Source organism: Arvicola amphibius, chromosome 12 (assembly GCF_903992535.2).
Source record: "Arvicola amphibius chromosome 12, mArvAmp1.2, whole genome shotgun sequence".
Classification (NCBI taxonomy): domain Eukaryota; kingdom Metazoa; phylum Chordata; class Mammalia; order Rodentia; family Cricetidae; genus Arvicola; species Arvicola amphibius.
The window spans coordinates 20,114,674-20,244,213 of record NC_052058.2 but is presented as its reverse complement, the minus strand read 5'-3'; the positions used below and the strand labels follow the sequence as shown (position 1 = coordinate 20,244,213).

At 38.5% G+C, this 129,540-nt stretch overlaps 6 protein-coding genes across 6 annotated transcripts; 5 read left to right on the top strand and 1 right to left on the bottom strand.

The window, feature by feature from the left end:
• Nucleotides 1–6,812: 6,812 nt before the first annotated feature.
• Nucleotides 6,813–7,760, top strand: LOC119828008 (olfactory receptor 6K3-like). The gene has a single exon (XM_038350021.1). The coding sequence runs from the start codon at nt 6,813–6,815 to the stop codon at nt 7,758–7,760; it is 948 nt and encodes a 315-aa protein (XP_038205949.1).
• An 11,249-nt stretch (nt 7,761–19,009) lies between these two features.
• On the top strand, nt 19,010–22,704 carry LOC119827737 (olfactory receptor 6K3-like). Its single transcript, XM_038349585.1, has 3 exons — nt 19,010–19,013; nt 19,227–20,141; nt 22,490–22,704. Exons 1-3 carry the CDS (start codon nt 19,010–19,012, stop codon nt 22,702–22,704), a joined length of 1,134 nt encoding a protein of 377 aa, XP_038205513.1.
• A 6,653-nt stretch (nt 22,705–29,357) lies between these two features.
• On the top strand, nt 29,358–30,323 carry LOC119827736 (olfactory receptor 6K2). The gene has a single exon (XM_038349584.2). It carries the CDS (start codon nt 29,358–29,360, stop codon nt 30,321–30,323), a length of 966 nt encoding a protein of 321 aa, XP_038205512.2.
• Nucleotides 30,324–33,948: 3,625 nt separating this feature from the next.
• On the top strand, nt 33,949–34,453 carry LOC119827872 (60S ribosomal protein L29-like). Its single transcript, XM_038349801.1, has one exon. It carries the CDS (start codon nt 33,949–33,951, stop codon nt 34,393–34,395), a length of 447 nt encoding a protein of 148 aa, XP_038205729.1. The 3' UTR covers nt 34,396–34,453.
• Nucleotides 34,454–41,875: 7,422 nt separating this feature from the next.
• Spta1 (spectrin alpha, erythrocytic 1) lies at nt 41,876–113,079 on the top strand. The gene is made up of 52 exons (XM_038349580.1): nt 41,876–41,899; nt 43,251–43,487; nt 45,156–45,281; nt 48,443–48,583; nt 49,283–49,429; nt 49,932–50,065; nt 50,748–50,892; nt 53,769–53,923; nt 54,757–54,892; nt 55,005–55,106; nt 56,234–56,371; nt 57,435–57,545; nt 58,919–58,996; nt 59,582–59,737; nt 62,290–62,494; nt 63,984–64,165; nt 64,718–64,961; nt 65,752–65,874; nt 68,397–68,614; nt 69,428–69,520; nt 71,406–71,543; nt 73,471–73,622; nt 74,672–74,858; nt 75,681–75,782; nt 76,333–76,424; nt 77,402–77,546; nt 78,113–78,294; nt 78,626–78,725; nt 78,825–79,022; nt 80,155–80,298; nt 82,765–82,868; nt 83,162–83,324; nt 83,543–83,674; nt 84,526–84,663; nt 84,831–84,935; nt 86,356–86,564; nt 88,431–88,551; nt 89,125–89,246; nt 90,646–90,778; nt 97,180–97,278; nt 98,538–98,700; nt 99,350–99,426; nt 102,329–102,538; nt 104,706–105,002; nt 105,503–105,615; nt 106,677–106,694; nt 107,428–107,479; nt 108,467–108,654; nt 110,397–110,450; nt 110,928–111,074; nt 111,760–111,904; nt 112,954–113,079. Exons 1-52 carry the CDS (start codon nt 41,876–41,878, stop codon nt 113,077–113,079), a joined length of 7,251 nt encoding a protein of 2,416 aa, XP_038205508.1.
• A 2,686-nt stretch (nt 113,080–115,765) lies between these two features.
• Nucleotides 115,766–116,713, bottom strand: LOC119827731 (olfactory receptor 10Z1). Its single transcript, XM_038349579.1, has one exon. It carries the CDS (start codon nt 116,711–116,713, stop codon nt 115,766–115,768), a length of 948 nt encoding a protein of 315 aa, XP_038205507.1.
• Nucleotides 116,714–129,540: the final 12,827 nt, after the last annotated feature.

Genomic DNA, 129,540 nt, shown 5'->3' with positions numbered 1-129,540 from the left:
GAGGATCATTTTCGTGGACAATTTGTTCACTGGCAGGCTTTACATGCTTCAATGCATAGCCACATACTCTTTTATGTCACATGACTCTTTTAGAGTCAGCAGTAATTTGACCTAGTCGGTTGTCAAAGAAGAAGGAAAAGGAAAAGAATAATTAGAATGAGAGGAAGCAGAAGAGGGGAAAAAAGGAAGAGGAAGAAGAGGGTAATAGCTGCATGAAGCTAGGAGTGGATATGGATGGGCTTGGGGATATAAGGTAAATATAATCATATTATACTCGTATAAAATTCTAAAAAATAAGGAAGTAATAAATAAGAGTAAAATTTTATCCCTGATGTGATGAGAATGCTAACATAGATATATGCTTAAATGTTATAGATATATGCTTAATACATGCATATACTTAAAGTAACATACATAGCGTGTGTTATTTTAAAAGTGCAAGTAGAAAGGAGGGTTTAAGAGATCTAATTGGGTATCTTTTGCTATGCAACAAAATCTCTTCAAAGATTAATGACTTAAAACAAAAAAAAAGTTTTTTAATTTCATATCCTGGCAACTTCGACTTGATCAAACAGGTGATTTTCTAGTTTTTGGTCATTGTATTTGTGCTTTCTTCATCAATCAGTTGTTTGCTTGCAGCTTGCTAAGATAGTGTCCTACCTGTGATTTTTCACTTATGACAGGCTAGTTGAGTTTGTTCATGCAGTGACTAGGTAGGGTAGCAGGATAAGTGTGCAAGGTCTCTGGAGGACTTGTCTTAGAACTGGCACACAGACACCTGGTTACACTGCACTGGCCAATTTAAGTCAAGTGAACTTAGGGAAAAGGGGAGATTTCATTCTTTGATGGGAAGATATGTCAGTTCACCATCCATGAATGTTGTATATAGGAAGAGGTTATATTCTGCTGCTTTTGAAATGTATAGATCTCTGGCATTCTCAGGCTTTGCTGAACTCTACACTGGAACTTTTAAGATACTTATGTAGGTGTGGACTACAATGGGAGGCAGTGGTATCTATTTAGAATCAGAGATTAGGGAAAAAATTTAGCAAAGCAAACATTTACCAAGTATTTTTTTAGAGTCAGTAACTTTATTTCAGTAAAAATTATATATTCAAAAAAATGTAGGATTTAAAAAATGTACTTTTGAAAAATTTAACTACTAAAAGTTTTAGTCACCAATTCTACTGATAGCTATTCTTGCTAATATAGTTCTACAATTATAATACAGAAATAATTTCACTATAATATACAAGTAATACTTACTTTAATAATATATAAATTATAATTTCCATTATTTATTATATATCTCAATGAAATATATTTTCATTGAAACTCTTTGTAATGCCTAACATTAAGAAAAACTCATGAGAAAGTATCAAAGGAGCTTTCCATTAATTAAATCCATGGGGAATTCAGGTTTAATTCCCTAATTACTAAAGGGAAATACTTCAGTAGATAAATCTCACTAAAAAGGCTTTAGTAATAGGCGTATCAGTCTTATTTGATATACAGATTTCAACCAAATAAATTCAAGAAAGGGAAGAGACTTCATTGTCTCAGGTGGAGGTAAGGAGTAATTCACCTGTTTCTGAGATATAGATGGGGCATTTGTCACAAAGATAAAACTTCTAAGCAGGTAAAGGGATAAAGTTACTTAGCTTGTATTCCTTCCACTAACTGAGTAATATTGGGGATTAGGATTCGTCTTGGGGGAGAAAAACATATGTGGAACAGAAATCACTGATAACATTACTTTGTTTATGTGGTATATCATAATACTACTTTTTTACCACTATGCTGTTTCCTTCTGTTATGACACCATCAGAGTTTTCTAATTAAAATCAGGACACAAGAAAAGTCACAGCATTGCCTGATGCTTTGTCATCTTCTGATGGTGGCAGCCCATATGTTTAAACCAGCTTGCTCTGCAGCTCAGGCTGTTTAAGTCTCTATACTTTCCCTTGGTTGTGTTTCCCCTGTCAGCATAGAGGCCTCACTCTCCTCTGAGCATCTGTATATGAATAACAGAATGCTTCACAGGAACAGAGCTGATTTCTATCTAATTGTCTTATCCACAAAGAGGGGATTGAAATATGCCAGTCCTGGGCTTGTCTACAGTCTCATGAGTGATCACGAGGAGAGCTGAGACCAGCACCTTTTCCATGCACTACACTAGGATGGTGGAGACTTCAGCAATTACCAAGCCTGGGGTAGAGTGGTATACATAGACAATGCATTGATGATATACATTGATACCAATAATGAACTTAATACCAGTAGAAGATTATAGGGCACAGGATTATAGGAACCCACTATGGTCAGGCCAGTGCAAGGCCTGAGGTTGACAAGAGAACTAAGAATATTCTTTGTTTTCTCTTTCTTTTGATGCCAGTGGTGATAAGGATAATTTTTAGAGCACCTTAGGAAGTACAATTTCAGCCTTTTTGGTGTGGGCTTCAGGTGGCTGAGGAAGGAGCTGTAGGCCAGCCTAAGCTACAAAATGAATTCCAGGTCATAGTGAACTGGATAGCAAGAACATGTTTCAAAAAACAGTTTACTTTTTTCTTTTATTTCTGTTATTTTAATTTTGCTTTGGATCTCCAGTCAGCCTTGGGGACATAATAATGCTAACTTAACACACATTTTTCCTTGGCTTTGAACATTCAGATATCTGGGTAGATACTGGTGGGATCTTGTAACCATCTTCAAACCCATTAAGAGTGACAAGCAGAACAGAAGCCTCATGGTTTTCAGTAGCAAGAGGCCATAATTTGCTCATAGATTTTCCCTGGGTAAGCACAGGGACTGGTGAGCCAGGTGAAGTGTGTGGATGGAGTAGAGAACTGAGATCGCTTCATCCGGGACATCTAGAATCTCTCAACTTCCAGACAAAAATGTCCTGATTTTTAGCACCTTCTTTCTTTGGCTTAATCTCTCAGGGAAGGTCAGAAGAGATATCTATCACTCCGAATAAAATATTTATATGAACAGTTTGCTTCCATCCTTTAAGAATACCCTTTGCTTCTGTTACGACTTACCCACATACACTAGTACAATTGGAGACATGTTCTGCTGAATCTGCTTATGCCAAGACCCACTGGCAAAATTCCAGATCAACTCTAAGTGTCTTGGAAATAATAAAGTGGCCACAATGTGCTATATACCACCTTGTATCTCCTAATGGTACACTGGAAGAACTGCATTGCTTACACCATCATCACCTGGCATCATGCCTCGTTATTACCCTGATAACTGCCCCATACTGCCAGGACCTCAGTTGGGTGGTGGAAGCTGTCCACTGTAGCTGACAATGTTGACAACGAAGTTCTTAGTCAATGAAATTATATGAGCAAAAGGCTGTAATTGATAAAAGCCAATTGTCCCCTTTCATTTGTATTAAATGGAAGTTGAAGGTCAGAGGGATCATTGCAGATGTGGAGTTCATCCAATGGTACTGATAAAGTAAATGCAATGTGGAGAATCAATATAGAGAACAATGTCCCTACTGACAAACTTTCCCCAAATTCTCTAAATGTGTTCTTTAAAACTGAAGCCCCAACCCCATCTTGTTGTACCCTTGAAAGCTTATATTTCTATTATTGTGTTTCCCCTTCTCCAAAATGTCATATTAAAAAAATAAGCGTCACGAATCCTTTGACTTCTTTCTCTACATCTGACCTTAATTCCTGCTGTTGTGTGTAGCAGCAGTCCACTCATTTTTATTGTTGAATGACAACTCCTAACAATAGTGTGCCCGTTTTTACAGCTGTCAATCAGCAGTCATTTAGATAGCTGCTTCCAGTTTTATAAGCAAGGTTGTTGTAACTATTTTGTTGCAAGTTTGGGGGTAAACACAAATTTTCATTTCTATTTGGTTGAAATGAGTGTCTGTATCAATAATTAAACATATATTTAATGTCATAACAAGTTGCTTCTATAACGGCTGGAATATTTCACAGTTCCGCCAGCAGAGCATGAGATTTGGTCATTCCATGCTCTCCCCAGGCTTAGTATTATCAGGTGTTTCAAAAAAGTGTATTCAGTAGTCATTTTGTAATTGCATAATATTGGCATTTTAACTGATGATTTCTGACACTGTTGTTGATATATTTTTTGTCTAATCTCTAGCTATCACTTTCTTTTAAAATATTAATCAAACAAAGTTTTTAACTATATCCATTTCGAATTATAATATTTATGTTTTCTTGAGTTGATATTAACAAACTGTTAGTTATTGCAAAATAACCTTATAATACAGCAAAATATTCCTTTTAATTGGGTTTTAAGACTAATTTGTGTGGGTTTTTTTTCTTTCACGGATGTTGGCTTTTGTTAAGTAAACTTCACTAATTCAATTTGTGGTATCAAGCTTCAACTCAAAATGTATATTTAAAATAATGATGTTCAAAACTGGGATATTGATGACTTTTCTTATATACTTTTCAGTAACATGTTTTATATGCTATATAATCACAGAGACTTAGCAAAGGTTTTAGTAATTTGTTAATACAAGGGAAGAACTGAAGCCCACCCTGGAGGGGATTATCTACAAATGTAAGTTAAGATAATAAGGATGAGATAGATTAGTAATTATATAATACAAAATTATATGTGTACATTTGTACATTCATACCTGTGTGCAGTGTCAATGAAAAATGAAATCTTCAGAGTTGCAAGACTTGGTTTTCCAAAATCTTGTTTCTAAAAATCTGGATGATTAGTGTTTATAAGACTATAATCATGTTTTAATTTCCTATATGTACTTCATTTTCCAAAAGCTGCTAAAGTGATATATGTCAACCCTAGTCAGTAAAAAATTGTTCTTAATAACATTTTTTCACATGAATATATTTTTCAGCAGTAAGATCCCTAAAAAATACAGAATTATGCCATATATTTTTATTGGCCCCTCACATGTTCTTCTCTCTTTTGGATGTTCAAAATTTGTGTCTAGTGCTATCCAAAGCTTAAATTTTTTTCTGGAATGATTTTTAAAACTGTTGATTGGGGAAAACTTATTTTCTTCCTTGGTGGGAGAAAATATGCATACAGCATAAAGAAATGTTCCTAGTTTGACATATGAGTTTATGTTTTAGAGCAAGAATTGTTCAGTTTTGCTCAAGTTTGAGAGCACCGTCCATCATGGTAGGAAGTCATGACTGCAGAAGTGTGAGGTGAGCAGCTGCATTGTGTCTACAATCAGGAAGCAAAGGGAGATGAATTCTCAATTCACCTTCTCCTTGTGTTGAGTTCAGGATCCCAGACCATGAGATAGTGTCACCCACATTCAAGATAAGCATTCCCTCTTCAGTTAAACATTTTTAGAAATGCCCTTATAGAAACAACAGAGGTTTGTTTCCATGGTGATTCTAAATGCAGTCAAGTTAACAAAGAAATTAATGATCACTACATGGAGCCCAGAGAACATCCAAAGGTTCTCCGAGAATATAGGTTGCTGTGTGCAGACGGAGAGGGGTGGGGTGGCCTCCTGAACTACGGAAGGGCTGACTGGTCTGATGACCAAGATACCCACAAATCAAAAGTGTAAGGATCACCCACCTGGTTCATTTTCATATTTCCTCTGAGTTATAAATGCATCTCTCTGATGGCTAATTTGTCTGGCAGGGCAGCACCTGAACTATGTGGACAGTATTCCCAGTGTGGCTCATGCATTTCTTGGCATTGTTTCTAGAGAGTACAGCTCAATCCTCTAGCCGCTTCCAAGACACCTGACAGTAAGAACTGGTCGAGAATCCCACATTTGGCTTTGATCATCTAACCCACACATGTTCTTTTTTCAGGATTCAGAGTCTGAAAAGGGAGACTTGGGTAGTCTCTCACAGACTGATACTTTAGGGTCCGTATTCAAATCTGCCACATTTCTCTGAACACTTCTTTCTAGGCTCCTTGGTTTCTGTTGACTAGATTTGTCTGCTTCTAGAAACAGTTTCCTGCATACACTTCACATTCATGCTGTGCCTGAAAACCCAACCCATTTCTCGAGTCACACACAAAGCTGCTTTTGTGGGATGGTGAAAGTAAAACTCTGAGAACATAAAACACTCAGCACAAAGTAGAAAGTATCTCCACATTGGTTATATGGCCAGTAAGATAAGATAATCAAATGAGAATCAAATACTTTATCTAATCCACTTTGAAGATGCTTCTGAGTATGCTCTTTGGTATGTGGCTCAAAAAAATTTGAAATTTATATAAAAGACATTTTTAGCACAATCACATTATCCTACTTTATTTTAGTTAATGTACCTTACAAATTTTGCCTATTTTTTTTAAGACAAGTTTTCTCTGTGTAGCCCTGGCTGTCCTAGAATTCACTCTCTAGACCAGGTTGGCCTTGAACTCACAGAGATCCACCTGCCTCTGCCTCCCGACTGCTGGGATGCACACCATCACTTTCAGAAAACCTTAGATTTTTGATGTGGTTCTTTTCATATTTTTTGTTTTGTGGTACTGATAATTGAATACAGGGCCTTGGGCATGATAGTAACATGTTTTACCAATGGCTGTGTCCACACTCTCTGTTTCTATTCTTCAGTAGGACATACATTTTATGAAGATAGTTTCTTCTTCACTACTGGAAGCAACAAATGCATGGATATCTGAGGGACAGCATTGGTACCAAGTGGATATCTATTTATTAATCCAAGGAGAGAGAGAAATAAATGATTTTACTAAATTTTACTTTCCATTTAGTTTTTGAATGAACCAATAAGTCTGACTTTTTACCTTTCATCTAGGAATTGAGCTTTGTAATTTTACTCATGAAGATAAACTTTGCTGAAACTATAATGAGAAGTAACAGAAACACTTCAGTGACAGAATTCCTTTTTTCTGGCTTTCCCAAGTTTGAAGATGGTGGTGTCCTCTTCTTCATCCCTTTGTTCTTCATTTACATATTCATTGTTATTGGGAATCTCATTGTGTTTTTTGCAGTCAGGATGGATGCTCGTCTTCACAACCCCATGTATAATTTCATCAGCATCTTCTCATTTCTGGAGATCTGGTATACGACTGCAACCATTCCCAAAATGCTCTCCAACCTCATCAGCAAGCAGAGGACAATCTCCATGATTGGCTGCCTCTTGCAGATGTACTTTTTCCATTCACTGGGAAATTCAGAGGGTATTTTGTTGACCACAATGGCTATAGACAGGTATGTTGCTATCTGTAATCCTCTCCGGTACCCAACCATCATGACCCCCAGGCTCTGTGCTCAGCTCTCTGCTGGCTCCTGCATCTTTGGTTTTCTTGTGTTGCTCCCAGAGATTGCCTGGATATCCACACTGCCCTTCTGTGGCCCCAACCAAATTCATCAGATCTTCTGTGACTTTGAACCTGTGTTGCGTTTGGCCTGTACGGATACCTCCATGATTCTGGTAGAGGATGTAGTTCATGCTGTGGCCATCATCTTCTCTGTCTTGGTGATTGCCATCTCTTACATCAGAATCATCACTGTGATCCTGAGGATTCCCTCTGGCGAAGGGCGCCAGAAGGCCTTCTCTACTTGTGCTGCCCATCTTGGTGTCTTTCTGATGTTTTACGGCAGTGTCTCCCTCATGTACCTGCGGTTCTCAGCTACTTTTCCACCAATTTTGGACACAGCCATTGCACTGATGTTTGCAGTTCTTGCTCCTTTTTTCAACCCTATCATCTATAGTCTGAGAAATAAGGACATGAAGATTGCAATTAAGAAGCTTCTCTGTTCTCAAAGGATGCTGTCTACATCTGCAGGTTAATCTCGTCATAGATGCCTCCCTCTCCAGATTTAACTCCAACATAGTAAACCATAAAAGTAGCACATAATTCATTCATTGGTACACTGATATTCTTTATATCTTTGTTGCAGATCTTCCTTATTTATTCCTTTTGAACATATTTAGTTTAGATGGCAAATACTTGTCTAGATTACAATGAAGGGTAAAATCTACAAACGAAACATTGTTTTGTAAACATGAACTTTATACAAAACTATTATGTATATTATATATGCATTAATAACAAACACAGATTGCAAAATAAAGTACTTAGAACAATATCTATAGATGTAAAGTTTATACTTAAATGGTACTGCATATTTTAAAAAATGATTAGTCAGTTTTTTGGTTCTTATTTTCAATGTTTGTAACTTTAAAGTAGGATTTTTTAGATTGTGACCTCATGTATTAATTTAAAATTAAGTGAGCTATTCAAAGTCATTTTGGAATAATGTTAAAAGCAAGTTAGCTTCTACTATTTGTCATTGACAATGGTTCAATGGTTTCTTATCTTTTAAGTAATGCTATAATATAAATATATTAAAAGCATATATTTAGGAATCTTATATGTGTCTAAAATTTCTATCATTTTTGTTCCTATTAGTTCTCAGAAGCCAGGAAAAATTCTATCTTCATTCCCTTTAAAAATTTTGGTTAAATTCATCCAACTTAATTAGACTTTTTTGTTCAAAATGATCTTGACATATTTACAAAAAGAATTAAAGGTAGATAGATAGATACATAGATAGATAATAGGAACCACCTGTGAGATGCATTATTTTTATAATGGCTTAGATTGCTTTCTACATTTCAAATATAGATTTCTTTATTAATAAAGCAATTAATACACATGTATTAAAATTTTATTTCACCCCCAAACTGAATTAACATGAAGTTACGATTACTAAGTATTGAAAATTTTCTAAGATAATAAAGTGTTAAATATCTAAAATTGCATTAGTATATTTGAGATGGAGTTTTTTAACATTGTGGATGATTTGGGGTCTTAACAGCTTTATCAATGTATAACTGATACATTTAAAATTCACATATTTTATTTTTTGCACACAAGCCACACTAAACAAATTCATCAGGTTTTGCATGTATAATTATTCACATATACGTAACAATAGTAACTAAAGAAAAAGAACCTATCATGGAAGGGATGGAGTTTAAACAGCCTGAAATGTCAAAAATCCTATTTTTTCAAGAAATGGAAAAGTAATGCTAGTTCTTTTGGACAAAACACCAAAATCATTATTTAATCTCTCTATTATATAGTACACTAATAATCAAAGACATTCACTTGAAAAATATCAGCAATGTTACAACAGATAAAATCAAACAAAAACAAAATACTCTCATTCCTTGAGGGAAAGTGAGTTCCCTCAAGTGATTGCCATCATTTCCTCAGGTACAAATGCAAGTGAGACCTAAGTGAGGAAGGAGCATCTGCTGGATGTTACAAGAGAAAACAGAAGAGATCCCAGATGGAAAACTACACTTGAAAGGGATAATCAGAGATTGAGACATAATGGTCTGTTGAGGAACTCTGGGTGGTTAAAATGAAATCAAAGTTCAAGTGGGATTTCCCATTTCACAGTTGACCTGTCCACTTGGATTTATTGAGATTAAAAGCCTGGGAGGAACCGAAACGCACGTTAGAGAAGTGCTGGGGTATCCATTAGCTCCCAGGATGCTAAAACATTTGAAACTTGCAGGTTATCCCAGCGGGCATCTCCTTCCTAGACTCTGGGACGAGCTTTCATTTTATTATGGGCATTTGGGTCACTGAATTTCATCTTTATATTTTGCAATCAGAAATGTATATTCCCTCCCCATCTTCTGTCTCTCTCACATTTTCTCCCTTTTGTTATTCAATGCACACACATACAGATCTTCAGTCTTCCGCCATACCACCTCATGCTTTAATATCATTAATTTTGACAATCCAAGTATAGTGTATGATCATTAGTTAGATTGCTGGAAAGAAGGATATTTAGGAACTGAAATTAAATTGTTTCTCATGAAACAGGCTATTTCTATTCTAAAAAAAATAACTTTTAAATTGTTTCTCAATTAAAATGGAGACACTCTATGTGCTTCTTACTCACTGCTATCTGCAAAATACCGGCCTGAGTCACATGAGTATATCTACCCAAAGGTTACGGTTTGTTCCAATTCCTCCACATTGTATAATGTACCTAAAGTCTTTAATTACCACCAAGTAGCCATAGGAAAGCTGTAAGTACAGAGCTCAGTTGTTAACAAACCCAATACTACACATACTGAGCTGACATCCCAATGTATATTTTCAGGACAAATATGCTTACTAAGAAATCCACCTCATGAAGGGGAAGAGATAGTTTATAAGCTATATTCTAAAGAACAATATATGAACACTAGAAATATGAAATGCAGTTGTGATGGTTTGAATTAGAATGGCCCCCATAGTCTCATATGTTTGTATGCTTGGGCCCCAGTTATTGGACCACTTGAGAAAAGATTTGGAGGCATGCCCATATTGGAAGAGGTGTGACTTTGTTGAGGAAGTGTGGTCTTATTGGAGGGGGTGTGGTCTTGTTGGAGGAGGTGTGTCACTGGGGATGAGTTTTGGGGTTTCAGAAGTCTATGCCAATCTTAGTCTCTCTCTCCTTTTTCTGCTGCCTGTGGATCAAAATGTAAAGCTATCGGCTACTGCTCCAGTGTTATGCCTATCGTTTCCTGCTGTGATGATCATGAACTAACCCTTGAAAACTACAACCAAGTCACCAATTAAATGCTTTATTTTATAAGAGTTGTTTTGGTTGTTGTGTCTTTCTATAGCAACTGAAGAGTAACTAAGACAGTAAGGTATCAAACAGCCTCCAAAAGAACATATTAACTCTTCAGCATTAGATCCCAAAGAAAATGATCCAGAGAAATTCCTAAAGGATTATAGGAGCCAGAGGGGCCAAGGCCACCCTAGGAACACAGCCCACAGAATCAACTAAACAGGACTAATAGTCACAGAGACTGAAGTAACAATCATGGAGTCTGCATGGGTCTGCTCTAGGTCCTCTGAATTTGTGTTAAATGTAGATTGGTGTCCTTGTGGGACTCCCAACAGTGAAATTAAGGGTGCTCTCTGACTTTTTTGCCTGATCTTGGGAACCCTTTTCTCCTACTGGATTGCCTCATCCAGCTTTCGCATAACAACATGTGCCTTCTCTTATTTTTACTTTTTATGCCATGTTTAGTTGATATCTTGCGCTGAGAGGCTTGTTCTTTTCTGAAAGGAAATGGAGGAAGAGTGGACTTGGTGAGGGGGGAGGTGAGGGGAAGAACTGGGAGAAATAGGGAGAGGGGAAACTTCAGGCAGGACACAATGTAGGACAGATGAATTTGAAAATAGAATAAAGAATAACTATCAATAAACTCAACAATAACTAAAATAGTATAATTAGTAGAGATAGATGAAAGCAGAAAAGGAATGAATTTTATGATTCTGATTTTACGATTCTGAAATTTAACAAAGAATTTGTTGTTGTTATTTTGTTTGCTTATTTTGTTATTTGTTTTTTAGAGACAGGTTTTCTCTTAGTAGCTCTGGTTGTTCTGGAACCCACCTTTTAGACCAGGCTAGACTCAGACTCAGAGATCTACCACCCTTTACCTCCCAAGTGCTAGAATTAAAGGTGTGTTCCATTACTACCCCGTTTAACAAAGTCCGTATAAATAAAAAGCTCAATAAGCAAAGTAAAAACCATAACTGAAGCTTTCAATGACATACCAGACTAAACCTAAAGACTTCCTGGATTTTAAGAAGGCCTTTTGACATATACCAGCCAGACCTAGAAAGAAAAGAAGAGGAGGAAGTAGAGAAGGAAGAAAAAAGAATGAAGAAGTAGGAAAAGAAATAAGAAAAGGAAGGGAGGGAGCAGAGAGAGAAAAGCAATAAAGAAAGGAAGAAAGAAAAGAGAGAGAGAGAAAGAGAAAGGGAATAAAAGAGGGAGGGAAAATATTGATCCAAGAATAGAATAGTGATGATTACTGTGACAGATGATGCAGGGGGGATTGATAAATGGAGTTTAGAAATGATCAATGCACACTATAATCATGTTTTAAATATCACACTGAAATTCACTGTTAACACGCTAATTAAAAATACAATTGTTATTTAAAATCAAATGATACTTCAAATTTTTAATTATTGTTTTTATATCATATAATCTTATTTTTCAGATATTTTTATTAATACTTTGGGAATTTCATATAGCATAATTTGATGATCTTCTCATGAACTATTCACAGATCTACCCTCTTTACTTTCACCTTCCTACCCTCCCAACATCAAGGTCTATTTTTGTTTTCTTTGTTATTTTGTTCTGTTTTTAACTCATCAGGTTCAATTTGTTCAGCTCAGCTACTCTCAGGGGTGGAGAATGCCCTAGAGTGTACTAATTTATTAAGGGTCACATCATTAACGAAAAGTGCATCTCCCTCTTCCCTCTTCTAGAAGCTGTCAAAAGTTCTTCAGTCCAGGCGCCCTCTCCTCAGCTGCTCAAGGATCAAGCTGGGGACATCTCCTTGGACACCTGGGAACCCCTCTAGAGTCCAGTCTCTTGCCAACCCTCAAATGGCTCCCTTAATTAAGATATATACTTCCCTGCTCCCATATCCACTCCTCCTCCATCCTAACTGTCCTATTCCCCCAAGTTCTCCCCATCCTCCCCTTCTCACTTCTCTCTCCCCATCTCCCCTTACCTCCATCCCACCCCCACCTCCAAGCTCTCCATTTTTGCCTGGAAATCTTGTCTACTTCCAATATTGAGGAGGATAACTACATGGGTTTTTTTTGGGGGGGGGGGGGTTCACCTTCCTATTTAGCTTCTCTAGGATCATGAATTATAGGCTCAATGTCCTTCATTTATGGCTAGAATTCACTAATGAGTGAGCACATACCATATTCATCTTTTTGGCCCTAAACTATAGCCACTCTGATGAATATCTTGCATACCACCATAGAACCTCCATCTGACGATGGATGGAGATAGAGACAGAGACCTACATTGGAGCACTGGACTGAGCTCCCAAGGTCCAAATGAGGAGCAGAAGGAGAGAGAACATGAGCAAGGAAGTCAGGGCCACGAGGGGTGCACCCACCCATGTGACACTGGGGCCAATCTAATGGGAACTCACCAAGGCCAGCTGGACTGGGTCTAATGGAGCATGTGATCAAACCGGACTCTTGGAACATGGCTTACATGGAGGGCTGACTGAGAAGCCAAGGACAATGGCACTGGGTTTTGATTCTACTCCATGTACTGGTTTTGTGGGAACCTAGTCTGTTTGGATGCTCACCTTCCTAGACCTGGATGGAGAGGGGAGGAACTTGGACTTCCCACAGGGCAGGGAACCCTGACTGCTCTTTGGATTGGAGAGGGAGGGGAAGGGGAAATGGGGGGAGGGAAATGGGAGGAGGAGAGGAGGTGAAAATTTGTAATAATAATAATAATAATAGTAATAATAATAATAATAAAAAGAAAAAAGTTCTTCAGTCAGTGGAGGCAGCTTCTGCACACCTCCTGCTACCCATGCTAGGATTTTGTTAGGCTGTTGAGCTTGTACTAGTCTTGTGTATGTTGTAAGAACTGTATGAGTTCCTATGTGCAATCTTCCTTGCTGTGTCTTGAAAATGTTTTCTTAAAGTGGTTGGACATCTCTGATTCTTACAGTCTTTTCTGCTCCTCTTTCTTGAAGGTCTCTGTGCCCCAGAGAAAAAGGTATGATAGATAAGCCCTTTAGTGCTGCGCACTCCATGGTCTCTTATTTTCTGCACATTGACTAACAGCCTAGATGTCAATCAAAAGATGAACAGGGAATGAAAATGTGGCATTTTTACATAATGAATATCATTCAATTGTTAAGAAAAAATAAAATTGTAAGAGCCAGCAATATTTTTGATTATGGTAGTTATTAGAAAAATAAGACAAGTAATTAGTATAAAATATAACTGATATATTGGCTAATATGTTAAAGAATAGAGAAAATATAAGTTAATGAGAGAAAAATGTCTGAGAATTCACAGAAGCCAGAGGAAGAGCAAAGCCTCACATGAAGGAATAAGCAGTGTCTGCAAAACATAGTTCATGCCGGTACTGCCTATCAAGAGGTTGAGGGAGAAGAATCATTTGTTCAAAGCCACCCTGGATGACATGGAATATTCAAGAACAACCTAGGTTGTATGGAATGATGATGTTTCAAAATACAAAAACAAAAAATGCATACCAAATTATGTTATAGGAATTCCACACACCAAAAAGACAGAAGAAAATAATTAAAAATTAAAAATGGTCATAAATTTAAGAATATTCTGGTTCTCAGATATATTCTGGTCCTGAGATTGTTTCATGATGTATAAAATTATTATAAATAAAATTCACTACAGCTGTAGACAGTTTTAAATCTCAGGAGAAATGAAAGAAGTTACATTGTAAAGTTAGTTTTCCCACACAGAAAAGCTGAACAAAACTCTAGGAAAAAGAAAGCACATCTTCTTCTTCCAGAACCTGACATTTCCAAAGAAAAGGTAACAACAATAAAAGCCGTTATTCTTTGTCAAATCAGCGAGAATGTGGGATTCACACTGGCCCCTGGGCTGAGGACCCCGGGGAACGGCACAGTGATGCAGAGAGAAGCTGAGCTACGAGAGGGGCAGATGCCTCCACACGTTTGGACCAAGAAAAAAACCATGCCTCTCTGTCCTCGTTTCCTTTCCTTTTGAAACAAAATACTTAAGGACACATTCACGACACTCAGGTCAAATGTCCTTCTATGTAGGTTCCTGGTGATTTTCTGTTAAGATTCCCTCCCACACTGGCCCCATCTGCACACATGTCAGAAGGGCAAAACCGGGATGATGACTTCTTTGCCAGTGCATCCTGGTAGACTAAAGAACAAGAGACAGCGAGTGAAAATACTAAACAGGTGGCTTCAGTACTTACCAAGAGGAGTACAAATAGAGAATTGTGTTTAGTGGCATCTTTGGTCAGGAAAGGAGGAGAGTTAGGTAATTAGCCCCCTGAGAAATGATGATTGTGGTACCGTAGAGAAGGAATCCCCCAACAGAGTGCACAGCCCCTCTTGCTATTTCCAGGGATGCCTGTGATGTGATGTAACTTCCCTTTTGAAGGCTAAAGGAATGTCAGTGGTACAGAGACTTAGTGAGACCACGGAGTTGCCGTGTTCTGAGCCCCGGGTAAGTACGGTCACCAATGCTTGCATACAGATAATGAATGAAAAGGCGCATGTGCAGCAGAAAATCTCAATGTGAGCCGGGGCCACCTGTTGAGGTGCTGTTTACTCCAGACTTGATTAGGACTCTCGTTAGACAGGAACTTGGCTCTGCTTTTCCACATATCCACAGTTTTCAATGTTAGGTTACATGCCTACCTAATACATGCAATTGCAATTATGCCTGATGGCCCAGTTCTGTGCTAAGGGAATATGGACCGTTCATCGCATTCCAACTGTAGTGGCTGTGACAGACAAAGACATGCACTGCTGTGAATGCGGAACTTGGAACCTACAGCATTTATCATACTCCATCAGTTTACTTATTTCATCTTTTCTAGATTCAGAGTTTCCCATTCATCCTGAATGAGGTAACTCAGACTGAGAAAGACAAACATGGCATGTGCTCATTCACAAGTGTATATTAACTGTAAAGTAAAGGATAACTATGCTACAATCCACAGACCCAGAAAGACTAGATTAAGGCTTGGCCCAATTGTCATCAGATTGATGCAGAGACCCACAGCAAAACATTAGGCAGAGTTCAGGAATCATATGGAGGAGGAGGAAAACAGAGTATAGGAACCAGAAGGATCAAGGACACCATGGGAAGGCTCACACAATCAACTAACCTGGGCTCATAGGGGCTGACAGAGATTGAACCAACAACCAGAGAGCTTACATGAGGCTCTCCTAGGCACTCTGCATGTGTAACCATTTTATTTTTTATTTTTATTTATTTATTTATTTATTTATTTTTGTTTTTCGAGACAGGGTTTCTCTGTAGCTTTGGAGCCTGTCCTGGAACTAGCTCTTGTAGACCAGGCTGGTCTCGAACCATTGTGTAGCTTGGTCCTCTTGTGGGACTCCTAACGGTGGGAACAGTGACTGTTTCCAACTCTTTTACTGGCTTTTGGGACCCTACTCATATTGGTCACCTTGCCCAGCCTTAATACAAGGGGAGTTACTCAATCTTAGTACCACTTGATATGGCATGTTTTACTGCTGGGAAACTTGCCCTTTCCTGGTTGGAGATAGAAGAGGAGGAGGGGATTGGGAGTGGGATTGGTGCCAGTTGAAGGGGCATTGAGAGGGGAGGATGGAGAGAAGACTAAGGCCAGTTTGTAAAACAAATAGTTGAATAAAAAACTTTAAAAAGACTTTTACTTCAGCAAGTTTTACACACATCTGGAGGTTAAATTTCAGTCACAGCTTATTTCTTAAGATTCAAAATGTGTATTTAATATATTAGAACACGGTATTCCTCTATACTTAGCCTTCTATTATGTTGAAACCAATCATTCTGAATTTTTTCTACTAATAATAAAATCAGAGTAATAATCTGAATTACAAATTGTTTTTTTCTCTTTGTTCCTTCATTTTGAAAGTAGTACTGAAAGACAAATATGTTTTATTGTTTTGTAGCTATCACTACCTACTTATAACAGTATTATACTTGAATTGAATCTTCCTCCCCTTTGATAAATTGCTATTTCCTTACAAAATACATTCATTTTCTTCTTTTTATCTCAGAACCATTTACCTGATCCTCTAATTCTTCTCTGCCTTCCAATTATTTTTACTCATCACACCACACACAATTAAACTTCATTGAATTTGCTTCTGAATGGCAAAATAGTCATTATATTAGAACATCTTCAATACTGCCCCACTTACTCTTCCTTTCTAAAAAAAAATGTAAAAATGATCGCATCCTTCTATGGCCTTTTTTTTTTGGCACAGCACCTCCTAGTGCCATATCTAAATATAAAATGGCTTTTTCAATCCTAACACTGGTAAGAAAGGGAGTGACAACGTTCAGCAGAATCTGTAAGAATTCATCCCATTGGGCACTGGCTCTCCATTACCTGAGGATCTAACAAACAGAAAGTACAGAGTGTGGTCTTCTGCCAATTGACCCCAGGAGGGAAGTATTTTCTTTATATTATTGAGGGAATAGAACCTCAGTGGAGTTCCCGTTCCCTTCGGGATGTTTCAAGGATGCTTATAAGAACTTTGTAGAAATGTTGAAGGAAGAGATACAGAGAGGCCCAGGGACAGAGTGAAAAAAGCCCAACTTTACTTGACAGAGGTGAGTTTGGGGCTCCTGAAGTCAGAGGAGTGTGTTCATTTCTTACTTAAAATGAGACACTCAGTAACAGAACGCTGAGGGTTCAAATACTGAGAACTTTTAGAGGTGTGGAATTGAAACTTGGTTTTAGCTTATGAGAATTTCATCTTCGGAGCTGTAGGCTCTGTAGAATTGAATGGGAAATAACAGGAAATAGCAGTTAGTTATTCGTCCCGTGCTCAGCTTCATGAGTGTAAATGAGGGCACTTTCCCTTCCCGCCTGCCTCCTTTACAGATTTCTTTTGTTCTAATTGCATTTTTAAGTCCAATTAAAATGTTTTCATTACAAAAGTAGCTATTTCCAAGTGCCCAGCATCTATCAAGGGTAAACTGTCCCCTAATAGATTCTAGTGACATAAAAAAAAAAAAAAACCCACAAAGTACATTCATTGATAGTGTCAGAATGATGATAGAGACTATCTGGAGTAAAGATAAACTAAGTGTAAAGATAAACTAAGATGTGTGTGTGTGTGTGTGTGTGTGTCTGTGTGTGTGTGTGTGAATGTATATGTGAGTGTCTATGATTGTGTGTGTGTAAGTGTAAGTGTATGTGTAAGTGTATGTGTGTGTGTGCTTAAATATGATGAGATGACAGTAGCAACCGTCAGTAACCTTCTCATGAGAGATAAGAGCTGAATTGAAACTTGAGGATCACAGTTAGCCAGGTAAATAAGCATGAGCAAAGAGGTATCCTAGGGGAAAAAAAGCTAAACAGTCACCAAAGTTCTAGAGCATATCATGGTGAAATTTGAAATTGCCACGGTGAAATATTAGAAAGTAAACATAGAGGATAGTATATAGATCTGTCAAAAGACAGAGATTTGGGATAATGGAAAACTACGGGAGAGAAGTTTTTTTCAACAGGAAATGTGTGTTTACCAGACTAGAAGGATCAAGACTCCAGTGTTCCTGCAGACACAGAATGAGCAATGAAAATGACTTTCAACGCATAGAAGCACAAAACAGTGATTTAAACAGTGATTTCTATCTAGAAAACACTGTAATGATGGTTTAAGGGAAATCAATAACAATACCCTTCAAAGAGTAGTAGGCTGCTATACCTGATAGTATAATCATAATATATAAAGTATAATCATAATATAACTGTGATTTCTATTGTTTTGCTATTATTTTAACAGAGATATGTAAAGCAGAATGGTTTCTGAATAGCAAAAAAAAAAAAACCTACCTAAAAAATGATCAAGGAAGGAGCACTATCTACAGAAGATACTGTTAACATAGTTCTCTTAGGTAGCTGGTTTATAAAGGAAATAAATAACATTGATATAAATAATGTGTTCCTTTATAAATTAACTCATTTGACTAACACTCTTCAATGCAAGTAGTTTTCATGCACAGTGAAAAATGTAAGGCTCAGAGAATTATGTAAGCTGCCCAGTATCTAGTTAACAGTGAAAAATGAAAATTCAGGCTTTGTATGTTTGACATAAATTCACTCCATTAAACATTATAGTATGCTCACCTAAAAGCATAATTAGAGATATAAACAGGTTATTACTTTTTTTTAATCTTATAGTATCAAATAAGAAACATAATCCAAGGGAGAAGCATTTAAATTTGTGTGTATTGGTGCATATATAAGTGTGCAAATGTTTGCATGTATGTTCATAAATTGGGCACATGTGTGTGTACATATGCAGGTGGAGGCTAGAGGTCAATGTTAGGAATTCTCTTCCAATATTCTCCACCTTCTTTTTGGGGACAGGTACTCCCATTGAACCTGACTTAGTGATTTGACTAGCTGGTTGGCGGGTTATCTTCAGGGATCCTGCTGTGCCAACCTCCTAGCACTGGGATTATAAACATGGGTATCCACAGCGAGTATTTTCACATGGATGCTGTGGACCTGAATTCAAGTCCTCATGCTTGGTTGACAAACATTTTACCAATTTAACCATCCATCTCCCAGTCTCAATATTTACATTTTACTGCTTTAACTTCTTCCATGTTTGTTGAACATGGCCTTTCCCTCATCCACAGGTCACTCAAATGGAGATATGGAGAATGAGAAATCTATCAAGTGACTGAATTTGTCTTTTCTGGTTTCCTCCAGCTCCAGACTAGTGGCCTCCTGTACTTTTTCACTTTACTTTTCATCTACATCTTTATTATGGCAGGAAACCTGATGATCTTCTTTGCTGTAAGGCTGGACACCCGTCTTCACAATCCCATGTATAATTTCATAAGCATCTTCTCATTTCTTGAGATGTGGTACTCAACAGCTACCATCCCTAAGATGCTCTCCAATCTGATCAGTCAGCACAAGACCATCTCCTTCGCTGGCTGCCTCTTGCAAGTGTACTTCTTCCATTCCCTTAGAAACACTGAAGGGACACTTCTCACTGTCATGGCTATTGACAGGTATGTTGCTATCTGCCACCCACTCTGCTATCCTAAAATCATGACACCAAGGCTGTGCGCTCAGCTTACTGCTGGTTCTTGTATATTTGGCTTCCTCTTCCTTCTACCTGAGATTGTGTGGATTTCTAGTCTAACCTTTTGTGGTCCCAATCAAATCCATAAGATATTCTGTGATTTCACCTTTTTGTTGAAGTTAGCCTGTACAGATGCCTCTGTGATTCTGGTTCAAGATGTGATTCATGCTCTTGCTATTCTGATAACAAGTCTGATTATTTCCCTTTCTTATGTAAGAATTATTGTTGTTATCCTGAGCATCCTTTCAACAGAGGTATGTAAGAAGGCCTTTTCCACCTGTCCCGCCCACATTGCTGTCTTCCTGTTGTTTTTTGGCAGTGTGACCCTTATGTATCTTCGATTCTCTGCCACTTATACACCATTCTGGGATAACACTATTGCTCTTACATTTTCTGTATTTGCTCCCCTTTTCAATCCTATTATATATAGCCTGAGAAATAAGGACATGAAAGATGCAATTAAAAAACTCTTTTGTCCTCAAAAGGTGATCAATGAATCAGGTATGTAATTTTAGCTTATGCCCTTTTAAGTTAAACAAGATTCCCCCCAAAAACAAATGATCCCAAAGAATGACTGTAATTTAAAAGATTATGCAATTGATTCTTTTCTTTTTTTTTTTTTCAAAGACAGGGTTTCTTTGTAGCTTTGGAGCCTGTCCTGGAACTAGCTCTTGTATAACAAGCTGTCCTCGAACTCAGAGACCTGCCTGCCTCTGCCTCCCAAGTGCTAGGATTAAAGGCATGTGCCACCACCGCCTGGTGATCAAACACTTTTTTAAAATGAGCTGATGAATGGACACATAAATTGTATCTTCTGAGAATTTACAGAGATTGTAATATTAGCAACTTTAAAAAAAATTTTCCAACCATTGAAAGGTATAAATATCCCAAGATGTATATATATATGTGTGTGTGTGTGTGTGTGTGTGTGTAATATATGTATAAACATATATACATACTCCAGAATGGTTAGGTTTACAATTATGAAGAACATTCACAGGCATTATCTTTTTGACTCAGTCTCTTGGCTACTGTTACCTACACTATTATCTTCACAATAACCTTGAAGTCTTTATAGACTCATGCCACATCACAGTGCATAATAACTCTGTCTGTTGTTGAATGGTTAGTCCAAAGCCTTTGAACAGGTTTTGGACAAAGAAACCTTCCTTGTATCCAAACTATAGGCATTTTCCTTTCAACTTGGTCTCCTTTCTATTAGTGTTCTGATTGTTTAAGAGACATGCATCTCTGTGATGTTTTTCATTAGCAGGACATTATCGGTTAAGTTTGGCATTGTGTCAATCACTATAAAAAGAAATTGAATTTTATAGAAAGTCAATATGAGTAAACCGAGACTGAATAAATGCATGTATTTCATTCATCACTCTAAAATATTTTGCATTTTTTCCCTTTGGAGTGGCAAAATACATAATTTTGTAGTATATTTAATATTGTACATGTTTTATTTCTTTTTTTTATTAAAAATTGCCATCTCCTCCCCTCCTCCTCCCCCTTCCCTCCCCTCCCCTCCACCCATACCCCCACTCCCTCCCTCTCCAGGCCAAAGAGCCATCAGGGTTCTCTACACTATGTTGAGTCCAAGGTCCTCCCAACTTAGTCCAAAGCCTTTGAACAGGTTTTGGACAAAGAAACCTTCCTTCCTGGACCTGGAGGGAGTTGGGAGGACCATGTTTTATTTCATAGCACATATTTACAAAACCTGAAATTTTATACTAAGATATGTGTATCTATACAGTGTTTGTTATAGCTTAATTATGAGGTATTATACTGATATGCTATAAATTTACTCTAACTTGAAATTTTACAGGTTTTCTACATATCGAGTTCTTATAAATCCAGTAATAATTATATTCTTGAACAATGCTTCCAGATAAATTTCCAGAAGTCAATATATTACAAAAAATTATAAAAATATTTACCATTCTTAGCCGGGCAGTGGTGGCGCACGCCTTTAATCCCAGCACTCGGGAGGCAGAGGCAGGCGGATCTCTGTGCGTTTGAGACCAGCCTGGTCTACAAGAGCTAGCTCCAGGATAGGCTCTAAAGCTGCAGAGAAATCCTGTCTCGAAAAACCAAAAAAAAAAATATTTACCATTTTTGATTAAACATTGACTACTTAAACAGTTTTATAACTGACACATGAATGTAAGACTGTCAGTAGGACTTGCAGAGTGACATCTGATCCACAGTTTATATCTGATCTCTGCATTTTGTGGATCCTATTGATTTGATCATTGGCGAGGTAAAGGTGTAGCGTAACTAAAAGAGAATTTTGATATGTAAAAATATAGGGTTCAGTTCTTCACATTTGTATAAGAATTATAAATTCATAAACTTGAAATGAAAAGGCTCTCAACAGGTTGTGGTCATCTTCCTGTCTCGTAACTTTAGATGGATTTTTCTCCTATTTGGCTATTGAGGAGTTATTGGACGATCCTAGGCTTCTACATATTGTTTCCTAGTTGGGCTTACCCAGGGGAGCTGCTTTGCTCTCAACTTTATATCCAGCCTGTGTCATTCTTCCTCTTTCCTTAGTTTCCTCTCTTCTTTTTCTTCTCTCTCCTATTGTTTCTATTGTGGTAGCCTCTGAACATTATCATGCATAAGGAAACATCTCACCAAGGAATAAAAGTGACTTCGGATCTAAGAATGCACAGCTGGATCTTCTCTGAAGCCTTTAAAGTTGAAAGTAAATGGCCTTTGGTAGATGGAGAAGAAGCTGACCCGGATAAAATAAAGTGGATTCCAAACTGAAAAGCACGGGGAGGAGGATAATTAAAAATAATGGAACAAACAATCACGGGATGGAAAATGAGAAATCATAGGGGGTGCAGAACGGCAGCTCGTGTGGATAGACGAGACCACCCTGAAGTTGGAATCTGAGGCAGGTCAGAGGAGGGGTCTGGTAGAGGGTGATAAAGAAGATTGGGGAGATGACCACTTGGAGTTTACGGCGGATGATGAAAATGTGGCTGAGGAAGAAGAGAATGACAGAGACAAGACCAACAATGAGGAGACACTTAAGGACATAGTCACTTAAGGACATAGCTTTAGACACTTAAGGACATAGTGTGCTTTAGAAGTCTTAGCTCATTATTTCTTTACCTAGACAATTGACCTAAGTGAAATCAGTCCTAGATCTTCCTTGTTAACTTCTGCACATTCTCAATATTTCTCCCCTTGTCTTTCCTGTGTTTATTCATTCATATGGCCCCAGACATGGCTCCACTTTCATTTTCCTTGGTGTGAATTTTCATTCTGTTATTTATTTAATATTTGTGATTATACTTATAATTAATATATTAATACTATTCATTTTTTGTTCCTTTTTTATTCTGAAAGTTTTGTTTTTAGATTTGACACCTCTTTGGTTTTTATTTTGTTGTATCTTTATGGCAACAATGTAGCATATTTTTTTTTAATCAGCCATAGCTGCCTTCCTGCATGCAAAGGAAATCTTACTTAGTTGTAGCAGCTGAGAGCAACTTTTAATTAAAGCAATATGTGTTATCCACCATCAGTACCCTGTGGGACTTTTCAGCAAAAATGTAGCAATGTAATTGTGTGAGTGGGACTTGGTCTGTGAAAGGTGTCGTTTAAAAATAGTGTCATAGTCTTTATTAATATAAGAATACTTTGATATATAAAGAATACTCTGATAGCTTTCTGAGGAGCCTGAATTTTTTAGTCTTTTTTATTCTCAAAAAAAAATGATCCCTTATTAAAGCAGTAATCTGGAGGGGGAAAGGAGTCTATATATTTCATTAATCTCACAATGTTTGAAAATCTAAAAGAATGGTGTATGTATGACGTATTATAAAATGTATGTATGTTAAATATTTTAATTATTTATTTTTTAGTAAATTTAAAATACAACTAATGAATTTCCTAGATATGTCACTATGTATAAATGGGAGACCACCAATATTGAAATACATAATTAGTCATCAGATAATGTAATGTTATGTGATTAACAGCATTTTCTTGAAGTAAATAGACTCTTTGCTTTCAAAGTCTCAGAAATCATATGCAATATGAAAAATATTCTAGTCTTAAGTTAAAATTTTACTTTGAGAATAATAGTTAAAAATGGGAAAGGTTGTAGCAGATACTGTTGACTTACCTGCTTAAACAAACAGTGGTAATGGAATTGCATGTTTTTAGTTGGAGTATTCTTTGCCCTTTTTTTCTTAAGGCTTCTTTGTTGCATGAGGCTGCTAGTTCATTTCCTGACCACCCAGACTCCAAATAATCACACAGAAACTATACTATTTGCAGTACTGTTAGGCCAATAGCTTAAGTGTCCTTTAAGCTACCTCTTATATCTTAAATTAACTCATTCCTATTATTTTATATTTTACCATGAGGCTCGTGGTCTACTGGCAAGGTTCTGGCTGGCAGCCTGAGTCTTTTTCCTCTGCTGGCTACATGGCTTCTCACTGATTCTGCATATTCTTTCTATATATCTTTTCCAGCCTGGCTATGTTCTGTTAAGCCATTGACCAAAGCAGCTTCTTTATTTATCCATGGCAATAATACATATTCACACCATGCAGAAGGTAATCCACATCAGGTCTTATCACTGAGATGTAACGAGGAATATCGTGGATCTTTGGGGGTAACTATTTGTCTCCTAGTCACATTTTCTTTTGATTTAGAGATATATTTTGTTAAAATAAAAAATAAAAATCATTCATCCGTTAGGAGTCAGGTAAACTCAAATATAAGACAGATTAAGTTATGCACTTATGATTAATAACCATTTCCAACAGAATATTAACATTAATTTGAAGTTATCAGTCTGAATACATGAATTTCAGAAAAAAAATATTTCTAGCCCTGTCTTCTTTTTTGACATACTACTCAAAGAAACAAATTTAATTTGTTTTCCTAAAATTCACACATACGTTTCAATTTTAGTTTTCCATACAACTGGGTCTGAAAAAGCATGGGATAAAACCTGACTCCCTGAACATGGCAGACAATGAGGGCTGCTGAGAAGCCAAGGACAATGGCATCGGGTTTTTATTCTACTGCGTGTACTGGCTTTGTGGGAGCCTAGCCTGTTTGGATGCTCATCTTCCTAGACCTAGATGGAGGGGGGAGGACCTTGGACTCCCAACAGGGCAGGGAACGCTGACTGCTCTTTGGACTATAAAGGGAGGGGGATGGGAGTGGGAGGAGGGGGAGGGAATTGGGAGGCGGGAGGAGGCAGAAATTTTTTAATAAAAATATAAAAAATAAAAAAATATTTTTAATTAAAAAATAAATAAATAAAAGAAGGCCTTATAACATCACAGGGTAGATGATATTCAAGAGGAGAGCAAAATCAGTTGATTTTGTGACAGTTTAGGCTATAATTTAAACAGTCTTGAAAAGTCATCATATGACATTATTAATTTGCTTCAGTCTTTGAGAACCTTCCTTGCCTGTCATTTATCTCCATTGAGAGGTCCTGACTTAGATGCACAAAGGTTGTAAAGCAAAAAATAAAATCAACGGGCGGTGGTGGCGCACGCCTTTAATCCCAGCACTCGGGAGGCAGAGGCAGGCGGATCTCTGTGAGTTCGAGGCCAGCCTGGTCTACAAGAGCTAGTTCCAGGCCAGGCTCTAAAAAAGCTGCAGAGAAACCCTGTCTCGAAAAACAAAAAAACAAAAAAACAAAAAAAAAAAAAAAAAGTATGTAAAAAATAAAATCAACCAATTCCAATAAACATTAAGTAGGCTGAATATTTAAATGGCCAAATGATTTTTCTAAACTAAGATGACTGGCCTAGGAAAAGGCAGAAGTAAGTCGCGTCTTCTCCTTCACTTCATTGTTCCACAGCTCTCCCCTCTTTACTGTACCAACAACACTCAAATCTGAGTCTTAGATCTTCCTCATTTTGATTCACTAAAGCATTGGACACCATTAGGGAGGCACAGAAAGGAAGGCAAAAATAAATAAAAGGAGAAGAGTGCATTGACTCCCATGTCAGGAACTCCCAAGCTCATTTAAATGAGCTGGAGATCCTTGGACCTGGGATTCTCCTAATTACTAGGCTGAGCAGCCTTTCCCAATTGAAGCCATTATGGGGATGATTGTTTTCCTACTAATGTTGAGTCATTTATTGACAACTCCCAAGAGAAGCAATCATTTTACTCATCTTTAAGAAAGAAAACAGAGGGAGAAAAAGAGAGAAGACCCATGAAGAGAATTAGATCTATTATATCACTGACTGAGGAGAGCAACTGAGTTTAAAATGAGGTCTCAGGGTGGAAGCCTAATGAAGGAAGTTAGTTCTCCTGTGGCACACACACATCACTGGAGCAAAGATAGAGTCTTTGTTCATGATTATTCTGACCTTAGACACCAGCAGCGACAAGGTTAGTGGATTAACTATTTGAAGGGTGATGAAAGAAATATAGAGAAAAAAACAACACACCCAAATAGTAATGTACAATGTCTCCAGGTCTGTAGATACTGTGAGTGGCCTTTGGTGGGATGGCTTTTAAGAGATATGAAAGTGCCAATACAACATATAAAGGTTTGGATTAGTAGATTTCTCTACACAAAAAAACCTTTAAATTTAACATAGATAGGCACAAAGATGGATTTCTGAAATGTTTCAGGAATGTCCCCATAATTATATGTGTTTTCCAGTCAGGTTTTGGAAGTTAATGTCACTGGCAATTGCTCTAGACTCACCACTACTGAAATTGAGAGAAGAAACAGACTTCAGTGGGCAAACATAAATATTGCTGCTTTTGGTTCAGGGTTTCCTCATGTTTTCTGTCCCTTAATAGCATGAGCTTAGAGATTACAGAAAGGTCTGGGTCTACTCTGAAGTTACTTTCTTGAGCAAGTGTGTGATTCACATTTTAGATCCATGTTCTGAGGGCCATAGTTACAAGACGTGCTGGGTACAGTTGAAAGCATCAAGTCATAAATTTTGGAAAAATCAAGAAAACTTGAAATTACTTTAAATATGAGCATATATATATGATGTGTGAGTGTGCGCGCGAGCGCACGCATGTGTATAAACACATATAACAGAATAAGCATTTTCTCCTACCACATACATACACATATATCACAAGTAATGGAGTGAACAGCAATGTAAAAGCTACAAGAAATAAATGAACTTGGTGAGAAAAAAAGAAGCAGAATTGAAAGGAAATAAGAACAAGATATTTCTGAAAAATGTGACTCCTCTTCCAGATATTTAGCAACTAGGAAATATAAGTTATATGAGTAAAATAATATTCCCATCTCTAAATTAAATGTGTTAAGTAGCAAGTTCCTATAGCAACAGGAGATAAAGCAACTTTTATTACTGCAGAAAATAACTACTTTCAGTACACATAAAGGAAAATGATAGTTTTGTATGCAAACAAGAGAAGTTTGATGGGATTTAATCGTGTAATCGAGAGTTCATTGACAGTGAAACTAAAAGAGATTTTTAATACAATAAGAAAAATTAAGCATAACTGGACAATTGATGTGTTACGGAAACCAATGGAAAGATAGCTATAAACTGAGTGTGACTGGCATGTATAGGAACAAAAATAGGAAAGTTAGTGAGGAACCTTATTGAATGCTGATACTGAAGTCATGTACCAGCTTGGAGAATCCTTAAAAAAGAAATTTAACTTCCCACTAGTCTGAGAGTGAAGGCTCAACTCGAGATTTTTGACATGATTGCTTTCTTCAGAGGCCTGTATGCTTGGTTAAAAAAAAATGCCCATCATTACCAGAGTCTTCCTCAGTCATTGCACTGAAAGTGTTTCAATATTTTTTCTCATAGAAACACCAATCAATAGAATCAAACCTAGTCACCTTATTTTAACTCAATTACTTTTTTGGATGTTGTGTGTGAAAATGCAACCATGCTCAGGTCCTGAGGATTAGAAACTCAACATGTGGTTTTCAAGAGGGATGATCTCAGGACTCAATAGGTGGCACTAAAAGCTGGGCAAAGGTAAAGCTTCTGAGGGGGTCAATGTGGGGACAAGAGAGAGATTCAGAACAGGGATTTATAAAGTATTGTTAATTAAAAAGAACAAATGTCAGTGGAAATTGGGAATCTCGAATAAATAAAATGACTCTTCTGTGTGGAATGGAATAGAGATGAAAAGAATAAAATAAGAATAGAATATTGAGTTATCCATATACTTGGGAAATAAAAATGGAATATCTAGGAAGGGAAACATTAGTAGGATGGTCTTGACATGCAGACAGCTACTGAACATTGCATACCTGGCCTTCGGGGGTGAGCAGAAGCAAATATGGAAGAGTGAAGGTAGGTAATTTATTTTAAGAGATTGGGACAATCAGAGAAAATTACCCAAGGCATTGGGAAGCAAGCTTTATAAAAAGAAAAAATAGTTTAAATAGAGAAGTATTGTCCTCCAGGTGAACATATTTCATACTAAACGAAAAATAAATCAGTAGAGAAGGTGAAACAAATCATTGGGAGAGAAGAGTAAATAATTACCTAGAGACAATGCCCTGCACTGCGCTGTGTTCTAGAACCTATAGCACTCGACAGCTCTCCTGTCCCACTGTGCCCCACGAAATTATAAGGGCAAGCCTACCCTTACAGCTTACATATTCATATTCAATTTCACAAACCATGTCACTTTGGCAAACATTTCTTGAACAAAACACCTTCAAGTCTCTCTTTAAAAGGAGATGAAAAGTGTTGGAGGAGGAAGAGTGGTGTATCCTTTAAAGAACAACAGCCCCCAAACGCCATTATAATTCATCCTCTGAATCACTTTAAGTATATAATAGGAAGAGGAGGTAAACTAATGGAAGAAAGGGCAGAAGATGGGTAGAAATCCCCCGTGATAGCTTTATTATGATCCCTTAGACACCTGTATGTTTTCTAACAAGAAACAAAAAGAGTGTGGATCCGGGTGGCAGGGGAAGTGGGGAGGAACTGAGAGGAGTGGGAGGAGGGACAACTATAATCAGAATACATTGTGTAAAAAATTTTTATTTTTAATAAAAGAAAAGAAAAATCATTTCAGACCATGTGTTTAGAATCAGATGAACTGAGTTGAGACGTAAAAATTTGATGGAGGCCAGGCAGTGATAATGCACACCTTTAATCCCAGCACTCAAGAGCCAGAGGCAGGTGGGTCTATGTGTGTTCGAGGCAAGCCTGGTCTACAAGAGCTATTTCCAGGACAGCTAGCACTGTTACACAGAGAAACCTTGTCTCAGAAAAAAATTTTTTAGGGAATCAGTAAGGTTCGAATTCAGAAATGAGCATAATTTTTATTCCTGTTTTTTCATGTCCTCTTCATGATGGTTTTAAAATATGGTTTACTGACCAGTGGATAAACATTACCTGCAAATCTTCAGGCTCTATCTCAGACCTCCTAAATAAAACTTTCATTGAGGGCACTGAGAATCTAAGCTTTGACAGCCCACTCACTGATTCTGAGCAGTGCTAGGACTTTGGAATTATTAGGTATAAATATAGGTTTCATTTTCTATTTTTTCCCTTATGAAAAGGTGAGTTGAAAGCCAGTGTGGAATGTGTATGATTTCATTCTTCATTTCTCTTCATCTACAGCCACAGTGCAGGTGACTTCTGAAAGGCTGGCACTTGGTAAGTGTGTGTTCCCTCACAGTATAATATACACTTTCTAAAGAGTTTGAGGGCACTAGGAATTGTTGACACTTGCACTTCTTACTTGGAGATGGAGTTCTCTAACTGGACCACTGCTCAGGAATTCATTTTTTCTGCTTTCCCTTGCTCCTGGGGTGATTCTGTCATCTGCTTCATCCCACTGCTCTTCATCTATGCTTTCATTATTGTCGGAAACCTGGTTATCATCACAGTGGTCCAGAGAAATACGCACCTCCACACACCCATGTACTTCTTTATCAGTGCCCTTTCCTTCCTGGAGATTTGGTACACCACTGCTACCATCCCAAAGATGCTCTCTAGCCTGCTTAGTGAGCGAAGGAGTATTACTCTGAATGGTTGTGTCCTGCAGATGTATTTCTTCCACTCTACAGGCATCAGTGAGGTTTGTCTCTTGACAGTGATGGCTTTTGATCGCTACCTGGCCATCTGCAGCCCTCTTCATTATCCTACCATCATGACTCCTAGACTGTGTGCCCAACTGACCCTAGGTTGCTGTGTCTGTGGCTTTCTCACACCCCTCCCTGAGATTGCCTGGATTGCCACGCTGCCTTTCTGCGGCTCGAATCACCTTGAGCACATCTTCTGTGACTTCCTCCCAGTGTTGCGCCTGGCCTGCACAGACACCCACACCATTGTCATGATCCAGGTGGTAGATATTATCCATGCTGTTGAGATCATTACAGCAGTCATGCTCATTGTCATGTCCTATGTTGGTATCGTGGCTGTGATTCTGGGCATCCGGTCAGCTGAAGGCCGCCGCAAAGCCTTTTCCACGTGCGTCTCCCACCTGACGGTCTTTTTGCTCTTCTTTGGCAGTGTGGCTCTCATGTATCTTCGCTTCTCTGCTACCTACTCGTTGTTCTGGGACACTGCCATTGCTCTGGCCTTTGCTGTTCTATCCCCCTTCTTCAATCCCATCATCTATAGCCTGAGGAACAAGGAGATAAAAGAAGCCATTAAAAAGCACATAGGTCAAGTGAGCGTCTTAATTCACAAGAGCAGGAACCTTACATAACACTGAGTCTTTCAGAGGCCATATTGATTCTCTTTCATTCTCACCTCTCACCTCAGCCTTTTACTGAAATGTGCTTCCCAAATGTCCCTGATGCAGATTTACAAACAACTAAATTAGAATTACCGTTGATTTTCTTATGTGCTCATGGATATGTGTACATGTATGGGATGGGAATGCATGTGTTCATGTGTGACAAGGTCAGAGGTAGATGTTAGATGTCTTCTTCAATTGCTTCTCCACCATCGTTTTTCAGAGGGGATCTCTTAACTGAATCAAGAGCTTACCCATTGGCTAAATTGTCTAGCCAGGAAGCCTAATGATCCATTGTCTCCACAAGGCAGTTGCTGGGCACTGCCTTGGTTTAATGGCAAGGATTTGACCACCTGATCCATCTCCACAGCTCATAAATTTGATAGCTTCTTTTTAATCTTCTCCAACCCTGAATATTTTGGGGTATAGACAGAGGTACCTAGAGAGGTCTTACATTTCAAACATCATCAATTGAACATTATGTCACTCAAGTTATATACAGATATATATATATATATATATATGTTGCTGAAGTTATCTTGATAAGCACTTTAATTTGAACATAACCTGAACAGTTATTTTATGATTTGAAATGAACTCAGCTGTTAGTACTGATCTAACATGCATGAGGCCCTAAGGTCTATCCTCAATACAAATAAACGTCAAACAAGACAACAGGGCTGAAGGGGTGGTGTGCACCGTTAACCCCAAAATTTGAGAGGCAGAGCCAGGCACATCCCTGTGTGTTTGAGGCAAGCTTGTCATTTAGAGAGTTCCAGAACAGTTGGGGCTACATAGAGAGACCCTGTCAAAAAAAATTGCTTGTTGGACATCAAGTATAGAGTCTTCATAAAATGAAGTGCAACTCTATAGAATCAAGAAACAACACTAACCTATAAATTGAGTATTTGAATTTACATTAAGTTACACACCAAATTATCAGTTTCTCATTACAAATTAAAATTTATCTGTTTTCAGTATACTCTTGTGTGTCATGAATATTAAGCAATGTATATAATAATGTCTATTTAACTAATAAACCAGCATCACCATTCTAAGTTCTGACTGTCACAGCTAACAGGTCAACATACTGAATAAAAATCCATTTGTTCTCTTGGCTTTCAAGATCCCATACTCTCTGTGGTACAGTGTTAAAGGCTTTCTTTGATAACATCTTGTCATGTGTGTTTCATTAGGAGCCATTTTCTCCAGTAGCCATGCCTCAGTTTGGATAGGATAATACTCATTACTTTGTATATATTGGCAAAACTTTATCCGTCTTTCTTCCACTACCCCAAACCCTGTAGCTGCCAGCCTACTTTCCTTGATTCTGTATCATAATCTTTCATCTTCATTCCTAAAATCCATAGAAAGATAGAGATAACAAGGAAAGTCTTACATTTTAATACCCAGAGCCATCTAATGCTGAGCTGGACTGGGGGAAAGGAGGAAAATGAGAAAAGCTTTATGTTGTGGGTAGAAGAAGTTAAAATAAGACTGCACAGGATACTTTATTTTTGAAATGAGAGAAAAACAACAAAAGGATTCAGGCAATGCTGTTGGAACTTGTGATTATTTTTCTATCTGGAAATGTGTGACCTCCCTTAATATTATACATTCTAAGTCTGTAAATTTTCTTGAAATTTTCAATTTCACAAAATTTACAGGAAATGTTGTATTTTGATGTTCCTTTAGTACTTAACAAACACCATTACCTAGCTTTTGGTAGTATCATTATAAAAAATGATGCTTATGATTAACTGCTATATGAAAAAATTATCCCATTTCTTTTTCTGACCACGACACCTTTAAATTATGTATTACATAATTGTTTTCTAGACACGGTCAATGCCTTTAGAAATTAATATAGCTAAGTAATTCTTACCTCCACACTTTGCAACACTGAAGCCAAGGCTCCCACTTTCTGCTAAATGTTTTTTTCTTGGAATGTAGATCTTAGTTTGCTACTCTGCCTAGAAACCTTCCACAGTCAAACACAATCACTGCAAATTATTATAGCCCTCTCACTAACTTGCTTGTGCATGTTTGTGTGTGTGCACACGCATTTGTGTGTGTGTATGTGTGTGTGTGTGTGTGCGTGCGTGTGTTTAACACAAACTATTCCAAGCTCATAGAAAAAATAGAGAAAATTGAGGAGTTAAAACTTGTTGTGTGGTGACATTAATGGTACATTACATTGTAAATATAATCTTCATGAGTATACAGACATCAAGAAACATGCTTTCTGATTGGATATAATGGGAGCTACTAATACATTTTCTGTTGACTTTAAGTTATTGACATATTTGCTTAACAAAAATTTCGCTACATTTATTAACCCAATATTATTGCAAAAATAAAATAAAAATATGAATTCATACTTGTATTTGTATTTTTTGAAACTAAAAATGAAATGTTCTATTTATTGTACATTTATATTTAAAGCACTCTATTAATTGTCTCCAATATAATATTTTAAAGAGTAATCTGGAATATTCATTTTTCTCATTCCTATTATAAAAGAGAAAATTGGTTTATAGCAGTAAAGTGACTTTCTAAAAAAGGCTAAGCTATAATTCAAATCCAGAGGTAACCTTCTCCAAAAGCTTTGCTTTAACCACCCAGGATGTATTTTCTAAAACTGTTGCTTTGTGAAAATAGAGAGGTACTATATTACCTGGGAGATTAGTTGAGTGGGGTTCTATTTGCTCTATCATGATGCAAATCACAAATAGCCAAGGCATAGTTTCCAGAGGATTATCCTGAGACCCAGGATCTTGACTTCGAGCTCCAAAGGCTTATAGTTTGCAATCTTAAGAACTTGAAGCTTACAGCTCCAATAGCTAGAGTTCAGAAATTTACAATACCTGCTATTCAAGTCAGAGACCTCCTATAAGGGTTCTTGACTGGCAGTGACTTGCACTCACTGAACAGTGACCCATAGTTCATTAGCAGTTGGTGATGGTCAGCGAAAGGGATTTCAAATTCTCCATGTCAACCCTCAACTCTTGGGTTATATGATGGTTATGCTTAGGCGTCAGCTTGACTTTATCTGGAATGAACTACAATCCAGAAATAGGGGCACACCTGTGGTCCAGAACTTGAGACCTTTAATCTGGATCTTGAGGCTAGAAGGCACACCTTTAACCTGGACCACACCTTTCACTGGAAGCCTTTATGAGGTTGATGGAAGAAGGAAGCAGTTTTTTTAAGTCTCTGCCTGTTTGACTTCGCCTTGTCAGTAATCCATTCCTTCACTGGCATTGGAGCCTACTTCTTCTAGATTCCAGCATCTAAAGAAGACCGGATGAGACACCCAGCTTCAACGGACTGAGTATCTATTGGATTTTTGGACTTTTGCTTCAGAGCTAGTCGTCATTGGACTGCATTCTGGAAATCATTCCAATAATCTCCCATATTAGCAGTGGTTAAGAAGAGATCAGTGTCACTGAGGAGAAATCTGGCAAGTGTTTCGAGAGTAGAGAGAAGCTGTGTTCCAGCGGTGGCCAAGGTTGTCAGACTTGATAATGTGTAAGAATCACCAGGTGGTCTTCCGGTCGCAGGCGCTTCGGGAGCCGCCGGTTACTGTCCAGCCATGGCCAAGTCCAAGAACCACACCACACACAACCAGTCCCGGAAATGGCACAGAAATGGCATCAAGAAACCCCGGTCACAAAGATATGAATCTCTCAGGGGGGTCGACCCCAAGTTCCTGAGGAACATGCGTTTTGCCAAGAAGCACAACAAGAAAGGCCTGAAGAAGATGCAGGCAAATAACGCAAAGGCCGCGAGTGCACGTGCGGAGGCCATCAAGGCCCTGGTGAAGCCCCAGGTGGTGAAGCCCAAGGTGCCAAAGGGCCCCAGCCGCAAACTCACCCATCTCGCTTTCATTGCTCACCCCAAGCTTGGGAAGCGGATTAGAAGCTACATGGCCAGGGGTTGTAGGCTCCAAAAAACAAAGCCCAAGGTTCAAGCCAAGGCAGAGGCCTCAGCTGCAGCTCAGGCTCCCAAAGGTGCCCAGGCCCCTGTGAAGGCCCCATAAGAAAGGTCTCAGTCTGCCAGTGTGAAGAGATGGACTGGTGTGGATATCTACACAGTGTCTGCAGGTGGTCAGGACCTTGTGCTGTTTTTACAAATAAACTTGAGGCAAGTTCTGTTAAAAAAAAAAAAAAAAGAATCACCAGGTGGTCCTGATTTTGAAGGCACGAAAGGGCCATGGAGAGTAGCTGAGGCTTGGCACTGTGGGAAGCCAGGAGAGGTCATTGGTGAAGTGTACCCTCAGTGGCAGTAGAAGGTCAGGTACTAAGGGGGTTGTGTGAAGGAGTTGAACCTTGGCACATGAAGAAACCCATGAAAGACTGTTGAAAGTGCAGCCCGGCTGCAGGAGAAGACATCAGAGTTTTGGATATGCTGGTACCATGGGACTAGTACCAAGAACAGCAGCAGCATTGAAAGGGTGTCAGAGAGAGTGGAAGGGGAAGGGGAGGGAAGAAGGAACGGGAAAAGAGAACATAAGAGGGCAGGATGGCCAAGATGGGGGAAGGACAGAGAGGGAGAGAAAGGAAAGAGATATTTTGATTGAGGGAAACATAATGGAGCTAGCAAGAAACCTGGCACTAGAGAAATTCGAAGGAATCCACAAGGATGACTCCAAAATCCTAAGCAATAGAGGACAGGGTGCCCAAACTGGCTTCGCACTGTAGTCAGACTGATAAATATCTTAAATGTCACCATAGAACCTCCATCCAGCAACTGATGGAAGCAGATACAGAGTTTCACAGCTAGCATTGGACTGAGTTTCCAGAGGACAGTCAAAGAGAAGGAAAAGCAAGGGGGTCAAGACCATGATGGGGATACCTACAGAAACAGATGACCTGAGCTAGTGGGAGCTCACTGACTCTAAACTGACAGCGGGGAACCTGCATAGGCACAAACTGGGCTCTCTGAATGTGGGTGACAGTTGTGTGACTGGAACAGTCTGTGTGGCCACTGGTTGTGGGGCCAGGATTTATCCCTAGTGCTTGAACTGGCTTTTAGGAGCCCATTCTCTTTGGAGGAATACCTTGCTCAGCCTAGATATAAGGAGGAGGACCTTGGTACTGCCTCATAGTGACATGCCAGACTTTGTTGGCTCCCCATGGGGATCTTTGCCCTCTCTGAGGAATGGATGGGGGATAAGGTGGGTGGAAGGTGGGGGAAGTGGGAAGAGAGAAGAGAGATAAAACTGGGACTGGTATGTAAAATGAGAAAAGATTGTTTAAAATCAAATTAAGAAATAGTGAAGGACTTATGTGTCAGTTAGGCAGGGGTTCAGTTGCACTGGCTGGTTTTGTGTGTCAATTTGACACAAGTTAGAATTATCCGAGAAGAAGGACCCTCAGTTGAGAAAATGCCTCCATGAAATCCAGTTTTAAGCCATTTTCTCAATTGGTGATCAATGAGGAAAGGCCCACGGGAGGTGGTGTCATTCCTGGACTGATAGTCCTTCGTCTATAAGAAAGCAGGCTGAGAGGGCCATGGGAAGCAAGTCAGTAAAGAGCTCCTCTCCACAGTCTCTGCATCAGCTCCTGCCTCTGGGATTTTTCCCTGTTGGAGTTCCTGTCCTGACTTCCTTCAGTGATGAACCGCAATGCTGAAGTGTAAGCCAAATAAACCCTTTCCTCCCCACCTTGCTTTGTGGTCATGGTATTTTATTGCAGCAATGGAAACCCTAACTAGGACAGGTTAGTATTCTGGTTTTCAGGTCTATGGTACCCAGACCTTCTGTTCTCGAGGGTTGGCATATCTCTGGGCATTCTGGAACTCTCCCAGGGACCAGAACTGCATTCACTCATCCTCAGCACTTCACGGCTTTCTACCTCCCCCTCTCTTTGCTTTCTGCCCACCCTTCACTTCTGCCATTCTGTGTCCACGGTTTCTGCTCCCTGACATTTCTGTTTCCAGTTGCTCCCGGGAGCTCTTCCAGGGCCTCACTGCCACACTTGCTACTTCTCAGCTGCTGTGATTGCTGACATCTCTGCCTCCTCTCTTTGTTACCAGCTTAGCCTGCTCTGCCAATTGAATAGATCACACCAAAGCAGGAAGAAGCCTTCTATTGAGCGGAATGTTACCTCAACCCAAGGGGAAGCCTTCTGGCTGACTCAGAGGAGGAACTGTAAGGCCTGGTTATATAGTAAACTATATTTGTATCAAACAATGGAGCTTCTTCTTACACTAATCACATATGCATAGGGACTAATCATAGGCTTTAAATAAGTCCTACATATTGCACCAATCACTGGCTTCTTACTGAGTTACTGAGGAGGAATTTTCCTTGAGTGACAACAGCTTTGGAATCACCTGGGAATTCAGAGACTTGTCTTGATTTCAGTGCTTCTAAGACCTGTGTATTAATTATAGTTTATATAGCAAGGTCATGGCCACAGCACAGTCTTCTAACTTAGGCATTGTGGCTGTAGTATCCATTGCACCTGGACAGTAGCTCCCCAAACTGTCCATGAAATAGTCAAAGCAGTCAGATTGTTACAGTGGCATCTGGCCAGGCAATGAACGAACAGCTCAGCTAACTATTCTCTGCTTGCTTAAAGTATCGGGCCTAAAACTAAAAGTTCTACCAATTGTCAATCAAAGGTGCACATCAGCCCAGCCCCCAATATTTAGTTTCATCTGAAGGAAACTGTCTGGCAATAAGTTCCACTCATCAATATTAGCATTCTCCATGCCATGTAATAGTACTCAGCTGCTAGCAAAATACACCTAAGAATGGCTGTGTAGCTCTAAACTCTCCCAAGGACCTATCACGGAAGCAGTGGCACTAGCTTGGAATGTCTGGGACTCACAACAATACTATCTTAGTTACTTTTTCTATTGCTGTAATGAAACACTATGCCCAGGGCAACTTGTCAAAGAGCAAGTTTACAGTTCGAAAAGGTTAGCATCCATGATGGATGAGCAGAGGCAGCTGGTGTCAGGCATGGTGGCTGAAGCAGTAGCTGCGAATTCACATCTTAAACCACAAGCATGAAGAAGAGAACATCAATGGAAGTGGTATGTCTTCGAATTCTCAAAACCTGCCTCTGGTGTCACACCTCCTGCAGTGAGGCTACATCTTCTAAAACTTCCATATAGCACCTCAATGAGGGAGCAAAGACTACGGAAGATATCTCATTTAAAGCACCAAGATTACCAAAAGAAGAAAGCCATTCCTGGCACTGGATTCTTTTATTTGTTGGCCTGTGGCATCATAATAGGGGCTTTGTCCTCCTATTATGAATTAACTCCATTTAAATCTTTTATGTGTTTAACCTATGTGTTGGGGAGGCTGCTTGTTCGTTCTCAGCTGCTCTGTCCTGAAATAATCACACAGAAACTACATTAATTAAATCACTTCCTGACCAATAGCTTAAACGTATTTCTGGCTAATGCTTATATCTTAAATTAACTCATTTCTATTAAACTGTGTATCACCACATGGCTGTACCTTACTCACAAGGTTAAGTCTGGCATCTGTCTATGGCAGGGCTACATGGCTTCTCACTGACTCGGCATTTCTCTCTCTCTCTCTCTCTCTCTCTCTCTCTCTCTATATATATATATATATATATATATATATATATATATATATATATATTGAGCATATATATATATTGAATGTATATATATATATTGAATATATATATATATGTATTCATTCCAGCTTGGCTATATTCTGTTAAGCCATTGGCTGAAAGCAGCATTTATATTCATTAACCAAAAAAGCAATACATAAACAGTAGGACCTCCCACACCACCTATCACCACCTATGTATTTTTGGACATTTCTATAGTTTCCATTTGACTCTTCGAGCATCTTCAGTGTTTTTTTTCTTTCCTTAACCCTCTTCTCTCCTGCTTTCTTCACCCTGCTTTAACCTTTTTTGCTTCGTCAATCCTCCTTAACTCTTTATACCACAGCATTCATCCTCCCCTCTCTTGAAAGGCCCTCCTTCCTGCAGTTCTTTACTAATTTCCTGACTTCAGTAGGTATTCCATGTGACACACGTCTTAAGATTCAAATCTAACGTCTACAAATGAGCAAAAGCGTGAAAATTATGCTTGTTATCCTGGGTTGGTCTGGGTTAGTTAATTCAGAATGACGGTTTCTCTCTCCAACTTTTTACTTGTAGCTTTCATAATTTAATTTTTCCTAATATATAGGTATTATTCTACTGTATAAAAGTAACACATTTTCATTATCTATTCACCAATTGATAGGAATCTAAGCTGTTGCCATTTCTTGGCTTTCGTGACTTGAGCAGGAATAAATATGAATGGGCAGGTATCTCTGGAGTTTTACAGATGCCTATGGAAATCTGTGCTTCAAACAGAATGCTTTTTCTATTTTCTGTACAATATATTCTATCATCTTAGCCCACTTAACAGTCAAAATCAAAGAAAATTTTAAATATGAAGTAGCTCCAGCAAAATAAATGGTAAAATCTCAAGAGAATGGCTTAATAATTTTATTCTATTCTATGGGAAAATATTAGTTTCATATTAAATTAATCTATTTGTCTTTGTTGATGAATGAGTAGAGAAAATTTGATTTGAAAATAAGTTTACAGAATAGAAAGTGTAAATTTTTGACTATGAAGCTCTTGGATCCTCTGAGCCAAAGTGGAGAACATCAAACACCTCACTTGTCCCGACACCTAAGCCTAGCTGAAGCAAGCTGTTCAGGGCTGATTAATGCTGTATGAATATAGATATGCTCAAGGCTGATAACCACGACCCAGAAGGACAGTCCTCCAAATCACCCCACCCATGCACAAAAGACTTCTCTTGTAAAAATCATTCATTTTATATTTCCCTAAGGTTTCATCAAAAAATGAGCCAAAATTGTAAACAATTTACAATTTTTTAATTTAAATTTTTTTAATTTTAAAATTTTAAATTTTAAATTTACTTTTGAAATTAAAAGCTCCTTTTGAAGTTCAGGTTTAACTTTGACTCTTGTTCATTGCAGGTCTTCGAAGCCTGTTTTCTTGTAACTATATCTGAACATACGTGCATTACTCTAATTACTACTTTTTAATTAGATAATTCCCTTCCTGGGCCTTCTCTTTAACCAGATGTACATGATCCATTCTTAGTTTTTAATTAAAAATTAATATTCCCTCATGTATATCACTTACTGGACACAGTTTTTGACCATATATTCTTTCTGTGGGATCTGCCAAGCATTACCTTTTTTAAAAAGATTTTTATAAATTTTGAGATTATAGTTACAACTTTTCTTCTCCTCCCTTTTCTCACTCCAAATGCTCCCATATATCCCTAATTGCTTATTTTTAAATTAATGGCTTCTTTTATCATTAACTTTTGTTATACATATATGTATATGTATAACAACAGTTATATATATATATATATATATGAATATATATATATTCATACCTAAATATAACCTTGCTCATTTTGTATAATATTACCTGTGTGTATTTTCTAGGAAGACTATTTTTCCCACTCTCAACATTCCTTAGTTGTCTGTAATTCTTTGTTAGGGTGAGGCTTTGTGAGTTCCCCATCCACTTTGGCGTGACTATTGGTACCAGTCTTGTCCATCTCAGGTATAGGCAGTTATATTGGTATGACTTTATGGTTTTGTCAAATATATTTTAATCATTTCTTTCTCTTGTATATGTTTCCTTTGGATTTGTTTATTATTTTCTTGACTGTGCAGAGGCTTTTCAACTTGATTAACACTTGTCTTTTGTGGTTCCTGCAGGTTTTTTTTTTTTTTTTCAGATTCAAGAAGTCATTACTTAGAAGTTTCATGAAGCCCCTTCATATTTTCTTCTAGGGATTTTATTTAGTTTTAATATATTCAAATAAAAGTTGATAGGAAATACAAAGGCAGCAATTGAAAAAATATGTTGTACACATTGCTCAGGAACCACTGCCTAGAGTTGAAATGAGAAAGAAAATATTTTATTTTTATTCAAGAGGTTTGTTGAGTATCTGCCATATATAATTGATATGACTAATTCATATTAACTTTATAGGATTCTGGAATGGATTGTGAAAGCATAATAGTAGACTGAAATATAAAGTTACATCTTGTAGTTATGCTATTGAGGTATTCACTTAATAAATCAAGACCACACCAATATGAATACCATGGCATTCTGCTCCTCCTAGATTTTAGACAGTCTTCTCATAGTTCATCAACATTTATTGTTCTGGTCTCTACATTCTGGGTCCATCTTGCCATAAGTATAAAAGGTTTAATAACTTATAGTGGCACAGACATATACCACGTTTCGTGGCCCAATTGACTGGACTGGGTGTCATTAAAAAAACAGGTCTTCAATAGAGAGTGCTATGAAAATTGAATATCAACACAAAAACATTAAAAAATTGGATGCATCCTAAATTACATTAAAATTCAGTTCATTTTATGGAAGACTTAAGTGTAATATAAAACTGTTAGAAGAAAACCTGTGGAAAGCTTTATGACACAGGTTTTGACAATGATTTTGAAGATAAAGAAGCAATAACATGAACAACAAGAGCAAATGAGATAAAGGTGGAGCTGGCTAGCACATTTGTGCTTTGTGATTGAGTAATAAACATTGTATGATCATATTTTCTTTTCTTATTTTTCTTGAGTAAAGTACCTAAAGGAACTATACATAGGAAGGAAGTTCTACCACGTTAAATATATGTAAAATAATTTTGCTTCTGACTCCTAGGCATGTTTAAATGTGCTATAAATAGTTTATATATATTTCCCAACAATAATTATTACTTAATTAACTTTAAAATATTGTTTAATTAACTTTAAAATAAACACACTCATAAATCTTACTATCCTGTACTTTTTATTTTTATGATTAAAGGTACATTTAGATCTAATTTTTTAAGAATCTAATCTGTGAGATAATAAATAAAATTTCTCAATTTTCAGAAAGACCCTAGAGCAAAATTTGAAATAAATTATTGAGTAAAAGGTAGTTAAATACCTGAAGCTGGGTCTTGTCAAAGTTGTGTGTACTTCCTAGAAAGATCAGAACAAGAGAGCCATGTCTTTGAATTCCCTCAGCTCTCTTCTCTTTGGAGTCCAAGAAGGAGCAACCTGGAATTCCTTCCTGATTTACAAATTCTCCTACCTTAAAAAATCACTGAATAGAACACAATCCAACACAGCCCCTTGCCTTTCATCTGTCACTCTTATTACTTTTGCATCTGAAAATTTTGTTTTCTTTTCTTTTGTAAATTCCTGTTGAGGTCATGAGAGCCACAGCTCTCCAAAACTGCTGAGTCACCTTGTCTGTGGAAGTCAGCCACTGCCTCAACAGAAACTGTCCCCTGGAGATAATGCTGATTGTCTATGCTTGGCGGGATTCTAAAACTTTTTTTCTCTTCGTCTTTGCCACATTTATGTTTCCAACATTTGTATCTGCGGTGGACTAGACATTCAAAGAACATTTTTTCTCTCTTCACTACATTTCATAAAGCAGAATTTTAGACTTTGGGGAGAGATGGAGCACCCTCCAAAGGAAGCTGTGAGTACAAATGAATTCTCATCCCTGATGCAATTAGGAAAGCCATTTCCTCTGAACTTTCTATTCCATTTTTACCAGGGTCATTAAAAATAGCACTTTTTCACTCTATGGGAGTAGAAAAGTTTGATTTTAATTATTTTGTGAATGTTTTACTTTTAAAAATACCTAGAACTTTACACTTAATAATAATAAAAACTCAACAATTACTTGCTAAAGTCAGCTATATCTTATACAAAACAAGTAGGTAACTTGAAACCAAATAATACCTTTAATAGTTTGTGTCTCTGTGGAATTACTATAATTACTGGCCATGGAAAACTATTTATGAAAAAAATGAAGAAACATTAAAATATAAACTCTTTGCTGCATGTTTTAGATCTAAGAAACAAGGGAAGAAGTGCCTTCTAGAAATGGCCCTATGAAAATTTTCCTGGATATTGTTACATACAAACTTCATTTCTTTAAATTAAAACATAATTTTGTCTTGATAATAATGTAACATTTTATACTCAAAAAAAAACCCAATTACTGAAACACTAATTATTTACAGTTGTGACAGGTGAGGAGAAGACTGGTGGAATTTAGATTCTTTTTGGTTTTCAAAATTTTTTTAGTAAATCAAATAAGAGTATATAATACATAATCTATACTTTTGAATAAGAAGAAAAGTGTTCATTGTTATGTGTGTGATTCATTAAACCAATTACAAACCATTCCCGACTATTCCTTAAATTTACAGTATGATTAGCACTTTTAAATTATTTATGCTGTTTAGCCTTAGAAGGGAATAAAATAGTATTTCTTTTTTTCTATCTGAAATTCTATAATGTTGTTTCATCAGTCCAAATTTGTTCTTCTTATAGGATATTTTGGTTGATTAAGAACTATTAATCTAAGCAATAGCTATTTATAGTTAAAAATTATAGGCTATATTACAGCCCCAACGGTATAAATTAACAGGCTTAAGAATGTGTAAACAGATTCAATGTGGGTCAATGTCTTGGAATATATAAGAAGGATAGGGTATGAGAAGTAACAACAGTTACAGGCATTATTATTGTTCCTCTTATAATCTTTTTTTTTTTTTTTTTTTTTTTTTTTTTTTTTTGGTTTTTCGAGACAGGGTTTTTCTGTAGCTTTGGAGCCTGTCCTGGAACTAGCTCTTGTAGACCAGGCTGGTCTCGAACTCACAGAGATCCGCCTGCCTCTGCCTCCCGAGTGCTGGGATTAAAGGCGTGCGCCACTGCCGCCCGGCTCCTCTTATAATCTTTAATTGACATAATAACCACACATATGTATTTTGGGATACACAACAATATTTCAAAACATGAAGAGACTTTCTACCTTATAGGCTGTGGAAAGCAGTGGACCAAAGGTTTTGGAAACAGCAGAAGAAATCCAGCACAGAAGACAGGAGGTGCTAGACCAGTACCACAGGTTCAAGCAGCGTGTTGCTGAGAGGGGTCAGAAGCTTGAAGAGTCCTATCACTATCAAGTTTTCAGGAGAGATGCAGATGACCTGGAGAAATGGATCATGGAGAAACTTGACATTGCAAAGGATAAGAGCTATGAACCCACGAACATACAGGTGACTTATTACCACAAATGTTCCCCCAAACTGACCCTAAGTTCTCTAGAAAATGAAATGAGCTTTTCCTTATGTTAATGTTGAGGGGTGGGTGTTAGCATTCATAATTCAGGGTCCCAAGGCTGGTCCCAGGAAAGGCAGGGGCAGAAGGCCTGAGTCTGCCTGCCTGGGAAACAGACAGATATGTCATGCAGAGAGAGCTTGGGTATAGAGTTTATTTAATGGAGAAGGGTATTATGGAATTGGAGGGGGAGGGAACTGGAGAGGAGGCTGGAGATACTTTTGCCTCCATGGGGCTGGTAATTGGGAGTGGGCGGGGCTTGTCTCTTAAAGGGACAGGGTACCTAGGCGGCAGGACAGGACAGCATTTTGCGACAATGAATAAGCACAACCTAATTCTATGTACAGAACATAGCCAAAGTGATGGGATGGGAAGTTTACAAATTCAGTTAGGAAAAGGATTTTTGTATGTTGGAAATATGAGACAGAAGAAAGAAAACAGACACCAAAGTAATGACAGCATATCAGCTGTTGAAAATACAGAATCATACTGCATCACAGTGAAGTCTCAAAACTCAGAACTCACATTCTTATAATTAAGCATGTAGATGTCCTAGAGAGCTTAGACCATTTACTAGAGACAAAAGTTCTACTTCTACATGATGGCCACTTCCACTTCTTAACTTTCAAAATCCTACCTACAAATAATACTCAGACACACCAGCATTTTTCGAGAGCTGGCTACACAAAACAGTGGCCGAAAGCTCAAGAAACTTGACATACCATGTGCTTTCAGTATTGTGACATTAATGATGAATCAATTGACTTTTTTTTAAGAGAGTAAAAATTCATTAGTGCTTCTAAAGCAGCTGCTGTCCGTTCTCCTCAGGAGTGGGGACTTTTCTAACTTTCCTCAAAATAGTCCTTCATGGCTGTTGTTATGTTCAAACTAAAGGGTGTAGAACAAATTTGGTGGAAAGTTCCACATCTGTCTGTTGACATACTGCAAAGCAAGATCATAATTGGTGATTAGTATTAAAGAGGGAATAATGCAGCAAGATCTGGGTTATCTATGTGTGCAGCATTAATTCATATAAGACCAGAGCAAAGCCCATTGTGAACTGTTAATGGATAATTTCATTAGCGTGTGGCACTTTTTTTTTTATTTTTTAGTTTTTCGAGACAGGGTTTCTCTGCGGCTTTTTTAGAGCCTGTCCTGGAGCTAGCTCTTGTAGACCAGGCTGGCCTCGAACTCACAAAGATCCGCTTGCCTCTGCCTCCCAAGTGCTGGGATTAAAGGTGTGCGCCACCACTGCCCAGCACGTTCGGCACTTTTTAAAAGCAAATTCAGTGACGTCATATATGACATGGTTTTATTCACATAGGAGTCTGTGGAACCTTGAGTAGAATATTGTTTATTGATAATTTTACAAAAGAAAAGACCATCTGTGTGGACCTCTGGTTGAGGGCTTGTGTTCAGCTGTTCTACCTTGAGTGCATACTTGTTTGTTTCAGGATATGGTTGTTTCTTCTATGGCCAAAAGAAATTGCTGAGTACTGGTCCGGGCGTGAGAAGTCTGCTTAGAATAGAGAGGAGAAACAAAAAGAGTACTTGGTGTTCCCATGAGATTACATTCCGTTACTCAAATTTCTGATTTCTAAACACAGGGGAAGTATCAGAAGCACAAATCCTTTGTAGCAGAGGTACAAACCAAATCAACGGTGCTTCCTAAACTGGAAGAAACCAGGAAAACCCGATCTGCAGAAGATCATTTTGCCCATGAAGACACCAAGGTAAAGGAATTGTAGGGTCTCAAAGTCAAGCCTCCACTTGTCATATGTGTCATCAGGGTTTCAGGGGATTATTCTAGGTAAACTTCGATGTAGCTGCCTTAGAACAAGGGCTCAAAGCACTTGTTTTTTAATTGAAATGGAGGCAGGAGAAATAACAGATCACTCTTGTGTATCATATGTGGAGAAAGAACTATGGTATAGAAATATGATTTGGCAGTTATTATACTTGTCTTTGGGTCAAGATCAAGCCCACTTTAGCCTATCCCACACTGAAGGCGTAAGTCATAAAACAATTCCAAATCAGTTTAGAATTATGATGAATAAAATGTTATTTATTTAAGGGAAAATGTACAGTTCACTGCCCTAGACAACAGTACTCTGCACCACCAGGAACAGCAGGACACAGAAGCTGGAAGCAAGTGAGCAAGTGCACAGCTACCACTGCTTTTTTTTTTTTATTTAAAAAGTTTCCATCTCCTCCTCTCTTCCTCCCCCTTTCCTCCCCTCCCCTCCCCCCATACCCTCCCTCCTTCCCTTTTCAGGCCAAGGAGCCATCGTGGTTCCCTACTCTATTGTTAAGACCAAGGTCCTCCCAACCCCCCCCAGGTCCAGGAAGGTGATCAACCAAGCTGAGAAGGCTCCCACAGAGCCCGTCCATGCAGAAGAATCAAAGATCAGCACCTTTGTCCTTGGCTTCTCTGTCAGCCTCCACCGTCGGCCACATTCAGAGAGTCTGGTTTGGTCTCATGTTCCATCAGTCCCAATCCAACTGGAGTTGGTGATCTCCCGTTAGTTCTGTCCCACCGTCTCCATGGGTGAACGCACCCTTCACGGTCCTGACTTTCTTTCTCATGTTCTCTCTCCTTCTGCTCCTCATCAGGACCTTGGGAGCTCAGTCCGGTGCTCCAATGTGGGGCTCAGTCATTTTCTTCATCTATTGCCAGGTGGAGGTTCTATGGTGATATGCAAGAAATTCATCAGTATGGCTATAGGAACTGGCCTTTTCTGGCTCCCTCTCCTCAGCTGCCCCATGAACTAACTGGGGGCGTCTCCCTGGAAACCTGGGAACCTCTCTAGGGTCAAGTCTCTTGACAACCCTCACATGGCTCCCTAAATTAAGATATATGCTTCCCTGCTCCCATATCCACCCTTCCTGTATCCCAAGCATCCCATTCCTCCGACCTCCCCCCATTCTCCCCTTCACGCTTTTCTCTCCCCATCTTCCCTTGGCCGCGTCTCGCCCCACCCTCAAGTTCCCAATTTTTGCCTGGCGATCCTGTCGCAAAAGACACCACGCCCAAGTGGGCTGGTATATTGGCTGAAGGAGCAGAATGTGCTCCCACAGCACCACATTTCTCAGATAAAATGACTTTCAAAAAGACTCTTTCATAATTATTAATTCTGACTTCAAAGTAATGTTTTCCCATTTGAATCTCTGAATTCTTCCCATTTGCCAGTGGAGGTTTGCTTTTTTTCCCACACATCATGCCTCATTTCTGACAGTAAACTTTTTTATACTTTCCTTTCTATTTACAAAACATAACAAAAATCCTTAAAACCTAACAACTTCAGAAAATTTCTTGGATGTCAAAACATGAACATCATAGTTACTTAAATAATTATTTACTACTGTGTGCCTTTTCTTAAGTTCATAGCTACTTTCTGACTAATTCATATTTTTTGTTTTGTGTGCATAAAATTTAATCTTATGCATTTTAAAATTACATCAACAATATGCATTGCATAACTTTCAATTGAGGCTATTCTTTTTATATACATTATAAATATTCTAGCCCATGCTAGTGTTAGCAAAATAGAAAAATGATTTTAACTAGAAAAATAATCTGATTAGAAAGTATTAACAAGAAAATCTCAGGTCTTGCCGTTCTGCTTAAACTAGAACTTTTCTATTACAATGTTCTTGGTAAAAGCTTACATTATTTAAAATATTTAAAACTAGATATGATGAATATGCCTATAACCCAAGAGAGAAGAGGTGAAGGCAGAAGTGTGGTTAAGTTCAAGTCTAGTCTGGGCTACATAGTGAGATTCTCTTTTCTAAAAACCTCTAATGCAAAACAAAATCAAAATGCCTGAGGTGTTTAAAACAACTGTCCATTATCACCACAGAGGTGATATTGGACACTACAGTAGGGCTCAGAGAAAAGTGTTTTATAGCAAATTTTTGTTTGTTTGTTTTTGTTTATTTGTTTGAGACAGGGTTTCTCTGTGAAGCTTTGGAGCCTATACTGGAACTAGCTCTTGTAGACCAGGCTGGCCTCGAACTCACAGAGATCTACCTGCCTCTGCCTCCTGAGTGCTGGAATTAAAGGTGTGCACCACCACTGTAGGGCTGAAAATACGAGATTTTTTTGAAGGGTGGCACAATGCTAACCAGTTTCCCATGATTGGTCGAACATGATGTTCTGGTCTAATCTGGCATTTGAATTCTTCTACGTGTTGTCAAAACTATATAGTCCCCAAATAATCTTTCTGTTTTATTGAAAGAGTTTGCCAGTTACTCAGCAGAATTGTAGCTTTTAAACTTTCTGAAAAGGGTTCAAATATTTCTCCTATGATGTTATTATGGCTGCTTGCTGTACACAGAACATTCTCTACTTTGTGTCTATATACCAGGAATCTTTCTGTCCTCAAGACTCAGTCAAAATGAGCACTCTGCTGTTCAACCTTCCCCTCTTTGTCAAGACATTTTAACAAAATTTCCTCCCATGGAAGATTATACATGGTTTAGCTTAGTAACTATATGTGTATGTGTGTTGTGTGTGTGTGTATTCTCTTATTAGATATTTGTTGAAAAATTAGTATATGAATGAATAGGTGGGGGTATTATCAATCCAGTCATTTTTCTACAAAAGTGCCTTATTCTTCTCCTATTCCATATTTCTGTACTTCATTGATTATTTTTAATCATATTTTATTTATCATTATATGTGGGCATACTTGTGTGTGTGTGTGTGTGTGTGTGTGTGTGTGTGTGTGTTTGTGGTATGTAGCATGGTGTGCTTGCAGAGAAATCAGAGGGTTCTCTCCTTCCACCATGGTTTTCAGGACTCAAACTCTGGTTGCCAGGTTTGCAAGGCAAATGTTTTTCGCCACTGAGCTATTTGCCAGCCCAGCCATTCTGCCTCTCTCCCTTAAAGGCCCATCTGAAGCAACTTCACCAGCTGTGGGATCTGCTCTGGGAGCTGACTCAAGAGAAGAGCACTGTTCTGCATCAGGCATTGAAATTCTACCAGTACTCGCAAGACTGTGAAGATATCTTAGAGTGGATCAAAGAAAAGGTAATAGCACACATACTTTTGGGTGTTTTATGGCTGTGACTCCATAGTCACTCTTTACAGTGTCCTAGGTAGTCTTGAATAGTTGAAGAATCTGTTTCTGGACTTCATTCTTTGGGGGGAAAGTAAATTTTGGCAAAGATTTAAGAGGAATTCTGTACTTAAATCTACAGGTGTGTTTATGGCAAAGACAAGACCTAACACTGTAATTTCAGTATGCTCCAGACTTATTAACCTTCTCTCCCCATGCTGCTTAACTGCCCACTTCAAAGGTTTTCCTGACACTCTGGGTCTTGGCTGAACTAATTTTCCACTTTCACTTCTCAGTACCTACAACTATTTCAAGCATAGTCCCCATTTGGGGCTGAAGTTTGATACACACAAGAGCTGGGCTTTTGGCAGATGCTTAAGTCAAAAGGAGGCAGAGTAGGAAAAATTGTCCACTTGTCTTCTAACACATAGGAGGAACTTTCAGAGACTCTCCCAACAATCCCCCTAATCTCACCAAGGGATTATTCCAGAAGACAGGATCCCCAGATCAAGTTGTCATCCCCAAGCTTACTCCTGATTCTGGCTTTTCTCAGAAAGGGTCTCCATATGAGTGATCCTGAAAAATCAACAGGGTCTTGGGACTTTGGATCTGCAAAAATAACTGTAGATTATTTTTACTGGTGAATCTGTGGACATTGTTCATACTTGCAGGAAGCTATAGTGACCTTAGTGGAGCTGGGCGATGACTGGGAACGAACTGAAGTTCTGCATAAGAAGTTCGAAGAGTTCCAGGAAGAACTGACGGCTCGGAAGGGAAAAGTGGACAAAGTGAACGAGGATGCCAATGAGTGTGTCCAGGTGAGGTGGAAACAAAAGAGACATTCCAAGAAAAAGATTGTGGTCTGAAAGAACGCATGGTCACTCGTGATGGGATACGAGAGGAATTTGACATTGTCAGAAAATAGAGGGATGCACCTCCATGGGCTAAAATGCCATGAGCAGCCTTTTCTCTCCTCTGGTTACATTCTTTCCTTTCTGATCCATGAAAATGGTAGTGTGTGTGTGTGCGTGTGTGTGTGTGTGTGTGTGTGTGTGTGTGTGTGCGTGCGCGTGCGCGCGGGCATGCATGCATGTGTGTACCATATATATATATATATATATATATATATATATATATACATACATATATATATATATATATGGGAAATATATATGGCACACACACACACACTAGACATGGCAATAGTCTGCCATTGCTTATGAAGCCATGCTTCTTTATATGACAGTCTGACAAGGTGTGATGTCTAAGTTCAGTGTTAGAGTGATTTTTGGTATGATGTCATCTCTGTTGGTTTCTTAGGAGAAACATCCTAAGTTACCTGAGATCAAGGCAAAACAGGATGAGGTCAATGCTGCCTGGGATCGTCTCTGGACCCTGGCCCTCAAGAGACGAGAAAATCTGTCAAATGCTGCAGACCTCCAAAGATTCAAAAGGTAAGATGCTGGAGGTATAGCTCAGTGGGAAAGGCATGTGCACCATAGGCCCTGGCTGGGGTCCCCATCACCGTCTAAAGTAAGGTAGCAGAGGCAAACAGACTATAATCCTAGTCATTCCTCAAGTGGAAACTGGTGAATAAGTTCTTCAAAATGTATGAGCTTGGGCCCTGTTGATGGCCATGCATCTGATTTATTTGTATTAGCCTCTGTCTACTCCTGTCAGCAATTACTTACGAACATCTCAAAGGCCAAAGACCTTCCTTTCTTTGCCTTTGAGCAAACGACTTAAGAACACAAAGATCAACTTGATATCCAATATTTAGACTTTGGTAATTAAACAATAGAAAATATAGCACTGCTGTATTGGTGCTGCAGGAGCTGAAAGGGTACGTAAGAATCAGATGACTTGAAGGGGAAGAACGAGTGACATTTGTGAATAGCTTCTCACGTGTCAGATACGGGAAGTGTCTCTGGCAGCTCAATAGCCATGAACCCCTAGACTAGACCATGTCATTGGAAAAAAATATCTGACAAGCAAGTACTTTTTAAATTCATTCATGCTCACCTGTTGAAAAATACAGCAGTAGCTACTTTAGAAAAGTATGTTGGTCCTGTGGGTCTGTTTGCCCTGGCATGCCAGCCATCTTGGATTCTTGATGCTCATGACACTGTCTGGTAGGGATGTCATCGAAGCCATCCAGTGGATGGAAGAGAAAGAGCCTCTGCTCACCTCTGTGGACTATGGCAGAGACCTTGTTAGTTCCGAGGCACTATTTCACAGTCACAAGGGGCTTGAGAGGAATCTCGCTGTCATGGATGACAAGGTAAGCCTTTGATGGAGAAATGGCTGGCCCTTGGCTTATAAAAGGTACGTGGTGATCCTCCTGCCTAGCACAATTCTCAAGAAGGCACAGTAATGTCATATTTTTAATAAAGGACGGATTCTTCTGTGCCATTACACTACGTCTCATTATTCTAATTCATATTTGTTCAGTGATCCCGCTTATTGTTTATTCACACTACTTTTATTTAAACATGCACATCTGTTTCATTTGCTTTCATATTTTGTCATATATTCTGCAACTAAATAAAATGCCTCCAGGGATAATTTATTAATCTCTCCTCGGTAAAATACCTTGAGACTAGAGTTATCCCTATTAACACATTTTCTTCTGTGGCAGTTGGATCCTGGATTTGCCCTTCATACTGTAAATCAGGGAAGAATTTTCTTTTTTCATAATAAACTGAGAGACTTTAAAATCTAAATTTATATTCTTACTCCCTTCTTTTTATTTTACATACCAACCACAGTTCCCTTCCCTCCCCTCCTCTCACCCCCTGCCTCCCCAACTCCACCCCTCACTCACTTCTCATAAAGGATAAGACCTCCCATGGGTAGTCAACAAAGTCTGGCATATCGAGTTGAGGCAGGACTAAGCCCCTCTCCACTTCATCAAGGCTGAGAAAGGCATCCCTCCATAAAGAATGAACTCCAAAAAGTCAGATTGTGTACCATGGAGAGATCCTGGTCCCACTCTCTTCAACTGGACTCCCAGAGCTTGGGCCAGTGCTTGGTTGTGGATCTCTGCATCTGCTTCCATCAGTTACTGGATAAAGGTTGTATAATGACATTTAGGGTGGTTATCAACCCGATTATAAAAGAAGGTCACTTAAGGCACCCTCTCCACTATTGGTAGGAGTCTTAGCTGGAGTTATCCTTGTGGTTTGGGAGGCATTTCCCTAGCACCAGGTTTCTCCCTAACGCCATAATAGCTCCCTCTATCAAGATAACTCTTTTATTATTCTCCCTCTCTGTTCCTTCCCCACTCTCCCAACTCATTTATTCATGTTCTCATCCCCCATCCTCTCTTCTGTACCCCCTGACCCCAGTTTACCCAGGAGATCTCATCTCTTTCCCCCTTCCCAGGGAGATCCATGTGTCCCTCTTAGGTTCCTCCTTGTTATCTAGGTTCTCTGGAGCTTTGGAGTGTATCCTTTGCTTTACATCTGGTATCCATTTATGAGTGAATACATACTATGTTTGTCTTTCTGGGTCTGTGTTACCTCACTTAAGATGATTTTTTTCTAATTCCATCCATTTACCTGTAAATTTCATGATGTCATATTGTTTTTTTACAGCTGAGTAAATACTCCATTGTGTGAATGTACTATGTTGTTTTTATCTTTTCTTCTCTTAAGGGTCATCTAGGTTGTTTCCAGGTTCTTTCTATTATAAATATTGCTACTATGAACATAGTTGAGCAAGTTTCCTTGTGGTATGATTGAGCATCCTTTGAGTATATTCCCAAGTTCACTCCCTTCTAAAATCTGAAAAGCTCTCATTTCTATGTCTAGGGAAACAGACACAGGCACACTGGAACTCAGAGCAAGCCTACATTGTTTCTTCCACTGTTACTGATATTCCTGCCACTGTGGCCACAGTATCCAGCAGAAACTCTTTAAGAGTAGACACACTTACTTTGGCTCACAGTTCTAGAGATTTTGGTCTATCACTCCTTGGCCTCATGTGCTTTGGAAGAACTTCATAGTGATGGAAAATCAGGGGAGGACAGCTGCTCACATCATGACTGATCAAGGAGTAGGGATGAGAATACAGGAAAGGGATAGAGCATGCCTTCTTTGAACTGTTTCCTCCAACTAAACCCAGCCTCCTACCTTTTATCACCCTACAACACACATACACACACACGCACACACACACACACACGCACACACACACACAGTACCAGATTATAAATCCATCGAGAGATTGTTCACTGACGAGTTAGAGCTCTAATTGTCTCTAGAAACACTCTGTTCTCACAGACATCAGAGAAGTGCTTTATTAGGTTTAGGCATTTGTTAGCCCGATCATGTTGGTAATCAAAACTTACCATAATACTCAATTTTACAACTTTAGTTTTAACTAAGGCAGACACCCATAGGTTTTCCACAAAGAGGCAGAGTACAAAAAGATTGAACCTGCTTGCTGTGAATAAAGCCTGTCCCTGGGACAATTTCCACTGTTCCACTTCCGTTGCTCTTCATTTCTTGTTTTGTTGTTGGTCTATTTTCCCCTATAGGACTTAATGTGTTATGGCAACCAGATCTCAAACTCTCAACAATATCTGGTTATGTTTCAGAATAATTAAAGAAATAATAATGACATGTAAAATGTTACCCTTGTCTGCATTTTACTATAGTATCCCTGGCCTAAAACTCTAAAGGAGTTCTGTGGTTTTCTTAAGGTTTGGGGCAAAAGGGTCCTTTCTGACTGTATAGATGTATAACATCTACAGAGGTATCATAGAGAGATGGTGAGGGATAACCATTGTTCTAAACCTTGCTTCAGACATGAGCAGGATGACTGAATGAGTAAAACAGTACTTCTCTGTTGTCACTCATAAAACATAGGAATAAGAATAATTTCTCCAAAAAAGAAAAGAATGTTTCCTATGATATTATTAAATGAACAACATAATATGAAAAAATGCTTGTAAAGTGTGAAACATAGTATGGATAATAAGGATTTAAAAATTGTCATTAACATAGGTTATTTTGTATTAGTCAAGTATGTTAATATGAATATACATATTAATTATTACTATTCATGTGATTGTCTTATTACATTCTCTCCAATAAAGCTTTGCCAAGAGTCACAGGGCTTGAATTTTTAAGAGGTTTCTTTCTTATTCCACAGGTGAAGGAACTGTGTGCCAAAGCAGACAAGCTGATGATTTCCCATCCTGCAGATGCAGCTCAGCTCCAGCAGATGAAAGTGGAGCTGGTCTCCAACTGGGAACGCATCCGTGCCTTGGCCACTAACAGATATGCAAAGCTGAAGGCTTCTTATGGGTCAGAAATTGCACATCTTCTTCTACTTCCAGGGAGTCCCAAAGCAGAAAAGGGTTGAAAGGACTCTCAGTTAACCTGCCTGCTCTGTAGAGGCAAAGGAAATTTTAATTTGCCAAAGGAAGCCCTTTTGCAAACTGGTATCATACTCAGTATCAAACATCCCCTCAATTACACCCTTTATCTCTCCTGTCTGGGAAGTTGTAAGATTTTATAAACTAACCTATAAAACTGGAAAGATCTTGACTCAGCAAAAGTTGTAAATAAGGTTTCAAGCTAAAGAGTCAAAATGACCCCAGAATTGTGTTCTGGCTACCAGCTAAAAGTTTTCAAAATCGGTGATAACAAGGCCTAATTTTAGCATTTAATTCTCAGAGATAGTAATCCAATCATCAGGAGATAGAATATAGTATTCAAGTTATCATTATGATTTACAACCAAATGATGAATATTTAACTTTTTATATAGATAATTATCTTACAAGTTTTCTTGATTACTAGAGTAAATATGAGCTAAGATACTTTTGAGAAAAAATAACTCTATTTGATACTTGCATGATATGTATCCATTTTCTGACTGCATCATGAGACTTTACTCTGAGGTAGGTGTGACCTTAAGGTGACAGAATTGTAACCCACACAAGGATACACCTACTTTAGGATCTACCACCGTGTATAGAAATGCTTCATAACCTACTCCACTGAAGGGGAAGGGAACACGTGGTATTAGAACAAGGTGAACCTTACATGCCATTGGTTATGCCACCCATAACCTTTGATCATAGTCCTTACAAATCAGACATCTGCTTCTTATCTTTTATCTTATTTTTCTCACAGATACCATCGATTCCTATCTGACTATGATGAGCTCTCAGGCTGGATGAAGGAAAAGACTGCTCTGATCAATGCTGATGAGCTGCCCACAGATGTAGCCAGCGGTGAAGCCCTACTAGCCAGACACCAACAGCATAAGGTAAGGATCTAAGGCTTCCCTAGTAGGAGAAAAGATAGTGGGATTTTGTTCAACATTGAGAAATCCTGGCAGTTTCTTGCTGCATTTGGGACATTCTGTTTTGTGACCACAGCATGAGATTGACTCCTATGATGACCGATTTCAATCCGCTGATATAACTGGTCAAGATCTGCTGGATGGCAATCACGAAGCTTCTGAGGAAATTCGTGAGAAGGTAAACTGCTTTCACACAGTGTGTGAAGTTTCAATAATATATTCCGCCTTGATCTACCTTATGCTTATATGGCAATCTCTCTTTGGGAAGGGGAAAGGAGACACCTCAGCCTGTTAATGGTGTGTCTGGAGTCCACCTAGTCCTTATCACATATGCATTGACTATGCTGAGTCACTTGAAATCCTTGAGCGATTGCTCTGCTTTGGGCATGACTTCATCAATTCTCTGACTTACACCTAATTTGAAACCTTTATACCATCTTACATCATTGCTTTATTTTTATCACATCTTCACACTCAATTCTAGATGGTAAATTCAGTGACTCGTGTTCTTTGATAATCATTGGGTCTCCTATAATGCCTAGACGAGTGATACCATTTTTGCTCTCCTCTATACAACCTCAAATTAAGCTGATTTTTTCAACACTGATGAGGCTCATCATCAAATGTCCACCGATTTTAGCCATTCCATTTTTCTCCAAAGTGCAAAATATAACCTAAGTGTTCATGTCCTGACAATATAATTTTCTTATGGTCTAATGTAATTTTTTTATTTTATGATTCTTTTTATATTTTTAAAACACTCATATTTTACATGCCAATCCCAGTTACCTCTCCCTCCTGTCTTTCCTGCTCCCCCCATCTTTTCTCCACCCCATCCCACATCTACTCCTCAGAGAGGGTGAGGTCTCCGGTGGAAAGTCAACAAAGTCTGTCACATGTCTTGAGGCAAGACCAAGCCCCCTCCCCTCATATCTAGGCTGGGCAATGTATCCCTCCATAGGGAATGCTATTTTTCATCTCTGATGCTGCTCATTAACTCTGTAAATTTCTTAGTACAACAGTCCTTATACTCCCTGTACTTTCATTCTTTAGCTCTCCCTATCTGAATTAATATTTTCCTTTTGTTTTAACCATATAAATCACGATATATCTCTTTTATGGCATTTATCCTATTTTTCCTGTACTGCACTTATTTGCTTGAATCTTGGGACCTTAGAAAAGTAGCTTACTTCTTACTCACTTTTGCAATTTTCTAATGGCATTGCATTTATTAACTGTTCAGTAAATGAAGGATAAAATGTATTAGTTAACTTTAACTGATACAACGTCCCTTCCTTTCTTAAGATGACAAGACTAGCCAATGACTGGGCCGCCCTGCTGGAACTGTGGGACAAGTGCCAGCATCAGTATCGTCAGTGCCTGGATTTCTACCTCTTCTATCGAGACAGTGAACAAGTGGATAGTTGGATGAGCAGACAGGAGGTAACAGGAGGCACCAGATCTGTCTTCAGATATCGCTTCTTCCATTCTTTATCGACCTCTCTGACTACTATTAGCGTCATCAAAGTCATTTCTTTAGTACAAATTTTTCTCAGGAACTGGAGGATGATCCATGGCAAAAAGTGAGCAAGCTGTCTAAGATTGCTGCTGCAATCCTATTTCATGTGCAAAAGTCTAGAAAATAGTTAAGTACAAGCTGGGTATAGTGGGCCCACATGTGAAGGCATAAGTCACAAAGAATCCCACACCAGTTTGGAATTATGATTAATAAAATAGTTATTCATTTAAAGGGTAAAAACTTACAGATCACCGTCCCAGAAAAAAAAGCCCTAGTGCAATCAGGAATGGAGTCTATTAGCTGGAAGTGGAGCCGAGAGAGAGAGAGAGAGAGAGAGAGAGAGAGAGAGAGAGAGAGAGAGAGAGAGAGAGAGAGAGAGAGAGAGAGAGAGAGAGAGAGAGAGAGAGAGAGAGAGAGAGAACAAGGCTACCGCTGCTTTTGAATGCAAACGAGACCACGCCCATGTGGGCTGGTATCTTAAAGGCTATTGGCTGAAGGAGAGAATCAGAAGTTTAAAAACAGTCTGTTCTACTTAGTGACACTATCTCAAAAGCTACATTTAAGTATGCGGCACAGAGATTTTGACTATAGTTAAAGAAAAATAAAATAATTATGAAATTGGCACGAGCTCAGGAAGAAAAATTTATAATAAGTCAGACAGTGTTAATAAACAACTTCTTAAAGGAAGAAATTAGTCCTCTTGAGGTGGTTTTGAGAACTCTGAATAATATTTAGTTAATTGAAAGAATTTCATGTAAATAGACTCAGAGATAAAGGTGAGAAAGTTGGTTGCAAGTATTAAAAGATGATGAGTCTGCGTTCAGTGTATTTGAAGTTAATTTCTGCATTATATTCTTCTCTGTGCTAATTCTCACTTTGCTCTCCAGTTCCCTAGACTCCTTCCTTTGTCCTTGTCTCTGAGAAGTTCCAAGAAGAAAGGGTCTTGCCAATGAGAAAATCTGAGAAGTGTCTTTCTGTCTTCTACAGGCCTTCCTGGAAAATGAGGACCTGGGGAACTCAGTGGGCAGTGCAGATGCCCTTCTTGAGAAGCATAATGACTTCGAAGAAGCATTCGTTGCCCAGGAAGAAAAGATTATAGTAAGTAACGGTTCTGGTTGGACATTTGTTTCCTATTTACACATACTGTTTCTGTGCTTGCCTCTAAACAGAATCACTGTTGTGACTGCAGGACCTAACATCAGGGCCATTTTTTGTAAATGGCCACCCCTTCCTTTGTTATTGATAATATCTACTTACATGTCTTCAAACACTATGCTTATAATGTAAAAGTGCAAACCAAATCAAGATTTATCTTTTGAAAAAATACAGGGAGAATATCCGAAGAAATAATAATAATACCCATTTTGTCATTAAATTTCTTGATCTACAAAGTATGTTTAGAAAGGGGTTTCAAGGTGATAGAATATCATTTCTTCTAATGGAGTACATACTTTGTATTATGCATTTTGACATATAAATAAAAACAGTAGGTCTATTTTTAATATAGACTCTACATTTAGATGTTTAAAATGTGTTTTTTTCTTTTCAATAATACTTTAATGTACCTTCCTCTTGGAAAGTTTATGTGTTAGATCATATTCATTTTTCCCAAAGGAATAATTTGTTATAATACATTTTAATTTTAATTTTTTATTTTTATCTAATGCTATTATAAATTTTCTATGGAACTTATGTTATAATATTATATAAAATTTATCAATATAGGAGAAGGAATTCAAGAGCATGATGAAATACACTGTATTTTTAATTGTCTCTTAGGGTAGTATACATATAGATGCACACACACAATATATACTGTATATATACCATCAACACTGGCACATAAAACAATAGGTGAATTATAAGTCTTCTAAGTCTCCCCTATTAATATCACACATAAAGTGACACTTTATTAATTCATGTACTTGTTGTAGGTACTCACTGGTAAAAAGTTGCATATAAGGTAATTTATTTTATTGTTTTATCACATGTCATATAGTTTTCTATCCCAATTAATAAATCCATTCTGAGATTTAGCAGTTTGAGGGAAGATGAAGGAATATGGATAAAATTTCATTTCAGCACTTCTTGTCTCCTCATCCCAGTGTAGCCATAAACAGAGATGTAGCTACAGAAGAATATAGTAGATTATGGGATGGGATGGACAGAAGAGCTGGTAAGAAAATGATATTGGCTCTATCCTTGGGAGTACTTCTGTGCTTACTTACAGTGATGTCTGAATTCATGTACTGTAACATAGACTGGTAAAATTATAGTGCAGAAAAAATTATCATCAAGCCCAAGTATACATTTGAAAGTACAGGTGTATCAGAAATCACCACTAAGATCCAGGCCTTCTGACTGTAAGATTGTTGAACTTACTCATTGGTATTGTTTATCTTAAAGGGATACTCAAACTGGGGCCACTCATTTAGGTGTTGCTGAGGAAAAGTTATTGTATTTTTTTCCAGACCTTGGATGAGACTGCAAACAAGCTTATCGACAATGACCACTATGACTCCGAGAACATTGCTACTATTCGTGATGGGGTATGCCCAAGGCCCAGAGACTTTGTCTGTCTGTCCTTCTCTGATGCTGCAATGAAACATTGACCAAAAGCAACTTGGGGGAGGAAAGGGTTTATTTGGCTTTCAAGTTACAATACACTGGAAAGGGAAGCCAAGGTAGGAAACCGGAGACAGGATCAGAAGCAGAGACCATTGAGGAATGCTGTTTACTCACTTACTCTTTATGGCTTGCTCAGCCTGCTTATTTACAACACTGAAGACCACTTGAACAAGGGTGGCCCTGCCCACAATGGGCACATGAATTGTTAATCAAGAAAATGTCCCTACAAATATGCCCACAAGGTCAGTATTATGAAGGCAATTCTTGAAGTTTGAACTTCCCAGATGACTCTAATGACTCTAGTTTGTACAAATTAAACAAAACTAGTAATACTTTGCTTGGGCACTGGGATCCGGAAAAGCTTTGGGGGAAAGATAGTCAGGGTGGGCAACAATCTCATGTGTCTATGTATGCTTCTGTTGACTGTGAGCTTGTTCACAGATTAAAGGGTGTGTGTGTGTGTGTGTGTGTGTGTGTGTGTGTGTGTGTGTGTGTGTGCTTTTCAGCTGCTGGCCAGGCGAGATGCTCTGCGTGAAAGGGCTGCCACTCGACGAAAAATGCTGTTAGATTCACTGCTTCTCCAGCAACTGTACCAAGACTCGGATGACCTAAAGACCTGGATCAATAAGAAGAAAAAGTTGGCTGATGATGAAGATTACAAGGTAGGGAGATTTGCTCAACCTTGTTTATTGGCACTTGGTTTCAAAGATTGTAGTTTAGAGCCAAAGGCAACTGACTTTTCATTTACAAATGACAAAACAGAGCTTGGAAAAATGTGATGAATCGCCTGGGAATACACACCTAGACAAAAGTCAAAGGTCTGGATTTTGGTTTTCTCATACCCTATTCCTTTCTCTTCTCTCAACTGGACCTCCTTCTAGTGTCCTTTACAGGATGAGGGACAGGGATGCTCCTTACTGAGATGCTCATAGTTCCTCTAGCATACCTTCTGCTTCTCTCCACACCTCTGTCATCTGTGATAATTTAAGATAAAGTCAGCTCAGAAGTAACTTAAGCATTTGGGTAATTGTAGACTTACAGCCTCAGCTCTGTGACTGGAAGGAACCAATTCTTTATTTCATGAATGAAGAAGACAGCTTTTGAATTGGAATGTGTCCAAAGATAGCTAGTTATTTAGAGCATGTTATAAAGACTGAAAGCATTTGGACTCTCAAGTACAACCTGGGCTTGAAATTTTGTCCTGTTATCTTAGTTTCTGTAACCGTGAAAGTTGCTGGGGAATCTTTGGGCTGCTAATTTCTCTTTCTTAGAGTTGTGCACATGCATGCTTTCACTCACATATGTAAGGATATAAGCTATTATGCACACATGTGTATAAAATTTCTAACCTTTCTAACCTTTCACATTAACAGTCAAGGCTAAAATTAGTCTCTCAGTTTCTAGCCTAATGTTGAAAGTATCTACTGTTCTATATATGCTTTATTCATTAATGTATATTTGGTTCCTACTTTAGATAAGTGGGAACATTTGTGTTTACCTGTCTTTCTACGAAAGCACAAAGAACGTGTTTGCATTTTCTGTAGGAGTAACAGTTCTAGTGTGCTCAGCGTAAACAAAGCTCTAAAATGTAGATGTGTGGGTAGTGGGTAGTGTATTAACTGAAAAAGAAATAGAAAATAATTTTCCATTTCTCATAATAAATCTTATTGATGGTTCATGCTCGCTTGTGGTCTTATTAAAATAATTTTCATGACCTAGTGCTGGAGGACTTAGCCATCTTCCCAGTGTATAGGAAAAATTGCCACATGAATTTTCCAAGCAATGTGAAAGAATCCTTTTCTTTGTCTTCTCTTCTTTGTTATGCTTCTTTCACTGTGAGATTTCCTTCCATGAGTACTGTATTTATATAATTTCCTCACGACTCTACCTCTCTAACTCTTCCCATGCCCCTCCCAGAATGGTATGTATAGTAGAGTCACTCCTTGCCCTCAAATTTTCTTTTCTTTTTTAAAATAACTTTTATTGAATTTGTTCTTTAACAATTCATAGGTGCACAAAATGCATTCTTCTTATTTTATTGTTATAATCTCTACCCTCCCTAATCTTTCTCCCACCACTATTAGTTTATAGTCTTTCCCCTATAAACTCCTTTTCTACATTTGTGAAATTTTTGTTGTTGTTTTGTGATTGTGAGTTTGGTTTGAGGGTTTTGTTCCTTAGATGTGTGTGCGTACATGTATGTGCACATGCACACACATGCACGCATGTGCCACTGAGTTTATTAACCTGGATCATCTGTGTGAACATGGATTTGGAACTATGTATTCATTGGAGACTAGTGAACTCCTCAGTAGATGAACTACTGAAGACAATAAATAATCGTCCCCTAGGACTCACCAGTAGCCAATAGTTATGCAGTGAAGGGTAAGGCCCCATATGTTCCTGCTGATCTGTGACTGATTGTTGATTGGTTCTGTTTAATGCAGCCCCATTACAATCAGTAATTTCTGTCAGATCATGGCTGCATTGGTTGCATCATGCCCAGCATTTCACATCCCCTCTTTCTATCTTTCAGTTCATATATTCTTCCAACTCTCTCTTCTGAGATAGTCCCTGAGCCTTATAGACAGTTTAGGGCTAATCTCTCAAAATTTATTTTTTATTCACATCTTCAATAACTATCTATATCTACATTCACCATCATTTATAGCACAGATATGCTTCTCTGATTAAGGCTGGGAGTAAAATTTGTCTATGGGTATAAACAGAAGTATATAGGCATATATGTATGTTTAATGTATATTTATGTCATGGCAGCTTGACACCATGGCAATTTACAAGAATACTAAATATACACCTAGGGACTGATACTTTTTCTGCCATGAGCTTTTGATTAGCTTTACAGCACCAAATGTGAGTTCCTTTTGGGAGAATAATCTTCAGGTCTAAACAGAGAGTAGTTGTTTGCCCCTATGGCAGTCCTCCCTCTAGTTCACTATCAGGAACGGTTATCTTGCAGGTTAAGTGTTATTTGCAGTAGGATTCGTAAGTAAGACTGTTGATGCTTTCTCTCTAGAAGCCGTATTGGAACCTTCTGGTGCGGTGAAAGATGGTGAACATGGAGACAATCTTCCGGTTCAGTTCCATTTTGATTTTTACAGCATCTCATCATCCTGTTCTGGTTTTCCTCAAACTGTCTGTCGTCCCTCCTTCCTCAAGCAATGATTTCCTTGATTTTCTCATCTTTTCTCAGGATGTGCAGAACTTGAAAAGCCGGGTTCAGAAGCAATTAGACTTTGAAAAGGAATTGGCAGCTAATAGGGATATGCTCAACAACCTGGAGAAAACTGGCCAGGAGATGATTGAGAATGGTCACTATGCCTCTGATGCTGTGGCTGCTCGCATGAATGAGGTTGCCAACCTCTGGAAGGAGTTGTTGGAGGCAACAGCACAAAAAGGTTAGAAACAAAGGTTTGGATAAAGGAAAATTTGATGGGTGTGGTCGATCAGTAATTAACCAGACCAGTTTAATATAATAGATTCAGCTTTAATAAATGGAAGAAAGGGAACTTACAAAACCAGGGTTCCAGCAATCCAGGAGTGCAGGGAACAAAGAGAGAGAGCCCAGCACACCTGGATGTTTTATCTGTTTTCTTTGGCCTCAGAGGGACACACCCTAAACAGAATGTGATTGGCTGAAGTTCCCCATCAATAATTCAATTCTTATATTATAAAATCTACAAATTCTGTCCTTATCATCTTGTTATTTGGTGAACTGTTTGCAGTGGGACCTAGCCATTTGCTTCCCTGTGTCATCTGATCATCAATATTTAAAATCTTGTCTAAATATATCACATTATATCTTTAATCCTTTAAATTCTTCCTTTATTTAAATTGTAGTTTTTTTGTTGTCACTGAAACTTCTTTTTTTCTTCAATTTTCTCCTAGATTTTTCTTTCCTTACATAAATGTTGAAATATTGAAAGCCATGAATTCAGTATTAGCTTGGTATCTAAACCTATTATGCCAGAGTTATTTTTAACAAGTTTTGGTCATATAAAATAGAATATAAATGGGTCATAATATGAACTGTTAAAATTGGCATTAAGAGTTTAGAAATGAAAAGATTATTGGTATCACACCTAATGGGCTTATGTATTTTGTTCTTATAGAGTTTGATAAAATGCTTCATTCTTGCCTATGCAAAACTGATCAGACCCTATTATAAGTTTTCAAATACATACCTCTCACTTAATTTTTATCTTGCCTCTTACATTTGGAAATTAAGCTTTTATCTGTCAGTAATTTTTACAAATGATGTTTGCTATGTTGATATGTTGTTGGTATCTATTTTTTATGACCCTCATCTGAAGACAGGATTTTGACCTGGGTACAGAAAAGGGTATAGAAGATGTCATATTGATTTCTTGCGATGTCATCCTGATTTGGGGCTTAAGGGAAAATATAAGCATACCTTAATAATAATATGTCATGACTGCTTCCCACAGTGTAAGACATACTAATTGCTTTTAAGAATAATGATACAGACAGCTATGAAGTAATAGAATAAAGACTTGGCCAAATATAATAGGAATCACCAAGGTATTTCTAGAAAACAGAGTGATGTTCATGGTGTCCGATGAAAGGCAGTCACTAATTACATGGCCAGCCGTACACCAATCAATCTCAGCCTTACACACTTACCAGCTCCACAACTGAGCAAATGTGATGTCTTATCCCAAGAATGGTCTGTACGCTGTTTATCAAATGGCACTTGAAAATACTCGAAAGAGTTCACAACTAGCAAGTAGAACTACATTCACCAGAGAATGTAGCATCTCCATATTTAAAACCAAATACCACCAGAATTCCAACTTAATATGACTTCTATAGTGTGATGTGAGATGGTTCTCTTATCTGTGTCTTCTACTCGATACCCTCCCCTAGGGACTGAGCTGTATGAAGCTAACCAGCTGCTGCAGTTTGATAACAACGCAGAAGACTTGGAGAACTGGATGAATGACATGCAGGGGCAGGTTACCTCTGAGGATTATGGAAAAGGCCTGGCAGATGTGCAGAATCTACTGAGGAAACATGGCCTTCTTGAGTCAGCTGTGGCTGCTCGTCAGGTTCGTTTTTAGGTTTCTGCTAATTGTAGAAAACTAAACATATACCCAGCAGATATTCATAATCTGTAATTATTATTATTCCTAATAACTAATCAGGAAACCAAAGGAAATTTTTCAAACATTTAGTTGGCGAACTGTCTCTCCCCAATACCTCCCGATTCCTCTCATTCTCCTGAGCAAGTCATACTGGAAACTGATGACTAGCATAAGCAATTATTAACTCTTTTAAATGTCACACCACTTTCTCAGTCTAGAATCCTAGGATGTTTTAGACAGCCTTGACATCTACTTTGCATTTGCTCAATTGTAGCTAATCTCACATTACTCTATATCAATACTATCATGTATAACTAAGAGCTTCCTATTCTGGCATTCCGCATCCAAGCGATCTTACCAAATTAATGTATTTAATTAATTTATTTAATTAATTTGGTAAGATCGCTTAATAAAAATTCATTTAAAAATATCACAGGGATATTCAGCACATGGAAAGCTCATCTAATTCTTAACAAAATTATATAATTTCCTAACACACATTGTTTTCTCCATCAGAATCAAGTGGATACCCTCACAGACATGGCTGCACATTTTGAAGAAATAGGTCATCCCAACTCTGGGAACAAACGTGCAAGGCAGGAGTCCTTGGTGACCCGCTTTGAAGCTCTGAAAGAGCCACTGGCCACCAGGAAGAAGAAACTCATAGACCTACTCAAGTTACAGCAGATTTGCAGGGACTCAGAAGATGAGGAGGCCTGGATCCAGGAGACTGAGCCCTCAGCAGCTTCCACCCAGCTCGGTCAGTGATGCATCATCAGACTGAGCAGGCAGAAAAGGACCAAGGTCTCCAGGTTGAGAGAACAAGATGCAACAGTGAGGGGATAGAAGTTTCCTCTTGGTTCTTCCACACCAGACTCATGAAATTTTGTTCTGACCTCCAGCAAGCTTTAATACATAAAAATAGTGTCAACAAATTTGCCTTATAAGATAGCTATGAACCATGGCATGAACTTGGTCCTTTAGGAGGATCTGGAGTGCTTAGCTTTCAAAGGATTGAGCTAAAATTTATTTGTTGATACTTCTTTGCTGAGAAGTAATGATTAATGCTTGAAGTAGTGAATGTATTTGTCTGGGTTATTGGTGATCCTTTAAGAACTATGTGACCTACCACAAAGATTCAAAAGTTAAATATGGCTGTCCAATTGTTTTGTACTTTAGAACTTATTAATTCATAAGTGTAACTTCCAAGATAGTTGCCTTGATGTACAAGAAAAAACACACACAAATATTACACAACTTTATCAGATGTACTGGGAGCTTCAATGAAAGGCCATAGAGAGATCTGTCTGCAAAACCTTTAGAAATAGCATGGAGAGTGTCTGGAGAGAAGCTTAGTGCCAACTGCAGGGAAGAGAGTCTGGAAATTAGAGGGTTTAAGCATGTTAAGTATGCAGGGATGGTAGAGATGGATTAAATTCTCAGTGGTCATATTTGTGTGATTTTACTATTGGGCAACAGATAAAACATGTATTATGAGTAAGATCCATTCACAGGGACAATATTAAACCTTGAATTGTTTTTCTCTGTAGGCAAGGACTTGGTTGCAGCCAAGAATCTTCTGAACAGACATGAAGTCATCTTGGCAGACATTTCTAGCCATGAGCCACGCATTCAAGCGATAACAGAGAGGGGGAACAAAATGGTAGAGGAAGGTACGTGTGACGCTAACTGATTTGCCAAAAACTCCACTATGACAGACTTTGGAAAGAAGTTTAGATAATCTTAATACCTAAAGTGAGTTTAAAACTAGATGACATCCCTTTCCAATTTAATGAAGAAATTCCCTTTGAGTGTTTCTGACAAAGCAGTATACACTGTGTTTTTTATAATCCTGCTGTATCAGAAGATGTTCAAACACATTATTAAAGCTTCACTACTGTAAATTCAAAACTATTAAAATAAATCAAGTTTAGTCTAATTATCAATGCGCTTCTTTGGAGAAGATACAGAATTCAAATCTAAGTTCCAAAGTCTTTTAAAACATAAGATTCTTCCCTATGTAAGACTTTCCAAATATCTAAAAAAAAAAAAAAGCCTTGCTTCTCAAGGACACATTATATGACTATAATAGAAAGGTCAATATAGTAGAAAGGTCATTCCTTTAAATTTCTCCTTTTATGAAACTTTACTGACTATTTGCGTGCTTATTGTCCATACATAGAAAGCTCTACTCTCTAAATAAGATGTTATATTTGAGCATCATATGCCAGGTATGGACAAGCAATCCAGGCTACACTAAAAAATTTTCTCTCTGTTAAGTAATCAATTATTAGTATCTAGTTTTAAAGAGTTTAGGTTGAATTAAATTTTGCTGAAAATTTTCAATTGTAAACTACGTTATGCAAACCAAAGAAATTTATTTTCCTATTTTGTTGTTTAATCATTTGTTTCTTTTTAAATTATATCTTTCCATAAAAGATAAATTTTTGTTTCTCTAATTCTCTGACTACAGGTGTTGATATTTTCCTATTTCTTATTATAAGGTCATCAATTTTGTTTTATAATGTTTTGAAAACTTACTAGTATATGCAAATATAGCTGAGGTATTTGTCCTTTTGATCAATTGTTATTTCTACAAAATGAAATATCCATCTTTGTTCCCAGAAATATTCCTTTTTCTGAAATCTATTCGTGTTTTTACTGTAATCATTTGGTTTGTCTTTTAATTAGTTTTTACCTCAAAATTTCATGTTTACCTTCTTATATGGGAACTACTGGTAAATATAATCATATATATGGCAGCTTATTAGGGGTACTACACATTGTTTAAATTTTTATAGATATTCTGAGAGGAAAGCACTGGAGGCTATTATTCTAGGGTTTAAAATACATATTTTAATTTATGACATTTTAACCTCAGATAGTATAGCATTTTATTTGTAATGAAACATCCTTTAGTCTGTCCTTCCATTTCTTTCTTTTTCCAGTTATTATGCATTTTGATTTTGTTACATCATAAATCTCTTAATGTTTTAACATCATTTTTGCTTTAGATTTCAATTATCTTTGAATAACATTGAGAAATAAGAAAGTTCTCTCCATATATTTACCGCTTCTGCTGTTCTTTGTTCCTTTGTGCTGGTTGGGATTACTATCCGTACTGCTTTCTTCCTACTTGATGAGCTTCCTCTGTCGGTCCTTGCAGCTAACCATAAATCCCTTTGTGTCTGTTCATATGACTGTCTTAATTTATTTTACATTCATTTTTTCAAGTGTATTTTCATTACATGTCAAAGTAGCTTCCTTAAAGATGCAAGTATGCTACCCTCAGATTCGCAATTTCTGATTTGAAATCTGATATTGTCCACTGTCTGCCATGAATCTTCTTTTCCAAGCTCCTTAAACTTTCCCCTTTATCATTCATGCTTGTTTCTTCAGTTTTATAGTCATAGGACTTCTTGGGTCTCCATTGTGATTCCTCAGACAGATTGTACTATTGGACTATTTCAGAGAGAATCTAGTACTACAATACTGTTCTAATAACCCTACTTTGTGTTTATCATTTCTGTTTATTGGGTTCTAGTTTTAACTATCTGCAGATTTAGATGAGTCCTAAGGATGGTGTTATGGCTGCCTTCGCATCATTTTTCATCATCTCTTTGCATGTGTACAAATGAGGCATCAATCCAACATCCAAAGGGACCTGAATATCTCTGAAGCCACAACTCTGTGAAGACCTTATCTCTTGTGTTCTCTTTCTTACATATTCTTGAATTTCCCATTCTCTATCTCAACAATGCAGGATTAGCTTGGATTAGGGTCCTAGCAAAGAATCTCCAAATAATTCAGGGTATAAGCTATATCCTTAGGGCATGTCTTAGCTTTTTCCTTCCCTTTTATTAATGCTTTAAAAATAATTATACTTCCCATATTGACCTGTTTTCTTCTTGTAAAGGAGAGTGGAGGTCTGCTAGTCCTTCTGCTGAATCTAGAGAAGAAATGGTTTTCACCCTGAGTCTTACAGCACTCGAGGGTATTTTGTTTTTGTGTCTGTATTTGTCAGCTCATACCTACTCACTCGCCATCACATATATACATCGATACCCCACCTATAAGACATCCCAGCTCCCAGAAATTCTATTGTAATCCTGACTAAATTTAGGATCATCTTGCCTATTTTCTTTTCTCCAAGGTTGGATGGGTCATACTCACTATATCTGTACCTACTCCATAGGGCACTTTGCTGCAGAAGACATAGCACCTAGGGTTGAGAGCTTGAACAAAAATATGGAGTCTCTCCATGCACGAGCTGTTAGACGGGAGAATGATCTCAAGGCCAATGTCCAGCTCCAACAGTACCTGGCAGATCTGCATGAAGCAGAAGCATGGATTAAGGAGAAAGAACCAATCGTAGACAACAAAAACTATGGAGCTGATGAGGAAGCAGCTGGGGTAAGGTGGGGTGGAATGGCCATGGTCCAGTGAAAGCTCACCAAATTCCATCAAATGCTAGATTATCTAATGTTTCAGCGGTGATTATTTTCTTTTTGCCTTGATCTAATGTGATATACCCCAAAGTTAGCAAAGATACCAGAAGAACATCACATTTTTTTCCTAATGTCATAGAAATCCATAGATCTAATAAAGAGTACCTAAATCCAAAGTCGGTGATCAAAGATCTACACCTTTCTTGGTCCTATTCTGACCTTTTCAAAGTCACTCTGAACTTCTGTAAGTTAACTATTCCTTTAAAACGGGCATATGAATTCCTTTATTGAAATGAAATCAGACAGACAAGTTGGGATAGGAGGAACCTAAAGGATCATAAATTACTTTTTGTCCATCTTACATCTGCCACTATGATTTGTTCAGTGTCATATAGAAAGCCTTTATAGACTTCACTAGCCTTAGAAATAGTGTGTGTTTTAAGCTTTTCTGATATGAGTCCCACAAAGTAGCATTACCCATATATTATTGTCCACAGTTGCACCCTGTCACCATTGTGATATGTCTTGGTTAAAAAGTGTGTAAGTCTTAGTTAATTTCGAATTGATCAAATACATTGAAATTGTTATTCATTTGTTTACTGAAATTTCCTTGAGTCATGCAAATGCGATATGAAAAAGGAGTTTTCTAGTATAAGAAGTAAGCGATTTAACCCAATCACATAATCCATTAACAAACAATAGTAGTGGAAGCACCTCCCTGGCAATCTTGTTGTGTCTCTGATATTTGCTCTAATTATTTTTCCATCAATAAATGCAGGCCCTTCTCAAGAAGCATGAGGCCTTCCTGGTAGATCTCAATGCATTTGGGAACAGCATAACGGATCTGAGGGATCAGGCAGAAGCCTGCCAGGTAAGAAGTGCTGGGTTCTGATGGTAGCCACCTCCCTCACTGTAGATGTAAAGGAATTCTCTTCTCACTATAGATATAAAGGAGTTCTCTTTTCACTATAGATATAAAGGAATTTTCTTACTATATATGTAAAGGAATTCTCTTCTTACTACAGAGTAAAGCAATTCTCTTCTTACTATGGATGAAAAGGAATTCTCTTGCTTACTCCTCTTTTATTTTTTCCCTTTCAAAAAGTTAGGAAAGAATTGCAAAGAAAATACTAGCTCTGTAATTACTTTAGGTAAGAATTCTAAACTCGATGTAGCATCTATAAAGATATATGCCAAAAGAATTTTTCAGTAACTATGAAGTTTGGTAAATATACATCTTGACTTTTTCTTTCGCTCCTTTTGATCTCCTTTATCCGTGACTTTCATTTGTATCCTCTTAATCTCCTTGCTTTGTGGCTTAGCATTTATTTGAATGTCAAGATTTATTAAATATAAAGATGCAGGTTTTGATAAAAAATAGTTATATTAGAAAATTAGTTTGTTAAGGGGTATTTTTAAAGCCTATGTAATACATGCATAAGCAGAAAATGAAAATGGGACCACAGTAGAAAAGAACCTCTGTTCACATGGAACATGAGTTCCAGGAAAAGAATATTTTTATAATCAAGGTATGGAAAGGCTATTTTATAGCCTATAATCCATGAGAATTGATGCTCAAAGACACAGGCCATTCAAGTATATGTGAGAAATGGGTTGAAAGAGGTGATCAAGAGTGATAAACTTGGAATTAACTAAATAATGAAAACAGCTTGCTGTGTACAAGGAAAAGAGAAATATATATTCCATATATACATGGATATGGAATTATTCTAAGGTGAGATTGAGAGTTCACATGCTCAGACTAGACACACACTGAGCATGGCAAGTCAACATAGGTTTACAGCACTCCTGCTTGTCCCTGTACCTGGCTGTACTCAGTGTGTACCCGGATATAGACAGATAGATGTGTCATATATCATGAGGAAATGCAACAGGTAAGGGGCAATAAGTCAAAGAATCCATAACAGGAGATTCGCCTTTAACACCAACCCACAGGGAACATGCTCAGGAGACAACAACACTGAACAGAATTTAGAACAGAATATGTGTCCTGGAACAGAGTGATCTCTGTAAAGAGAGAGAGACATTTTAATAATATGCTATGCTTATATTCACAGTTTTTAATATTCTGTCACTTTCTCTGTGCTGTAGGTTGTAAATCTCTAAAGTAAAAATTTCACGATTCCTTAACAAAATGAATGCAAGACCAAGCAGGTGGGGAAACCTGTTAGTGAAGATTAAGGAAAAGTAGGGAGTGAGGAGGGTTTATCATGTTCTCAGGTTTCTAAAATGTGGTCATGTGTGGTCCTTTTGAATCTGCACAGAGAAGTACATTGTTTCTCCCACTAAAGAACAGTGGTATATTACCATTCCACCCAAGGAACAGTAGTATATTGCCTCTCCCAATAAAAACAGTAGTATATTGGCCCTCCCACTAAACTACAGTAACTATATCTCTTCCCACTAAAGAACAGTATATTGCTCCTCCCAATAAGAACAGTAGTATATTCCCCTCCCATTAAAGAGCAGTCATATACTGCCCCTCCCACTAAGGAACAGTGCTTCTGACAGCATGCCTATGTACTGGTGATTGTGTTCATGTTTTCCAATCTTCCAGTTTTCTGATAGGTGCTTCAGTGGCACAGCATTCCCGAGGATCACCAATGATAGACTGAGCAGCCACATCAGAACTCCAGCTACCCTCTCATGGGAGGGGCTGGGAACTGCCCACTACTGGTGAGCTGCTCAGGGAAAGACTTCGAGTGTGTAACTGACGTCTAGTTTGTTTACTCCAGGAACTGCAGGCAGCACCAGTGGATGAGGCTGGTCGGGAAGCTAGAGTCATAGCTCTATATGACTTTGAAGCCCGAAGCCGTAGAGAGGTCAGCATGAAGAAGAATGATGTCTTAACTCTGCTCAGTTCCATCAACAAGGTGATTTTTTTGTTTTAATTTTTTACCATCTGCAACATGGCTATGGCTCTTCTGTAGCTCTCTCCTAATTCCACCAAATAGGTGGGGCTTTGTTTGTTTGTTTGGAGGGTTTTGTGGTTTTGTTTGTTTGTTTTGCCTTTTGCCTTTTGGTTTTTAAAGACAAGTTTTCTCTTTTAACCTTGGTTGTTCTAGAACTTGCTCTGTAGACCAGGCTGTCTTCCTAGGCACAAAGATCCATCTGCCTCCGCCTCCTAAGGGTTTGTATTAAACGCATGTGCCGCCACCACATGGCTCAGATAGGTGTTTTAATGCCCAACATTTAATCCTTTTTCTCTTAAATAATTTATTAAGTAATATTTTTCTTAAAGTACTGTGAAAGAACAGAGAGATGATTAGATAGATAGATAGATAGATAGATAGATAGATAGATAGATATTAGATATACCTTTGGAAATTTTTAAATTCTAATCTTAATTTTAGCATTAATTAAACAATGAATCAAAAAAACTTAGGGAGTTAACCTAAAGATATATAAGGGTTAAGCAACCTTATGTTGTAGGAGCCCACTTAGTTGTCCCCGGTTGCTCAGCCCCAAAATAATCACACAGAAACTGTATTAATTAAATCACCACTTAGCCCCTTAGCTCTAGCTTCTTATTGTCTAACTCTTACATCTTAATTTAACCCATATCTATTAATCTGTGTATCGCCATGAGGCTGTGTCTTACCCAGTAAAATTCTAGTGTCTGTCTCCTACAGGGTTACATGGCTTCTCTTTGACTCTGCCCTTCTTTCTCCCAGCATTCAGTTTAGTTTTCCCCACCTAGCTCTGTTCTACCCTATCAGGCCAAGCCAGTTTCTTTATTAACCAATGGTGTTCACAGCATACAGAGGGGAATCTTACATCAATATTATGTTATTATTGTACTTGCAGAACTAAGTTAATCTTTTCTTTCCATATCCTTGCTCATTCCTCTTCTATGACAAGATTTCTATTGGATAAAACAACATCTTTAGGGTTAGTAGAAGCCCCAATGAAAGGCAATGTGCATCTTAGTCCCAGGCACCTGGAGGGATGAGACAGAAGACTCAAACACAAACATTTGAGGTCAGCCTGAGCACCATAGAGATACACCATATTTAAAGAGGAAGAAGAAAGAAAGAAACAAAGGAAGGAAGGAAGGAAGGAAGGAAGGAAGGAAGGAGAAAGAATGATGGAAGGAAGAAAAGAGAAAGAAAGAAATTTATCTTTAATTGTCTTGAATTCTTATATGCTTATAAAGCCAGTGTTTAACAATGAATGGAATTTTATAGTATGTGTTCCTTATAAAAATATTCATCATGTAACTGTTCTCCTAAAGATCTTTATAAGAAAAGAATTTTTATTTTTGTTACTATTATTGAAAATAAATTGTTTTAGAGAGGCAAGATATTTTCACATCAGAAACTCTAAGTAAATTCCACTTCCTCTTTGCCTGAGTCACAGTCCAGAGCATTTTCTCTAAAAAAAATGAGACTTCAGAGTGGTTAGTGCGCAAGCACTTGAAGAACTTGTATTAATGAATTTCGGTGAAATTGCTATGTTTTAGTGCCTTGGAAGTGGGATGTGAGGAGTCAACTCCCATGCACTGCTATCAAACATAGAGACCACGACCCCAGGAAGGCCCTATTCCTGAGGAGCAGAGTGGCCCAGCCCTGGCTTTTGCAAGCCATGCCCATCTGACATCAGATATTAGATTTGTTAACTTCAGGAGCAGCCTCCTTGACCCTTTCTATAATGCATGGACATTATGTGCCATCTGTGAATGATATTTAGCCCTTAACAGCCAGCTGATCCTGTTCCTGGGGATGTGGTGAGAGTTGAAGCCTCTATGGCTTGTGACTTTGGAAGGATTAAGAAAGGAGTGTGAATCTTTCCTCCCTTTAGGACTGGTGGAAGGTCGAAGCTGATGATCACCAGGGCTTTGTGCCTGCGGTCTATGTCAGAAAACTGGCCCACGATGAACTACCAGGGTTCCCACAGCAGCGACGAGAAGAGCCAATCAACATCCCCCAGCTCCAGCAGCAGATAGAGGACCAGTAAGTTTGTGGGATGGAGGCTTTCAGTGGGGGCTGACAAATATTCTCTGCTTTTCTCTCACGGTCCTGCTGCTTTCAGTTTAGAGATGTAAATTCACACTTTAGTTTGTATATGAAGAAAGGAAACCCGAGGAGCATTAATTGTCTCAGTGTGAGACCCTTAATGAAGCCATGTCTTCCGACTCCTCTGCCAGCTTCCTTCTAAGTCTCCATAAGAATGTTGTATACTCCCATATCTATCTAGCTGGAATGTAAACTTCTCTCTTCTATAACAAGAAAGTGATGGCAAAAGACATTTTCCTCATCCATCGATATTTTAAAGATACTTAATTAAAATATAATTACACAGTTTCTTTCCCTTTCCCTTCTACCTCTCTCATGTCTCCTCCCTCTGACTTCTCCATGTCCTCCTATTCTCCCCTCAAATTGATGGCCCCTTTTTCTTTGATTATTGATATATAGAAGATAGATAGATGTGAAAACATGTAAGTAAAACCTGCTGCATATATTTTTGCTGTGTGTGTTTATGATGTCATGGCCAATCATTTTGGATTGAATAGCCAATGAGGAGGCTTTTCCCTGGAAGAGGCTAATTCTTCCTCTCTAAGTTGTCATGAGTTGATGTAGTTCTTTGTCTAAGGGTGTGTGACTCCATGGGATTTTTTTTTTCCTTTCTGTATTAGCTTGTCTGTTGATAGTGTCATTGTTCAGGTCTTGTTTAGGAAGCAATTTCTAGAAGACACAGTCTCAGAGAAGGCTTCCGGGACCTCTGGCTCTTACAGTGTTTCTGCCATCTTTTCCCGGGTGTTCCCTGAGCCTTGGGTGCAGGAGATACTTCTATTTTTAAGTATAATATTCTTCATCTCTCTGCTCTTAATGTCTGTTTTACTCCCATTTTATTTCTCTTCTCTTTTGCTGACCTCATTTTGATTTGCTCTTCTTTTCCTTTCTATCCATTTCCTCTTCTAGTTTTCTCACCCTGACTCTCACTTGTTATGCTTTCTGTATTTTTCAACCCATTATTTTGCCTTCTTAATTCCTACACTCAGATACCACTCCCTCCTGGACCGAGCAGAAGAACGAAGACGACGCCTGCTGCAACGCTACAATGAGTTTCTGCTGGCCTATGAGGCAGGAGACATGCTGGAGTGGATCCAAGAGAAAAAGGCGGAGAACACTGGGGTGGAAATGGATGATGTCTGGGAGCTACAGAAGAAATTTGACGAGTTTCAGAGAGTAAGCAAGAGGACTTTAAGTGGTTTATTTATTTATTTTTTTGGAGGTGTTCGTTTCATATTTGTTAAACATCCTCCATGGTGTTTGAGATCTCCACAGTTAATACTCTCACTGATTGTTAAGAACTAGAAAGCAACGGCATCTGAAACTAGTCAAGTTAACTTTCAGCCTCAGTTCCTGGCTCTCCAAAATTTGCTAGGGAGTGCAGAGGACCCCCCCCCCCATGATTCTTCAAAATTTGCCCTGTGACATACTGCACTAATGAATCCCAGACTGAGATGGAATGTCACAGGACTCATGTGGACTCAAAATATGAAGCATTAGTTGAGGTAAAAAGAGATGTGACCTAATTTCACAGCAGCAGAAAATTACTATTTACCTCCTGAGAACCCTTCCATAGATTTTTCTTTGCCCATATTTATTCTATTATCTCAAATATCATAAGTATAAATCTGCTTCTTTCTGTCTCTTTTGTTATTCTTCATGTGGAGATATGCATGTTGGCATGTAAGCATATTCCTGGGGTTTAAAATGTTTTGATAATATAAATTAATACATGGAAAATAACTTAAGGAAGTTAAGATAAATATATACACTTCATACTCCAAAAACTGAAGGTTCTGGCAAGTATTGGAAAGCTGCCTGGTATCAGAGTGTTTAAGGGCACAGTGCGGTGCCAAATGACAGAGTAGTATGTGTATCACAAGTGATGTTAACCATTTGCTTTAGTAACATTTAACTAAATGTGAGCCCAGGTGGCAGGCATGAATGGAAAGTCTAAGAAAAAGAGTTCTAGTACTTTGGATGCATTTTCTTATCCAGGATCTAAAGAGCAATGAGCCCAGGCTAAAGGATATCAACAAGGTAGCTGACGAACTGCTGTTTGAAAAGCTCCTCACACCAGAAGGCGCTCACATACGACAGGTAATCGCAGGCTCCCTCCATTCCTCCTCAATGCCCTGGGTTCTGGAGTCCTCGTTTTACATTGGTTGACTTAACTTCTTATTCCAAAGACCAGAGTGTAAAGGCAGTGTGAAACTGGTTGTAGAAAAGGCCAATGAGAGCAGACCATAAATGGTCCAGTTATTTCTATTTGTTTCAGAGAACTTTAATAACGCAGTTCTACTTAGTGTTTACTTCTGTGTTTTCACACATAGTTGTTGGAGTGTGAAGGACAAAAATTCTGAAATAATAAATTCCTAGTATCTTCAAAAGGCAGTATCAGGATGCTTAGGGGCTACAGAGGTGTTCTGTTGGTAATGGGTTATTGAACAAATCATGAAGACCTAATTTTGGATTCCCAGAACACATTTAACAAGCAAGCACCAAAGAACATGGTGTTCTATCTTAAAACCATGCAAGAAGCAGAGCTGTGTGCATTCTAAAGGGCTAAAAGGAAAGCTGGAAGTGACTTGTCAGCATTAAGCTATCTGAAGAAGCTCTCTGACTAAAGCCACATGTCTACTTCTTTAAGGAGTTGAACACCCGTTGGGATTCCTTGAAGAGGCTGGCAGATGAGCAGCATCAGCTGCTAAGCAGCGCCCATGCTGTTGAGATGTTCCACAGGTAAGAACCTTCGCACTCAGATGGTACTGCTCTGTTGCAGTCCCCAGCAGGCCTTTAAGTCTGGTCCCTATGGAGAAGAGCTGGTAGTAGATAGGTCTCTTCTTCAAAAAGAGACAGTCTGCTAATAGACCAGATTTGTCTTCAGCAAATTTTCCTCTCTGGACACACTAGACACCCCAAGATAATCAAGTTCAATATTCAATTGGGCATAACATATAATTTGAGATTTAGCTATCATTCCATAATAGAGAATCAAGTTTAAGAATAAATTGGGTTTAAGTCATTATGTTCTTGAACAAGAAATGGAAAGAGAATGGGAGAAGATATAACATCTCTTTTTGCTATTTTTTTTAATTTACTTCTCTCTCACTCAATACATTATGACATCAGCTTCCCTTCCCTCCACTCCTCCCAGCTCCCCCCCCCCATCTCTTCCTCCTCAGATCTATGGCTCCACCATTTTCCCTTCAAAAAACAGCAGGTCTTGTCAACCACTCAAGCTGCTCGTGCAACCTTTGTAATGCTTCGTTCTCACATCCACTTCTGTACTAAGAAACACACACTTACAAGTAAATGATAAAGCAAACTAAAAAGAAACCAAATACTTTCATGCATATGAATGTGGTTTTGATGATGCCAAAAGAAAACAGAGACAAGGATGGTTAAGGCTGTTTAAAATGGCTTACAGCTCAAAAGTATGAAATGTATTGTTTAACCATGCAGTTCTGCAGTTAGTATCAAGCTTGCACTCCACCATCTGGTAGTGATAGCATCTTGAGAAATCTTTAAACTCCTGTGTTCTGATACATAGAATGGAAATAATAACAACATCTATGTCTCTAGATCAAAGCAGCCTAAGTGCCAGTATATCACGAAGGAAGAGAATGATTTGAAGGTGGTGGTGGTACTGGCTTCCTTGTGAGCCAGCCCTCTAGGACACATCATTCTCCTATGCCCTTCACTCTTTTGTGTTCCAGAGAAGCAGATGATATCAAGGAACAGATTGATAAGAAGTGTCGGGCTCTTAGTGCTGCTGACCCGGGTTCTGACCTGCTCAGTGTCCAGGCCCTCCAAAGGCAGCACGAGGTCTTTGAGAGAGACATCATCCCCCTGGGAGAAAAGGTGAGATATATGTTTTCAATCTTTCTCGATACTTTCTCCAAGTTGATGCCTGGAGCAATGCACCTTTCTTTGGTTCTCTCGACAAATCCATTATACTTATATACTTTAAAATCTTGCATTATACTAATTTTTGTACACTCTCCCTCAGGGGAAAAGCCATTAAAATATCATGCCCTATATGCTTTAACACAGGAAAAACTATTGAACTTTTACTGTCTAAATGAATACTTTAGAGAATGTCGATTAAATAGACTTGCAACCCACCGTGGAAACAAATGCCTAAGAGAAAATGAATATTTGCACCGAGTAGTATCAGACTATGTCTAGGTATTAGGAAGTTTTTCCTCGGTCATTAATTAAGTAAGATTATTGCTACCTCAGAGCTGAAGAGAGAAGATTGAAACTTTCCATATACATTGGAGGCAACCTATAACTTGGCATCATCATATAGAGCACAAAGAATGTTTTCATATTAAGAATTATGACCCAGGGGTTTGCAGAATTGATTTAAAAGGCAACATTCAGAGTACCACCATGCTGCTATCAAAATTCTTCTGTTTGTCCAGGTGACCACACTGGGGGAGACAGCTGAGCGTCTCTGTGAGTCTCACCCAGATGCTACTGAGGACCTGCAGAAGCAGAGAAGAGAGCTGAATGAGGCCTGGGATACCCTACAAGGTCTAACAAATGATCGAAAGGAGAGTCTGAATGAAGCCCATAAATTCTTCCTATTCCTCAGCAAGGCTAGGTAAAGCTGACATTCACCAGGCAAGATGGGCAGTTTCTACACATTGCCATGTGTAGAGACCCTAGGAATAACCTGGATACACGTGTCAGTCACTGTTGGGTTACGAAGACTGTATCTAAGTGTCATCTCCAGTGAGGCACAGAAAAACCAGGTTTTATGCTTCAAGCCCTAAAATACCATTTCTTTAAGGCCAACTGAGTAAGCATATGTACAGTATATAATATATACTAGGTGTTGCCAGGAGATGAGTTGGGGGCATAGGGTTTCTTTCTGCTGAGGCAGAGGAAAATAAGGACAACCATGACTGATCCTAATATATTTCTTTCTTCAGTGATCTGGAGAATTGGATCAAAGGCATTGGTGGTGTAATATCATCACCTGAGCTGGCTGAGGACTTAACTGGCACAGAGATCTTACTGGAACGACATCAGGTACGGCTATTCACCACCGATGTAAAACTCTCTTCTCGCTTCAGAATTTCCTACAGTCTTCCCCGGGACCTTCCCTCACCTTTCCTCCTCTCCCCACAGGAGCATCACGATGACATGAAGGGAGAGGACCCTACCTTCCAGGCCTTAGAGGACTTCGGCACAGAACTTATAGATGGAGGCCACCGAAACAGCCCTGAAATTGAAAATACTCTTCGTGATATTAAGTTAAAGAGAGACGAGTTGGAGAAGGGTTGGGAAAACCGCAAGAAGATGCTAGACCAGTGCTTAGAACTTCAGGTATAGAATTCTCCATATAGTCGGGGGTTAGCCTCAGTTCCTTGAGTGGTTTCAGATGCTGATTGCAGGCACTCACTGTATTAGACTCTGTGAGCTGGAGACGCCAGCGTCTCTTGGTTGTTGCACACTGCACTCTGTGCTGTAGACTGAGCATCCTTATGTTCTAGGCTCTTGTTTCTGTTAAAAGAGACAAAGAAGTGTCTATGCAATGGCTCAGTGGGTAAAGCTATTTGCTGAACAACCTGATGAGCTGAATGACATTGTAAAAGACATGTAGAGGGGGAGCTACTCCACAAAGTTGTCCACTGACTTTCCTGTGCACACCATGGAGCCCCCCAACCCTCTCTCTCATACAAGCACAGATGCGTTACTACTAATAATAATAAATAATCGAAGTAAAAGCTTTTTTAAAAGAGTGTGCAAAAAGATAGCAATCAGTCTTGTACATAAATGAGGTTATTGTCATTAAATACAATTGAGTAATTAGCTGAAGGATTAGTTTTCAATAAGAACGTCTGTGTTCAGGTCCTAGAACTGCAAATATCCTTAGAGTGTGTTTCTTTGTGTAAGAAGTACAGATAATTCTAATATCGGGGATTTTTACTAATAAAATAATGTATGATTTTTGAGGATAAAGAGGAAGGGGTGATCATAATGTTTGAGGGAGTGTTTGGAAATATCAGACACATCTATGGGTAATATTTGACAAAGTTTTGAAGAAGTAACCAGCCGAAAGTTAGACACATGGAAAATCTCAGAACTTAGATCCTTCCTTTAAAGTTAATTTCAGCTGCATACTGAGTTCGATGACAACCGAGGCTACCAAAGAGTCTGTCTCCAATTTTAAGAGGTGGGGGGAGATAAAGGAGAGAGTCAGTCAGTAGTTACTAGATGTACCATATAGCGACAGTGTCCTCACATGTACTACATTTACTATGACTTATAAAACATGTAGCAAACTGTAAAGTGACAGTATATTTAAGATTTATTCAAAGAATGCTTCATCAAGGGATATACCAGGTCTGGCAAGATGCTCTGTGTTATCACCACTGAGGAGGGATAAAGTCACTTCCTTGGCCCCTGTAGAGTAACCGTATGTTTGCCTATGATTTCACCTATTCACCCCGTATAGTTGTTCCGAGGGACCTGTGAACAGCTTGAGAGCTGGATGGTGGCACGTGAGAATTCCCTAAGGTTAGACGACAGGGATCAGTTAAGCAGTCTCGAAGCTCTGATGAAGAAACGGGATGATTTGGACAAATCAATCGCTGCCCAGGTAATAATCAATATTAAAATTCCAGTACCAGCGGCTGGAGAGATGGCTCAGCGATGAAGAGCGCTGGCTGTTCTTTCAGAGGACCTGGGTTCAGTTCCCAGCACCCACATGGCAGCTTACAACTGCCTGTAACTCTGCCTCGAGGGGATCTGGCACCTTCACACAGACATGCACGTAGGCAAAATATCAACATGCATAAAATAAAAATAAATAAATCATTTTTAAAATTTCCAGTTCCAACTATTGTTGGGAGCCATGTGGCCTAGTTTCAGATCAGCATATAAATGCTTGTTCAACGGGTCTCCAAGAGGCAAAGTCCATGGATATGGTCTCTCATTTAGCAAAGACCAGTAGACCTCAAAACAGCACAGCACACTGCTAAGTCCACGTGGCCTGCAGCCACTCTTCTGTGTCATAATGTTGATGATACTCTTGGCAGGTTTTAGTTTCGCTTTGTCAGTCGCTCATGAGACACAGAAGGAAACATTCCCAGAAACCCCACTTTTTTTTCTCAAATATTTTCCCTAAAATTATTTAGTAACTGATTGTTCTCAGGTTTCTGTTAGAAAGGCTTAAGCATTCAGGACCCTTTTCTATAAAAAGGGAACAGTTAGAGAATTGCAACCCAGCTGTATGCAAGCAGTTCATGGCAAATCACCCCCATGTCTGCAAACATGCTTTGTTAAGATTTGAATATTGTTGTTCTTGAAAATGTATGCCTATGTTTATCACCTTTTAGTTTTGTAAGGACAGTAGATGCTTGGCCCAATATTTAGCCAAGCTAACAAAATATTGAGCATTGTTTTTAGTTTAAAAGTTGTTTTGATGTAAAAGTAAGAAAAAAAGCATATTTTTACCAGAGGTTAATCCTAGAGGGTGAGAAAAACATGCATTTTTTTGAAGTATAGGTAAACACGACTTGAGGTATTCAGAACCAGTCATTTGTGGGAAATTCATCTGGTGGGCAGACACAATCTTCTTTTGTTGACACCCTTTCCCACTCTCAAGGAATCCAGACTGTAGTGCGACCACAGCAAACTATTAGTAATAACAGATACTATATGCCCTTACCTAGTTTTCTGATTTTTAAGGCATTTTACTTTGCATTTGTTTCTCTTTAAGCATTGTTTTTTGGCATGCTAATTGTATGTCATAGTGGGTTTCCTATAACAATCCATGTACGTATTGAGCATAGTCATATCCTGTTACCTGTCCTTGTCCTCCACCCACTCCTGCACTTGCTGTCTTCCCTCTCAGCTTGCCCTTATTCATTCTACTTCCATATATTTTTCTTTTCTTCTTTAATGGCCCGTGACATTCATGAGGTTGTTGACTGGAACATGGTGTAAGTTTGTTTAGTAACTACACCATAGAAGCAGATACCTCTCCTTCACCCACAGAACTGTACACAAATCCTTAGGAATGGGTTGGGCTCCATCAGTCCTGTCTTAGACAAATGTCCTTTAGCAGTTTCTTTTTGTTCTTCTTCTTGTTCTTCCTCCTCCTCTTCCTTCTCCTTCTCTTCCTCTTCCCCTTTCCCTTCCCCTCCCCCTCCCCCTCCCCCCCCCTCGTCCTCCTCTTTCTCCTTCTTCTCCTTTGGCTTTCTGAGACAGGGTTTCTCTGTCTTTGGAACCTGTCCTGGAACTAGCTTTTGTAGACCAGGCTGGCCTCGAACTCAGAGATCCACCTGCTTCTGCCTCACAAGTGTTGGGATTAAAGGACTGTACCACAAGCGCCCAGCGGGGGACCCTACCTTCTAGCTTTTGTACATGTGCTTTTGAATGAGCGTTGAACATGTGCAGAACCAGAAAAGTAGAAAAATGCCTATCAGAGAGGAAGGAAGATTCCTTAGGCACATGTAGATCATATGTGATGTGAAAGCGAGCAGGAATAAATACTGGGAGTAGAAAACCTGAAAAACACAGAGAAAGAACAGGGATATGGGAAAGAGAAAGGGATTGGAATAAGGGTCAACCAAAACTAAACATGTATAAAACAGTCACAGGGAAATTTGATACTTGATAAGCTGATCAAAAAATAAAGTAAAATAAAATAGTTTGAATGGGTGTCGCCTGTGTGGGTAGATGGCATTACTCTCAAAAGTCTAGTAATCCTCAAGTCACCTTTGAATCTTACAGGCAATGATGGAGCAGGAAGGAGAGGTTGAAAAATTATGTCTGGACATTTGGCTTTCTCATATTAAGGTCTCCATTATTATAAAACACAGGTTTTAGAACTAAAGGTGACTTCATGTTACTCTCTATTTTAGCATCTTACACAACACAGGATTCATCTTTACAATAACCATGAGAAAAGTTTGGTATATAGGGAAGTTAGTACTATTCACACACACACACACACACACACACACACACACACACACTGTTTATCTTTAGGGTGGATCCTGGAATTATATCAAAGACCTACTCAGCAGGCACCTGTGTTCTTTCGTTTCCTCTTTTCCAGGAAGGGAAGATTGCTGACCTAGAGCATGTTGCCACAAGGCTCATAGATGATGACCACTATGCCAAGGAAGAGATTGCTGGTCGCCTCCAACGAGTGCTAGACAGGTCAGGCCTGCAAAGTCCCCTCTCTGTATCAGTATCATGATAAGGAGAGACCTTTAAATTCTTGTCCTTTGGGCATATATTTCTTAGGAAACCTCCTGTTCTAGACTTACAACATGAAAAGCATAAAAGATACTTGATAGGTTACATTGCTTAACCACTGGGTTATATGCCTGAAAAAGTGAGAGTCTATGAGGGGCCAAGAGTCAGGTTGGAAGATGGAAAATGTTTTGTATGTAGCATCAGAGCAAAAAAAAAAAATGCTGGGTAAAAAATGATCCGACCTCATCTTTTAGATGGAAATCTCTCAAAGAACAGCTGCTTGCTGAACTGGGAAAGCTCGGGAACTATGCTGACCTGAAACAGTTCTATCGTGACTATGAGGATATAGACGAATGGATTGATGAGATGCTGCCCACTGCATGTGATGAATCCTATAAAGACGCAACTAACATTCAGGCAAGTTCAAAATAGAAATCTTGAAAAATCTCTCCACTCTCACTGTTGTTTGAATGATCACACTAGGTGGTTGGTTGAGTTTTATTGTTTGTTGTTGTTGGGGGTTGGGGGGCACAGTGGTTGTTTGGTCCCATTGGTCTAATCATGCTTTTCTTGATGAGTCTCCAATAATGGTTCTCTTGATGAGCAGCTGATGTAGTTTTTCCCTTTGCCTTTAGAGGAAGTATCTGAAACATCAGGCCTTCGAAAATGAAGTCAATGGTCGTGCAGAGCAGGTTGATGGGGTCCTCAGTCTTGGGAACTCCCTGATTGAGCGGGGCGTATGCGACGGGGATGAAGAGAACATGAAGGTAAAGTGCGTGCTGCGATAAAGCTTGGTCTCCAGAGGCCTGTGAAGAGAAGTCCTTCGCGTCTTCAGTATTTCCTGGGGAGAAGTAGAAATAGAGGCATACTTCCTGGAGTTCCAACAAGGCTTCCGCCTTAACCATGCCTGTTTGACATTTCCTCTTTTCTGCCAAGTACCTTTTGGCATTCAAACACCAACCACTGAATGAAGCTCAGCATCCTGGTTTTGAAACTTCTCCTTTCGCCTCACACCGGCTGTTTCCCAGATTTGTATTGCTAGTTTGAAATGGATGACATTCAATTACCACCAGTTCACTTACTGCAAGACCCTCCCCCACATTATCCCTGTTGGCAGAGGCCAATAGTTCATTTCCTGACTGCCCTGACTCGCAATAATCACGCAGAAACTGTATTATTTGCGAGACTGTTTGGCCAATAGCTTAAGCATATTTTTAGCTAGCTCTTATATCCTAAACTAACCCATCTCCACTAATCTGTGCATTACCATGAGGTTGTGGCCTACCGGTAAAGCTTCAGAGGACTCTGGCAGAGGCGTCTGTCTCCTGACATGGCTATATGGCTTCTCCCTGACTCTGCTTTCTCTCTCTCTCTCTCTCTCTCTCTCTCTCTCTCTCTCTATATATATATATATATATATATATATATATATATATATATATATATATATATATATTCTGCCTGGCTTTACTCCATTAAGCCATTGGATGAAACAGCTTCTTTATTAACCCATGGCAGTAAAATGTATTCACATAATATATCACCTCCCACATCATATCCCTTCAAGTTCTTATAGGGTCCAGAATTCCAAGGACTATAATGAGTTCTCACTCTCTAGGAGCAACTGGACCAACTAAAAGAAAAATGGGACTATCTCCTAGAGAAAACAACTGACAAAGGGCAGAAGCTCAATGAGGCTAGTCGCCAGCAAAGGTTCAACACCAGCATCCAGGACTTTGAGTTCTGGCTTTCAGAGGTAACTGTACCTGAGAATAATGTGAACATTAAAACTTAATAAATACCCATTAAGTAATTTAATTTATATGTGAATTATTTTCTTGACCCTTCTTGGTAAATATCTGAGAACATTTTTTAAATGTAGTTTTCACTTAGAATCTTTGCTTCCCATTTCTCTGGTCCCAGGCAGAAGGCTTGTTGGCCATGAAAGATCAGGCCAGGGACTTAACCTCAGCAGGAAACCTACTTAAGAAGCATCAGCTACTGGAAGCAGAGATGTTGGCACGAGAGGTAAGAAGCGGTGGAATCTCATTCCTCTGGACAGGGTGGAAATATTTATGACCTCCTATCTTAGGAGAGAACTTGAGAATACAGCCTTGATATCACTGACCAGCAGCCATTTCAGTCAGGTCAAATCCATGGGTGGCACTCATTGTGACAGTCATTATTGCTTACCACTGAAGCCACTGAAACATAGGCTTCAGACTCTAGGAAGTAGATCCTGGAAGTTATCTTATTTATCATTTTGCTGATGTATAAACTTACTGCTTTCTGAAGCTATGCACTTGTGGTAGTCTTTGAAGGAAAAGAGTAGTTGGTATTAGGTCCTGATGAGGAGAAAAAGGAGGGAGATCATGAGCAAGGAAGTCAGGACCGTGAGGAGTGCGTTTACCCATTGAGACGGTGGGACAGATCTAACAGGAGACCACCAAGTCCAGTTGGAATGGGACTGATAGAACAGGGGACCAAACCGGACTCTCTGAATGTGGCTGACGGTGGAGGAGGTCTGAGAAACCAAGGACAACGGCGATGAGCATGAACTCTACAGCATGGACGGGCTCACTGTGAGCCTTGTCAGTTTGGTTGCTCACCTTCCTGGACTTAGGGGGAGCTGGGAGGACCTTGGACTTAACATAGTGAAGGGAACCCTGATGGCTCTTTGTCTTGGAGAGGGGTGGAGTGGGGTAGGGGTGGAAGGGGGAGGAGGAGGGGAGGAGATGGAAATTTTTAATAAAAAAATGAGAGAAAAAAAAGAAAAGGAAAGAAATAAAGCCAGATGAGAGAATGCAATAAGAATGAAACACATCAATAAGTACACATGTATGTTCTATGGAGGATTGCAGCTACAGCCTGACCTGGGGCAGTAAAAAAATTCTGACAGGATTAACTATTGATTACATACCAGATAATTATATAAAATTAGTTTTACTTAGTAACAAAGATACACATTAAAAGGTCAAAACCCAAAAGTTTTCTGGTTTTGTTATATCAGAACCTTGTAATATTTTCCATTACATAATTATTGGGCTGCACTAGCATGAACACAAGCATAAAGGCATTGGATGTATTGTGGGGTCAGCCCAAGAATACTACAAAAGAGGGCACTGTTGAATACTTTGATCACTTGCTTAGTAACTATCAAATGCAGCACTGTGAAGACGGTTGTGTGTGGGGAAGGTTATTCTCGGTGGTGAGAACAGGAGAGAATATAGGTGGGCTAGGTTGACTAGAAATAAATGTGATCTGGAGTAATATAGGCATGATATCTATATTGATGATACACCTCTTACCCAGTTACTTTGTGTGAAACCCTTAGTCGTGTATATCGAAATCAGTGTCTTCAAAAGCCATCTTTTGAATCTAGTTAAGGAAGTCTAGAATCTATATAATTACATATTCCTTCATTCACTAAGCATGCTGGATTTTCTAGGACCCTCTCAAAGATCTGAATAATCTGGCTAAGGAGCTGATCTCCAGTGGGACTTTCAACATTGACCAGATAGAAAAGAAAATTAATGGTGTCAATGAGCGCTTCAAAAATGTCCAGAGCTTGGCAGCTGCACACCATGAAAAGCTGAAAGAGACCTATGCCTTGTTCCAGTTCTTCCAGGACCTGGATGATGAGGAAGCCTGGATAGAGTATGTATCGCCACCTCCCTGATTTAATTTATTCTAAAGTCAATATGTAATTAAATTTTATGTCGATAATTCTTTTTAACCTCTGCCTCACTGAAAAGAAACATTAGTTTCACTTTTCATCTTCGGTGTGTGCAGGCAAGAAATCCAGTGCAGAGGGAGATAGGAAAAGCAGTTCATCCACATTCTGTGAGTGAAATTCAAACACCATATACATTGATTTTAACTAGCGCATTGAATTCTAGGGCCTGGATAGCTGACACTTTGTAGCTTATACAGAAGACCACGACATTGTCATTATTGTTTCCTTTGGGATTTGTTTGTTTTTATTTACATGCACATGAGTTGGTCTGTGTATATGTGTACTTGCGTGCAAGTGCTCATAGAGGCCAGAAGAGAACACAGAACCCCTAGAGCTAGAGTTGCAGGTGGTTGTTTAGCCTCCTGATGTGGGAGTTAGGAACCCGTCCTCTGCCAGAGCAGCAGGTGTCCTTAACTTCTAAGCCACCTCTCCAGCCCTCGCCCGTTAGTCTTTCTGTACTTGTTACATAATACATGACACTAAGCAGTTACATTATCTGTCGTAGTTTTATTGCTGATTCCATCCTTTTAAATATGGTTGAGAAATTCTTAACAAATCAGTATTTTTTGCCTGCTTCATAGGTACTTTGTTCCTTGTGTTTCTCATCTGCCAATCCTCAGATTCTTACAAGTAACAAACAAATGAGATAGAAGAATGGTTTTCAAGGTGTCAAGTCGGACCTTTGAGTAGTCATAAAATACTATAAACGTTTCATATGCTTTGTAATGGTAAAAATCAAATTCAAGACTTTGTGCAAACTAGGCAAGTTCTCTACCACTACGTTATATTCCCAAATATTGTTATTGATACTAATAAACAAAAATAATGGGAGTAATATAATTTTTATAGTTTTCAAAAAGGGAACATTAATATATGTTCTAGAGTACCAAGAGAAAGGCTGTTACAGCTATATGCACGGTGGACATTATTTTATTTATTTTAGCTTTTGTTGATAGAAATAAAGTTTTTTTGGAATTCTCTTCCACCGCTTGTCTTTGTGGTATTGGTTCATGGATCAGTAAGGGTTTCTATTGCTTAGATAAACCACTCTGGCCTAAAGCAACCTGGAGAGGAAAAGGTTTATTTTTTTTCCCTCATGGTTTTTTTTTTATATTTAAAAATTTCCATCTCCTTCCCTCCTCCTTCCCCCTCCCTCCCCTCCTCCTCCCCCTTCCCTCCCCTCCTTCTCCCCCTTCCCTCCCCTCCCCTCCACCCATACCTCCCCTCCCTCCCTCTCAAGGCCAAGGAGCCATCAGGGTTCCCCACTCTATGCTAAGACCAAGGTCCTCCCAACTCCCCCCCAGGACCAGGAAGGTGATCGACCAAGCTGAGAAGGCTCCCACAGAGCCCGTCCATGCAGAAGAATCAGGAAAAGGTTTATTTCAACTTACAGTTAAACACCACAGTCCTTCACTGAAGGAAGGCAGGGCAGGAACTCAAACAGGTCAGAAACCTGGTGGCAGCAGCTGACGGCAAAGACCATAGGCTTGTTCTTCTTTCCTCATAGTTCCTTGTAGAGAACTGGATCTTCCTACATCAATCAGCAATCAAGCAAATGCACCAAAGTCTGGCCCACAGACCAGTGCTGTGGGAGTGTTTTCACAACTGAGATTCCCTCTTCACAAGACTCTAGCTTCTGTCATGTTGACATAAAACTAACCACCAGAGTCCCAGAGTTGGTAGAATCTATCATCTAATCGCCACACATATAATGAGAAAGCTATTGCTCGGGGTTGATCTCAGATATATATAATCTCTGATTTTTCCACTTTCTTTCTTGGTCTCAGAGAGAAGTTGTTACGAGTGAGCTCCCAAGACTATGGGAGAGACCTTCAGAGTGTTCAGAACTTACTTAAGAAACACAAACGTATAGAGGGAGAGCTGTTGGCACATGAACCTGCTGTCCAGGTAGGAATTGAATGCCAGACCTAAAGAGACAGAAATCACCTAAAAGCAGTTCTACATAACATAGTTAGATAAATCAATACAGTAAAATGCAAAAGCAGTGTTCAGACATAGCTATTCCTCATTCAGTTCATAAAAATTCTTCTCATGGCATATTTTATGTTCTCTGAATAGAAGATTCTAGACAGGATGCCAAGATCTTTCATAGAATGTTTAATTCTGACGCTGAGGGACAGTCACTGACAATTGGGATGTGGATTGAGAAGCCTGTAAAGGTAACCCTGATTCAGAACTGGCAGCAGAGACCCCCGTGACTGTGAATAACCAATAAGGAATAACAAGTAGAGTAGCCTACTGGGTTTCTGGGATGTTTGTCAATATATTTGGAAACACTTAGCATAGAAGATATTGCTCTGGCTTTCTTCATTTTGCCAGTATCCCAGGACCTATCTGAGTCACAGGAGCACATGGATAATCTGGCATTAGAAAAGAAAGACTAGATCCCCTGCCGTGAATTATGACCAAATGAGAGGAGGAGATTATGGAATAATATAATGTGGAATATGTGTTCTCCAGAATGTCCTGGATACAGCAGAGAGCCTGAGAGACAAGGCTGCTGTGGGGAAGGAGGAGATCCAGGAGAGGCTGGCTCAGTTTGTTCAACATTGGGAAAAGCTCAAAGAGTTGGCCAAGACCAGGTAAGGTGGACAATAAAAATCCCAATGAGACTCCTGTGTTTGGGGAATTAGACTGGTGTTTGGAAGACACTTATGTTTCAGCCGAACATGGCCTATAGACCCAAATCTATTTTATTAATTCTGGCACAAACACCAAGTCTCTCATGAACCTGTCCTCTGGTGGCTATGGGCAGACATTTCTTTCTGGGGAATAAGAGGAATTTACCAGGATGGAGAGATGGGTCTGCAGTTAAGGACACTTGATGCTCCTACAGACAACCCAAGTTTAGTTCTCAGCACCTATAATTGGATGCTTGACAACCATTTGTAATTCCAGTTCCAGGGAATCCAGTGCTGTCTACTGGCTGACAGTCACCAGCATGTGTGTGGTGGATATTCATACTATCTTAGTTAATATTTCTGCTGCCATCATAAAGCAAAGCAATTTGGAGTAGAAAGAGTTTATTTTGGCTTGCAGTTCCGTGTCACATTCCATCACGAAGGGAAGTAAAGGCAGGAACTCAAGCAGTGCAGGAACCTGATGCAGAGGCTATAGGAAATGCTGTTTACTAGCTTGCTCCCCATGATTTGCTCGGCATGCTTTTATATAGCACCTTGAACCACAGCTTAGCATTAATACTCAGGCATATATGTTGCATTGAGGCCACTTGTTAGTTCCCGGCTGCTCAACCCCAAAATAATCACACAGAAACCATATTATTTAAATCACTGCTTGACCCATTAGCTCTAGCTTCTTATTTGCTAACTCTTACATCTTAATTTAACCCATCTCCATTAAACTGTGCATCACCGTGAGTTTGTGGCCTACCAGTAAAGTCTCAACACATCTGTCTTTGGCAGCAGCTCCATGGCTTCTCTTCACTCTGCCTCCTTCTCCCAGCATTCAGCTTAGTTTTCCCTGCCTAGCTCTGTTCCCTTATAGCTCTGCTATAGGCTCAAAGCAGTTCCTTTATTTATAAATGATAACCACAGCATAGAGAGGGAAATCTCACATCACATATACACATGCACATAACTAAAAAAATAAATATTTTTAAAATCAAGGATCTTTTCTGGATCTTATCTTTCATCAAATAAGAGGAAAGATAGTGCTTGTTATGGAGAGCCTCTGCCTTACTCTGGAGTGTCCATTGCCCTGAAACTTTTGTTTGTGTGGGATTTCCTTCTTTTGTCAAAGTTTCAATGCTATTACAAAATAAAATTCAAGGGCACTAGTCTCTCCTGTGTCGTGGGGGATCAGTACCACTGACCAATAGGGATGTAGACTGTGTTCTTGTCCAGTTAAGCTGTGTCTGTCCTTAGAACCAGTGATTTTCTAGAGTGGGATTATGCTGCCCCACTGTAGCTCCACAGTTTACCTGTCCCTTCTACTCCTGTTGGCATGACCACCTTGTTACAGAGGGGCTCAGTTGGAAGAGTCTCTTCAGTATCTGCAATTCATGGAAAACGCAGAGGAAGAGGAAGCATGGCTGAGTGAGAAGAATGCGATGGTCAGCCGGGGGGATTCTGGAGACACACTGGCAGCTACTCAGGTAAAGAAAGGCAGAATGGGTCAACTATGTCCTCTCTTTCATTTGGATCTTTCCTTAAGAAAATGATATTTTCACCTGTTAAAATTAAAGAAATGTGAAGGCTTCTGCTAATTTTAAATATGGTAAAGTAAGATCTGACTTGTCTCAAGTCATGGAGCCAAACAGGAATGAAAGCAGAATTAAGAACTTAGCCTGTGAACTGTCTACATAGAAGATATGAAAAAAGACATTTTTATAAGCATGGTCTTTACAGTGAGTCCCTGGATAGATAGATAGATAGATAGATAGATAGATAGATAGATAGATAGATAGATAGAGAGAGAGATAGAGAGATAGAGAGATAAATAATAGATAGATGATAGATAGGTAGATAGATAAATAATATATAGATAGATAATAGACAGGTACATAGATGATAGATAGATGATAGATAGATAGATAGATAGAGAGAGAGAGAGATAAATAATAGATAGATGATAGATAGGTAGATAGATAAATAATATATAGATAGATAATAGACAGGTACATAGATGAGAGAGAGAGAGAGAGATGATAGAGAGAGATAGATAGATGATAGATAGATAGATAGATAGATGATAGATAGAGATAAATAATAGATAGATGATAGATAGGTAGATAGATAAATAATATATAGATAGATAATAGACAGGTACATAGATGATAGATAGATAGATAGATAGATAGATAGATAGATAGATAGATAGATAGATGATAGATACATAGATAGATACATAGATAGATACATACATAGATAGATACATAGATAGATTCTAAAGATTCTCTCAGGTATCAATGTTCCATTAATCTGAAAAAAATTAATACTCATTTGTCTGGAATTGGTAACAGGTTCCAAAATATATAATTTTAGGAGAAGAAAAATTTTAGCGTGCCTATTAACAGAATAGTTCAACATTTAGTGACATCTTTTTAAGTTACCTTTATTGGGCTTTTTAAATAAAGAAATTAGAGAGTTCTGTGTGTGATCTTTAGTTAATGTATATTTTGGCAACTGTAGAGAAAACCTTCACAGAACAATAATGTTCTCATGACTTTGAGTGTGTTTCATAGCCTTACATACACAGACTTTGCTAAGAGCTCTGTGTGCAGATGGTTCACGTCTACAGGAGGTCATAAAGGAAGACTTAGAATTGCAGGAAAGCATTTAAATTCTGAGGGGCAAATGACTCAAATTATCAGTATTTTAGTTCAAAACGTATTTTGTAACATGTCTTGTGTAAGCTCTAGCATTTTAATGTTCCATATCAAATACTCCCAAAGGCTTCTCTTTTTAAAACTTAAGCTTTATTAATTATTCTTGGGTTTTGGTTCTGTGAGACAGAGACTGTTCATGTAACAATGGCTGCCCCAAACTCATGTCAGTCTTTAATGCAGCCTCCCAAGTGCTTAGCACCTGACTGTGAACTATCAAAGTCTGATTTTGAAAACCAAAGACTTACATACTTTAGAATTAATAATTCAGAGGAACTATGTATCATTTTTTGAACATCATCTAATTGTGTATAACATTTTAAAATAGCTACAATATAGTATCATAATATTCACACTTTGATGTTGACCATCACAAAGCTTCCCCTCACACTTCTATAACTGTTACCAATTCTTCCCACCTAAACTGCTATTCTTGCTGCTTTGGTTGTGAGTCTAGCTTTTAATAGCTGACCCATCTCTTTTGACCCTCTAACTGATATTCTTAACTCTTTCAGTCTTCTCTCTAGAAAACAGGTGGGTAGATAGGTAGATAGATGATAGATGGATAGATAGCTAGAGAGATAATAGATGTGGATGATATATATGTAGATAACTCTTTCATCTTAGAAATTAAAAATAGGGCCTAACATTCGGAATGCACTCTATCACAACTGTATTCCCAACCATTTTATTTTAATTTTGAGATAAGTTTTTATAATGTTGCCCATGTTGGTATTAAATTCACTGTTAGCCCAAGGCCTTCAACATATAATCTACCTGCCTAGACTCCCAGGTAGCTGGAAGTACAGTCTCATGACACCATATCTGACCCTCTATTACATTTGCATAGTTTTGTCATTTCAAGAATGCCTGAGCATTATGGTTCACATCTGCAATCTCAGCTCTTGGAAGGCTGAGGCAAGATAAGTATTATGAGTTCAAATCCATCTCGGGCTAGATGAGCTGCTTTTGTTGTAAAACACATGCAGCGACTGCCAAAACAAGTATCTGTATGTGTTCTCTCGGGTGTGGGTGAAATTCTTTTCATCATTATCTTTAAGTCTTTAATAGATTTGACCTGAATTTTTAAGAATATTATTTAAAATAATGAAATGATCTATTTCTTTCTTAATTGAAAATGGTTTCTTAGGTCTTAAAAATGTAAAACGTACATTCTGTCTTGAAAGTTGAGTTTCATTAGATTTTCCAGTTAGAACCTTTTAGAGCTTATCTGTTTCTTATGCAGGGGTAGATACTGGATTTTAATTAACATTTATTGAAGAGACTATACTCTCCTTGTGGTGTATTTTATAGACAACTAGAGACCAGTTGACTGCATGTTTTATTTCTATTCTGTGGACTTATGTCTTTCCTCTTGCCAGTATCATATTGTTTTTATTACTATAGTTTTGTGACATGCTTTTGAAATTATGGCATGAGATCTCCAGTACTAGTCTCCTTCTGAGGCTTGGTTTGGCTATTGCTAGTCTTTACTAGTTCCAACTCAGTGTTAGAATTGATTTTCTTATTTTTTGTAAGACCTGAATTCCTAAGAATTTTGATAAGGATTATGTTGAATCTGTAGATCTCTTCATATTATACATGGATTAATTTATTCTTCTAATGCATAAAAAGTGGGAAGTTAATTTATTTATTTTCATTGTTTATAATTTCTTACATCAGTGTTATCTAAATTTCAATGTATATGTTTTTGATTCTTTTGGTTCAATTTATGATCAGGAATTTCTTTGTTTTTCTATGAGATTTATATAAGAAATAATTTCTAAATTCATCTTTCATGTAGTTCATTATTAATATATAGAAATAAGGTGTTTGTGTGTTACTTTCTGTTTTAATTTCTTTTCTATTAGATTTGTTGGTTTCACAATTTCTATAAAGTATAGAGTTTTTAACATATTACAGCTTCTTATTTTTCAAACAAACTATTTTCATTATCCTCTTCTTATTTAGATCATGTTATTTCTTTTTCCTAATTGTATTACTTTTTCCTAATTGGCTATTAGCTCCAGAATTGTGTTGGATAAAAGTATCACAAGTGAATACTCTTATCTTGCTCCTGATCTTAAAGGGAAAGTTTTTTTTATTTTTACAAACTCTTCATTACAATATTAGCTATGTGCACTTTAATATGTGGAATTTATTGTGTTGAGGTAATACACTTTCTATTTTGTCAAGAATTTTTATAGTGGAAAAATTGTGGAATTTTGTCAAGTGAGGGTTTTTTGGCACTGATTGAGATCTGATGTGATTTTTCATTTCTTTTCTTAATGTGATGTATCCATTTATTTAATCTGTGTATCCTGATACATGTTGGCATCTAAAGAGTGAATTCCACTTGTCCTCCTGTAAAAGCCTTTTGATTCCCCAGAATATTCAGTTTGCAGGCATTCTTTTGAAAAGTCTGCCTCTCAGTTAATCAAGATTATGCACAAAATCTAATAGGTAGATGGATTCCTGGGGATGTAAACCTACCAGGAGTAAGTCATTAAGAAATACAAAGTCTGGTCAGTAGTCAGAAATCAGAAAATGTCAGTACAGCAAAAGCCTCTTGGTTCTTCAAGAACCTGGGCCTGTAACTTTCTTTTATTTGGTGGATTAGTCAGACTCTGATAGCTGTAAGGCCTTCCTATAAAAGATAGTGGGAAATGTCCTCTTTTCTTAAATTTTCAACAGTTTCGGAGTGGTTCGAATTATTTATTTTAGTGTTTGGTTGAATTAGTCAGTGAAGATATCTGGTCCCAGGATTTGCTATCCTGACATTTTCTGATTTCTGACTGCTGTCCAGACTTTCTATTTCTTAATGTTTTACTCCCGGTAGGTGTACATTCCCAGGAATCCATCCATCTATTCAATGGTGTGGGTTTTATTTTCATCTAATTGTTGGTAGTTATTTTTGGAGATCCTTTCTCTTTGTGTGACATCAGTTTTCTTTTTTTTTCTTTTTTTTTTTTTTTTTTTTTTTTTTTTTGGTTTTTCGAGACAGGGTTTCTCTGTAGTTTTTTTTAGAGCCTGTCCTGGAACTAGCTCTTGTAGACCAGGCTGGCCTCGAACTCACAGAGATCCGCCTGCCTCTGCCTCACGAGTGCTGGGATTAAAGGCGTGCGCCACCACCGCCCGGCATTCTTTTTCTTTATTTTATTTATATTTTAGTTTCTTATATGTCCTTTGGGAATAGAATGTGAAAATGTTAAAGAGTCTTTTTTTCAAGAACAATTCATGGTATACCCACACAATTCAAAGTTAACAAAAGCATTCAGTTTTACAATATGAATTACCTTTCAAATCTCCATTACATTTTTTTTCAAAAATGATGTAAAAAATCGCAATGTATCCTATATTATTTGAAAAGGAATAAGCATCTATTCTGATGCATAAGCACTTCATGTGTTGAAATTTATTTTCAAGTTAGGAATTAGAAAAAGTACAGACATTATGTTTGTTTAATTAGCTTGCATTACTATGCTATATAGGAAAAATAAGTATTAATAAGTTGCCTATATGACAAGAGATTGACAGTGGTAGCAGTGGTAAATGAAGGTGATGAGGGCCAGCATAAATATTTTTGATGAAATTTCATAAGAAGACAGAAGAACTATTCAGGCTCCATACTCACTTCTCTTTCTATCCTGTCAGCTGCACAAATTACCTGGTTTCCAGAAAGCAGTCTTCAACAAAGAAGGTTTGGTATGAGATTCGATGGCACTGTGTTCTCTTTAACTCCTGCCCTTAGGAACAGTTCTTAGTTTAGGATGTTTTTAATATTTAATATTTCTCAAAGATGGAGAACTGTTTGAATCTAAATGTAAAGAAATCCTCATTTTTTACCCCAATCATTTGATTCCAAAATAAAAAGAGAACAATTTTTAGAACCATTTGGGACATGAGAAACAGTATCCCTGAATACCAGTCACTTTTTCCAGTGAGATTACCCCCATTTGACAGGGAAGAATTTTTTTTCTAGCATGATATTATATTTATTTATATGATTTGTACAAATTTCACAGAATTGGGATACAATTAACCGAAACAGATGATTCCCATGTGACCAGTAACAGCATGCTGTTTTTCTCTAGCAAAGTCCTAAGGGAGGGAGTTGGAAAGATGAAAAGATAAAGAAGATAGAAAAGCTGAGATCAGGAGGTCTTGCCAAGCTGTCTTATGTCAAGAACATTTTAAGAAATATAACATCTTGCATACTATCTGCAGGAGGAAAATGGAACAGAGTAAATGGAAAGTTAATCAAGCAATCTTATGCAAAGGGAAAACAGGGTATAACAAAGGCACCATAGATCAAGCACACAACAGCCTTGAAACTTATTACTGTATTCCCTTCGAGTGGGAAGGTTAGGTTTTCATTTTCTAATCTCCCAATTTTCCTAAGGTTTTGGTTTCAAGTCATCATTAGCCTCTACAAGTATAGTCCTGGTTTTATTTTTTTATTTTTTTAAAGATTAATATTTATTTTTATTTATTTATTTATATTAAAAATTTCCCTTTTTTAGTTGCTGCTATTCCTCTGAAAGCAACTATTCCTGCTTCTCTCTCTCTCTCTCTCTCTCTCTCTCTCTCTCTCTCTCTCTCTCTCTCTTTCCCCTCTCTCCCTTCCTTTTCCCAATCCATTCCCTTCCCCCAATAAAACTCTTCAATTAAAAAAAATTTCCATCTCCTCCCCTTCTCACACTTCCCTCCCCTCCCCTCCACACATACACCCACTCCCTCCCTCTCCAGGCCAAAGAACAGTCAGGGTTCCCTACACTATGGGAAGTCCAAGGTCCTCCCAACTCCCCCCAGGTCCAGGAAGGTGAGCATCCAAACTGACAAGACTCCAACAGAGCCCGTCCATGCAGTAGAATCAAAGCCCAGTGCCATTATCCTTGGCTTCTCAGTCAGCCTCCACCGTCAGCCACATTCAAAGAGTTCGGTTTGATCACATGTTCCATCAGTCCCATTCCAACTGGCCTTGGTGATCTCGATAGGGAAGAATTTTTAAGAGGAACTTGATAGATAGAGCTGTTGCAGAGGAAGTGCACCCTCAACTAGTTCATTAATTGGACTGGGCCAGCTCCGTCGAATAACATACTGTGGACTTGCATGTGGATGGAGGTTGACCATTCTTGAATATTATTGTCTTTGCTGATTTGTTCATGCAGAGTTTGCTGAAGAAGCATGAAGCTGTGGAGAATGACTTTGCTGTGCATAAGACCCGAGTACAAAATGTGTGTGCACAAGGAGAGGATATTATTAGTAAGGTGAGTTCTTAGGGGTTTGTGACCTTTTCTGAAAGCACTTGGTCCAAATACAGAAACAAGAACAGTGATGAAATTACCTATAGAAAGTAATAAAAAAAAGAATTATATAGAGATTCTTTTGAAATTACATGTAATTGTGCAGCTCATGGATGGCTTTGAACTTGCTGTGTAGACCAGGGTGGCCTTAAATCCACAGAGCTCTGCCTGGCTCTGTCTTCATCTCTGCCTCTGCTTCCTAAATGCTGGACTTGAAGAAGTGCTCAACCATGCTCAGCCCATAACACAGACTTTTATTAATCTCTTCAAAGCAGAATTCATTTGTTTTCTCCAGCAGCCTGTTGCCCACTCAATTGGTATTTTCTAAAAATTAATTTTTTAAGTCCCTATATGTTCTTCTTTCAGACTTCCATAAAAATACATTGTTGAATCTTTTCCAATCTCTGTAAATCTTAAAACTAGTTTTGACTATTATAATAGTTAGGATTTCCATTGCAGTGGTAAATACCAGGATCAAAAGAGCTTGAGGAGTAGAGTTTATTTCATTGTATGCCTCTAGTTAACAGCCCATCACTGAGAGAATTCCAGGCAGTAACTGGAGCAGGGCAGGAACTTGGAGGCAGAAACTGAAATAGAGGCCATGAAGGAATGCTGCTTACTAGCTTGCTGCCCTTGGCTTTCTTAGCCTGTTTTCTGCCCACAATGACCTTGGCCCTCTCACACCTATCAGCAATCATCAATCAATAAAATGCCTCCCACATACTTATGCACAGGGCAATCTGGGTGTGACATTTACTCAATTCAATTTACCTCCTCCCAAGTGACTCTAGCTTGTGTTGAGTTGACATAAAACTAGCCCATACATCCATAGAGTATCCCAAGAGCCTTAAATTCATTATCTGCCGGACTTCTTGAGAAGAAGACAACATGAGAACCTCCTAATAATTTGCGAGTCTCTTTCTGCTTGTATTATCCTTACAAAGTCTCATGGATCCCTTAAATGGAGATTACTCTATGTCTTCCAGAAGCTTCATAAATAAAATCACCCTTGAGTATACAAATATGCCACTATGGTCCAAATGCTAGAATGGAAATATCATTCTTTTATACATACCTGGGATGGAGTAATTACAATAGACCTAGAGTATAGTAGTTGGGTATTTTGGAAAAGGAATTGAGAGCTTTTTACTGGTGCCAAAGAATCACGTTTCTAGTCCCTCAGCATGTCTGCCTAACTTCTTCTTTCAACCTTGGTATCACAGGAAGAAACTCAAAACAAGGATAAGGTTTCCACCAAGATCCAAATTTTGAATGAAAACACAACTTCTCTGGCCAAGGCATTAGCTGCTTGGAAGTCACAACTGGATGATGATCATGCCTTCCAGCAGTTTAACTGGAAGGCAGACGTGGTGGAATCATGGATAGGTATGAGAAGCTGGGGCTGCCATCCTTGGTTCAAAGAATACTATTTGAAGAATGGTCTCTGGATTTTTTCTTTATCTCTGGTAATAAGATAAACTATTCATTTTTATTCCTTTTGGACACAATTACAAACGTGTGCATGTGCACACGTTCACACATACACAGGGATACTAGAGAATTAAGTGTTATAAACCCAGAGAACACTGTTGTTAGGGACTGATAAATTCATGTATGATTCAGGAAGCAAAATATTCCACAAAATCGAGGTATGGGTGGAGGGGAGGGGAGGGAAGGGGGAGAAGGAGGGGAGGGAAGGGGGAGAAGGAGGGGAGGGAGGGGGGAGGAGGAGGGAAGGAGATGGAAATTTTTAAATATAAAAAAAATAAACCATGAGGAGAAAAAAAAAATCTCCTAGGAAAGAAATGGCAGTATATGTAGATTTGTTAGTAATTCATGTTCAATCTTCAACTTTTCTTCATTTCATAATTCAGTGTTTCTTCTGCACTTAGCAGTCTTAGTTTTATCCTAAGGACAGAAGCCACTTTTCCCACTGCATGTGTATTCCAGAGTCACCTGTTCTGAGAAGGAGGGAGCGTTCTCACTGACTACTACAAATAATCATCTACTATTCCCTCCTGACTCTGTTTTCTAGGTGAGAAGGAAGCAAGTCTGAAGACCAAGACCAACGGTGCAGACCTCACTGCATTCCTCACACTCCTGGCGAAGCATGTGAGAGAAGGATGCCATGTCAATGGGGCCAGGGAGGCCAATATTTATAATTCAATTTGCATATAATATGCTCTATCTATCTATCTATCTATCTATCTATCTATCTATCTATCTATCTATCTATCATCTCCATCCCCTCGAGGCCTTGCTCCAGGTGTTTTTCACCTTGAATTTTGTCAAGAGTCAACTTTTGACTTTTCTGATTTCCTCCATTTGTGTATCCTATTAATTTCTGTAATCTGGCCATTTTGTTGCCATAACTAAATGTTCAATTAGGGCTGAGGTGATGTCTCAGTGGGTAAAGTACTTGCTTCACAAACATGAGGACCTGAGATCAGACCCAGCACCAGCCCTGGGAGGCAGAGAGAAAGATCTAGGAAATGTATGCTTCTGCATTTAACAAGAGAATCTTCTCTCAGAAAAGACAATGTAGAGAAATCAGGAAAACACCTAATGCCAACCTATAGCCTCAGCATAGACACAGACACACACATATAAACATTCCCACACAGACAGAAAACAAAAGTTCAACCTTCCAATAAGTATACACATAGCTTGTTTTAAAAAGAGTATTTCATTCATAGTATAATGCTGTTAGTTCAAACAGTACAAGAAACAACAAGGTTTCTTGGCAAATGGGAAGATCATAGGAGGAAGGATGAGATCATAAAGGAAGTAAGAAAGATACTGGAGCAACGCAAATCTCCCCAGTGCACATTGGTTCAAGTGGTCTAAGGACGTCTTGTTCAGTACTATCTCTTAAAGAACCCACAGCATCATCATTGCATAGAGGATGAAGCCTTTCACATGGTGTCTTTAATAAATACTATATTTTTGAATACCATGCTACTTCCTGATTTATTGCTTTGTTGGAAAGGTAAATCTGATTACATTCAAGGGAATTAATTCACAAATTTCATTTGATGCTTTAACACCTGCTCCACCAAACTCTCTACTTTTGGTTCATGAATTAAAAGGATACAAAATATATCCTCTGAGTAAGGATTTCCACACCTCATTTGCTCCTTTTCCTAAGCTCTTTAAGTAGAACATCTGCTTGGTAGATCCTGAAGTCAGCTCTCGGACATCACAAGAAATCATGCCTAGCATCTGAGGTTGTTCATATAATTTCTGCTTGACTCCTAGGACACCACCTGCTCAGCTTTGGAATCTAAAGTGCCTTGAAATTAAAATGCAGAGGAATAATGACTCCACAATCTTGCAGTTCTCTTTCTATAGCATCTGCCAAAATGGATGCCCCAATTCCCCAGAATGGCTATTTCTGTCCTTTTAATGGCATGTGATTGCCAAAGGCTCAGAGGTGCTTTCCTGTGAATGGCTCACCCTGCTCAGCTTATTCTTGGAAGGGAAAAGTGGAGTGAATATTGACATCGCTGCAATACTCTTCCTTTCAGGCATCATAGGCCCTCCATTTGTAACTACCTCAGTTGCTTTCTGAGTCTACTCAAACAATAAATGTTTCGATAATTTTGAAATTGTTCTCAGAAGGGCTGGAGAGATGGCTCAGCAGTTAACAGTACTGACTACCCTTCCAGAAGACCTTGGTTTAATTGCCAGCACCCACATGGTAGTATCAACTATTTGAAATTCCAGTTCAAAAAGACCTAATGTCTTTTTCAGGTCTCCACAGGCATCCATGCAGATAAAATGCCACACACAAATAACAAAATAAATACAATCAAATTTTTAATTATTCTAAAAGGGGGAATTAGTATAAAGTGCTAGGCTTTAATCCCAGCACTTGAGAGACATAGGCAGAAACAGACAGAGGGAGGCAAATGAGGGCACATTGTTAACAGAGATTTCTGTCCCACCCAGTCCCGCAGCCATTCATTCCCACAGAAACACACAGAGGCATACATTAATTATAAACTGGTTGGCCTATTAGCTCAAGCTTCTTATTAACTCTTATATCTTACATTAACTCATAATTCTTTTCTGTGTTAGCCACATGGCTTGGTACCTTTTGTCAGTGTGGCATCCTCATCATGCTTCCTCTGTGTCTCGACTGCAGACTGACTCTTTCCTCTTCCCAGAATTCTCCTGTTCTTGTTGTCCCACCTCTACTTCCTGCCTCGTTGTTCTGCCTATACTTCCTGCCGGGCCACTGGCCAATTGCTGTTTTAGTAAAACAATACAAGTGACAGGGTACAAGACTATTGTCCCACAGCAGCACACATCTATTAGTTTGAGGCCAGCCTGATATTCATAGTGACACACTCCAGCCAGTAAGTGCTACCTAGTGAGAACTTGTATAAAAAAAGAGATGAGAAGAGGAGGAGGAGAAGGAGAAGGAAGATAGAAGTGCTCTGATGCAAGTCACTCTGTTAAAACTCACTTAGCAGTCCTGAATTTTGTGACTTTGATATTAACATTTCTGCAAAAATTTAATTTCTCTAACCAGTACGTACAGAGCTTTTTTGAGTTTTTGAGGGGTTTTTTTTGAGTTTTTTGAGTACCCAAGGCCCCTAACAGTGTACTGCCTTTACTCTAAGAGTAGAGTGTAACAATGTAAGAAATTCTTAGAACCTATGTGTGTTATAAGAAGAATATCATTTTAATTGTAAATATTTGAAATATCACATTATGTCCCATCCCCTTAACAATTTTATTCCTACTGTATAATCATATATATGTATATATACACACACATGCGCATTCACACACACACTAGTACTTAACCATAATTCCAAATTCAGATATTTATTCTCAAAATTACAATTTTTGTCCTTAGACCACTTTCTAACCACATTTTTTAACATACCCTATCAAGTTAACAATTGCCATTTAACCATGATAAAAGTCTGTTAGGACACAGATGTGCATGGTCCTTTGGATGCATCACTGAGCCTGTTCATTGCTTCTGTTTTTATCTTCTAAGGACACACTGGATGCCAGTCTTCAGAGCTTCCAGCAAGAACGACTTTCTGAAATCACCGATCTGAAGGACCAGCTTGTGGCTGCTGAGCATAGCCAAAGCAAAGCCATTGAGGAGCGACACGAAGCGTTGTTGAAGCGCTGGGAGCAACTGCTGGAAGCCTCTAAAGATCACAGGCAGAAACTACTAGAGAAGCAGCTGCCTTTACAGAAGGTGAGAAAGGGGGGAAGGGAACAAAAACAGAGTAAGGTGAAAAAGGAAGTGCAATGAAGTATGATAGGGTCTCAGTTATCTGGTTATTAGCCAGAGAATTCAGACACGGTAACTAGAAACCTAATTTGTAAAATTTATAGATATTTCAGGACAAAGAAAACGATCAACAAAACATTATTATTGAGCAAGAAGGAATTAATTTTCTTAGAGTGAATAGAAGGTCTTTTTGTTTGGTGTTCAATGGGTTAAGAGATTTTATGTTGACTTAGGCTGGAAGCCAGCCACATACAGTGGGAGAGGTGGACAGAACCAGAGTGTGGAAAGCCTTTTTACACAAAACTAAAACTGTCACAAAAGCAAGTTCTGTATGTTTCTCTAACCTAGATAAAAGGGTCACTGGAAAGGTAGCTGTAAAACATGTTCTCAGCGTATCTCCCTGACTAAGAGGGCATCCTTGAGTGTGTTACTGCTAAACCTTGTTCTGCCCTTTTAAGATACAGGAAGATGTTTTCATCCCCTTCTGCTTTTCTGAGTTCTTCCTATTAGATGAGATAATGGATCTAGGAATGCAGTGGTCTGGTAGATCTAAGAGTCTATAAAGTGTCTTTCCAATGGTAACTTCTGAGGCATATTAAATGACATATTAAATGACAACCATAAGGCATATCAACAATAAAAAAATGCCAAGCTGAATGTGGTTGTGCATGCCGAAAATTCCAGATTTCTGACTCAGGCAGAAGCAAAAGGATCAAGAGTTCTAGGCCAGACTGGATTCTATAGCAAGATTCTGTCAAAGAATTTAAAGACTGGTAGTGAATCCCAATGCATAAGTCGGTGGTAGGACACTAGCCAGGTATGCACAAGGCTCTGGTTTTGATATTCAGCACCACAGAAAAACTTGTTCAGAACAGTCAGTGATGTTACTATTTCTAGATGAGAGAAGCAACTGTACTTGACAATAACTTAATGCAGGGAGTTAGAACAACTCACAAAGTCTCAACCCCTGGTTAATCCCTATTCTATTAAAGGATATACACACAGCAGAAATAAATCTTAAGTGAAAATATAAAACAATTACATTGGCAGCTTTCTGTGCATATATACATTCAACAAAGAAAGTTACTTGACTTTCTTACTCAGTTTTCCTTAATTTTGAATAACAAAACATATTTTAAGTTTTTATTATAAATATTCAATCAATCTATAATACTCCTAATAAAACATGAAATGGTCTATAAATCTTATTCATTTTCTTTGTGTTTATTTTAACATATGAATTACTGAAATTAGTGTAGGATAATCACCTTCTCTAGTTAGAAAATTTTTCTTCTAACTAGTTTAAATTGGAAGAAGAAAATTTATTTTCATAATTGCTCAGACTAGTCATGCAGACGATTCAACCAGTTGAGTTAAAAAAAAAAAAAACCCATAGTGTACTTTGGATCTGGTGTACTTATCACTTCTTGTTTGGAGCTGTCTATGATTTTTCTGTCTCCAAGTCATATAAATTTAGCATTCTTTGACCATGTGGGTAGCTCTGGACAACACTGTAGGAGCATGGAGGTCATGCATGAAGCGTAGGTCCATGTGTAGAAGATGGGTTTAATCCATGACTTTTAAAATTTAAAGGCATCAGATGAGATCACAGGGTTTGGAAAGGAAGGTGGGAAAGTGGCTTGGTGTTGGCAAAGAATTGTATTGGTAAGCCATCTACAAAAGTTGAAGGGGAAGAAGAGGGAGTGGGTAAAGGATAGAACAGAGTTGTTTGGTTTGTGTCAGTCATTCTCTTTGATTCTCATTTATCACTTGTTTCTAAGTGTATCCCATGCCAGGTAGGACTGTGATCAAGACTTCCAAACAAGAAATACGGTGATTGAAACTACCACTGCCTCCCTCAAAGTCACGGAGGTAAAAGGACATTCTGAGCCAGTCACTCTCTTCATCTTTAGATGGTAGGAAGATTAGAGAATTTCACAATGAGAAAAGGCTAAACCCTGGTAGTTCCTCTAACTTATATTCATCTCACCTTATCAGAGCATCCCTGCTAATTTCAGTCTCACAAGTTGAGATTGCTGCTCTGCAAGTATTTGAAGACACTATTTTTATCCTCAATAGTCTCTTCTCTTGAGAGACATTTTCAGAAGCAATGAGGGTGTCTTTTTTGCAGGCTGAGGAGCTATTCATGGAATTTGCACACAAGGCTTCAGCCTTCAACAACTGGTGTGAGAATGCTGAAGAGGACTTGTCAGAGCCCGTGCACTGTGTCTCCCTGAATGAGATTCGGCAGTTGCAAAAGGAACACGAGGCCTTCTTGGCCTCTCTAGCCGGGGCTCAAGAAGACTTCAACCATTTATTGAAGCTAGACCAGCAGATTAAAGCCTTAAATCAACCAAGCAGTCCTTATACCTGGCTAACAGTGGAGGTACTGGACAGGATCTGGAAGCACCTGCCTGACATCATCAAGGTATCCTGGGGGACAACCCAGGCTTCTTCTGCTATAGGAAACATGACCAGTGAACCTATATGGAAGATGGAGGTCTTAGGGAAAAGAGGGGAATGTTGTCATTAATTACACTGTGGCAGAAGTCAAGAACCAAAACTATCTAAGGAAAACTGGAAAGTATATATATATATATATATATATATATATATATATATATATATACATACATACATATCTCTGTCACAATAAGTATATCTTATGGTTTGTTGTCTTGGAGTTTGTGGAAAAATAAAAAAATGACTGAAGTAAGCAAAATAATATGATAGATGATAGATAGATAGATAGACAGACAGACAGATAGATACAGACAGATAGATAAATAGATAGGTCACATCGATGTGTACCTGTGGAAGACAGGTTCACATTGGAATAGAGATATGTACCTATACCTACAAAGTGATTCTTTTATAATAAAAATTATTCCTTCCTTGTGAATCATCTCTGCTCTTTGTTGCTTGTAGGAGCGGGAACAGGAGTTAAAGAAAGAAGAGGCTAGGCAGATCACGAACTTTGAAATGTGCCAGGAGTTTGAGCAGAGAGCCAGTGACTTCCTCAAGTGGATCCAGGAGACCAGGTCTGCTGTGCTTTCTTCAAACCAAGCCCCCCACATATACTGTTTTCAATAGGGATAACATATGTGGCAGAAGGAAGTAGTATGTCCTCTGTCCTTATGGCCATTTTTTGATTCTGTTTATCTGCTTTCACAATCCCATACTTTGTCCATTATTCTCACCCACCCTTTTTATTTTCTTCTTGATACTCATACTTCTCTTCCTATTGTGTATGCTTATACTTCAACATGATAGTCCTGTGACTGTATGCCACATTGCACTTTATAAAGTACTTCAAGACCCATTATGTACTTAACTGTCAGACCAACCTTGAAAAGTGCAGAATGTATCTTATTTCCTTTGTTTAAAAGCGTGGAAAGTTCAAGCAGAAAAATTGTCTTACTCAAGGTCACAGATGTACTTATTGACAAGACCAAAAACAGAACCTACAGTGAACATCTAATACCAAGCCATTATATTGCCTGCCAACTAAAGCCATAATGAAAATGGAGTAGTATAATATAGCCTAATTTCATTTATTATGTGCAAGATGTATGTGAAGATGATGTGTATCACATCTTCTGAGTAAATGACCTGGAAAAGGGGATATATTAAAAGTATACTATGTTAGAACAAATGGCCAAAGTATGAAGACTATGCCCATTAAGCAGGTCAGTAATGTGGTATTTTGAGGTTTAGTGTTTTGGATGGATGATCCATAATTAATGCTTCTACACAAAAGAAGAAGAAAAACTGCATTTTATCTGAAAACATACATCTGGCTGAGGCTGTATGAATCAATACATCCCCCTTTGCCCCTGGTTTTGATTCCTACATTACCCTGTGGTGTGTGCTAGAGATTTAGCATACTGATTGCTTTGTCCCAAAGGGGAGAACTTCACAAAGTCTCTGAGTTTCCCCAAGTACCAGAGGTTTTGGAGCATATAGATGGATGGGTTCCTATTATGTAACCAAAACAGACCTAAAATGTTTCATCAACATGACAAAATGGAATTATTATGTGTGCTAACGTATGTTTTCCTTCTTTCCTCTCGTGATTCACCGGCCGGTCCATCATGTCCAGGGCTTACTTTCTGGATGGGTCAGTATTTTCTGTAATTGTCTTTCTTCTATTATGTTGTCCTACACTAATTAGGGAAACTTTGGGGCTGAGGTATCCTATCTCATCATAATCTGGCAGTTCCTAATTAAATATTGGGGGGGCAAGAATAAAAAGTCATATTTTCTCTTAGTCCTACACTCTTAGTAGGTGGTACCTCGCTCACACATCTTACATGTAAAACCTTCATATCCAAGGAGAACTGTATCTATATGTTCAACCAACTATGGACTGAAAATGCTCAGAAAAGCTCTCTCTACTGAATATATAAACATCATTTTTGTCATCTTTCTCTTTAAAGTACTTAACAACTATTTAAATTGCATTAGGTATTATAAGCCATAAAGATTATACGCACATACTGCATGCCACATTTCCATTTTGTGACTGCAGCATGCATTATGTTGATCACCATAGAGCCCCCCAAGGATACCAAGGGATAACTACATTTGAGAGTAGAACTAAGAAAGACATGTGACACCTTCTTGTAAACACAGAAAACTAGGACTGGCTTTACTTTTCCTTTTCAACTATCTAGAAAGATAGACAGATAGAAGGCTTGTTTATTAAAATCAAGTGCCACGAAACTATTTTATGGAGTCTGTGTAATTTTAAAGAAACAGAAGCAATAAACTGCAGAGGCTTTGAGCTAATGGGTCTGTGAAATATGGATTTCTGTTTTAACAAATAATGTCTCCTTTTGATTCTTAATTAGATCATTGCTCAAGGAAACAGGAACTCTGGAATCCCAACTCGAAGCAAATAAAGTGAGTAATGTCGTGTTCACTAGCAGAAGACATGGCTTGAATTTTAAAAAGCACAGGGAAAACCACATAGAAGCAACCCAGTGATATTTTAGGTAGTGGTAACCTAAGGTTAAAACCAAGGTCAGAGTCCTACTCATGCCCATTTGCATTTTAACTATAGACCACCACATTATTGATACAGGCCTAAGTTTAATTCAATTTTTGAGTGTCTACTTCTGCGACAGTAAAACCGAGCTAATATATACATTAAAGATTGCTGATGTAACTAAAAGAGCAAATGTACATGTTTCTAGCCCATAACCTGGAGTGTCAATACATTTCTATTATTTGATGTAGCCAGATGATATAACTAAATGTAAATCTTTTCTTTTCAATTGAGGGAAGCAGTGATTTGAAGAGTATTTCTCAGTCTTACATGCTGTATTGCCTCTTTCCAGCATAAAAAAATAGTTAAATATAACTTGTTCCTAATGAGAGAAAAATAAGATGTCAGGTAGAGTTGATCTGCTTTATATTGAAGTTTTCACCCATCCCTGAGAGTCACTTTTTCCATCAACTCCTGGGTGAACATTTCCCCTTTGTTAGAATGCTTTGGGAAAATGTAGAAAATTTTTACATAATGTGCTTAGATGGTAACATCAAGCCATCATCGCTGATGATGAGGGAGTCTAGGAAATAGATACACTGAGAGCATTAGATAAGCCAGAGAGCTCAGCCCCAGTGAATGAAGATAATTCATAGTACAATGACTAGACCTGGTGGTGTCTGAGTTCCAGGATGACAGATATCATCTCTTATAGACTTCCTACTGTTTTACAAAGGGATGGTTGTGGATGTGAAGTAGTTTTCCTGAGTTGCTCATGCTTCATAGAGAATAAGGAGACCTTTGAAAATAAACAAATTTGGGGAATTCAGTCCCTTTTCCCTATCTTTTAGGTTGTAACCGCTGGCATGATTGACTGTCTCTCTTCTTTGTCTTTTTCCCAGAGGAAGCAAAAAGAGATCCAAGCAATGAAGCGACATCTGACTACGATTGAAGACCTCGGGGACAGCATGGAAGAGGCCTTGATCCTCGACATCAAATACAGCACCATCGGACTGGCCCAGCAGTGGGATCAGCTGCACCAGCTGGGGATGCGAATGCAACACAGTCTGGAGCAACAGATCCAGGCCAAGTAATGATGGTTTGAACTCAGGGCAAGGCGAGGGGCAGGTGATGTTAGATGCTGCAGTTTAACTAGGCTGGACTTAGGACACTGCTGAGATGCTAGGCATACCTACCATCCCAATATTCTCTCTTTTCTGCTCCACAATTGGGCCAATTGTCTTTGTACCAGGGTCTACTATGAAATAAGAGATGTACCCCTCCCTGTGTGTGTACACATCGTCTTTCTAGATGTTCATGTCCTCCATCCAGTTTTCAGGGTCCCTTTAACATCTTATGATTTTTCAAAAACTATTTCCTTTTATAAAATTCTGCTGATGATATAATATCTGGAATGGAAGTTTCAAATTGTGAACTAATGGGACATAAGAGAAGAACTTAATCTTTTCTAGATAAATTAAACCTATCACAGCAGGTTTATGTCACAATAGTCTTTGGAAGTTTTTTTTTTTGCACAATAGAAATTAACATTCATTTTCCGTAAATTACCTCATTATAAATAATTCTTTTCGAACTATTAAATTTCTGTTGAAGCTTTCAATTTTGCTAATGTACTGAAAAGCAGCCAAAGAAAATCCGTAACTGAATGAACATGGCTGTGTTCCAATAAAACTTTATTTGTAGACATTGAAATTTGAATTTCACCTGTTTTTCATGCTTCATGCAATATTTTTGTTTTGATTGTGTTCAACTATAAAGAAGTGTTAAAACCATTCTTTTATATTTTCTTTTTTTAAAAAAGAAAACTATCTTTTTTTCATTTTATGTACCAATCCCAGTTCCCACTCCCTCCCCTCTTCCCATCCCCTCAAACTTCCTCCCCCAACCTACCCCATTCACTCCTCAGAGTGCACATTGCTCCAAGGAAGGACCAAAGCCCTGCCCACTGTATCCAGACTGAGTAAGGTTTATATCCAAGGAGAATGGGTTCCAAAATGCCAGTACAAGCAGCAGGGATGAATCCTGAAGTGGCCAGTGGCCCAACAGTATGCCTCAGTTATACAGCTGTTACCCACATTCAGAAGGTCTAGCTTGATCTTATGCTAGTTCATTACCTGTCTGACTGGAGCTGATGAGCTCCCATTAGCTCCATCATGGTCTTGACCTCTTTGCTCATATTCTTAGTCCTCCCATTCTTCAATTGTACTTCGGAAGCTCAGTCCAGTGCTCCTCTGCAGGCTTCTGTCCCTATCTCCATCAGTTGCCAGATGAAGGTTCTATGGTGACATTTAAGATAGTCTTCAATCTGACTACAGAGCAAGGCCAGTTTTGGCACCTTCTCCACTATTGCTTGGGGTCTTAGCTGGGGTCATTCTTGTGGATTCTTAGGAGTTTCTCTAGTGCCAAGTTTCTTTCTAGCCCCATAATGGCTCCCTCAATCAAAATATATCTTTCCTTGCTCTCAATCTCTGATTTTCCCCCATCTTGAATATCCCATTCCTTGAACTTGAAAGTTCTTCTGCCTTCCTTTTCTCTTCTCCTCCTCCCTTTCTGCGCTCCCCTCTTCCCAACCCTAATGCTCCTAATTTTGTCAGTAGATATTGTCTATGTATGGTTAAAGCAGTTCTAGAAACATGGATTGTTTATAAACGAGAGGAGGCTGAACTTGGCTCCTGGAGCATAGCTTGGCACCCTCTGAACTGGATAACTCAAATGATACATTGTTCATTAGAATCTCTCTACCTTTCATATGGCAGTCCTTTGACATTTCCTGTTTCATTTCCAGAGTTAACTTATATTTTTTCCTTCTAGGGACACCATTGGTGTGAGTGAAGAGACACTGAAAGAATTTAGCACCACATATAAGTGAGTATAAATTCATAATTGGCTGATTTTTAGTATTCTAGAATGTTCAGAGTAAGTTTGCAAATAATAACTTCCCCCTCTATGTGTCTTGATGGTATCTTCAGTGAAGATCTAGTATAGGTACATTAATTAGCATCAGTATTAGTTTTTAATATCTGATTTTAATAATCTGTGAGATCCTGGATTTTGAAAGTAAAACATGTCTTTAAAACATTACTCAACTAGTGACTACATTTTCTCTATGAATTTGAGCTGTTTATAAGGGTAAAACTTGAGAGATGACTATTCAACAGTTTATGTTAGTTCTTCCTTTACTGGGTTTAACAAAACACTCAGAGAAACAAATAGATTCTCTGCTCTGTGTTCCAGCAATCTTATGGCATGCATTAAAGATCTAGTCAATATAACAGGACCTGATCTTTTTTGTTCTATCGTGGATCTTTCTTGAGCTTGAAAAAAAATGTTTTTGTTCTTTAGACACTTTGATGAGAATTTAACAGGGCGTTTGACTCATAAAGAGTTCAGGTCCTGCCTGAGAGGACTCAATTACTACCTGCCTATGGTAGAGGAAGGTGAACCTGAGCCCAAGTTTGAGAAATTCCTGAATGCTGTGGATCCAGGGAGGTAAGAAGAGGTTAAGGGTTGGGACTTGTCTTGAGATGAACAAAGAGTGAAATGGTCTTTGGAACACTGAATTAACTTATTTGAAAATGAGCAAATAAGACAACTGAGAAGCTTGCTTGCTTGTTTGCTTGCTTGCTTGCTTGCTTTGTTTGTTTGTTTGTTTGTTTGTTGGGATGGCTCGGAAGTAAATGGTGCTGGCCTCAACTTAGTCCCAAGCTCTACTGTTTTCTCAACTGGTGATTATGTTTATTCTGTAATTTCCAGCTATTTATGAGAGAGGGACTAGAAAATAAATATCCTCTCTTTTCTGTGAGCTCTTACGGAGAAATTAGTAATTCAAAGCCCACAGTTTATGGTGGAGTATTGGGTAGATGTTATAGTAAGAAGCTAATTCTTTCTGATTCTAAAGATGGAAGTGGAAAGGGGATTATTATCTGGGCACTGATAGGAAATGAAAGAAAAACCCTGGCTGATGAGCCGTGTAGACACTTCTGGGGTTTCAGAGATTTTGTAGAGGGTAATAGGGGGTCAGAACGGAGACAAGAACCCATGTGTCAGAGAGCCTGCTTGAAAGAGAACTAAAGAGGCTCTGACTTCCCTCTGGTCCTGAGATACTGCACAGGATGGAAGGAATACACATGGCTTGCCTTCAGAAGGCTCAGCTCCTGCTCTCTTTCTCCTACAGGAAAGGCTATGTCTCTCTGGAGGACTATACGTCATTCCTGATTGACAAGGAGTCAGAGAACATCAAGACCAGTGATGACATAGAAAGTGGATTCCAAGCCCTGGCAGAGGGCAAGGCCTATATTACCAAAGAGGACATGAAGCAGGTGAGAGAGATTTCTGCGTCTTCTGTGCTGACCCTGTAACCTTGGTTGGAGCCACCTTAACCTTGACTATTTCCTCTATAAATCCACCTATGGACCCACTGCATTGCCTCAGACCTTCTCTTCAACAATGTACCACTTGTTTCAGTTAAATCTTTTACCTTGCTCCAGATCCAAAACCTCTAAAGGTTTTCTACTGACTATTATAGTCAGTTCAATTCCTACAACTCAATTTTTCAACAATTTATTATCATTTCTACCTAATAAGCCTAACTTAGATAATAGAAATATTTGCTTCTGATGCCCATTGTTTATTGAATAGATAATGAGAAAATATGATATATATGTATTTATATAATTACCTTTATCTATTATCCATTATCAGATATAGATATAGTAGGGATGTGTGTGTGTGTGTGTGAAATTTATTGGGTCATGTGGGTCATAAGGAAAAATCCAAAGCTTGCAAGAAAATTAATGAATTTAAAAATTATTGTGTTAAGTGTGGCAATCAGGAGTCAAAAAAGCTAGTCTGAGTAATAGTCTGTCTCACCCCGGAGCCCTAGGTGGTGATGTCTGTAATCATGTTTATAGGTGGGTATGAATAGGGATAGACTGAGAAACTAGAAGGAGAACCACAGTGGGGAAAAGAGGGTTTGAAGCAGAAGTGGGGTCTGACAGAGCACATGTGATGTATAAAACGGACAGAGGAATTCTAAGGATGGAAGGGTACCGGACAGGCAGGAAGGTGGAGGAAATGAATGGGGGATGTGGAGATCAACAATAATAAATTGTGTTTGAAAGACCATAATGAACATAATGCAGCATATATTCATTTTTATCAGAAACGATTAAAGGAGGAGGTATGAAAAAGACTCAGGTAGAAATATGAATCATTTTTTTTCATTGGAGGTAATAAATTTATGAGAGAGGGCAGTGATAGGAACAAGGCTGCTTCTCCCGAAGACTCTCCATCTCCTGAGTTTAGGAATGGTAGGGAGCCCACACAGAGAACTAGTGCTGGATTTCTGTAACTGTCTTTCTCTTTCCAGGCTCTCACACCAGAACAAGTGTCGTTCTGCACCATACATATGCAGCAATATATGGACCCACGGGGTCGAAGTCAACCTGCTGGCTACGACTATGTAGGCTTCACCAATTCATTCTTTGGCAACTGATAAAAAGATTCTTATGGATCATAAATCATAGTGGGGCAGGAAATGTTGAGGGAGAAGAAGCACAGACAAGTGTGGAAGGAGGGAAGATGATGCTCTGTGTGTGTGTGTGTGTGTTGTGTTGTGTATCTGTGTGTGTCTGTGTGTGTCTGTTTCACATTTATTAAAAAATCTAAAATTTTATCAAGTTGAAGTTGATGCTACAGAGAGAGGACAGACACTATATGATTGCTTGAATGCACCTAGTCTCTAACTAGGGTTCTAAGATTTTAGTGTGTGCATGTGTGTGTGTGTGTTTGTGCGTGTTCTGCACACCTTTAGGATTTTGCTGCATTCTGATTACAGAAGTATTTCTTTTTAAAGGGGAAATTTAACTAAAATTGTGCTTCTGCATTTGGGGAACCATATTATTACTAAATACATATAGTTAATTATACTATGAAGAAAGACAATAATAATAAAGTAGCAAATAAAATTCAAGGTGATTTACAGTTTGGAGCTTTGGAGTATGTGTAAATTCTTACAGTTTGAAAATAAAAATGTGTGTCATTTTATCTTTTTCTGTGAAGCAGAACCACATAAAGATAACACAAAACTTCCCTTCCTGTTTTCATATTTTACCCTTAGAGTGGGTGTTTCTGCTGTGAGAAAGACACAGTTCTGGCATATCAGGACGTCCTCTTGTTTTCTAAATCCCCAAATACTCTCTTACATTTTCATATGATACAAATAATGCTTGCATTTATTCATTTCTATCTTCTAAGAGTAAGGGAAATTGTTCAGAATTTATGAATTAAGGAGAAGGAAAATCCAAGAGCATATGGTATTATATGTAGTTATTTTCAGGACAGATAAGTTCTTTAGGAAACTTTTATGTAAAACTGTTAGCATTTCACGCAGAGTCCCTCACCCGTGAGTACTGACCCTTAATTACCATAGTAAGTCACAATTCTTTTACCTGGGTAGAAATTAACCCCTCCTCAATCTTTAGAAAAAAAATCCTACCATAGGAGCCAGTTTAAAAAATCTTGGTTACAAGCACTAGGCCAAGCTCTGGGAGTCCAGTTGAAAAGAAGGAGGAGAGAATGTATGAGCAAGGGGATGTCAAGATCATAGCAGGGGAACCCACAGACACAGCTGACCTGAGCTTATGGGAGTACACAGACTCTAGACTGACAGCTGAGGTGTCTTCATGGGGCTCATCTAGGCCCTACACATGTGGGTGACAGTTGTTTAGCTTGGTTTAATTGTAGGGCCCAGCAATGGGATCAGAACCTGTTCCTGGTGCATGAGCTGCCTTTTTAGAACCTGTTCCCCATGCTGGGATGCTTGGCTCAGCCTTGATACAGGGGGAGGAGCTTGGTCCTGCCTCAGCTTGATAAGCCATGCTCTTTTAACTCCCATGGGAGGCCTGCCCCTTTCTGAATAGAGGAGTGGATGTAGAGGTAGATGGGAGGTGAGGAAGGGAACAGAAAGAGATGAGGCCTGAGAGGGTAGAACAGAACCAGGTGAGGAAAACGAAACTGAATGCTGGAAGAAAGTAGGTGGAGTCAGGAGAAGCCATGGAGCTGTCATCGGAGACAGATGCACTGAAACTTTGCTGGTAGGCCACGACCTTGTGGTGATGCACAGATTAATGGGGATGGGTTAAATTAAGATGTAAGAGTTAGCCAATAAGAAGCTAGAGCTAATGAACCAAGCAGTGATTTAAATAATACAATATCTGTGTGATTAGTTCAGGGCTGAGCAGCTGGACACCAACAAGTGGCCCTCTTACAACACAGGGTCATGTGTTTCCTTAGGCATGAAGCCTTCACCTAGAGAAACATTTCCATGGACCAAAAGCAACATCCCTCTCCATACTACATTACTAAAATTGACAGTTTACATTTATTAAAAAATGACTATGACTTGAGTATATTGATAAATTCTTTATCTATGTGTAACATGTTTAGCCACCAACAAAAAAGTATGAGGACGCCAAAGCTGAAAATGTTAAGTGACTTACCCAGCTTGCCACAGCTAGTTGAGGAGCTTGTGCTCACACGCCTGCCAGGGCGCCCTGACAAGTCACTTTTATTTATCCCTAACAACCCCCGGCAGAACATATATATAATGCTACAGGTAGAAGGTGGAGCAGGCAAAATAAACAGTTCAACAACAAAGTCAGAAAGATGATGGCTAGGTTGAGGCGTGAGAAACATGCAACAGCAGGGCTCTGTCTGCCTTGCATCTCCTGGACTGTTGCATGCTGAGTTTCAGACATTAGAAGAATATTATTGGTCGGATACTCTCATTGTATAATCATGCTACAGTTCTCTACAATGTACCTGGATTCTGACAACCCAGCCTTGAACTTAAACACTCTGAAGTTCCCTCGCCTTGTTTAGCTCAGCTGGAAAATTTGTAATGATCTTAATGAATTAAGAAAATTCCTACGTCTTGTTGAATTTTGATAATTGGGAGTGACATTCATGAGACGGAAGGTGAATATTAAGATTTTGAGCTCATCAAGTTGAGCACAGTGACCTGAGCAGGAAATCCTGTCTTATTCTTTCAGGTATCCTAGGAGGAAAGGCAGAGGAGAGATGTGGGCTTTGAGGTATAGCGGTTTTGTCAAAATTTTGGAATATTTGTCCCCTTGGATTGAACCTTGTCTAGGACCTGCTTTCACAAAGGGGAGTGTCTTTTATTTTCTTCCTTTACCTAGTAAACTCCCTTGGAGAGCATTTTTCAGAGCTGATTGCACAGCTCGGTTTCTCAGACTATAAACAATAGGATTGAGGAGAGGAGTTGCCACAGTGTAGGTGACAGCAATAAGCTGATCCCTCTCAAGAGAGTAGCTGGCTTTGGGCCTCAGGTACATGAAGGAGGCACAGCCATAGTGAATAACGACCACCGTGAGATGTGAGGCACAAGTAGAGAAAGCTTTCTTCCGCCCCTCGGCAGAAGGGATCCTCAGGATTGCCACCAGAATGTAGGCATAGGAGATGGTAATTAAGAAGAAGGAAACCAAGAGAACCAGCAGGCTGAGGATGAGGATTCCCAGCTCGCTAAGTCTTGTATCCCCACAGGCGAGGCTTAGCACCGGAGGTGTATCGCAGAAAAAGTGCTGGATCTCATGGGAGCTACAGAACGAGAGGCGAAAAATGACTAGTGTCATTCCTAATCCAAAAAGATATCCACTCAAGAAGGAGGTGCCCACTAGTTGGGTACAGAGGGTGGGGTTCATACGGCTGGCGTAATGTAGTGGGGCACAAATGGCCACATACCTGTCAAAGCCCATAACAGACAGGAGGAAGCAGTTGGTACAAGCCCATGAAGCAGAGAAAAACATCTGGGTAGCACATCCCATAAAAGAAATAGCCTGTCCCCCCATAACCAGACCAGAGAGCATCCTCGGGATGATTCCCAATGTGTAACAGGTCTCAGAGAAGGACAGGAAAGAAAGGAAGAGATACATGGGTGTGTGCAGATGGCTGTCCAGCCTGATCACTATGATGATGAAGATGTTGCTGGTGATGGTGACAAGATACAAAGAGAGGAATAAGACAAAGAGCAGAAGTTGAAGATTCCCAAAGCTAGAGAAGCCCAGGAAGACAAAGCCCCTCCAGCAGGTGACATTGTTCTGTGCCATTCTGATTGATAGTCCTGCTAATTCTGTTGATTTCTTCCACCATGCCAGTCGATGTCTGGCCTCTTTAGATGCAGGTGAGATGGATTCTTTCCTCTCTGTGCCTATTGGGAACACACGCACAAAAGAATCTCTGATTTATACTGTAATTAAACTTTAGAAAAATATGTACTGCATTAGACACAAGCATATAGGTACAGCCTATACATGTCTGTGTATGTTATGGATAGCCAATCATTACATTGAAATTAACATAAACTCCTATATGTGTAAGTACATTTAGGCAAATATAGGAACACACACACACTCACACACACACATATGCACTTCACACTCAAACTATGTTATACCTCTTCAATTAATTACCACACTGCAAATAAGTTGTACTTTTTTGTAATGAATGCACATGTATTCACAAATAGGCAAGTTGGAAAATACATGCACCATGTATTCATTCATCCTGACCTTCTACCTGGGAATATACATTTAGACAAACACAAATACTTTGCCTACTAAAATGTACAGTAGAGGTGAAAGGATTTGTAAATGTTTTGTATATTCGGCAAGAAAGGTCAACAGAGGTAACTTTTTTGAAGTCAAAGCAAAGTAGAACTAGAGAACGGATTTGCTGTTTTATACTTCAACATTGCTATCTCACACAATGACTGATCTCTTCAGACACTGTGGGATAATTATGTTTAGTAAATGTAGATTAAATACCTTGGTCAATATAAATTGATTGTATCTATACAATTACTTCCTCCAAGATATTCTGCTCCTGTGCAAACCCCCTCCCTGAGTGGAGCAGGTTTCTTTTTCATGTTACCAACATGCAAACCACTGGAGGAAGAACGGGGTAAAGCAATGGTTTGTGCATCAGCCATCTATCAACCAATGACCAGCCGTCAAGCATCACTTCATTTCCCACCCCCAGATTTGCTGGGAGCCAAGGCATGAATGAGAGCAGGCTGTGTTGTGGGAGGAAGGGGGAGTCTTTACTTTACTCACATGAAGAAGTTCACAGTGGGACTGAGTCCTGCTTTTTGGTAGCCATGCCATAGACAGCTCTCAGAAGACTGCTCTGCAAGAGTAAGACTTGTGATCCAGCTCAGAAGCTCCTACTCTGAGCATTGTGATGTCTCCAAGTGATACCAGGAAGCTTCCTTCCTCAACTTCAGCCCCAGGTGGGGAATTGTATCTACTTTTCTCCAAAGAGCTCCTCTCCAAGGGGTCTAAGGTCCCAGTGGTTGCTGTTTCAGGAAACACATCTAATTGTGCTGCTTATTATCATTTGGGGCTATCCTTTCGGGGAAAGCAGTGAAGGGCGATGTGAACAAAGAGAAGCTAAGGTCGTGATTCAAGCCACAATAATTTGTGTATCTAGGATACAATAAATATATTATTTTTTACATACTAAATCTCTTTTAAAATTTAGAATACTGAAGATAAGGATAAGTTACATTTTCTGGACAGGGAAATGAGTCCTGTAAAGTTGAAATGACTCATCCAAGATCCTAGGACTTGGGAATTGTGCTTTAAAATCCATATATAAAATGTATAATTTATAAAATATAAGAAAACAGAAACTCACATTTTTATTGTGGACTGAAGAGTTTATTTCAACTATGTCATAATGTGTCTAGCCTCAAGGCCATTGGGAAGATGATCCTGATCTCTGAGTGTCAATATATTCCTTTACTCTCATTTTTCCCTTGCTCATTGCTACTCTTCTTTTTAAGTAACATTGCCTATTTTCATCTTCTTTCTTTTTCTACAAAGCTGAAAGGTCTATATCTGGATTTACATCTGCTTCCTGCCCTTTGAATAACATGAATCCCCTAAAGTCTCCAAAGTCAGGATAGGTTAATCAGTGTATATGACTGACATTTTCAAAACACATTTCTTCAGTATGTGCACCTGTGGAATATGGCTCTGCTCCCTGATGCAGTGGAAGCCATAATAATAGCTGGTGACATGAGTTCAACACTAGAATGATGGCTGAATGCTGGGAGAAAGAAAGGCAAAGTCAGAGAGTTAATGGGCCAAACAGTGGTTTAATTAATACAGTTTCTGTGGCCAGGACAAACAAGCTACCTGCTACTCTGTTGGTCTCTAACTCAGAGACAGATCTCTGAGTTAGAGACCAACCTGATCTGCATAGTGAGTTCTAGGACAGCCAGGGCTCTTACACAGAGAAACCCTGTCTCAAAACAAACAAATGAACTTCTCTGCTTTTCTTATGGCTTATTTTTATATATGGGTGTAAGTATACTTGAATGACTGGCACGTATGTGCAGGTGACTATGAAGGCTGGAAGAGGGCATCACATCCTTTGGAGCTAGAGCTGTGTGCAGTTGTGAGCCCTCTAGTGTGGGCGATGACGACTGAACTCTGGTCCTGAGCAAGCACTCTCCACCAGCAAATCAATCCTGTCCCGCTCATTTTGCTGTGTGCAAATAAAAAAAAAGAGTATTGATTTAATAATGCAAAATGTACATAATAAAGCTCAACAATGTCTCCTTGGATCATAGTTACACACTGAAGAGAGAATGGCAGAAATCCTTGCAGGTTAAAGACAATATACATTATAAAATTACCTTGATTGAGTTGTTATTTTGCGTTTTAATGTGTTATCCAGTTTGACTGAGTGTTAAGTCTCCTTACTCCCGTTTTATGATAAGTAAGTTTTTAACCAAACAAAATATTAGATTTGGCAGCTCTAAAATAAGACATGCTTTTTAAGACAAGACAATTGCGTTGTGCTATGGTGTCAGTGATCTCCCACTGATGTGTTCATTATCTCCACTATTAAAAGCTTAAAATGAAATCAGTGTCAAAGTTAAGCTATTTATATCTAATATTCAAGGAATTAGTAAGATGAAGATGTTTCTTAATTTAGAAATCCAAATTTTCTATAATGATCATGCCTCATTAATCTGAAAACATGTCAGTTATCAATTGCAAAAACAATTATCTCTGCAAAATCAGATCACATACTTAGTTCTTTATGAGAAATCTGTGATGCTTCAATTTAGTTTATCTCCTGTGTTATTTCTCTTGTAGCTGAGACAAAATACATGCCTGGGAAAGTCTACTGAAAGAAGGGGTATCTCAGCTATGGTTTGAAGGGGGGTGCAGTCCATTGAAGGTGGAAAGGCACAGAGGCACATACATGCCTGGGGTTGCTGTCATATTGCATCCAGAGTCAGGAAAGACATAATAGACAAGAAGTGGGGTTGTGCTATTAAACCAAGCCAACACTCACTTCCTCCAGCGGTGCTCTGCCTCCACTAGGTTCCACAAACTTTCCTAACAGCCCCAGCAACAGTGAACAGGGACTCAGACACAAAGGCCTGTGGGCACATTCTATAGTAGAACCACAATCCTGTCTTTTCCTTCATGATTTTAAGGTGATTTGTGTTTGGCTCCGATGTGTTAGGGGGATATTTCTTTAGGTTTATGCATTTGAGATATACTCAGCAAATAAGAAATGTCACCAAAGAAAGGGGAGATTTAAAAACAGTGACTGAAGATTTTCTGGTTCATATTATGAGTGACTGGAAACCTGATAATCACATCATGACAATTCCGGTTTTACTTAAATCTCTCATTTTATCTCATTTCCCAACCTGGCACCACTCTATGGGAAAGTGGGAAATCAGAATTTCATTACCAGTTGTCCCAGAAGTCTAGTTCCGCACTCAACCTCTGTTCACACTGGAGGTGGAAAGAGACTTCTCAGAACTTTCTCAGAATTTCCGTTTCCCATCGTTTCTGTTTATACCTTCCTATCATCCAGAAAGAGTTCTTATGTGAAACTCCAAAAGCTTCCATTTCTCCAGGCACCTCTGGGAGTGGAGAAATTCCAACTCCCCTTGAGTCTTTCCAAGTTTAAATGGAATATACCAGTTTCCACCAAACTTCTCATAGAGAAAATCAGGAAGAGAAATGACTTACCTGCAGGAATGTTCAGTTCATAGTGATCCGTACTTAAAACTACTTCATCAAGGGCCTTGTAGCACTTAGTTACAGATTCATAGAGGTAGGTTAGTCTCCTCACGTGGCCTTTTCTTGTCATAAGTTGCTCCTCTGTCTTCCTTTCAGTTACAGAGTCCCTCCGGCCTCAGAGATCTTCCAAATCAATGTTTTAGTATAAAACTGGCTTTCAGTTGTACTAAAGGGGAGTCATGGGTCAAATACTTCATAGAAGTGAAAATCATACCGGTTTCAGTTAGGTTTTCTATCAATCACAAGGAGTTTCATAACTTGAGTGAGTGAAGTCTATACTTCCTCTAGATGGGAAAACAGAGAGGTATGTGTTAGAATATGTTATACGAGGAGGGAAACCTAGCAAGATGGCCAACTGAGCTACCACTCAGGCCCAGAACAAGGGCTATGAATTGGCTCATTCTGACATCCACCAATCCCTGAACCTGTGAAGGGAGGAACCTACAGATCCAAAGCAACAGCATCTCAATGACAAAAACACCAGGAAACCCAAGAAGACCCCAGTAAGAGCCCATTATCAGTAGTGTAGCAGACACCAGAGGGCTCAATCCAGACCACGGACTCCTGGTGATGAATACTAGCAAGTAAAGATGAACAAAGGGGAAACTGGGTGTCTAGGCAGGGGGCCACACCACAGCAGCTTCCATGGCAAGAGCCTTTTGTTTTTGTTTTTGTTTTTGTGTTGTTTTGTTTCTTTGTTTTGTTTAGTTTTGCTTTACCTTTTACATAAACAGTGTAGAATATGTGATATTTGTTTTGTTTATTAAATACAATTAGTACTACTGCTTTTAATTATTGATGTTTTCCCTAAAAAGTTTTCTATTTATCTTGAAATAACTTAATTAAATTATTATTTATATTATTTATTCACATTTCAATTGCAAGCACTTTAAGCTTTATATGCTTAGAAGATGGAACAGGGGGGAGAAAAAATACTTTTTTTTTTACTTTAACCAACTTGTTCAATAAATATTTTGTAGAAATCCTTTCTTTTAATGATTCTTTTGATACAAGGTTTCTCTGTAGTTTTGTAGCCTGTCCTGGAACTCACTTTATAGACTAGGCTGGCCTTGTACGCACTCTGCTGGTCTCTGGCTCTGATTGCTGGGATTAAAGTTATATAGCACCACCGCCAGGTTCTTTTACAGATTCTTTGCCGATTTCACATCATGCACTCCAATCCCATTTATCTCTGTGCTCTGTGCCCCCTCATAGGTTAAGTCCACTTGATTGTATTGGATGATATTTTTTTTATAAACTTCTGTATTCCATTTGTAATTTTTTTACTGAGGATTTTTTTGAACCTTTCTTCATTTGGGATATTGGCCTATAGTTTTGTTGTTGTTGTTGTTGTTGTTGTTGTGACTTTCCCTGGTTTTTATATTTGAGTATGACTGCCATTGTAAATAACTTTTTACAGATATAAAGAGAAGTAACACTATAAAATCGATTCTATGTAGTCAGTATTACTCTGATACCCAAACCAGAAAGACGCTACAACAAAAGAAAACTATAGAATAAATTCCTTAATGGACGTAGATGAAAAAATTCTCAATAAACTAGTTAAAAATTAAATTAAGGAATGCATTAAGCACCTTAACCACAACCTCGTTCACTCCATTCTAGGAACACAACAATGGGTTAATATATGTGAATCGGTGATACACGTATTAAGTAGACAAGAAAAATAAAACACAGGATAAGGTTGCAGAAAAGGCTTCTGAAAAGTTCAACACCCCTTTGTGATAAAAGTTCTGAGAAAATTAAAAATAGAAAGAACATTTCTCAACATAAAACTATGTATGGTAAATCTCTAGCCAGCATTACACTGATAGTAAAATGTTGAAATAATGTCATCTAGCATCAGGAATAAAGCAAGGAAGTTCATTTATTCTGTTTTAATTCAATACCCAGGTTGGAGTCTTAGCTAGAGCAATAAGACAAGAGAAAGAAACATAAGAAATGCAGGTAATAAATATTCAACTCTATCCAAATTGATAGATAATATGATAATACTTTAAATAACTGAAAGGCTCCACCAGGAAACTTTTGATCTCAGAAACTCTTTCAACAAAGGAGCAGGATGTAAAATCAACAGTGTTTCTATATACCAGCTATAAACTTACTGAGAAAGAAACATAACAAAAGACCTCATTCACAGTATACTAGGGGAAAAATAAATATCTAGAAAGAAAACTAACCACAGAGGTGAAAGGTCTCTATAACAAACACTTTAAAAACACTAAAAGAAAAGCTAAATAAGGAAGTCAGCAGAATATGGAAAGACTTTCCATGCTCTTGTATTGGCAGAATTTATATTGTTAAAAATACCGTATTATCAACAGTGATCTGCAGATTCATTGAAATACCCACCAAAAGTCTAGAAAAAAAATAATGTTAAAATTTGTATCAAGCACAAAAGATACTGAATAGTTAAAACAATCCTGAGTAGAAAGAGCAATGATGAAGGAATCTCGTTATTTAGTACTGACATAAAAATAAACATGTAAATAAACAGCACAAGATGGAGGACCCAGAAAGAAGCCCTAATATCTATGTTCACCTTGTTTTTAGAAAAGATGCCAAAATTATGCATCATATATAAGATACCTTTTTTAGATCATGGAATTTGGAAAATTGGATATCCACATGCAAAAGAAAGAAACTAAATCCTTATCTGTCAACTTGTCAAAACATCAATTTAAATAGCATTAGATACATTAATATAGGAATTGAAACTTAAGTGATAAACATAAAACACTAAGTTATCAAGTAAACAATGATTTTCAGAAAAAGGATTCAAATACTTAGCCATTAACAACTAAGATTACACAAAACAAAAGAAACAATCACTATAATTTTGAGGCAGTTTACAAAATGGAATAATGTATTTGCTAACTATAATGCTCTGAATAAGATGGTCCCCGTAGGCTCATATATTTGAATGCTTAATCACCAGGGAATGACAGCATTTGAAAGGATTATAAGGATTAAAAATTTGCCCTTGTTAAAGGAAGTATATCTGTGGGATTGGCCATGAGGTTTTAAAATCCTACTCTAGATCTAGCCCCTCTCTCAACCTAAAGATCAGGAGGTAGCTCTCTGCTACTGCTCCAAACCCATTCATGCCAACATGCTCCCTACAAAGTTGATCATGGACTGAACCTCTGAAACTGTAAACACGCCCCTAGCTAAATGTTTTATTTTATAAGTGTTGTCTTATTCATGGTATCTCTTTACAGCAATAGAACAGTGAGTAAGACAGAGGTTGGGTACCAGGGATTAGGATATTGTAATTACAGGAATGACCATACTGATTGTTGGAGGAGTGTGGAAGACTTTGGGATTTTGTACAGGGAGAGTGGCTGACTGCTTTTAAGCAAGACTTCTGGGATCATAATTGAAGAAACAATAAAGGCAGTGCTGGGATAAGACCTTAGCCAGGTAATATATCAAGTTGTGAAAGGAATTTTTAGAAAGCTTAAGCAATGTAAAAAAAAAAAAAAGTCAACATCAGAAAGCTAATATAAATGTAATTGAAAAGGGAGACCAACTTCCAGTCCCACCAAGCGGCAGGACCAAAGAGGTCATCAAGTGAAATTGGAATGGTAATATATATTCTGTGCCATTGTTTATTGAAAGCATGTGATCTGGTTTTTTTTTTATTTTATTTTACAGAGGTTACAGTTAAGAGTTTGCCTTGTCTCAGAAGAGACTTTGAATTTTAGACTTTTAAAGATTGTTGAGACTGTGAAAAACTATGGGGACTTTTGAAATTGGACTAACTGCATGTTTACATTATTATATGGTTACAAGCCTATGGAGGGCAAGAAGTGGAATGTGGTGGTTTAAATAAAGATGGCCTCCATAGGCTTGTATATTTAAATACTTAGTCACTAGGGAATGACACAATTTGAAAGGATTACGATTAAGATGTTTGGCATTAGGACCTTCGGAGCTCAGTCCGGTGCTCCTATGTGGGGCTCTGTCATTTTCTCCATCCAATGCCAGGTGAAGGTTATATGGTGATATGCAAGATATTCATGAGTATGGCAATAGGATCTGGACATATCTGGCACCCTCTCCTCAGCTGCCCAAGGACCTAGCTGGGGGCGGCTTCCTGGACAGCTGGGAACCCCTCTAGAGTCAAGTGTCTGCCAACCCTAGAATGGCTCCCTTAATTAAGATATATAATTCCTTGTTCCCATATCCACCCTTCCTATATCCCAACCATCCTATTCCCCCAAGCTCTTCTCATCCTCCACTTCACACTTTTCTCTCCCCATCCCCCCATCCCCCCATCCCACCCCACCCCCATGTTCCCATTTTTTGTCCGGCAATCTTGTCTACTTCCAATATCCAGGAGGATAACTATATGTTTTTCTTTGGGTTCACCTTCTTATATAGCTTCTCTAGGATTTTTTACGAATTATAGGCTCAATGTCCTTTATTTATGGCTAGAAACCAATTATGAGTGAGTACATCCCATGTTCATCTTTTTGGGCCTGGGTTACCTCACTCAGGATGGTGTTTTCTATTTCCATCCATTTGCATGCAAAATTCAAGATGTCATTGTTTTTTACCGCCGAGTAGTACTCTAATATGTATATATTCCACACTTTCTTCATCCATTCTTCCACTGAAGGGCATCTAGGTTGTTTCCAGGTTCTGGCTATTACAAATAATGCTGCTATAAACATAGTTGAAGGAGGAGGGAAGGAGATGGAAATTTTTAATAAAAAAAATGAGGAAAAAAAGATGTTTGGCATTGTTAGAGGAAGTGTTTCACTGTGGTTGGCCATAAGGTTTCAAAAGCCCACTCTAGGTCCAGCCTGACTCTCAGCCTATTGATTAGAATGTAGCTCTAAACTCACCTCAACTACAAAGACAAACATTACCTCAGAGTAAAGGGTTGGGAAACATTCTAATCAAATGTACCTAAGAAACATGCTGGTATAGCTATCCTAATATCTACCAAAATAGTCTTCAAAATAAATTAGTCAAAAGAGATGAAGAAGGTCATTTTATCACAAGAAAAATACATCAAGATGAAGCCTCAATACTGAAATCTATGCCTTACTTACAAGGGCACTCTATTTGTAAAAGAATCATTACTAAAGCTTAAATCATACACCATACATTAAGCCCGATACATTAACAATAGACGATTCCAACATACCATTCTCACCACAGGTCTGTCAGACAGGAACTTAACAGAGAAATAAAGGAACTGTTATGCTCTAAATGGGATTAATAAATATCTATAGAACATTTCACCCAAACACAAAAGCATAAACCTTCTTCTCAGCACTTCATGAATCCTTCTCTAAAGTCGACCACATACTAGGTAACAAATAAATCTCAACAGATACAAAAAATTGGAACCCCCCCCGTCACTTATCAGATCATCATGGCTTAAAGTTAGAATTCAATGACACTAATTGCATAAAGCCCACAAACTCATGGAAACTGAACAATGCTCAATGAATCACCACTGGTCAAGGAAGAAATAAAGAAAGAAATTAATGACTTCCTAAATTTTAATGAAAACGAATACATAACATATCCAAACTTACAGTACATAACAAAAGCAATGCTAAGAGGAAAGTTCATAGCATTAAATGCCTGTATTAAAAAGCTGAAAAGAATCTCACACTAGTGAGTTAACAGCACACCTGAAAGCTCTAGAACAAGAATAAGCAAACTTACCCAGGAGGACTAGATGGCAGGAAGTAATCAAATTGAAAGCTGAAATCAACAAAAGAGAATAAAAGAAAACAATACAAAAAATCAATGAGACAAAGAGTTGGTTCATCTAGAAAAATCAACAAATTAGACAAACCTTTATCCAAATTAACCAAATGACAGAGAATATCCAAATTAACAAAATTAGAAATGAAAAGAGGATATGAGAAAAACAAACGGTACTCGTCAAAATTGGAAAATCTAAAGGTGTACTGGAAACTTCTGGATAGGTACCACACAATAAAATTAAACCAAGACCAGAAAAACAATTTAAATAGAACTATAACCCCCGAGGAAATAGAAGCAGTCATTTAAGGTCTCCCAAACAAACAAACAAGCAAACAAAAGCCCAGAACCAGTTAGTTTCAGTGCAGAATTCTGCAAGAATTTCAAAGAAGAACTAATACCAATACTTCTCAAATTGTTCAACACAATAAGAACAGAAGGAACATTGCAAAACTTTTTATGAGGCTGCAGTTAACCTGATACCCAAATCACACAAAGATACAACTAAGAAAGATAATTACAGATCAATCTCCCTCATGAACATTGATGCAAAAATATTCAATAAAATACTGGCAATCCGAATCCGAGAACACATCAGAAAAGTCATCCACCATGACCAAGTAGACTTCATCCCAGAGTTGCAGGGCTGGTTCAGCATATGAAAATCTGGCAATGTAATCTGCCATCTAAACAAACTGAAAGAAAAAAAACAGATGATCATCTCATTTGATGCTGAAAAAACCTTTGACAATATTCAACATCCCTTCTTGATAAAGGTCTTGGAGAAATCAGGGATACAAGGAACATTCCTAACAATAATGAAGGCAATATACAGCAAGTCAAGAGCTAACATCGAACTAAACAGGGAGAAACTCAAAGGGATCACACTAAAATCAGGCACAAGAAAAGGCTGTTCACTCACCCCATATCTATTCAATATATTACTTGAACTTCTAGTTAGAGCAATAAAACAGCAAAGGGATGCATATTGAAAAGAAGTCAAACTTTTGCTATTTGCTGATGATATGATACTATACATAATTAACCCCAAAACTTCTACCAGGGTACTCCTACAACTGATAAACGCCTTCAACCTTCAGTGATGCAGCAGGATACAAAATGAACGCATGCAAAAAAAAAATCGGTAGTAGCCCTCCTATATACAGATATTAAATGTACTGAGAAAGTAATCAGAGAAATATCACCCTTTACAATAACCACAAATAACATAAAAAAATCTTAGGGTAATTCTAACCAAACAAGTGATGGACATGTAAGACAAGAACTTTAAATCTTTGAAGAACTAAATCAAAGAAGACATTTAAAAATAAAAAGATCTTCCATGCTCTTGGATAGATAAGATTAAGATAGTGAAAATGGCAATCCTTACCAAAGGCAATCTACAAATTCAATGCAATACCCATCAGAATCCCACCACAATTCTTCATAGACCTTGAAAGAACAATACTCAACTTCATATGAAAAAAACAAAATACGTAGGATAGTCAAAACAATCCTGTACAATAGAGGAACTTCTGGAAGAATCACCACTCCTGACTTCAAACTCTGCTATAGAGTTACAATGATGAAAACAGCTTGGTTTTGGCATGAAAATGAGGACCAATGGAATCTAATTGAAGACCCAAATATCAATCCACATACCTATGAATACCTGATTTTTTACAAAGAAGCTAAAATTATAAAATGGAAAAAAAGAAAGCATATTCAACAAATAGTACTGGCATAATTGGATATCAATATGTAGAAAAATGCAAATAGATCCATATCTATCACAATGCACAAAACTCAAGTTCAAATGGATGAACAACCTCTACATAAAACCAGCCACAGTGAATTGAACCTTATAGAAAAGAAAGAGGGAAGTAGCCTTCAATGCATGGGCACAGGAGAAGACTTCCTAAATAAAACTCCAGTAGCACAGATACTGAGAGCAGGAATTAATAACTGGGACCTCCTGAAACTGAGAAGCTTCTGTAAAAGCAAAGGACATGGTCAACAAGACAAAAAAGCAGCCTACAGAATGGGAAAATATCTTCACCAACCTGAAATTTAACAGAAGACTGATCTCCAAATTATACAAGGAACTCAAGAAGCTAGACATCAAAAGAGCAAATGATTCAACAAACAAAATTGGGTACAGACCTAAACAGAGAACTCTCAACAGAGGAATCTCAAATGGCTGAAAGACATTTAAGGAAATGCTCAACTTCATTAGCCATCAAAAAAATGTAAATCAAAACAATTCTAATATTCCACCTTACATCTGTCAGAATGGCCAAGATCAAAGAAACTGATGACAGCTTATTCAGGAGAGCATGTAGAGTACATGGAATACTCCTGAATTGCTGGTGGGAGTGCAACCATGTACAGCCACTTTGGAAATCAGTACGGCAGTTTCTCAGAAAGTGAGGACTCAATCTACCTCAGGACCCAGCAATACCACTTTTGGCATGTAATCAAAGGATGCTCAATCATACAACAAAGATATGTGCTCAACTATGTTCAAAGCAGCATTGTTTGTCATAGCCAGAACCAGAAAACAACCTAGATACCCCTCAACCAAAAAAAATGGATAAGGAAAATGTGGTACATTTACACAATGGAATACTACTCAGTAGTTAAAAAAAATGACATCTTAAAATTTTCAGGCAAATGAACAGAAACAGAAAAAAAAATACTGATTAAAGTAACCCTGACCCAGAAAAACTAATGTAATATGTACTCACTCATAAGCAGATATTAGTCATAAAGCAAAGGATAACCAGCCTACAGTTCACAGTCTTAGAAGAACCTAGAAAACAATACCCTAAGAGAGATATAACATGGATCCACTTAGGAAGGAGAAAAAGAGAAAAATCTCCTAAGTCATTTGGGATCATGTGGGCCAAGGGATAGGGTGGAAGGGGAGAGGGGAGGAAAGAAGAGGAGTGGGGAAAATGTATAGCTCAATAAAAAACACTAAAAAGACCAACAATTAATAGAAGGAACTCCAGGAAAGGAAAGGGTTCCTATGTAGCAAAAGACACAATAACTTGAGTCAAGAGACAGCC

Bases quoted from the DNA above. Each gene is read 5' to 3' on its own strand.
- LOC119827731 (XM_038349579.1), bottom strand. From the start codon at position 116,713: ATGGCACAGAACAATGTCACCTGCTGGAGGGGCTTTGTCTTCCTGGGC.
- Spta1 (XM_038349580.1), top strand. From the start codon at position 41,876: ATGGAGCACCCTCCAAAGGAAGCT. The intron at 57,546-58,918 runs GTAAGTAACGGT...ATTTTTTTCCAG, and splicing joins CCCAGGAAGAAAAGATTATA to ACCTTGGATGAGACTGCAAA. The intron at 80,299-82,764 runs GTAATAATCAAT...CCTCTTTTCCAG, and splicing joins ACAAATCAATCGCTGCCCAG to GAAGGGAAGATTGCTGACCT.
- LOC119827736 (XM_038349584.2), top strand. From the start codon at position 29,358: ATGGAGTTCTCTAACTGGACCACTGCTCAGGAATTCATTTTTTCTGCT.
- LOC119827737 (XM_038349585.1), top strand. The intron at 20,142-22,489 runs GTATGTAATTTT...GAGAAATCATAG, and splicing joins AAAGGTGATCAATGAATCAG to GGGGTGCAGAACGGCAGCTC.
- LOC119828008 (XM_038350021.1), top strand. From the start codon at position 6,813: ATGAGAAGTAACAGAAACACTTCAGTGACAGAATTCCTTTTTTCTGGC.
- LOC119827872 (XM_038349801.1), top strand. From the start codon at position 33,949: ATGGCCAAGTCCAAGAACCACACCACACACAACCAGTCCCGGAAATGG.